Source organism: Nylanderia fulva, unplaced genomic scaffold (genome assembly GCF_048542155.1).
Source record: "Nylanderia fulva isolate GAGA-0341 unplaced genomic scaffold, ASM4854215v1 Scaffold247, whole genome shotgun sequence".
Taxonomy (NCBI): Eukaryota; Metazoa; Arthropoda; class Insecta; order Hymenoptera; family Formicidae; genus Nylanderia; species Nylanderia fulva.
Genome location: NW_028190311.1, coordinates 29,057 through 162,623, shown reverse-complemented (window position 1 = coordinate 162,623; position 133,567 = coordinate 29,057). Strand labels below are relative to the sequence as shown.

The following is a 133,567-nucleotide window of genomic DNA, read 5'->3' as shown; positions in this document are numbered from 1 at the left end:
TTTAAAAAAATAAAATTTTTATTACGTAAGAAGTTAATAGATAATATCTCTAAGTTATATTTTGTGTTTTATAATTAATAGAGTAGCTGATTATATAAATAGCTCATTTTTAATGATTTTAAGTAACTAATTAAAAATAACTCTCTCATTATAAATAAGAATTATAAAAAAATATACAAAATTTTGAAAAATACCTCAAATCAAAAATCAACTGAGAAATATTTTAAGAACACATATGATGGGGATTACGAATTGTGCGATATATCGAAATAGTTATAGTTTTAAACTTAATATAAAATATAAGTTCTTCTATTATGTATCGAAGATTATAATCTATATATTTTTTCAAAATAATAGATTTAATAATAATATATAATAAAAAAATATAGAAGTCTCTCTTTCCCTTTTACATCTCTTTACTCGAAGAAAGTAAATGATGTCGAATTTAACCATATTACATAATTTCCAGGTTTAATTATTTTAGGACTGTATACAATAAGCATAAATCGACATGTAAGTAAGATGCACGTGTGCTACATTAATATATATTTAAGTAAATAAAATGTATTAATTGCAAGACGGTTTTATCAATAACTGATCATGCTTGATTATTTTGTCGGATTATAAATTTTTTTATAATTTCTACAAAATACGCAAATAAATATGTACATTCTAATTTTTTAATACAATACAATCTCGATTGCATTTGAAGGATTCTTTCGTTTGAATTTATTATTAAATTGCAAGTAAATTTTTTTTATTATTCGGTACATTATTTTTCAGTGCTTCATTAAATGCAAAGTAATATTAAATAATTCTTCTTAATATTTTATTTTATAATTTATTTTATAAAAAACTTCATTGTCAGGTTTGTTTCAATCTGTCAGTTGCACATTCTTGACTACGAAAAATAACGAAAAACGGGGGCGAAAATTATAAGCAATCTTGTACGTCTTACACGTGTAAATAATTAAGATATTTATACCTAATTTATAAATTATCATGGCTATATTTATATCATAAAAGTAATGCATATATAACAATAAAATTATTATAGAAATTTATGTTTAATTTATTATTATAAATTATTATTATAAATTTATTATATAAATTTTAACAATTTATCTCATTTTTCCAAACTAATTTAAAAATCATCCAAACAACACTAAATTATCCTTTGTGAAGAAAAATTTTCTATCTAATAAAAATTTCTCCAGTCATATATTGAAGCAGACCAAAAAAAAATTTGGGAAAATTAAATTTTTCTTGAAAATGAATTTTTATTTGTATTCCGTTTTGCTTGCTGCATGTAAAATTTTCTGAGAATTTAATTACATACTCCCTACGGAATTTTGATTTTTTACGTACATTGCGCAAGAGGAACACAAGAGATGAACCAAATGAGGCAAAATCGACTTCGACGTACATATTTGATTTATTCTTGAAAAGCAAAAAAAAAAAGAAAAAATAAAAATGCTGTAAGATATAGAATCGTAAAAAGAAGTGACAAAAAGGGCGTTCAGAAATAAACGACATTAAATTCTCATTCTCTTTTAAAAATAAAAAAATCATTAAATTCTTTCCCTTTTCCAAAAAAAAACACGGTTTTAAATTTTATACAATTAATGCATTTTATCAAACTGCTTCTTCCCCTGATATAAAAGAAAGACTTTTTATTATGTGTACGGGGGAAAAATTTCCGCTTTTTTCCCATGTCAATTTTGCAGCAAATTTCGCGTAAAAAACGATTTAATTTTTCAAAGGGCCGTAAAATGTCTTTTTTTTCGTGCGAAGTATTCGAACCAGTTATTTTTAAATATTTCATAGCTGTCAATCAATAGTTTTTTATTATCGAGGAAAAACATTTTAGGCATTTTTTTGAGAGAAATTTCGAATACACACGTAAATTGAAGCTACGCCACTTTGATTGATATTTCCCTCGTAATAACCTTTTTGATTCATTGTATAACTGCAAAATTTTTAAACCCCTTTTTTTTCTAGTCGAAGTAATTTGCTTTAGACGTCAAAGAATTTCTTTTTTGTTAAATGCACAAAGCACAGGGAGATAAAACTCCCAAAACAAAATACAAAACATATATAAATTTTTAGTTTTTTTATTCGGAGCTTTTTTTTTTTTACAGAGGAGAGAGAGAGGGAGAATTCCCTTTTTTTTTTTAATTTAAAAAATACTATCCATTTTTTTAATTTTTTAAACAGTCTCACTTAAAAAGTAAACTCTGTCCCAACATTACGCTTTTTAAAAATTTAAATTTAAAACGTACTATTTTAAATTTTGCACTATTTTCCCCAATTTACTTTATTGAAATTACAATGTGCTTTTTAATTAATAATATAGTAGTTGAATATTGCTAAATTATAATTGTAACGAGAAAATATTTTATACAAGCGGTTAAAAAAAACTAGAAAATAGTTGATAATCTTGAATTTAATTAAAGTTATTTTTCAAGATTTTTTGAAAGTCAATCTAATTTTTTTAAATGGAACCGTCCTAATTTTAATATAAATCAATTCAATTGCAATTTTTTGATATAAAATGTTTACACATAGAAAGGATAAAAATGAATAATCTAAGAAATATTTGATATTTTAAGGACAAAATTTTGCACAAAACTATAAAATCTTGTAACTTCGATGATTTTACCTCAATACTTTTACACAAAATAACGTATAAATCGTTTGTAAGAAAATAATAGTGTTTGTAAGATGCAACTTGCAACTAGTAATTAATTTTATATAAAAATATAATGATTTTTGATTTTATTTAATATAGGAAGAAAATTCAAAATTGTATTTATTTACTGTATATTAAATATGTACAGAGAAAAGTCAATAAATTTCACAAATAAAAACAAAAATGTAAACAGTATTATCCAAATGTTTTATAATAAAAAGTTTAATTGCATATCTTTCTCAAATGTAATATTAATCACGTGACAACTGAATATTACATAAAAATCATACAAAATAAGTTTATGAACATCACCATCAACCTAATCCTTCAGGAGGAAACAATGGGCATTCAAGTGAAGTTAGCTGGATGTAATTTTTTTGGGGGCGACTTGGCAATTATATGGAAATATATATATATATATATATATATATATATATATATATATTATTTTAAAGGCGTCTTTTAATCGGTATTAAATTATTCAAAGAAATCTCCGAAAGAAACAACATTATTATATAGAACATTGTGTAATTATTTATAAAAATATATATTTATTTAATATCAATTATTATATTTATAATAATAATTTATTTATATTAAATTTTTAAGAATAAAAAGTATGCAATTTTTGAAAATTGGCATTATATGGTATATTTTTTTTCCAAAGGCGTCTCTAATCGGTATCAAATTATTAAGAAAACTCCGAAAGAAACAATAACTTATTATATATAAATTTTTGTGTTTTAAATCCGAGCCGCAATCTTGTTATCGCATTTTCTCGTCGTTTGTGCTCCATCATTTTGTCGCGCTGAGTCAAAAATCGGCAAATTGCATCTCCGCGGCAAACATGTGCACGCAGAGGAGGAAATTTATCCGCTTTATTTCAATTAACATTATTTCTTGATGTCACGCGAACACGGAACGCAAATACGGAAAACCAATTTCCCCGCCTCGCCAGATAAAAACCTTCTCGAAAATAATTGGCGCGGGGATCTCTCGCGTCTGAATAATGATGGCCTGGTGCGCAAAGTAATTATCGCATGTCGCTAATACGAGCATATATGGCAAGACCGCTCTGATACGGTGCAATATAGGGTACTTCGGAGTTTCGTTGGAACTTTCGAAGAATATACGTATATCGATAAAAAAAAAAAAACTGATATAATCGATCATCAAGGATAACATTTATTAATATTTTATTGCCACGTGTCTAGCTCTAATATTAATAAACGCAATTTCATAATAATGTTTTTGTACATAATAATGTGGGTAAATTTTTAAAAATAAAATTATATATTTAAATATATAAAATGAGAAAAAAATTTTGGGTCGTGTAAAATTAAAATAAGTTATAAATTAAAAGGCCAACTTAACGAGCTGATTAATTAGGTGTTAACAATTTATTCTAAGTCATGAAAATAATACAAATGATAATTAGTAAACGTTTCGACTGTACGGCAGTCCTTATCAAAACAAATATCGCTTTGCTAACATATCCATAAATCAAATAATTGGAAAGACCAAAACTTATATCATACATGTAAAATATATAGATTATAATATAAAAAACGCAGTATAACACATTATAATCTTGGCTTGAATTACGGCTGATCGTTCGATTTAGTTGTTAAAGAGCCTAACCCCCACATCAGATTTCTGTAGTTCTTTTTAAATAAACGTCTAATTTTGTAATCCATAATCTAATAATAATATGTAATGAACTGTGAAAATAATGTGTTTTGCCTGAATATTGGATATTGATTTTTAAATAGATAGTGATCACTTACATCTATGTCGAGACGATAAAATTCTTTAAAATTTCTTGTTGAAAAACATTTTAAACAATGTATACTTGTAAAAAAAGCACTCAATATATGGAATTAATGGGCAGGACGCTGTATACAGGGTGTCCGTAACTAACGGACCAATGATTAAGGGCGGATTCTCTGGCCAATTTGGAGACGATTTTTCCCTTAGCAAAATTGTTGAGAAGTCAATAATTTTCGCAGTTATAAGCGATTGAAAAAAATTGGGTTTTTTGAAAACTAAACGTTTGGAGTTAAAAGTCTAACATAATTACATTCTTCAGTTAATTTCAGGTAGAGTTATTATAATAAAATCTTTAATTGAGGCTTAGTTATAAGAGATACATAATGACAAATATTGGAAAGTTGTAAAAATGATGATCTTTTTCGACATTTTCGCTGAGGAAAAATCGTTCCCCAAATTGACCAAAGAATCCATTGTGTATCGGTGGTCCGTTAGTTACCGGACACCCTGTATATACGGTCATGCTAAGATGACATAGACAATTTTTCTAAAATATCAAATAAGACCGCTCAAGTCGCTCGGTGTCCTTTTTTAAGTTGATACTGTTTTTTTCTTCTTTAATGGGACCCTCTTTCCGATATCAACCTTTATAATAATTCCTTTCGTGATCTAAGCCAACAATTATAATGTTTATAATTTGGCTTAGTGCGTTTTTCATATTATAAGTTATATATTTTACATGTATGATTTTAAGTTCGGTCTTTCCAAATTATTTTATTTATGGATAGTTAGCAAAGCGATATTTGTATTGAAAAGACTGTCGTACAGTCGAAACGTTTACTAATTATCATTTTTATTATTTTCATGACTTAGAATAAAAGGTTAACACCTAATTAACAGCTCGTTAAGTTGGCCTTTTAATTTATAACTTATTATATATTTAAATTGGAAATTAAATATTAAATGATATATAACAGAGATTAATGTCTGAAGGAATTCTTTCGCGTTTTTTTGTGTAAGTACATACCTTCTATAAAAATAATAAGAAACGTAAAAAGAATGAGAAAGAGAGATTTGATACATTCTTTCACATATAGGGACAATATATATTTTTTTATTTTATTATAAAAAGACAAAAGATCTCTCAACTTTTCTCTTTGATGATAATTATTGATGCTGTTTTCTCTACCTCTTGTAAAAGTAATTAAAAGGAGTGTAAAACTAATTCAAACCTATTTTTAAGAATTATTACTCGTTTAGAAGTGGAGGAATCAAAACTTAAAAATTTCTAAATGACGTTCATATAGTAGAATTTAGCTTTTTAATTTTGAATAATTGACACTTGCTTTTACATTTATTTGAACTTAACTTCGTCAAGTTCCATATAAAAGAGTGATATATATATATATATATATATATATATATATATTATATATTGTGTGTGTATATAAAAAAATAAAAATAAATGTAGAATATGTAGTTTACTAATAATTACATTGCAACATATAACGACATAAAATCAATAATAAAAATATAATTTCCATATTATAGAAAAGTGTCAATAGGGTATAAATATAAAAGATTTAATAAATAATAAGTATAATTAAAACATAATTACATAGTATACATTATTTTCATTTCTTTATTACCATTATCATATTCATTGCTACACTGAAAAAAATTAAAAATTTAAATAAATATTTATTTCAATACTGCTTTATAAATCATATAAATTTTTCTGTTTAAAAAAGGATTTTTTTATATCAAATAAATTTTTTTTTACATTAAATCAATATTATTAGTTTGAAATTATATGTGTAGTGTATATATGTACAGGATGTATGTAAAAAAAATACCAGGACGGTAAAAATCTCGAAAACTAAGCATTTAAAAAAAAATTTTTCAAAACCCAATTGTGGGGCTTAAAAAAATTATTTACTGATGCATACCAATTGTTGTGAAGAAAACACATATTTTAAAAAAATTTTAAAATTTTGCAACAATTGATTGGTCTCATTATTCTGGCATAAAAGTATTAAGTGAAGCACCGAAAATTGCATATTTACAAGATATTTTACATTTTATACAATTGTAAACTGCAAGCCTTATGACTCAAAAAATAACTTAATAGAAAATACTTTATTTATTTTTTTGGAAAGTCTCCAGGTAAGCTACAAGAATGTGCAATAAAAAATAGGGATCTCATTTACAAATTTCAAGGTGACCTTGTTCAACTTTAGTGACACTACCAAGGTCAAACTATAGCATCAGTAAATAGATTTTTTTGTGAACCCTACAACTTTTATTTTTAAACATTTTTTTTTTTTTAAAATGCGTAATTTTCGAAATATTTTACCGTCCCGGTACTTTTTATACATCCTGTATGTACAATATATTTTATATATATATATTATATATAATTTCCTTCCTATATAACCCCGATTTTCTTGCACATTTTGGACCGATTTTTGTGAAACAGGTACCAAAATTTTCTGCGATCTTACGTGGCTTTTTTTTGGGTTTTAATTTAACATCAAAAAACAACCAATTCTGTCTCTTTGGAATTAAATTAAGAAAAAAATGAGAAAAGAAACAAAAAAAAAATTTTATCCCCCCGTAATATTAAAAACATTTTAGACCTTCGTTCACGAAATCGATCCATCAATGTAAAAGTTCACGGTCAAACAGACAAAACAAATATATTTCTCTGTAAACAGCCGCCGTAAGACACTCCCTGAGAGAAATGAGAAAAATTTTTGGGACCTCTTTCACGAAAATCAGCTATAAATGTAGTAATTCGTTTCAAACAAAGAAGAAAGATAAATAAAAAAGAAGGGTATTACAGGCTTTGAGGTCGGAACCTATGATTTTATAAAGCAGTAATGAAAAAAAATATTTATTTGATTTAACAAAATGTTTTAGTGTTAAATATTTTTTTATTTATTGAATTAAAAATTGAATTAAATATGATTGCGTGCTGTGTGTATATATATTTCCACAAAACTATTTGCATCATAAGTACAGTAAAATTAGCGAAATATGTAGCAAAAGAAATAATTAGATAATTAATTAATTTTTTAGAAACGGGAAGAGAGAAGTTTTCTTTTAGTGCGAAAGGAAGCAAACTACGATAATTCTGTCATATGGCGGTCTGCTATAAGGGCAATTTTCTTCATGAGTTTGTTACGTTAAAACGATTCTTAAATGAATTCTTAGTTACTTTCAATAAGATGAAAACGACAAGGAAAGCAAAATATGATTGACAGTACTAAAAAAAAATAAAAAAAACCCTTAATTCTAACAATGCTGTAAGACTCAATAAAGCAAATTAAAATTAAACTTTTTATTTGGTATAATTATTGTTGATGTAAAAAAAACATCTTTTTGTAAGAAATTTTATAAAGTTTAACATTAAATAAGAATTATTTAATAAATCGTATTTGATTTTCTTTGAAATTTTCCCATAAAAAAGACTAAAGAATCTGAAATTTAAATTATTAAATTATTAAAATATTAATTTTGGGGAAAGGCAAAGAGAGAAAAGAAAGAGGGTTTTTATATATCAAATAATCAAAAAAATTTGCTTTTATCAAAATTTTATTAAATTTATAATCAGGATAATTATTTGAATATAAATTTTTAGATATTTCATGATATTTTTTTCCCATTTATTATTACTCTATAATGACTTCTTGTGACGTATTTTAAAAAAAATAGTTATTATTTTTAACGATTTAAAAATAATCTCAATTTTTCTCATTAAGAAAATTTAAATATCATATTTTTTATAGCAATAGAATTTTGTAAATCTATCGCATTTATTCCATTCTTATCTTCATTAATTATTTTGAAATTTTCCCTCGAGAAAGAACGTAATAAGAATTTTTTGAATTATGATGGTGATCAAAATGGATACAATGATAATATTGAAAAATTGTTGTGGGTGATTCTTTTATCATGCCATTATATTAATCTAATGGTCATTATTTTCTTCATTTTTTCTATATTGTTATCTTTATCAGCAAAAAATCCATTTTTCAAATTATAATTCCCCGTATATGTGTTTTACGATATATATAAAATACAAAGTTTTAATTTCAGACTTCCTTTTCTAAAAAAGAAAATACTTATATTTTTATTCTACTTTCTTCTCACTAGAAGAATATTACTACATATCAATCCTACTTTCTTCTTCAAAAATATTGCTATTTATAGATTCTATTTTTTTCCGAAAAAATATTACTATCTATCGATTCTACTTTCTTCTTTAAAAAAAAACTATTTATATAGGGAGAAGTGTGCTGAATTATATCTTCTAATTTTTTTATTTATTTAAAAACTATGATTTTTTGTCAACAATGTACGCTAAATAATAACACAAATACATATATTATATAGTAAATTAAATTAAAAAGGTATTATAGTATTTGGTACAATTACAATACAGTTTGCTAAATCGTATCTTTAACAATAAAATTAAAAAATTGTAACAAAAATAAAGTTTTAGTTTCTACAAAAATTTTCAGTCTGCAACATAAAACATATCTATAAGAAGTCATATTTAAAATTATAAATTCTCTTCAAAAATTTAACAAAATATTTTGAATCAAACAAAAATATAAATAAGTATTATCTCAATAAAATTTAAAACAAAAAGAAAACACAAATTAATCCCTACGTAAAAAATTAATTTAGTAAATCGTACTAGTACGATAGGAAAAATTGATAGTACGTTTTGTCGAACTTTTATTGCTTTGTTTTTGTGAATAAAAAAATAACCTGAAAATATTTTACTGATTTTTAAAACGTTTCATGTACAGAAAGTTACATAAAGTGAAAAATGCTTTAATAAAAAGTTTAATTGCGTATCTGTCTCAATGTCACAGTTTAGGCACGGGGTGCCGAATATTACATAAAAATCAGAAATAAATTTATAAACTATAAAATTTTTATGCTATTTTTTAAACATTAAAATTTTTAATGCTTAAAAATAAATAAAAGATACGATTTTTTAAAACCCAAAAATATAATTAGCATACTTTCCCCTATTGATTGTACTTTCTTTAAAATGTATAAATGTATTTTTTTGAGTTTGAAGGTGAGATCAATTTCGATAGTTCTGATTAGTCTAAAGCAGTTCTCGTATAGTTCTGAGTGTATACGTTACTCTTCTAAAAAAATTTTGATAAGCAAATTGCTAAGTATTTTTTAAAATAATAATTTCGCTTAGAAAATGCATTTTTGGAGTATTAAGGTGAGACGCCGATCAATTTTTGATAGTTCTCATTATTCTAAAGCAGTTCTGGGTGATACGTTGCTCTTCTAAAGAATTCTGAAAAAAAATAAATGGCTTCGATATTTTTTAAAATAATTATTTCGCTCGAAAAATGCATTTTCGTCTTCGAAAATCAAAACATGCATTTTTTAAATATTTTCGTATAGACATATCTGGAGCTATGCATATTTACCTGTTGCTGACGAGGATCGTTGGCGATCGCTGCTCTCGCAAGATAAAAGGCGGCACGACGATGAAAATTACAATCGCGGGAATGAAACTGGAGGACATCTTTCACACCGGTTTCAGGGATGAGAAACTGAAGGGATCAATGAAAAAAACGCGAACGCGTGCGAGGACTAATTGTAAGCTCTATTTCCCTTCCTCCCGTCGTCCTCCGAGAGGCGATAGATCTCCCTCTGTCTTCCTTCCTGATTGCCGACGAGAGAAAATCGGAGCGCGCAAGTTCGTGGGGTTGACTCGAGCGCGTCAGGTGTTCTGATGGCGTCGCGACGGCGCGGCGCTCCCTCTTATACCCGGCTCGTTCGCAGCCTCCTTGCTTCGTCCCCTCCGCTCCGGCGCGCATCCCCGAAACTTACATTATACGCGATGTAACAGCTCGACACGTTCGATTTAAAAGCGTGGGCGCTTAATTGTTTGATCTAGAGGGAAGTAGTTCCACCCGATAACATAGTTATCATTTTTACGTATGTATTTATACACACTACACAGTGGTGAAATTTATTGGTAACTTTCGGCCAGATTTTCTTCTTTACGTACGCCTACCGCTCCCGTCTTGCCGTTTACCGTCATAGCAACGTGGCAGCGGACGCCCGTAATCACGAAAACGATCTTCTGTTTCAGGGATGCGCGTATCAAAAAGTCTAACAGCGAAATATTTCATTCCGCTGTTACACTTTTGATACGCGCATTCCTGAAACAGAAGATCGTTTCTTTCAATTGCGAAAATGCTTATTTAAATTTTTTATTTACTATTTTATTCTGTGTTGATAATAAAAATAGTTATTATTTTTTTATGTATTATATTATATTTTGTATATATTATATTATATTTATCTTTTTTATACTATTTATTATATTTATATTTTATATGTTATTTTACATTTATATACATTTATATATTATAGTATAGAAGTAAATCGTCAGTGTAAAATTAATAAAATTTTTTATTTTTTTATTTTTATTTCAACCAAACTGATTATAAAAAATAAAAAATCCTATTTATATATTATATATTATATATAATATATAATATATATATTAAATATATTAAATATATTAAATAAAAAATTTTAATAATAATTTTTGCTATTAACATATTACATGTTTGATCCCAAGTAGAACAGAAAATCAAAATAATGTCAATTTGACGTCATCTTGACCAAATTTGAACTCCAAATTTGATCAATGACGTCAAAATGATATTATTTTGATTTTCTGTTCTACTTGGGATATGCGCATTCCCTGAAATAAATATCACACTTCTTAATTACGAACGTTTGAGGATGCACTGCTATGCGCCAATAAGAGGAGAGCAGTATGTTAACAAATCTGGTCGAAATAAGTTGTCAATAAATTCCAGCGCTATAGTATCTCCTCTCAATTCTATTTTCTTCCCTAAAAAATAGTACTATTTATCGATTCTACTTTCTTCTCTATAAAAAAACTATCCAGGTAGCAAGCTGACGTCATTTGACGTCAAAATGACGTTATTTTGACGTCGATGACGTCATTTTGACGTTTTATGACGTCAGCTTGCTACCTGGGTACTGTATATCCATTCTATTTTCTTATGTCGAAAAAAAAGTGAAATAAGAAAATATACTACTATACATCAATCCTACTTCTTATCTCTTCCCCCCTCTCTCCTCTCTCTCTCTCTCTCTCTCTCTCTCTCCTCTCTCTCCAAAAAAAAATAATAATAATAATAATAATAATAATATTATTATCTATCAATTCTATATACTTTCTCTTTCTTTTATATAAGAAAAAAACTGTATATTGATTCTACTTTTTTCAATTCAAATTAATTTAAATAAAAATATATTAAATATTTATGTTTATCAATTCGGGATCTCTCTTGTAAGCGTTGAATTAAAATAAGAATAAAATTATTTCGTTCTTTAATCAATTACCTGTTGTGCAAAAAATTGAAGATTTAATAATTCAAGATATACAATAACATACATTTATAAATTTTTATTCAGTTTTACGCGAACGTCAAAGGAACAACAATTATTATAAAGAATTTTATCGCACTTACTGAAAATTGCTATCGCGACACTTCGCGTCAGCATCAAACACTGCGAATCACCAGGCAGAAAGGAAGAATAATGTAGGTTGACATTTTAAATATTCTTCGAATATTTGTGCTTACGGCGACGTTCATCATCGCGTATCGGAATACATGATCAGAGATCCGGCAGAATCTCGCGTATGTCATATCCTGTCATCAGCGAGATGGACGGTGGACGTTAAACGATCGATTAGCACAACCTGGAGAAATTCATTGTATACAGGGTGTCCCATTTTAATGTCCCGCTCTAAATAATTTTTTTTATTTTTGATTGTAGAAGAAAATGTTTCAGACGAAAGTTGTACATGACTATATTATATTAAAAAATAAAAGGCTGTAAGACAAAAATATATTTTCTTATTATAAAAATAAATAATGTTTCAAATGAATAAAAATATTAAAATCATCATCACAGATATGTTTCATATATAGCAACTTCTGCATTTCAATTTTAATAATAACGTATTTTTTCTGTTATTAAGTAGTATTTAGTATTTTTAAATAGTATTATAAAATTAATAGTATTATAAAATTTAAATAGTATTTTTCTCTTATTAGAATTACCTCTATTTTATATTATATAATACTATTTAAATTTTATAATACTATTAATTTTATAATACTATTTTAAAATACTAAATACTATTATATAACTTAAAAATACTAAATACTAAATACTAAATACTACCTAAAAATACTAAATACTATTATATATTTTTTTATAGTTGCTTATAAAATTAATTTAGTTAAGTTAAAAGTTGCATGAACAAAAATAACTTTAAAGTTAAGTTAAGATTAAATGAACTGAAGTTAAATCAAACGTTAATTTTTAAAAACATTAGTTATATTAAATTAAAATACTGTTTGTTAATTCTTAAAATTTATAATAACAAATAACAAAGAAATTTTTATTTTTATATAGAAATATATTTTTTAGTAATTACAATTAATGACAAATAAACATAAAAATTAATAATACTTTAATTTTAAATAATACATTTATAATTTATAAAAATACAATAATATTCAGAGATAAAAGAATGTACTTAGAATAAAAGTTAAAATAAAAATAACTAGTTGAAGTTGAAAATTAATACATTTTAAATTAACTATGCTAAGTTAAAAGTTATTAACTTTTAACTCTTTTTTTACTTTAATTAATTAACTAATTATTACCCAACTCTGATATATGTAATGTCTCGACATCGCGCCGTCTTGTCCGGCTTTAATTAATCTCAAGCATTAATTGAGATCAATGACAAAGAGTCGTCGTCCGTGGCTCAAGCTCAAAGTGATATCCTATAAGCTTTACAAATGATATTTCCTGCATTGGAAATGTGCCACGAAAAGCAGGCGCGTTATTATATTTATTTTTCTTTTTTTTCTCTTGACGAATTCAGATTTTAATTTTATACATGAGTATATGAAGCGAGAGAATAAAAAATATATAATTATATAATTAAATAAAATATATATAATTATATTTTTTATAAGTTATATTACGAATTTAATTTTCGATATACAAATAGTTTAAAGAACTCAATTTACTTTCAAAATAATGATGACAGAAGAATGATTTAAGAATGTTTAATTAAACATTAACATGTTTACGTGTTAAATTAAATATGTTTATATGTTAAATCTGGAATGTTTACATATTAGTTTTAAATAATTTTAAATGAGAAATCTCTATTTAACTTTCAAAATAATAATAATAGAAGAATGTTAAAAATGTTAAATTAAATGTTGAATGTTCACACATCAGCCTTAAATAATTTAAAGTGAGAAATCTATTTATTCTTAAGATAATGATGAAGAATGTTAAGAATGTTAAAACAGACATTGAAATCATAGGGGTAAATTGACCATTTTCCATGTTATTATATAGCGATAACAGTATTTAATCAAATATTCAATGTACAAAATATCAAAATATTTATATATTTTGACTAATAATAGATATAACAATATAATAAATAATTAATAATTAACCATATCTTAGGCTACTAACGGATCCTGAAGTCGATAATGGAGGAATTTCTGCAAAATTTTATTTGATTTGATACTTTTCTGGATTTTACGTTTAGCTTCTATTCCAGAGTCAATGACAAGGATGTGATAAAACTTGATTTTTATTTAAAAATTTTGTTTTTAAAAAAATGTTTATTAAAAAAACTTTTATTTTTTCAAACGTCATAACATTGAAAACTGAATATCTCATTTTCATAAATAATCGACACAGATAAAATAGCGAAAATACGTAAGATAATAAAAATATTTTTGCAAATAAATAATCGGACAATTCACAAATATTTATATATTTTTTGTAAATTACTGTATTGAAAAAGACTGACAATGAGTACAGAGTCGAAACGTTTACTTTTTAATGAAAATATGATATTTTCCAAGACTATATTATAGTAGTAAGTTTTTAACCATTTAACATCCAAATATAAGCTTGTTTAGTTGGCCTATTTTTTCTTAGTTTAATTATTTCTTTTAATTTGGAAGAGAAAAGTTTGGTTAACCCCTTCTTTTCCCAAAATCCGCCAGTATCCGAGACACGCTACACAGAATTTCAAATCAATAAAATTTAAATGTTTATTCCTCAAACTAAACTAAACTAAACTTTTAAGAAAAAACTTCATTATATTATATACAAAGTGTTCCGCAACGTGATGTCCATACTGAAACAGTGTATTTTGATTCTTGGGTGTCATTCTAAGTCAAAAAGTTTAAGACACAAGTGTATTAAGACTTCGATTGTTTTAAAGTTATAGCGAAATATGGACATCACGTTGTAAGACACCCTGTATATATTCTACATATTCACAAAACTAAGCAATTTGATTACAAAGATCGTTGACTAATAAAATCGCACGTTTATATATATTATATTACGGATCTCTATCCTCTACATGATTTGACAGATAAAATACAGGGATAAAAATACAAAAACAAATAGCAATCGATATTTCAATATAGATTTTTTGCATCCACTGGAGCTAAAGTATCCTATAAACGTCAAGAGCAGCTTATGACGATGTATTTAGATGTAAATAGTAAACATTGCGTATGCATATGTTTTCCCATATAGAACTTGAACACGAAGTGTCGCCACACGTGTCTTAATGCAAGACTGAATAAAATAATCGCGATTTATCATCCCGACACATAACTTTGTCGCGCGTTATTCGAATTTACTGAAACGGGAAATTAGAGGAGACGATATATATATATATATATATATATATATATATATATATATATATATATATATAGGGTATCCCACTTTAATGTCCCACCCCAAATAAATTTTTTTATTTTGATTGTAGAAAAAAATGTTTCAGACAAAAGTTGTATGGTTTCGAGGAGGACATAAGGTGGTACCAATAGTTTGACCTTGAATAGTTGCTTGAGGGTCATGTGAAGATCACCTTTAATTTCTTAAATGGAACCACTTGCTTTTCATTACATTTTCTTGTAGCTGACATCGAGAACTTTCCAAAACACTATAATGAAACATTTTTATCTCAAGTACTTTTTGAGTTATAAGACAAGATCTCCTCAAGATGACCTTTACGTGACCTTCAAGCAACTATTCAAGGTCAAACTAATGGCACCATCTTATGTCCTCCTCGAAACCATACAATTTTTGTCTAAAACATTTTTTTCTACAATCAAAAATAAAAAAACTTATTTGGGGTGGGACATCTTTATCTAAGTAATTTTAAAATCATTTAAGTACAAACACTGGATATATATATATATATATATATATATAGTGTTGTACTTAAATGATTTTAAAATTACTTAGATAAAGATGAAATGAAAATATGTAAATTAATCTCACAATCAGATAAGATGAAAATAATTTTGAATTTAAATATATCTAAATAAAAAGATAAAATTATATAGCGATTTATTTACATAACTTTCGAATAATATTATTTTTAAAATCGCTTATGTAAACACGTCATAAAAAAATGTAAATTATAAAAGAGATATAAAAATATTCATACTTTTATTTATAAGTTTTTATCGCTTATTGCAAGTATTTTTATGTATTTTCATGACTCTAAACCAAACATTATCTGAACGTTATTCTAGATAATTTAGATAAAGATAATACTTTGTTACATCTAACAATAAGATGCAGATATAGATATCTAATACTTATTTGTATTACTTATACTAGGAGAGACAAAATTTCCGGAACGGCAAAATATTTCAGAAAATATTGATTTAATAAAGAAATGTTTCAAACAAAAAGAGTAGAACTTAAAAAAATTATTGATGATGTTATCTATTTGATCTTGAAATGACTTTGATAAGCAAGGTCAACATGGAAATTTTAAATGGAACCCCTATTACATATTCTTGTAGCTGATGTCGAGACCTTTCCAAACCACTGTAATAAAATATTTTTCGAATTATAAGACTTGAAAGCTGTATGCAGCCGACATCATATAGCGTTACCCAATTTATTCTTTGACATAATGTTACCCCCAGACACACTCACGCACACAGCAAAAAAGTTTAGAGTCTACAAATATTAATACGGAAGTGATGAACTGTGAGATCGTTAAATTCTGCTGTGACAAATACTTTCACCGATACGCACCCGCACAGACGCACATCTCCTCCCACACACAAGATCTGACTGAGAGACCTCCACGTGCTACACCTTGAATAATGTTAATATCAGCGATGCGATAAATTTCAAAGTCGTATAACTCGAAAAAGCGCTTAATGAAAAAATATTTTATTATAGTGTTTTGAAAAGATCTCGACATCAGCTACGAGATATGCAATAAAAAATAGAGGATTCCATTTAAAATTTTCATGTTGACCTTGATCGAACTTTTCAAGGTTATCTCAAGGGTCAAACAGATATTTTCTGACATAATTTGCTGTTCCGGAACTCTTTTGTCCCTTCCGTATATAAAGATAAGATGACACCAAAATTTCATCTAGATGATCATCTATATAATTTTATTTAGATAATAGCAAACACTGTATATGTGTTCCCTTGAAAATGATTATTTTCCTCCCAGATGTGCGCAAACGACGCTTTTCTCGTGTGACAGATCGTATCGCACCTGTCAAAATATGAAACGATATGTTTCGCGAGCGCGGGTTCTCTCATGTTTAAATTAAATACGATTAAAAACGACGATCGCAGAACGAACGGATAACCGCTATAAATAATGTAGCACACATTTTATGAATCTATCGATAATACAAACGTCCATTTGCAATTCTGCTGCGGCGGATTTCATCGACACATGCAACAAACTGAAACTAATCTTTTAACTGAACTCGCAAAGAAAACATCGCAAACCCAAATTATAATTTTTATAAAGAATTTTTATAAAGAATAAGTAAGTAAAATTAAGTAAAAAAATTTCTTTCAAGCACACATCGATTTCATTTTAAAATCAATGCGTGATTGACGGAAATTTTTCACTTTTCACGTTTTTACTTTAGAAAAAATTACACAATCAATACCTATGCAGCTCTTTTTAACCGAAAGATATAGCTCTCTTACACCTTCTCTTACTTTTTACGCCAAGCTATTGTAAACGACGCTTTATGCGTATCATAATGTAGAAGGGATTTAGAAATTTTGAATTGCAGTCCTAGAAAACGATTCTAAGGAGAGAGTGAAATCATCCCTCTACTTATTTAAAGCGACCTTTTGCTTTTCTCGCTATATCTCGAGAAATGCTGAAGATATCGAAAAATATTTTGTACAAAAATATGTAAGTAATAATATCTTGAAAAAATATTTTTTGAACAATTTTTTTAAATCTGTAAAAAAAATATTTCAAAATTTTGTTAATATAGTTAAATAAAGGTGTTTTTATCATAAAACATTGATTTTTTTGATACTTTGATACTTTGATACTTCATCTATTTATCTTTTTCCTGTATACATGTAACCTTTAAAAAAAGGTAAAAAAAGGCGACCAGTTAAGGGCACGCCATTAACAAAAATTATCCATTGCAAACCCATGTAGAATCCTATCCTATTGCAAACCCATGTAGAATCCTATGAAAAATTAATCATTCCAAACCCATGTAGAATCCTAGGCAAAATTAACCATTGCAAACCCATGTAGAATCGTACCCATTGCAAACCTATATAGAATCCTATGAAAAATTAACCATTGCAAACTCATGTAGAATCCTATGAAAAATTAACCATTGCAAACCCATGTAGAATTGTATTAAAAATTATCCATTGCAAACTTATGTAGAATCCTACATTGCAAACCCATGTACAATAGAATTGTATGAAAAATTATCGATTATAAACCCATGTACAATCGTAACAAAAGTAATGAAATAAAAAAAAAATTGCGCCAAGTGAAAGTAGAAACTTGTACCAGTGGAAAATTAAAGTTGCAGACATATATAGAGTCGTATAATGAATCAGTAAAAATTTAAATTTGCAAATGTAGAATCGTACCATAAAAAAACTTATCTTTTAAAAAAAAAGATAAACAAGATGCCAAGTCCATGCGCCATGTGAAAAAGAAATAAAAAAATTTTAGTTAAAAAAACTGGGCGCGCTGCTAAGTTTCAAAATTACAATGCACCTTAAAGTAACATTAATTAATTTAAACACAAAACATATTTTAACTGTAATGAGTTTAAAAGTAACAATTTAATTTTAATATTGTTAGAATATTATTTAGCAGCGCTCCCAGTTTTTTTAACTAAAATTTTTTTATTTCTTTTTCACATGGCGCATGGACTTGGCATCTTGTTTATCTTTTTTTTAAAAGATAAGTTTTTTTATGGTACGATTCTACATTTGCAAATTTAAATTTTTACTGATTCATTATACGACTCTATATATGTCTGCAACTTTAATTTTCCACTGGTACAAGTTTCTACTTTCACTTGGCGCAATTTTTTTTTATTTCATTACTTTTGTTACGATTGTACATGGGTTTATAATCGATAATTTTTCATACAATTCTATTGTACATGGGTTTGCAATGTAGGATTCTACATAAGTTTGCAATGGATAATTTTTAATACAATTCTACATGGGTTTGCAATGGTTAATTTTTCATAGGATTCTACATGAGTTTGCAATGGTTAATTTTTCATAGGATTCTACATAGGTTTGCAATGGGTACGATTCTACATGGGTTTGCAATGGTTAATTTTGCCTAGGATTCTACATGGGTTTGCAATGATTAATTTTTCATAGGATTCTACATGGGTTTGCAATAGGATAGGATTCTACATGGGTTTGCAATGGATAATTTTTGTTAATGGCGTGCCCTTAACTGGTCGCCTTTTTTTACCTTTTTTTAAAGGTGAGTTTTTAGAGATTATATCATTCATTTTTGTATATTTTTATGACCGGAATAGAACAATTATTAAACATGTTTATCTAAACTTCTTTGCTTAAAATGATGTGTACAATCATATCCTAGAATCCTGATCATTCCTCCTAAAGCACCCTATTTATATAAATTTACCCATATGTGTGTGTGTGTGTGTGTGTGTGTGTGTGTGTGTGTGTGTGTGTGTGTGTGTGTGTGTGTGTACTAATGTCGAGCATTTTTTTATACATTTTCTATTAAATTTAGATAAAAGTTGCAGGATTTCGAAAAAGAAAAAGTTGACACAGACTTTTTCCTAAACGGCGATTTTCAAGGTTATTTAAAGGTCACTTATATTTTCAAAATAGAATTACCTTAATTTTTCTCATATAAATCGATTCCTCGCAATATTTACTATAAAAAGTTGTAAAGGTATAATTTTTATGTATCTACATAATCTTACATAAACTTCGAAATATTACAAATATTTTATTTTATGAAATATTTTAGTTTATGTAAAATTATGTTAACTATCTTTTAAATTATTCACTTTTAGCCATCTTACCCTTACAACCTTTTATAGTGAATATTGCAACAAATTGGTTTATATATATAATATATATATAACATCAGTTATTATTAATTGATGTTTACATTTATTTTTAGACTTACTAGAGCTCAAATGCTCCACATTTTTTGCAAAAACTGTTTATTCTACAGATTTCAAATATGCTTTTAAATGATGATTGAATATTTCCTTTTTTTAATTATTTTTATTATTATTTTTCAATCTCAATCAACTTTTATAACTTTATGCCAGCACGATACAAATACATGTGTCTTTATTTTTTTTATTATTTTCATTATTATTTTTCAATCTCAATCAACTTCTATAACCTTATGCCAGCAGGATACAAATACATGTATGTCTTTATTATTGTATCAACTCTTGTCTTTTCCATGTAACCATGTCTTCATAGTTTGAATTATCCCTTCATCTTCTCAATCTTTCGCAGAGATTTAATTAATTAAATACACTTCACACGAAATAATGTTTGCTAGAAGATATACAGCAAACGATAACTGTAAAAACATGATTACGTGGAAAGAACAAGAGTTGGTACAGTAAAGGCAAGTAAGTAAGTACATGTAATGTATCGTATTGGCATAACGCTATATCCGTGGAGCAGATAATGTGGCTGTAGAGGTAGTCTGCAGTGCAGCTAATGTGGACGTAGATGTTGATTGAGATAATTGTCTAATATAAAATAGAATTTAAAAATTTAGTTTAAAAAGCTGTTGCATATATAAATAAAGTTCATTTTTTCTAAATTTGGAATATGTTTAATTAATTAATTTTTTAAGTCTATGTTTAATAAATTTTTTAAGTCTGTATTCAATAATTTTATTCATTTGATAAATACATGTATGTCTTTATTTTGATATGTTTAATATAATTAGAAATTCATTATTAATTAGATATGTAAACTATAAATTCATATATAATATTTGAAAATATATGTGAATATTTAAATTTTTATCTTCTCCTTCCTCTCCTTCAATCTCTTTAATATCAATATGTGTATGTGTGTACACGCGCGCACATTTGTACGTATTTATTTAATTATTGGATAGTTGAAAGTACTTAATTGATAAAAAATTATGACAATAATAATCCTTGTTTTTTTTTCTTATTATTTACTCAGATTTTTTTGTCTATCTTATAAGATAAACACTTTAGAGATTGAATATTTCAAGTAAACTAATTGTAAGTAAATTTCACATTAATGCATATAGATGTTTAATCATGAATGTACTAAATAAGTACACAAGACGAACAGTGAGTGAGTGAGTGAGAATGAGAGAGAGTGTGTGTGTGTGCGTGTGTGTGTGAGAAAGAGAGAGAGAGAGAGAGAGAGAGAGAGAGAGAGAGAGAGAGAGAGAGAGAGTTAGCCAACATAACCCCGCACGCTGCCGATCATGAATGTACTAAATAAGTACACAAGACGAACAGTGAGTGAGTGAGTGAGAATGAGAGAGTGTGTGTGTGTGTGCGTGTGTGTGTGAGAAAGAGAGAGAGAGAGAGAGAGAGAGAGAGAGAGAGAGAGAGAGAGAGAGAGAGAGAGAGAGTTAGCCAACATAACCCCGCACGCTGCCGATATGGCGGAGCGCCACTATCGCCATCTGTTGTAAAACGTGCGAGATGGACAAAATTACCACTACATGCATCTTGCATGTGTTGTGTACGTGTGATATATGTGTGCGCATGTGTTGTATACGTGTGAATACGTGTAGCACGATACTACTATGTATGCGTGGTCGATGATGATAATGATGATGATAATGATGATAATGATGATAATGATGACGGGGACGTTTCTTAATAGAAATTTTTCATATTTCGACTTTGCATTTATATATCTCTGCTTACAAATCACGCAGAGCAGAAATAAAAACACTTTTATTATATAATTCGAACTCAATCTATCGATTAAGTCTAGTATAAACTCGATTGCTTCAGCCATTATTGAGGATTCGAAATATTATAAAGACTCAAATGTCCGACTCGCGTTAAGATACACGGTGTCTCCGCTACGCCCTTAACTGGTCGCGAGACACTACCGTGTCTCTTGATATATAAAGTTTCATCAAAATCAGATTTTTCAGGTTTACGAGATTCCTTGATTGTCAGTTTCGTACTCGCGTCAGTTTGTCAAATTCAGAATAGCAATTAAAATCACAAGCAATATTAATGCTTTATTAATATTCAAATTAAAAAAAAGAAAACATTTTATCGTCTAATCTATATTCTCGAAATCTATCTCGGCGATACATAACTATATATCCTAATATAAAAGATTACTCAAAATAATTAATCTCATTTCAAATGACTTATTTATTTTTACGGTTTATAAATGATTAGTGAATTAACAAAATACATCAATCAAAGAAGAAAAATTGTCCAAGTTTTGTCTCTCACCTTATAACCATATTCTCTTAATCCCCAAAAGAAAAAAGTGGTAATTATAAGGATTCTACAGATTTCCTTGATGTCCTTAACGTATATTATATTAAGGACTCAGCTCTGAGGAAGTTTTAATCCTCCCTTATAATTTATTAAAATATTATTGACAAAATAAGTTTAATGAATAGAATGTAATTTTTTAGTAGTAATATATTTTATTATCACTTATCACCTTTTCTTTTTAGGAAGGGGAGTATTAAAGATTCTAATGTATAAAAGATAAGAGACAAAAGTTTTTTTTTTGGTCGATACCTTACTGTGTATTATAAGATTCAAAAATATATAGTCATTTGAAATCGGACAAATTATTTTGAACTTTTCAATATGTTTAATGTCATCATCAACAAACAAGATTTTAGAGAAAATACTTTTGCTTAATTGGATAATTTGCTGGGCGGCGATAGTAAAATATTGACGGAGAAAAAATAAAGGTCACGAGAGATTCGCGTGTACGTGATTATTAATAAAATTCAAGGACCCTTCGCCAATGAATAATTCAGAATTATCAGAAAGTAATGCCGACTGTGCGCAATGGCTGATTTGTCTCCTTCATTTTTATCGAAGGTACAATAACGCGTTGGAAGAATACTTCTCCTTGAATAATTTGTATATCTACTACTCTCTTACTTGACGAGAAAAGAACTAAAGATGCGGAGGCACGAATAACTGATTCTCATTTTCTTGGGGGAGCACCTGAGAGCTCCTGTCATGAACGTGGTACAATCCATAACCGACGCCGCTCGTGGCTATCTTTTTTAGGCCCTGTATGCTGGACAATATCAGGGCCATTTTGGCGAGGATCAATGCCTTGCCGCCCAGCACCGCGAGAAACTGGAAGCCCATCGGTACTAGGATCGAACCCATCAGTAGCAGGCCTATCATCATCAGCGGCAGCATGTGATGACGGTGACGGTGTCGATGTCGGTGACGTCTTCGACCTGGAGATTTACAAAGTTAATATTGCAGGAAATTAGTATAATAGCACAACATATCCGAAAGACATTTATTGTTAGTGAATATCCAGAGAATATCCGGAGAATATCCGAAGAACATTCGAACATCCTCAGGATGCTCTCTGAATATCGTCTTCGGGATATGTGTGTTGTTAGGATTATTAGCTTCAGGATTATTGGCCTCAAGTAGTAAACTGACGTCATTAAACGTCAAAATGACGTCACTTTGTCGTCTAATGACGATTGCATCGCGAAAACTCACTTTGGACGACATTACTGTTGGACTCAAGATCGGACGAGGAGGCTGCGATGCTAAACATGCGTTCGACGTCGACTTTGAAAGCGTGAGTCCGCAATACGCGAGCCAATCGATTCCAAATAATCGCCGACCAGCCGGCGCTCTCTCCTGTAGATCTGTCGAGAAAATTATTTCTGCTGAAGAATCACAGACAAAAAGGGATTTTGAATTGTAAATTTACTATTTTATATATTTACGACTATACAGAATTACTTGACATCTCGGAAGCAAAACATTTTAGAAAAAAATGACTTCGAGGGAGACATAAAATGGTATCGTGACCTTGGAAAATCGTTTGAAGGTCACGTAAAGGTCACCTTTAATTTCTTAAATAGAACAACCCATTTTTCATTGCATATTCTTGTAACTTATCTCAAAAACTTTCCAATAATGGTTCCATTATTCCGTGCAAAAAAAGTATTAAGGTATGATTACAGAAAACTGAATATTTTACAAGATATTTTTAAAAAATTCTTTTAACTCAAAAAGTACTTCACGAAAAAATACTTTATTATAAAGTTTTGGAAAGCTCTTGAGATAAACTACAAGAATATCTAATGAAAAATAGTATTAATATATATATATAACTTTAATTTAAAATATATATTATAATTTTATATTAGTATTATTGTGTAATTTATTTGCATTTGAATTGTAAATTTGACAAAATCTGTGTATTTTTTTATGGACTAACGTTTCTATGAAAGTTTTTTTATTTAAATTTTTTCTATATTGATAACATCAATTTACAAAAAAAATTTATTATTTTAAACCAGACCAGATATTTCTTATAGATTTTTAAATGCTGAAAAACAATACCGTAAACAAAATTCACTTTTTAAAAAGTTAAGAATGAGGTGTACAATATTTAGAAACAAAACGTGCCTATAATCAAAAATCTATATATATAAGCACCGTCTGTCTGTCTGTCTGTCTGTATGTACGCGAACTACTTCCGCATTTGTGGACCGACTTTCGTGAAACTGGTACCAAAATGTTGCAAATTTTTCGGGGGTGGCTGCTGTGGGTTTTTTTTTAATTTTTTAATTTTTTTTTTCCTCAGAGGAGAGTATGTTTTTGCGAAAAAAATCTTTTTTTGCAATATTCCTGAACACATGGTGTCAAAATGTTGCAAATTTTTTGGAGATAGCGACAATGCAATTTTTTCAAGTGTTACACCTCCACCCACACTACCACCCACGCATGCGCATTTATGAACCAATTTTCACGAAATTAGTACCAAAATGTTGCACATTTTTCTGAGAAAACTGCTGTTTTATTTTTTTAAGTTTACGCCTCCACCCACGCATCCACCCACGCAATCGCATATTTATGAACCGATTTTTTTAAATTGGTACCAAAATGTTACAAATTTTTTGGAGATGGCGACGATGTGTTTTTTTCAAGTGTTACACCTCCACCCACGCATTCACCCACGCGCATGCGCATTTATGGACCAATTTTCACGAAATTGGTACAAAAATGTTGCAAATTTTTCTGAGAAAGCTGCTATGTGGTTTTTTTAAGTTTTATCCCACCCACGCATTCACACATTTATTCACAGACTTTTTCGAAATTTGTACTAAAATTTTGTAAATTTGTCGGGGATGGTCAATATATGATTTTAAAAAATTTTTAACACCCTATTCACTCACCCACGCAACCATCCACGCATCAACAAATTTATAAACCGATTTTCTCGAAATTGGTACCAAAATTTCAAATATCTTTCGGGGATCGATAATATGTGTTTTCTTTTATTTTTACCACCCTATTCACACACTTACGCAACCACCTACGCACCAACACATTTATAGATCGATTTTCTCGAAATTGGTACCAAAATTTTGCACATTTTTCGGGGATCACTACTATGTTTTTTTTAAGTTTTACAATACTACATACGCATCCACCCACGCATTCATACATTTATTGATTAATTTTCTCGAAATTGGATATCTATTTATATCTATGTATCTATATATATATAAGTTGCAAATTTTTTGGGGAGTGTGATGAGATGGTTTTTTAATTTTTTAATTTTTTTAACATAAAGGAGGTTATGTTTTCACGAAAAAAAATTGGAGTAATATAAGTTTTAATTTTCTAATGTATCATTTAATAAACGACTGTATACATAAGTTGCTAATTTCAAATGTACATGTCATCATGGCTGAGGAAAATATCAATAAAATAAATGCAAATAATAATGAAAGAAAAAGTGTTACAATAAATTAAATGAATCAATATAATGACATGTACATTTGAAATTAGCAACTTATGTATACAGTCGTTTATTAAATGATACATTAGAAAATTAAAACTTATATCACTCCAATTTTTTGGTGTTAAAACGGATTTAATATAGGTTATATGAGGACCGCGCTTCGCGCGGTCCGAAAGACTAGTTATTTATATTTTTGATATACTTGCACTAAAAAATAGATTACATTATCGAAAAAATTTTGTTTATTTACTAAAATTAGAAGTCTTCATATAAATTTGTAATTTATTTAATTTTTCCTTTCCTTAAACAGTGCATGTTAAGTCGATTACTCGAATATATCGAAGCGTTGAAGCCTCTTTTTCTGCGATGCTGATTGGATGCTGGCGCGTTGCGATATATTCGTGGTTAGGTTAGGTTAGGGTAGGTGCGTAACGTTCGAGCGCTTCGTAATGTAAAAATAATGTGTTCTATTATGTACATAATTTGAATTCCCAAATTTCTATTATATACATAATTTTAATTCGATGAATTAAAATGATGTATATAATAGAAATTCGAGAATTAAAGTTATAATTAAAGTACATAATTGAAATTCAGCAAATTAAGATTATGTACCCTCACGGAAAAAGTTTATTTGACGCGCGCGAAACTTGCGCTTGTGTTATCTAATATTTTCTAAAAATATGTTATCCAAATATGAGGCTTTAAAAATGAATTTATTAGGCGCACTTCTTTATTTACTCCTTTATTCTTTTTTTGGCATAACTATACATAATTAATTTTATATATCGTATATGCGTCTTTCCTTAAAATACACAAAATCCTTATTACATGAAACACGCGCTTTTTCTCATATTCTTTTAATAACATCGTATAATTGAAAATAATTGAAAATTTTCAATGTACATGCAAACTTTGAAGCACGCGATAGATATACCGAGCACATTCTTTCGAAATTCAACAAGAATTCTAATATAACAAATATTACGTGCCGCTGCAAGAGAGAGAGAGAGAGAGAGAGAGAGAGAGAGAAGATCCCTCCAATAAATTCCAGTAGCTCCCTTATATCTTCCTGATTAATGTATGTTTACCCTTTGTCGGATAAATTCTATTTCTGACTACTAAAACACCTGCCTGCTTTTTTTCTCGCTGCAATAACTTATATAGAACCCATGCATTTTTTTTTAATTTATCAATCTCTTTTATAATCAAAACTCACTTGGATTCCGTACTGTTTTTGGCGGTTGGACGAAATCGTATCAAGTCGAGGCCCTCGATTATCGGGATGACGTCGTCGTCGAGGAAGACGTCTAGGGTGTCGGCGATCCTCTGCTGGACGCAGCCCTTGAAGATCTCCAGCAACTTCTCATCCCGGCCGGAATTGTTCCGGGACTCCGGCGAGCAATTTTTCAGCATCGACCGTAATCCGGAATACCATCTCACCTTGTCGTCGCAATCTGCCCTTACGACGGCAGTCAGTGCGAGGGCGAGGACGTGGAGGGCACGGGGGTGCATCTGTATTTAAATCGTGCGTGCGAGCCTCTCTCGGGACCGGCGGATATCGATGTTTTGAGTGCTGCGGTGAATTAATTTTCTCCCCTCTTTCTTTTCTACGGGAGATGCACATATATTATATAAAGGTTCAAAAGTCCGGCCAATTATCCTGGAAAATAGTGGTCCTATGGAAAAATGTTAAATACAAAAGTTAGGGATTAAAATAAGGCACTTGATGTTGACCTTGATTTTTTGACCTTGAAATCAAATTTAGAACTCATTTGAAAGTCAACTCTAATTTTTTAAATAAAAACTCCCATTTTTATTACATATTCTTGTAGCTTATCTCAAGAGCTTTCTAAAACACTGTAATAAAACATTTTTTCATTAAGTACTTTTTGAATTATAAAGGTTTAAAGATTAACAGTTTTTTGACATAAAATGTAAAATATCTTGTAAAATATTTAATTTTTTAATCATACCTCAATTCTTTTATGCATGGAATAATGAAACCATTATTAAAAAGCTCTTGAGATAAGCTATATATAAGAATATGCAATGAAAAAAAGAGGGATCATTTAAAAAAATTTAGTTGAGTTTGAAATAATCTCTAAATTTGACTCCTGGGTCAAAATTAAGGTCATCAAAGTGCTTTATTTTAAGCTCTACAATTTTTGTGTTTAACATTTTTTTTTTACAAAATCACTATTTTCCGACAAATTGACCGTTATCGATCTTTTGAACTACCCTGTATATATATATGTCGTTAAAAATAAACTCGTTTCTCGTGAACTGTATATAAGGGTTTTTTTTTCAACGACACTTAAAAAGATAATGAAACTATAGCAAAAAAATACGCATTTCAAAGAAAGTCCATTTTTGTCAGTAAAGATATCTTGTCTATTTATAATACAAATTATGAAAAGAGAAAAAGAAATGAAAAATTAAAAAAATATTTTCGACCCCTTTTGCAACTTTTTGCTTTAATAAAAATATTAATTAAATTTTTCAAAATAAATAATTTATAAATTACCCTAACAGCATACATATCACGAAAACGTTCAAAGAACATCCTGAGGATGTTTGAATGTCCTTTGGATATCTTCTGAATATTCTCTGAATTCTTTCGGACATGTGCTATTAAAGAAATATTGATATATATATATATATATATATATATATGTATATATATATATATATATATATATATATATATATACCTTCTGCTCAAAAAGTATCCGGAATTTGTAAATAAAACACTATAAATAGTTAATTATTCTTCTACATTTATATTGTCTCCTTCAAAATAGTCTCCAATCTGAACTACACACATATGCCAGCGGTTAACCCATTCTTGGAAACATTTTTCATATGCCGATTTTGAATATACATATATAATATATGTATATATACAGGGTGTCCGGTAACTAACGGACCAACGATTACAAATGGATTCTTTGGTTAATTTGGGAACGATTTTTCCTCAGCGAAAATGTCGAAAAAGGTCATCATTTTTTACAACTTTCCAATATTTGTCATTATGTATCTTTATAACTAAGCCTCAAATTAAAATTTTATTATAGTAAACTCTACCTGAAATTAACTGAAGAATGTAATTATGTTAGACTTTTAACTTCAAAACGTTTAGTTTTCCAAAAACCCATTTTTTTCAATCGCTTATAACTCGAAAATTATTGACTTCTCAACATTTTTGCTAAGAAAAAATCGTCTCCAAATTGGCCAGAGAATCCGCCCTTAATCATTGGTCCGTTAGTTACCGGACACTCTATATATATACATATATATATATATATATATATTTATATATAAAGAACTAAGAAGTCACCAATCGATAATTAAAAATAGTAATAATTTCGTCAACCATATCTGGCTATAAATACTATTTATTAAACTTTACGACGTTTCGGCCATGGGTTTCGGCCCTTATCAAGTGCTACTTAATACCGCATTATTGTAATAACACTACTTGTTTGATCTTAGGTCATGACGTGATGTACTGTCATGATAATGTGTTACGAACTAACTCTTAGAAATATATATATATATATTTTTAATTTATATATTTTTATTTATAAATTTATATATATGTATATATACACAAATATTTAATAAATTTATATACATATATATATATATTTTTATATATAAATTTATATATAAGTATTTATAATTATATAGTGCAATAAGGGGCAAAAGTTTTGGAACGGCAAATTATGTCAGAAAATATTGATTTAATAAAAAAATGTTTTAAACAAAAAGAGTAGGGCTTAAAAAACTATTTAGTGATGTTATCTGTTTGACTTTGAGATAACCTTAAAAAACCCAATCAAGGTCAACATGAAAATTTTAAACGGAATCCCCTATTTTTTATTACATATTCTTGTAGCTGATGTCGAGACCTTTCCAAAACACTATAATAACATATTTTTTCATTAAACACTTTTCGAGTTATAAGACTTTGAAAGTAGTATCGCTGATTAGCATTACTCAGGGTTGGGCAGATGTACACTGACCGGCAGGAATGGTGTCCGACGTCAGAAATGTACGACGGAGGGAACGAGACACCGATAGACAAGCGCGACCCGCGGTGTCTGCATGTTCGTATAGCTGTCTCACTCGCACTCCTTCAATTCATAGTCGAGTGAGTGAGACAGCTATTGGACACCACGTCTTGTATTGCTTTCTCTCTCGATCATACAATGTTTGAGAGAGATGCAATATCGGAATACCCCCTACTACTTTCTCCTTCGCTACTTGATCTCCGCCGCACTTCAAGCGACACATACAATGTCGCGCTACGTATGTGTGCATATGATTTTCGGCTGTCATACACGTATACACACATCTGAAATCTGACGCCGGACACCATTCCTGCCGGTCGGTGTACATATATCTTAAAAATATCTGAGATACGTATTTAAATACAGTATTTACATACCGAATAATCAAGTATTTCGAATTTTGTAATTTTTGTATATTTATATATTTTAAATGTATTTATGTAATTACAATTACATTTTATCTTTTATCGCTATAACCTTAATCTATGTATCGATCATCGATCTCGTATCAGTGGTGCTATTTTTGAAATACTGCTCGATGTACTTTCTACGAGCTACAAGGATTTTTGAGAACGTAAAACGTGAGCATATATAGTCTAAAAAATGAATCTTGAATTCGGAACATCTAAAGATTGCGAAAAAGAAAATATACCAGCTATTCTAAATGATGAATTATTTGTCAAAAAATACAGATGGCAATAAAATTACAGCTCAATGTGAAGTTTGTATAAATACAAGAAAACAATGATAAAAGATGCAATAAATGCGACTTCTAATTTTCGTATACACCTAAAGATAAATATTTTAGGAAATATAAAATATATACTAATATACAATACATATGTTTAATAATAAGATTTAGAAAAGCCGAGAAAAAATAATAATATAGCTAACCTAAAAACCTAACCTGCTTGAACAAATCGAAGAATTAAATATTACATATACATATAGTATGAGTTACATTTATTAAAATGTTTATTAAAATTTTAATTTTTTATTTCAATTTAAACTAATATAAAATCTACTTAAATTACTATGATATATATCAGGGTTGGGAAGTAACGAGTTACTTGTAACGAAGTTACAGCTACAATTACTTTTTTTCGGTAACTATAACTTAACTTCGTTACTTTTCTCCATCTGTAACTGTAACTGTAACTTAGTTACATTTTTTTAGTAACTAGTAACTATTTTAATAGTTACTTTATTAGTTACTTTTTTTGGAAACATGCGCTAAAAGTATTGTTTAAGTATGGTAGCCGTTATATTATTAAATTAAATTTTGATAACAGTAGCATATGGATCTTCATATGATTTAATCTTTTACCTAAAATTTTCATTTTGTGTACATAAAATAATATAACACATAATTAAGATCGACCAATCACAGTCAAATATTTAAAAAAATTCTTAAAGGTAATAATTGATCGATTTGCTTGCGACTTTGCGATTACCATTTAGTAACTTACTATAACTATTTTTACTGTTGTATATAAAGGTCATTCATACATTGATGTTAATTGCAAAGTCGCAAGCAAATCGATCAATATTACATTCAAGAATTTTTTTAAATACTTGACTGTAATTGTGTATAAAATGTAAGCTCCTTATATTTAAAACAATGTATAATTATTTTTAAAAAGTAACTGAAAAGTAACGACTCGTTACTTTTAGAGTAACTGTAACTGTAACGAGTTATTTTTTAAAATCGATAACTTGTAACTGTAACTAGTTACTTTTTCAATGAAATAACTGTGGGTGCGTTCCGTTATGCACTGCAAGTACTGGCACTATGACGTCATGCAAGTGTACTGTTGACAGCGTTCCTTTTTAATTTTGTGCACTTTGAAGCTACTGCAAAATAGTAAAACGGAACGCACTACAGTACGCTTTCAGCAGACTTTTAACTAACCTTTTTCGCTAATAATCATCGAGTGAAAAATTGGTGAAATGGATAATACCATTATTGCATTAATTACATATAATTTAATCGAGAATATATATGATTCGAGTGAGTCATCAAGTGAAAGCGATTTGGAAATGGAATTAATAAATGAAATGAGACGACAAATTAAAATACCTAGAATAAAATGTAAAAATTACGTTAAAAATATTGTATCATTATATTCAGATATGGAATTTAAAAGTTAGTTCCATCGTACACATGGAGGTAGCCATCTTGATTACTGCGAGTGCTTTACCTCGCCGGTTGCAGTAATCGCAACAGGAAATAACGTCAAAATTAATGACGTCATATACTCATGATAGTACTTTCGCAGTGCACTGCTATCTATATCGGAACGCTATTGGTAGTACTGTCAGTACTTGCAGTGCATAACGGAACGCACCCTGTAACTGTAACTAGTTACTTTTACAAAGTAACTTTCCCAACCCTGATATATATATATAATCTCTAAAAACTCACCTTTAAAAAAAAGTAAAAAAAGGCGACCAGTTAAGGGCACGCCATTAACAAAAATTATCCATTGCAAACCCATGTAGAATCCTATCCTATTGGAAACCCATGTAGAATCCTATGAAAAATTAATCATTGCAAATCCATGTAGAATCCTAGGCAAAATTAACCATTGCAAACCCATGTAGAATCGTACCCATTGCAAACCTATGTAGAATCCTATGAAAAATTAACCATTGCAAACTCATGTAGAATCCTATGAAAAATTAACCATTGCAAACCCATGTAGAATTGTATTAAAAATTATCCATTGCAAACTTATGTAGAATCCTACATTGCAAACCCATGTACAATAGAATTGTATGAAAAATTATCGATTATAAACCCATGTACAATCGTAACAAAAGTAATGAAATAAAAAAAAAATTGCGCCAAGTGAAAGTAGAAACTTGTACCAGTGGAAAATTAAAGTTGCAGACATATATAGAGTCGTATAATGAATCAGTAAAAATTTAAATTTGCAAATGTAGAATCGTACCATAAAAAAACTTATCTTTTAAAAAAAAAGATAAACAAGATGCCAAGTCCATGCGCCATGTGAAAAAGAAATAAAAAAATTTTAGTTAAAAAAACTGGGCGCGCTGCTAAGTTTCAAAATTACAATGCACCTTAAAGTAACATTAATTAATTTAAACACAAAACATATTTTAACTGTAATGAGTTTAAAAGTAACAATTTAATTTTAATATTGTTAGAATATTATTTAGCAGCGCTCCCAGTTTTTTTAACTAAAATTTTTTTATTTCTTTTTCACATGGCGCATGGACTTGGCATCTTGTTTATCTTTTTTTTTAAAAGATAAGTTTTTTTATGGTACGATTCTACATTTGCAAATTTAAATTTTTACTGATTCATTATACGACTCTATATATGTCTGCAACTTTAATTTTCCACTGGTACAAGTTTCTACTTTCACTTGGCGCAATTTTTTTTTTATTTCATTACTTTTGTTACGATTGTACATGGGTTTATAATCGATAATTTTTCATACAATTCTATTGTACATGGGTTTGCAATGTAGGATTCTACATAAGTTTGCAATGGATAATTTTTAATACAATTCTACATGGGTTTGCAATGGTTAATTTTTCATAGGATTCTACATGAGTTTGCAATGGTTAATTTTTCATAGGATTCTACATAGGTTTGCAATGGGTACGATTCTACATGGGTTTGCAATGGTTAATTTTGCCTAGGATTCTACATGGGTTTGCAATGATTATTTTTTCATAGGATTCTACATGGGTTTCCAATAGGATAGGATTCTACATGGGTTTGCAATGGATAATTTTTGTTAATGGCGTGCCCTTAACTGGTCGCCTTTTTTTACCTTTTTTTAAAGGTGAGTTTTTAGAGATTATATCATTCATTTTTGTATATTTTTATGACCGGAATAGAACAATTATTAAACATGTTTATCTAAACTTCTTTGCTTAAAATGATGTGTACAATCATATCCTAGAATCCTGATCATTCCTCCTAAAGCACCCTATTTATATAAATTTACCCATATGTGTGTGTGTGTGTGTGTGTGTGTATATGTGTGTGTGTGTGTGTACTAATGTCGAGCATTTTTTATACATTTTCTATTAAATTTAGATAAAAGTTGCAGGATTTCGAAAAAGAAAAAGTTGACACAGACTTTTTCCTAAACGGCGATTTTCAAGGTTATTTAAAGGTCACTTATATTTTCAAAATAGAATTACCTTAATTTTTCTCATATAAATCGATTTAACTCGCAATATTTACTATAAAACGTTGTAAAGGTATAATTTTTACATAATCTTACATAAACTTCGAAATATTACAAATATTTTATTTTATGAAATATTTCAGTTTATGTAAAATTATGTTAACTATCTTTTAAATTATTCACTTTTAGCCATCTTACCCTTACAACCTTTTATAGTGAATATTGCAACAAATTGGTTTATATATATAATATATATATAACATCAGTTATTATTAATTGATGTTTACATTTATTTTTAGACTTACTAGAGCTCAAATGCTCCACATTTTTTGCAAAAACTGTTTATTCTACAGATTTCAAATATGCTTTTAAATGATGATTGAATATTTCCTTTTTTTAATTATTTTTATTATTATTTTTCAATCTCAATCAACTTTTATAACTTTATGCCAGCACGATACAAATACATGTGTCTTTATTTTTTTTATTATTTTCATTATTATTTTTCAATCTCAATCAACTTCTATAACCTTATGCCAGCAGGATACAAATACATGTATGTCTTTATTATTGTATCAACTCTTGTCTTTTCCATGTAACCATGTCTTCATAGTTTGAATTATCCCTTCATCTTCTCAATCTTTCGCAGAGATTTAATTAATTATAAATTAATACAATTGTCGCTCGTATATTGAAAACAAAGTGATAAATATAAGGCCAACTTATCGAGCTGAATATTCGAGATGTTCAGTCAACTACAATTTATTACATGTATAAATTATAAAACTACAGTCATTATATTAAAACTAACGCAAATTACAATCATTCTATAAACGTTTCGACCGCACGCGGTCTTCTTCAGTACAATTATTGAAATATAAATTCTTACAATTCACATAATATCGAAATTTAATTATAGTTATTCAGAATCAAGAGTTTTTGAGCAATTAACGCGTGTTTCAATCCGTCCTGTCCAACAATGTTCGCCTCGATATGATCCCTGATTTTGTTCAGATCTCGGATAGTTTCATCGTTAATATGCGAGAAATTAACCCGTTCCGTAGGCGCTGCGATTAATAAAAAATTACCGATCAACGTATGTCCAAATTATAATATGTATCCCCTACAATTGGTAGTATGCTTACCTATCATCGTTCTTCTTGACAATTTTGCTACTTATTAACAGTTATTAAGGATGACACATAACAAACCAACAATACAGAAAGACAGCTTATTTTAAACTCTACTTGATCGGAGAGCGTGCGTGTTTATATATGATCTAATATCTATGTTTTACTCGTTAATGTCCTATTTGTCCTATTATTATTTCTTGTTCGCTAATATATCCAAAATATCAAAATACGACTCGCTAAGTAACTCAGTATCTTTGTTTAAATTTAGTCCATTTTTTTGTTCCTTGATATGTAGCATCTCAGAAATGAGTCTTTTATAATAATTATTTTCGTTGTCCATGATCTTAACATTGTCCCAATTAAAAGTATGATGTTCATTTATTATGTGTTCAGAAATTACTGAATGTTTCGTTGAGTCCAATCTAATATTATTTTTATGTTCTTTCATTCGCGTCTGCAATTGCCTCTTTGTTTGGCCTACATAAGATGCATTACAATTATTGCAACTGATCTTATAAACCACATTCGAATTGCATGGATGTTTAGTTTTATCTTTCTGCGCTTTAATAATATTATCCAGTTTGTTGAGACATCTATACCCTACCATACAATTTTTATTTTTTACCGAGGAAACAATCATTTCTGAGATCCCATCTATATACGGAATGACAAAGAATTTTTTATTGACCGAGTCATTTCCTATACTTTTTGTTCTTTCTATGTTGGCCTGTCTCTCTATAATGCTCCCCTTAGATATGATGTGTTCTATCCGATGATTAATTTTGTTAAAAATCAGATCAAGAGGGTAACCATTGCTTCTGAGTATATTAATAATTAACTCCAAATTTTTATTAAAAAATAGTGGATGTGATAGCAATAGACATCTGTCTACAAGGTTATATATTATTCCAATTTTGTGGCATAATGGGTGGTTTGAATAAAATGATAACGTCCTTCCTGAGAAGGTTTCTTTTTGATACCAGTCTATATATATTTTGTTATTAATAATTTTAAGTGATAAATCTAAGAAATTCAAGCTATGGTTAACCTCTTGTTCGACCGTGAATTTAAATCTTTCATGATAGTTGTTAAAATTATTCACAATCTGAGTCATATTAGTCATAGAGGTGGCCACTATTATGTCATCCACATAACGAAAATAAAACAAACATTCCAAATTCAACGCTTTGAGAACTGTATCCTCAAGATCTTGCATAACCAGGTCTGCAATAATTGGTGATAACGGTGACCCCATAGGGGTTCCTCTGGATCTTGCGATTGACGGTATTAACGATAGATGGGATTACATTGGAATAAATACTAAAATACCGAAAAACGAATTTTTGGGGGGTATAAAATTCATATTGACTTCTACATATTTTACATTTGATGACATAATTTATAAACAGACGTTTGGGACCCCTATGGGGTCACCGTTATCACCAATTATTGCAGACCTGGTTATGCAAGATCTTGAGGATACAGTTCTCAAAGCGTTGAATTTGGAATGTTTGTTTTATTTTCGTTATGTGGATGACATAATAGTGGCCACCTCTATGACTAATATGACTCAGATTGTGAATAATTTTAACAACTATCATGAAAGACTTAAATTCACGGTCGAACAAGAGGTTAACCATAGCTTGAATTTCTTAGATTTATCACTTAAAATTATTAATAACAAAATATATATAGACTGGTATCAAAAAGAAACCTTCTCAGGAAGGACGTTATCATTTTATTCAAACCACCCATTATGCCACAAAATTGGAATAATATATAACCTTGTAGACAGATGTCTATTGCTATCACATCCACTATTTTTTAATAAAAATTTGGAGTTAATTATTAATATACTCAGAAGCAATGGTTACCCTCTTGATCTGATTTTTAACAAAATTAATCATCGGATAGAACACATCATATCTAAGGGGAGCATTATAGAGAGACAGGCCAACATAGAAAGAACAAAAAGTATAGGAAATGACTCGGTCAATAAAAAATTCTTTGTCATTCCGTATATAGATGGGATCTCAGAAATGATTGTTTCCTCGGTAAAAAATAAAAATTGTATGGTAGGGTATAGATGTCTCAACAAACTGGATAATATTATTAAAGCGCAGAAAGATAAAACTAAACATCCATGCAATTCGAATGTGGTTTATAAGATCAGTTGCAATAATTGTAATGCATCTTATGTAGGCCAAACAAAGAGGCAATTGCAGACGCGAATGAAAGAACATAAAAATAATATTAGATTGGACTCAACGAAACATTCAGTAATTTCTGAACACATAATAAATGAACATCATACTTTTAATTGGGACAATGTTAAGATCATGGACAACGAAAATAATTATTATAAAAGACTCATTTCTGAGATGCTACATATCAAGGAACAAAAAAATGGACTAAATTTAAACAAAGATACTGAGTTACTTAGCGAGTCGTATTTTGATATTTTGGATATATTAGCGAACAAGAAATAATAATAGGACAAATAGGACATTAACGAGTAAAACATAGATATTAGATCATATATAAACACGCACGCTCTCCGATCAAGTAGAGTTTAAAATAAGCTGTCTTTCTGTATTGTTGGTTTGTTATGTGTCATCCTTAATAACTGTTAATAAGTAGCAAAATTGTCAAGAAGAACGATGATAGGTAAGCATACTACCAATTGTAGGGGATACATATTATAATTTGGACATTCGTTGATCGGTAATTTTTTATTAATCGCAGCGCCTACGGAACGGGTTAATTTCTCGCATATTAACGATGAAACTATCCGAGATCTGAACAAAATCAGGGATCATATCGAGGCGAACATTGTTGGACAGGACGGATTGAAACACGCGTTAATTGCTCAAAAACTCTTGATTCTGAATAACTATAATTAAATTTCGATATTATGTGAATTGTAAGAATTTATATTTCAATAATTATACTGAAGAAGACCGCGTGCGGTCGAAACGTTTATAGAATGATTGTAATTTGCGTTAGTTTTAATATAATGACTGTAGTTTTATAATTTATACATGTAATAAATGGTAGTTGACTGAACATCTCGAATATTCAGCTCGATAAGTTGGCCTTATATTTATCACTTTGTTTTTAATTAATTAAATACACTTCACACGAAATAAAGTTTGCTGGAAGATATACAGCAAACGATAACTGTAAAAACATGATTACGTGGAAAGAACAAGAGTTGGTACAGTAAAGGCAAGTAAGTAAGTACATGTAATGTATCGTATTGGCATAACGCTATATCCGCGGAGCAGATAATGTGGCTGTAGAGGTAGTCTGCAGTGCAGCTAATGTGGACGTAGATGTTGATTGAGATAATTGTCTAATATAAAATAGAATTTAAAAATTTAGTTTAAAAAGCTGTTGCATATATAAATAAAGTTTATTTTTTCTAAATTTGGAATATGTTTAATTAATTAATTTTTTAAGTCTATGTTTAATAAATTTTTTAAGTCTGTATTCAATAATTTTATTCATTTGATAAATACATGTATGTCTTTATTTTGATATGTTTAATATAATTAGAAATTCATTATTAATTAGATATGTAAACTATAAATTCATATATAATATTTGAAAATATATGTGAATATTTAAATTTTTATCTTCTCCTTCCTCTCCTTCAATCTCTTTAATATCAATATGTGTATGTGTGTACACGCGCGCACATTTGTACGTATTTATTTAATTATTGGATAGTTGAGAGTACTTAATTGATAAAAAATTATGACAATAATAATCCTTGTTTTTTTTCTTATTATTTACTCAGATTTTTTTGTCTCTCTTATAAGATAAACACTTTAGAGATTGAATATTTCAAGTAAACTAATTGTAAGTAAATTTCACATTAATGCATATAGATGTTTAATCATGAATGTACTAAATAAGTACACAAGACGAACAGTGAGTGAGTGAGTGAGAATGAGAGAGAGTGTGTGTGTGTGCGTGTGTGTGTGAGAAAGAGAGAGAGAGAGAGAGAGAGAGAGAGAGAGAGAGAGAGAGAGAGAGAGAGAGAGAGAGAGAGAGAGTTAGCCAACATAACCCCGCACGCTGCCGATCATGAATGTACTAAATAAGTACACAAGACGAACAGTGAGTGAGTGAGTGAGAATGAGAGAGTGTGTGTGTGTGTGCGTGAGAAAGAGAGAGAGAGAGAGAGAGAGAGAGAGAGAGAGAGAGAGAGAGAGAGTTAGCCAACATAACCCCGCACGCTGCCGATATGGCGGAGCGCCACTATCGCCATCTGTTGTAAAACGTGCGAGATGGACAAAATTACCACTACATGCATCTTGCATGTGTTGTGTACGTGTGATATATGTGTGCGCATGTGTTGTATACGTGTGAATACGTGTAGCACGATACTACTATGTATGCGTGGTCGATGATGATAATGATGATGATAATGATGATAATGATAATAATGATGACGGGGACGTTTCTTAATAGAAATTTTTCATATTTCGACTTTGCATTTATATATCTCTGCTTACAAATCACGTAGAGCAGAAATAAAGACACTTTTATTATATAATTCGAACTCAATCTATCGATTAAGTCTAGTATAAACTCGATTGCTTCAGCCATTATTGAGGATTCGAAATATTATAAAGACTCAAATGTCCGACTCGCGTTAAGATACACGGTGTCTCCGCTACGCCCTTAACTGGTCGCGAGACACTACCGTGTCTCTTGACATATATATATATATATATACCGGGTTATAGAAAAGTATCGGACCCCCCTAATATCTTCAGTTAGAATGCATTTTGGAGAAAATGTCCAATAGCAAAGTTGTATGGTTTCAAGCGGGAAGTAAGATGATGACCTTGACTTTGACCTTGACCATGTCTTTTAAGATCATTTCAAGGTCAACCTAATTTTTGTAAATGGAATCCCCATTTTATTGCATTATTCTTATAACTTATCTCGAGAGCTTTCCAAAACACTAATAAAACATTTTTTCATTAAGTACTAATGTATTTTCTTTAAACCAATTAATTGGTCTCATTATTCCGCGCACAAAAGTATTAAGGTTATGATTACTGAAAACTACATTTTACAAGATATTTTACATTTTGTGTCAAAAACTTGTTAACTTCAAACTTGTATAATTCAAAAAGTACTTAATGAAAAAATGTTTTATTATAGTGTTTTGGAAAGCTCTCGAGATAAGCTATAAGAATATGCAATAGAATGTAGGAGGTTCCATTTACAAAAATTAGGTTGACCTTGAAATAATCTTGAAAAACATGGTCAAGGTCAAAGTCAAGGTCATCAACTTACTCCCCACGTGAAACCATACAACTTTGCTATTGGACATTTTCTCCAAAATGCATTCTAACTGAAGATATTAGGAGGGGTCTGATACTTTTCGATGACTCGGTATATATACATATATATAATTAATATATGCTATTATATATGTTTATTTTAATTATTATTATTTTATAAAATTTAAAATTCAAATAAATAAACTTATCTTTCAAAGTGTGGAAATTAATTTAACTTACTTTTGATATTATTTTATAATATTATATAATTTTACCGTTAGACTATATTATATATACTTAATATTAAAGTAATTACAATAAAATCAGCTACTATTACTATTATTTAAAAATTTCACTTTTTTAAATAATAGTAGATAATCTTTTTTTGTGTGTAATTACTTTAATATATTAAGTATATAGTATAATCAGAAAATTTTAAGAATAATTGTATTTAAAAGTACTTATAAATGTATTTAAATACAATATAGTATTTAAATATATTTCAAAACTAAAGTATTTTAATAGTATTTAAATATATGTCAAAACAGTATCTTGTATCTTCGTATTTAAATACTTTGTTTTGAAGTATCTGCCTAATCCTATGGCATTACTCAAGGTGATGGATGAGGTCTTTCACGGATTTACGCATCTTGTGTCTGTATATGTGTGAGAGGAGAACTTTGTTCTTTTTCTCGCTTATTTTTTCATTCTAATCACAAAATAATTCTGATCTTATTGTTATCACATTATACATATTTTTACATATTTCTATATTTTCGATTCTTTACACGTATATGCGTGAATTTTTGAAAGCGGCAGGAAATCAATAATGCCGTATTAAGGCTCCTGCATACTCGATATATTGCCTTCGTTGATAGCAACGACTTAATTAAAAATGATGGAAATAAGAATCTATATATATATATATATATATATATATATATATATATATTGTTTTAGGTTTTATCGATAAAAGATGTATGTGTAATAATTAACAAAAATAATATAATTAATAAATAATACGATTTTGTTTATTAATTATATATATAATTAACTATATAACAACAAATAACTTATTTAAAGACCAACACAAAGAGCACTTATTAAGGTGATATAAAATAAATGATTTATTCCATATATATTACAAATAAACGTTTCGACTGCACGCAGCCTTCTTCAGTAAAAAATTCCATTTAAATCAATTTACCATATCATGAAGTTAATAGTCTTTCGTTAATATGAGTTAAGAATTAAAAACAAATATAATAAATCTTCACAATTAATTGTTGATCGCCAGTGATAAAATTTTCACAAATAATAAGATGCAATTTAATTCGACCTAAAACTGGCTATTCATTTATTGAAAATAAGTACACACTACGTTTCGACCCACATTATGGTCCTTTTCAAGTGTTGTTCTTATTCAGCAATTACATTAATTAAAAATAGAAACATGAAAATTGTCCTGTCATATCGACAATCTGTTAGCTACTCAACAAATATAATATATATTGCTGGACTTGTGCATATTAAACAACTTATGATGCGACAACATTTAAGATGTTGGAAAGATTCCGTACAATTTCTTCGTTTCTATGCGAGAAATAGTTGTTGTCAACCGCACTATGATTAATGAATAAATAAATAAATTAGAGCTATGTCACAAGTTAAAATAGTAATAAAATTCACACGCTTACTTATAATATATGTTGTTCTTCAAAGAAAGTCACGTATGACAAGACCTCCCATTTCCAACTGTGCTCGATCTTGGTTATGTGTGTATTAAATAGGTTTGATCTAAGAATGTCTCTGACGACCTATTTGTCTTATGTGTTTATATTAAATGTTTGCTATTTTGTCTAGAATATCAAAATAAGATACACTGATTGTGAGTAATTCGGTATCTTTATTTAAATTCAAACCATTTTTTTGTTTCTTAATATGTAACATCTTTGAGATGAGTCTTTTATGATAATTAATTTCACTATCTAAAATTTTAACATTATTCCAATCAAATGTATGTTGTTTATTTAATATGTGTTCAGAAATTACCGAATGTCTACTCGAATCTAATTTAATATTGTTTCTATGCTCTTTTAATCTAGTCTGCAGTTGTCTCTTCGTTTGTCCTACATATGATGCATTACAATCATTACAGTTTATCCTATACACTACATTTGAGTTACACGAGTGTTCATTTTTATCTTTATGTGTCTTAATGATTTTATCAAGTTTATTAAAACATATGTATCCTATTGTGAGGTCCTTATTTTTAATCGAAGAGATAATCATTTCTGATATTTTGTTAATGTATGGAATAACAAATAATTTTTTATGTACTGATTCATTATCTGAATTATCTATTTGTTTTGCGGTAATATCTCTATTTACAATGCTTTTCTTGGAAATGAGATGTCCTATCCGATGATTAATCTTGTTGAAAATGAGATCAAGAGGATAACCGTTGCTTATTAGTATACTAATAATTAATTCCAAGTTTTTGTCAAAAACGATTAATATCGAAAGACATATTAACGAAAGACTATTAACTTCATGATATGGTAAATTGATTTAATGGAATTTTTTACTGAAAAAGGCTGCGTGCAGTCAAAACGTTTATTTGTAATATATATGGAATAAATCGTTTATTTTATATCACCTTAATAAGTGCTCTTTGTGTTGGTCTTTAAATAAGTTATTTGTTAACAATATATGAGCAAATTTAATTATTATTTGATATTGTTAACTGTATAAAGTTTTTATACATGTTTAAAATAATAATCATCTTGATATTAAAATATACCAAAAACTCCACCATTTTTGCATATAATTTAATATGTAGAAGCAAATATTTATTTCATTTCGACACCTGTCAAACAGCTGATTTTCATCCTTTGTTAGGCTCAATTCATTTCGACATATAGTATATGTTATTTATTGATTATCCAAATAAAAGTAGAGTTTTCGGTATATTTTGATGTCTGTTCTATTGATTTCAAACACTATTGAAAACATTTTTATATATTTTAGCGTAAGTCGCAAAAATTTTCATGATATATTAGTTGCGCCTTCCATTTACATCAAAACTCAAATAAAGATAAATCTTACTTCTGTCTTTCTTCAACATCCACGTTAAAAAGAAACAAAAATGAGATTTATCTGAGCTTTGATGTAAATGGGAAGCAACAATTTTCTCGCTTCTGACGTCATCAATCCAATTAAGATGACTACAATGAGTATAAACAGGAGCCTTATAAATGTTACTTTTCCACGAAAATTTGGAAGAGAGCGTTGATATTTTAAAAAATGTCGAAAGTTCCGATAGTTTTAAATAAAGATATAATAGTTACCAAATATTTTTGCAAAACGCGCTAATTAATAAGATATATCATATTACTTATTATTTACTTTTCTTTTAATTTTAATAATAATATATAATTTATTGAACAAGCAAATTCAAATAAATTTACTTCTGTATTTTATATTATTAATTAATCGTACAATTTAAGAATTATTAAATATGTTACATTAATTATTAATCGCGCTCTATTTATTCATCTTCTTGAATTTTTATCTTTATCATTTTCTTTTAATTTTAATAATATGTAATTTATTGTGTGTGTGTGTGTGTGTAAACAAGAAAATTCAAGTAAAATATAATTTTATATCCCTTTACATTTTTTTACTTTTGTATTTTATATTATTATTATATATTATTAATTAATTGTACAATTTGAGATTTACTCTTCTGTATTTTATATTATTATTATATATTATTAATTAATTGTACAATTTGAAAATTATTAAATATGTTACATTAATTATTATTAATCGCTCTATTTTTTATTTATCTTCTTGAATATTTTTATCTCTATTATATATGTATATTTTTCTCATATTATTATATATTATTAATTAATTGTACAATTTGAAAATTATTAAATATGTTACATTAATTATTATTAATCGCTCTATTTTTTATTTATCTTCTTGAATATTTTTATCTCTATCATATATGTATTTTTTCTCTTCTGATAAAAATATATGACATTTAAAATATTTTTTGAGCCAAAGGTAAAACATCAAAATATCAAATAAAAAGGAAAGCACGTGGAAATATAAAAAATTCATTCATAAATTTCTGCGTGACATACTCTTGGAATTTATATATAAACAGTGTTTGTTGTTATTTAAATAAAATTATATAGATGATCATCTAGATGAAATTTTCTCGTCATTTGATCTTTATATAAATAATAAAAATATGATATTAGATATCTATCTGCATCTCATATATACAGGGTGTCCTAGAACTGCCGGAAAAGTTTTTAATGGCAGATTCCTGGTATCATTCGGAGACGATTTTTCCTCAGCGAAAATGTCGAGACACCAATAATTTTCGAATTATAAGCAGATTGTAAATAAAGGCTTTTTTAAAACTAAGCCTCGTGGAAATAAATTATTAACAAAACTAAATTCTTCAGTTAATTTTATATAGTTTGCTTTAATAGAATTTTAATATAAGGCTTATTATTAGGTATAAAGATACATAATAACAAAAATTAGGAACATGCTAAAAATGATGACCTCCCTCAGCATTTTCACTAAGGAACAATCGTCTCCAAATGATACCAGGACTCTGTCATTAAAAACTTTTTCGCCAGTTTTGGGACATCCTGTCCCATATATGTATTGTTAGGTGAATAAAATATTATTTTTACTAAATTATTTAGAATAATGTTCATATAATTTTTGGTTTAGAATCATAAAAGTATATAAAAATACTTGCAAGCGATAAAAACTTACAAATAAAAATGTAAATATATTTTTATGTCTTTTTTATAATTTAGATTTTTTTATACGATAAAACATCATTTTTGCGCATTCTTTTCTTTTTATTGGTTGAATAGAATAATAAATGCTTTTTTGCGATTAAAGTATATATGTATAGAAACAAGGCGCGGACCTATCGATTTTATGTTAAAAATGAAAAAAAAATTTATTTTAAAAAATCAAAAATTTATTTTTAATTAAAATTTTAATTGAAAAATAAATTTTTGATTAAATTAAAAATTAAAAATTTTAATTAAAATTTTGATAAAAAAAGATAAGAAAGATAAAAAAAGATAAAATTTTTTGATTTTTTTATTAAAAAATTTTCTTCTTTATTAAAAAAGAAATTTTAATTAAAATATCAATTAAAATTTATTTTTTTATACAAAACTTTTTTTTTTTATTAAAAAATCAAAAATTTGTTTTATCTTTCATCTGGATCCTATTTAAAACAAAATCGTCTTCATTTTATTTAAGATAAGTCTCTACTTATTCATCTCATATTTGTCTAGTTAATTTGATTCAAAAAAGCACAACACTGCAGAAATAGACGTATCCTTTTTACCTGGAGAAAGATTGGGCACTCCTCTTCCAAGATATCTTCGATACAACGGACACACTGGTCGCGGTGCACTGCGGAATACGGTCGTGCGGGCGTAGCGTCGCGTACATTTATACGTGCAGAAAATAGAGTAAGGTGCCGCGCAAGCGGTCATTACGAGTCATCGAAGGGCATCAGGGTAGCGGTCAAGAGGCGGCCGGACTTTACGCTCGACCGACCTCTTCTCTTCGCGATCGCCGGCACAAGAAGTGTGCTAGCGCATATATGTACATATACATATGCAATCCAAACACCGCGACTTCCTTTTCGACGAATGGAATTCGGCCGATTTCCGGCGACCGTTCAATTTCGCGCATTTAATATATTTATGATTAATTTTTTACAAAAATATATATGACATGTTTTCTAATATTCGTCTCATTTTTCGGTAATCTTGCCTTAATAATTACTTTTTTGTATATAAAGCAATAAGTTAAATTAATTGATGTACAAAATCTTAGTTATATTGTTAAACGAAAGATTGCAAATTGCAATTATTTATCACCAAAGTATGTTTTTCCTACACTAATTGATTTATCTATGCAGAAAATTTTATCAAAGTAATTATCGAAAAATATGAATATATCACAAGATATTTCATATTTTTTGTCAAAATTGGTCAGAATAAAGTATAAAATATCTCGTAAACCATTTCGATTATTCTACTCTAATAATTTTTTACGCTAAATATTACGAGGAATCGATTTATGTAAGAAAATTATGATGATTCCCCATTTGAAAAAGTAATGGTGACCTCGAAAATTCTCCATCTGAACTAAAATTAATTAAAACCTTGGTTTTCGAAAAATAACGATGCATTATTTGAAAATAAAACATCCTCCATTTTTGAATAATTAAATATTTCGAAATGATAATTTTTCTTAAAAACAATTGTTTTCTTTCCATCAATTGATTTTTCTCATTATTTTGTACATATAAGTATTTTCACAAGATTATTGAAAAATAAATATTTTTTATAGCTTATGTAAAATTATATCAAATTAAATCTATTCAAATCTTGTAAAAAAATTCCCTAATCTTTCTGGTATTTTAGTTTAGAATTTCAGGTAAAATAAGAAAATTTATGAATGCAATTTTTTAAAATCAGTTTTTCTACTGTATATGCTATCTAATATTTTCTATTCATACAATGGCAAAGAAGGTTTATTAAGAATGGTTGTTAGAATTTAATATAGATTTATTTAACGAGTAAAATTAATTTGGACAATAACAAAGTGCATACAAAAATATATACAAAAATATAAAATAAAAAATAATTTACTGAACGTCTTAAGAAGTATTAATATGTTTAAATATTATTTAAAAAATTGAATAATTTTCTAAAGCAATTTTACAAGACTTACATAAAGTCTTAATACTAAGAGATCAATAAAAATATTACATATTTTAATAAAAATTTAAATATTGCAAATGTATGTAAAACAAATTCGGAATTCCATTGAAATTCGATAAAAACTACCTAAAATATTGATTTTTATTTGAAAATAGACTGTTCGGAATAAATATTTCTACTTTGACAGAGAAACTATTAGATTGTGAATCTAAAAGTAGAACCGTGAGTTAACATTTCCAGTGCGTATAATTTCGCATTTGCGAAAGCAATTTACCAGTAATATCATACGTTTAGAATTTATGTAACATACATATTAATGTGTGTGCGAATATCATTTAATGCTTAAATTATAAACTCAACCGATGTGTAAAATATTTGATATAGAATTTACTGGAAACATTTTTATTTAGAAATTAGGAAATTCAGCGCTGGAAATATTATTATAAATTATATTAAATTGGTATTGATATTGATATAAAATCAATCATTTTGTTTTAAATTTTTAAACTCCTGGGTTTTCGCGGTCATGTTAGATTGTGACGTCAAAGACAAGAAAACACACTCTAATAATTCTTAGACATGATGAGGAGCCGAGCCAGGTAGACATCAGAAAAAGTTTCTTGCATTTTTCATATTTTATATTACATACATCTAACAAATACTGAGTGTCTGGATATATTTAGAAACTACATATAGAAAATAATCTTTAATTTTGATTACTATTTATTTAAAAACAGAAAAGTTGATTGAATCGCATTATGAGATCGTAACATATTTAAATTTTTTTATTTTTTCTAGTCTCGTACAGCTTTAATCATAATATGCAGAAAACAGAAAATGATTAATTTCATATCAATATCAATTTAATATAATTTATAGATCACACGTACATGATCGTGTCTTATTAATTTAAAATTATCCACAGTTGGAAGTCTAGAGTTCAATTAAGCACCTTAAACACACAAGCGTGTGTATTTTATTAATTAATATATAAAAATATTAAATTTCTTTTAATTTACAGTATATACAATACATACGCACGCATCAGGCAGAGAGGTACAAGGTATCCCATAGGAAATTGCTGAAACTAATCGACTGCTTGTTTTAAGGCATACCAGTTATTGAGAAAACAAAAAATGTGATTATTAGCACTTTTTTAATTACTTTTTTCAATAAAATAAACTGGTGTACAAACATTTTATTTATATTAATTAAAAACTGCACTTTCCTTTTTCCAGAGTGTATACTCACAAATCTTATAAATAAATTCCATGATTTTCCAAATACTTTTGTTAAAAAATTCCAAATAAAATTAAGTGAGTCTTAATTAAATTAAGTTTATTTTTGTTACACAATTTTTTAACACAAAATATTTTTTAATATAATAATATACCATATTATATTTTATAATAATATATTATATTTTATTAATAAAATATATTTTAATGTACTTTATATAAATCTAATAAATTATATATTTTTTAAAGCTATATTTGAAAATAAAATCAAAGGGGCAATTTTTTTTAAAATTCCCTGAGTTCAAAATTAATTCTATGAGCATTCCAAGATTTTTCAAGGTAGAAAAAAATTCCCTGAAAATTCCAGATTTTCTAGGTTTTTCCCGAAAGTATACACCTTGTCTTTTCAACACAATTTTTGTTTTCCCAATAACTGTATACATTAAAAAATGACAGTTGATTAATTTCAGCAATTTCCTACGGGATACCTTGTACAAAGAGAGAAATTCTGTCAAGTGCGAGCATTACGTTTTAAAAATATAAGAATTGTAGCTGCACACAGAATAATTGTCCTCCGGTATCGGCTCGCAGTCGTCGTGCCCGTTGGAAATTGCACTCTCACTAGATTTCATTCCCTTAACGCGATACTTGTTCGCAGGCATGCCGGACGTGATGCACAGTTCGAGTAAAGCCCATTCTTGCGTGGAGATCCGCGAGTCCGCCTCGCCGACGGCGCTCACCGAGATGTGACGCGCAGCCACCGGGTTCCCCGTGCTCTTGCACGCGTAATCGTCGACGGAGTTGCCGTTTTCGCTCTCCGCGTGACGAAACGACGCTCTTCGGGTGCAATGCGGCGAATTGTTTATCCTCTCGCGAGTCTCGTTATCACAGTTCCTCGACGTCTGACCCGACTGTGCTACCAGACCGCTGCTGCTCGTCGCTCTTGTCCCCAAGAAGCCGTTATTAAGATTGCCTGAGACGTTTCTGCTTTTATACGACGGTGATGAGTGCGGAGCGGCGTTGTTCTTGGGGTAGACCTTGTTCGTGAAGAAGGAAGCCGGAGGAGCCCAAAAATTCTTCGCGCTCTTCGGACACGGCTCGGACTTTTTGAGCGTAGGCGTCGTAGACATGGAACTTAGAGCCTAAAAATCATCGTACATATGTTAGAAATGTATTAAAGAAACGCTAGTTCAACAGAACAATTTATCATCTTATCAATATTTTACGTTGATTTGTTGGTTCCAAAAATGAAAACTAATCACGTTCGATTGCTACCATCAATAAACGATTTGATCTGCAGCTATTTGAATTTTTAACTATTTCATTCTTTTCCTTATAAGCAAAAGTACGAACTTTATGAATGACCTATATTATAGAATACCTATATACAAAATGTCCCATTTTAATCGATGACTCTGATAATCTTTTTCATTTTAGATTATATAACAAAATGCTTTAAACAAAAGTTTGATTTAAAGGGAGACAAAAATAGCGTTATTGATTTTTTTCTGAAGGATACTTTTCAAGATCATTTGAAAATCATTTAGATTTTTTTAAATAAAATCACCATATTTTTTAAAGATAAATTAATTCCTCGTAAGTTTTGGCATAAAAAATAGTTTGGAAGATATTTTATACTTAACATAATTTTACATAAATTATGAAAAATCTTGTAAAATATTCAGATTTCGATAATCTTGTCTGAATATTTTTATGGGCAAAATAATGAGAAAAATCAATTCATGTACAGAAAACACATAATTGTTTTCAAGCTAAAGTATGTAAATTGCAACTAGCAGTTACATATTTTTTCTTACAAAAAAACTATGCGTTTCTTTTATACCAATTGATTTCTTTTATTATTTTATGCATAAAAGTATTTAGGTAAGATCGTCGAAAAATAAATATTTTACGAGATATTTTATAGATTATGTAAAAATGTTTTGTCAAATTTAAGTATAAAATATCTTATAAACTATTCATTTTTTGGCCATCTTACTCTTATAATTTTTTATGAAAATTACGATAAATCGATATTTTTACAAAATACAAGATGTGTACTCAAATCTTAGAAATAAACCTGAGGATTCCATGATTTTTCAGATACTTTTGTTCAAAATTCCAGGTAAAATTAAAGTATTTTAATATTTAGAATACAATTTTGAAATAAGTTTGTATATGTTATTCATAATTTTTTAACATAAATTAAGTATTTTTTAATATAAGAATGTAATATAGTATTATATTATAATAAAATATATTTGAATATATACTTTATATAAAACTAATATATAATATAATTCTTTAAAACTCTATTTTAAAATCAAAGGGGCAATTTTTTAAAAAATTCCCTGAGTTCAAATCAAATTCCATGATAATTCCAGGTTTTTCCAGGATGTATACACCTTGAAAATAACTTTCTCAACACTGCATTCTATATACACAAACAGCTTACTTTTGGCATCCCAGATCTAATACACTGCGCCAACATGATATCCTCCTCCTCTTCGGAAAGTCCGACATTATCTTCGAAAGGTAAGCGTTTTTTCGTCGTACTCTTTCTCTGCTCTGTATATCTCGGCTGAAGAAATGCCGAGGAAGTTGAAGATGTCTGCATTTTGGGATTATCCGTTTGTGATAACGGTTGAAATCTTGCCTGGAAATCAAATCATCCGATAAGAAAAATTATTTATAACACTGATGATGCTATGAGACTCTGTATACAAGTGAAATATTTTTTCAAATTTTTTACACTTGTTTCTGTTATCAAAATATCAAGAAATCTGTCGTTATTTTCAACTCAAATTGATTTTTTCATTTTCAAATAGCATCACTACGCTTCAGAGCTTTAAGAATTTACAAAGCTGGCTATATAACACAAAAACCACCTAAATTCCTACCTAAATTCCAAATTTTCACAATTTTGTCTACATTTTGAGAAAAATACATGACATTTATAATTGTAGAAATGTTTCATTTAATAGATGTTAGTTATTGTAAACTTCATTTATGTGCAAATTATTGTATTTTTCAATCTGTCCATATTTGTAAAAAATATATTTAATAATAATGTGTTTCCTTTGTTGTATTTTTTTTGCAACAAATTTTTTGCAATTAATAAATTTTTTAAAATTAGTTACACAATTGTAAAAAATATTAAGTATAAAAACAAAAAAAATATTAAAAACAAATAAAAATATTTAAAAATAAAAAATGTTTAGAAAATATTTAAAAACTGCTCAAACTGCTTAACACGATAGAAAGAAAATAAATAAACTATTATAATTAATGTTCTATTTATGTGCCGAGTTTCATCAAAAGCAGACAGATTTATTCGTAAAAAAGTAAGAAAAATGTTTTAAACATATAATCTTAAAATTTGCGCAAAATTTAAAAATTTCCAAAAAATGAAAAAAATCAATTTGAGCTAAAAATAACGACAGATTTCTTCATATTTTGACATCTGAAACAACTTTAAAAAAATGGAAAAATCGGCGTCTCACGTTCCCCGAGGTTTACTTGTCAGAATTAAAAGATTAAAAGAGTAACTACTGACCTTGGGCATCGCAGACTGTATGCACTCCGTCAAAATTGCATCGTCATCCGAATGATTCAAGCTGTCATCAGAAAACTCGTCCGGATGTCTTGATGATAATAATTCTCCACCCAGCGACTTAGGCCTCAATATGCGATTCTTATTTCCAGGGTTGGGTAGTGTCTAGTTAAAAAGATAAAAGTTAAGTTAAAAAGTTAAATTTTAATTTAACTTATTGTTAGTTACATTTTTAGACTCTTAACTTTCAACTTAATTTAGTTACATTTGATATATATATATATATATATATATATATATATATATATATATATAATTATTAACTTTTTATTTAACTTTTTTGTTCGTATACGAAACGGACCATATTTCGTGTGAGTTCGATTATTTCGCATAGAGCTCGGCGTCCTAAAATTCAATGCAATTTACGTGATCATGAGTCTGAAATTTTGTGTAGACACAATGAGTGTTCACATTGTTGACGAATCTGATTCGTCTACGTCAAATGAAAAAGATTTCGATTCGAATGATTTTAAAACAATTTTAACTTTTAATTTTTTAATTACTTTTTATTATTACTTAATTTTTAATTCTATTAATTTCATTATTCATTAACTTGTATCTTAACCAAGTTAAATTTTCAAGGCACTTAACTTTAACTTAACTTAGTTAAAAAAAAAAATTAACTTACCCATCCCTGCTTATTTCCATGATTCGTTTCGACGGGCGAAGACGACGGCGTGCCGCATATGTTAATCATATGCGACATTTCCGACTTCTTGACGAACGGGATACTACTCGTTGGAGGTAGAGTTATTTGTCTCGCCTGTAAATAAAAATGAAAATAATATAAATACACTGCGTTAAATAATATAATATAATTTGTGCAGTGTTGTGCTTAGATGATTTTAACACTAGCTAGATAAAAATATGTATTTATCTTCGATAAGATAATATTGTTTTAAATATATCTAGATAAAAGATAAAATTATATAAAATTATATATAATTTCTAATTAAAGATAAAATTATAATAATTCATCTAAATTTTAATACTCCTTATGTAAACACAGTTATAAAAAAATATTAATTATAAAAGAGATATAAAAATATATGTATTCATATTTTTATTTATAAATTTTTATCGCTTACTATCTAAGTACTACTATTTAAGTATTTTTATGTATTGTGATTCTAAACCAAAATTATCTACAAATTATTTTATATAATTTAGTAAAAATAATACTTTTTTCACATCTAAGATGCAGATATAGATGATACATATTTTTATTATCTATATAAAGATGAGATGCCATCAAAGTTTCATCTAGATGATCATCTATATAATTTTATCTAGATAACAGCAAATACTATATATCTTTAAATACTTTATATAAAAAAATTGGAGTAACAAAGAGACCAAAGCCTGAGCTCAAGATTGGCAAAAAACTTTTTCTTCATTTTAAATAAAAAACATTGATTTTTTTGTTTAAAATAATGTTGTTTATTTTGTGTGTTTTCAAGTAAAATAAGAAAAAACATGTTTTAAACAAGCAAAAAACATTTGATAGTTTTAATCTATGTAAGCATTTAATATATAAAATTAAATATTTTTTGTCGAAAGTGCATAAAATTAATTGTCCCTATAGAGTTATCGTCTCGTCTATTGATACACCACTTTATAATTTAGCAGTTTTTTTACACAAGATATTAATAAAAAGTATTCCAAAAACTGGTAGTTATACAAAAAACAGCTTTAAATTAGTGAAAAAATTTTCTACATTACAGTTAGAGAATAATTCGAGTTTGATTTTATTAGATGTTGTGTCACTCTTTACCAATATACCGGTAGACTTAGTATTGGAAGGTTTATCGGAGAGATGGCAATTCATTACTGATAATTGCAGTCTTAATAAATCGGAATTTTTATATGGCATTAGTCTAATATTAAACTCTACATTTTTTACTTTTAACGATGCTATATACAAACAAACTTGAACTCTGATGGGTTCCCCTCTTTTTCCCATAGTTGCTAATATAGTGTTACAAGATTTGGAATCCAAAACTCTAAATTCACTTATCTATAAACCGTTTTTTTTCCATAGATATGTAGATGACCTTATTTTGTCAGTACCTAACAATTATATTGGCCATACGTTAAATACTTTTAATTCGTTACACCCACGTATACAATTCACAATTGAAAAAGAAAAAAACCATAGTTTGAGTTTCTTGGACATTAAATTAATATCAAAATATAATAAAATTATTTGCAATTGGTTTAGAAAGCCTACGTTTTCTGAAAGGTATTTGAATTTTCTTTCGCAACACCCTATATGTCAAAAAAGAGGCACAATTGTCGGTCTGATTGATAGAGTAATTTTATTATCACATCCTTCATTTCATCAAAAAAATATAGAAATGATTATTAACATCCTAATCAATAATAATTATCCGGTAAAATTCATATTTGACACAATTAACTATAGACTAAAAACTCTAATTTATACTAGAAGTAATATTCCAAACAACAGTCTAAGTCAGTCAAATGACTCTTCTTTGTTTTTTACTGTACCTTATTTACCAAATATTACTGAACAAGTGATAGGTATCACAAAAAAAGCTGACACTAGACTCTCTTATGTAAGTATGAATAAATTAGGGAAGTTTATAAAAACACATAAAGATAAAATATCTAAAGGAGCGAATACTAATGTAGTATATAAAATCAACTGTAAAAATTGTGATGCTTTATATGTGGGTCAGACTAGCAGAAAATTGAATACTAGGATAATGGAACATAAAAAACACATCAACAGAAATTGTTCTAATAAATCAATTGTTACTGATCATAGAATAGAGTTCTCCCATGATTTTGACTGGAATGAAGTGAAAATTTTAGATAAAAAACCTAATATCGGAAATGTTATATATAAAAAGACAATCTAATGGATTGAATCTACAAAATGATACTGAATATTTGCCTGATATATATAATAACATTATAGAGTCTGCCAAAATTATCAGGGTTTAAAAATAAACCTTGATATAAAAAGGTAAAACACCGAGTTACTGTCTCATTTGATATCTGAGAGTTATGACGGTTGGACGTTTTGTTTTGTCTTCACTAAAAACATTTAAAAAGATGTCGGATCTGATACTTGAAACTTCTATAAAATAATCATCATTTTATTTGAGTGAGTGTGTAGTGCATTTTACTTGGCAGATTATAGTGAATAATCACAGATATTGTTTATTTAGATCTCAATTTAATGCTTAACAACATTTCAACATAAAGATTTAATCAAGATATCTCCCTTGACCAGTAAATCAGGAAATCTATACTCATAAGTGATTGCATGGTACGGTCGCTCGAACTCAGTATGTATCAGTAATAGTGGTTGTCATACACGATGACTTGTTTAGCAACATATATAACGAGATCTAAAGCTGACTTTATATATATATTATCTTGACATTGTTAATAACAGTCTTTAATGTTTAATATTACAATTCAATTTCTAATTAAAATATTTTTATTGCGCTGAAGAAGGCTTGAAATGTCAGCCGAAATGTTCGCAAAATGTTTATTTCTTATGTATTTATTATTTGGTTTAAATGAATTTTATTAATATCAACTGTCAACTGTATTACGTTTAATAGCCCTTCTTTGTTTACAATTTTTAAATATTTTTTATTTTGAGTTATTAATTTTAAAATTTATTTAATTTTAATTTATTTAATGTGTATTATTTTTTTAATTAAAGGAATTACATTATTTTATTATTTGCAAGAGATAAAATGTAAAATGCAACGTGTTATAATTAAAGTTTAATAGTTTGTGCTTTGTGCAAATAGCCTTATATGTACAATATTTAATATATTCAATTATATTAATTATTACTTAATAATTAATATCCAAAAATAAATATTCTGTTAAAATAATACTTATCTTATTATTTTTATTTCATTATTTATATTTATATTTTTAATTTTATATCTATAGGTTACACATATATCAATATAGATAAACTAAAAAATTTAAAATAAAAACCTTTTTGCAACGTCTATTGGTTTTTGTTTTTGTTTTTCTTTTTTAAATAATCATATATTTTAATTGCAATGTTTTAAACATGTTTTAATCAAACAGTTAAACAAATCGTTTAAAATACTAACCCTGCCTGACCTTCTGAGTCCTTTCTTGTAAGAGAAAAAAGTATCAGATCGAAGAGAAATTAAATACCTTAGGTATGCCCGATTGAATGCACTCGTCTAATATTTTCTCGTCCTCGCCCGAAAGATTGGAACCTTCGTCGAATAAGTCACCCCTGTGACAATCGATTTCGGCCGATCGATCTTGGCTGTCCGGCTCGATCTTCTCCACGTCTTCCTGGACACTTGGCATCGAGAGAGCGGACAGATTGGAGTGCGATCCTACCGGGGAGATATCCGCGGGCGTATCCTCCGTGCAATACACGTGTACGGTGTCCGAGGCGACGGTGTCCACCGCGGTCCTGTTCGTTTTCAGAGTACCACTGATGGCCGGACTCTCCGTCGGAGTTTCGTGCTGAATCTTCGACAGGGATTGCCTGTACCTGTAAATAGGATTTATTATTATTTTATATGAAAAGAAAAAACTTAATTAAGAATACTGGATCCTCATATTAGATTGTGACGTCAGAGGCAAGAAAGCACACGCTGAAAATTCTTAGATGCCATTTTTAAGGTGATGCTGGAGCTGACTATCTGTAAAAATTTATTGACCAAATGTTACCTGCAATTTTATTTTTATTTTTATTTTTTATTGCTTATATATATTTATATTATGTACAATATCCGGAAACCTATTGCTCTTTTTTATGTTATTACTTCAATATTGTATATATTTTACGTAGATCTGACTTGTTTGTGATTTTTTAAAACTAAACCTCTAAACTCAATTTTAAAGGTCTCCTGTCATTCTTTCACATGCCCTTCTTGTCTTCCTAAGCTTATTTTGTACTTGCAAACTGTATAACTTTAATATAAAATAAATATTTATATTAATTGACAGGTTGTCGGTAAATTTCCAAATTTTTTTCTTTTTTTTAAATCAAAGATGAAGATCTATGCCTTTATTAATATATGTATTTTAATCTCTGAAAAGAATTTTTAATTTTATAAAAGCGATAAAAAAAAATAAACAAAATTACAAATTAACATTTCGTTGGTAAAATAGAGTAGGTTCCAGCATACTCGATCCTCATGTTAGATTGTGACATCAGAGGCGAGAAAGTACCCGCTGAAAATTCTTAGATGCCATTATTAAATGAAAAGATATTTCAAAATGGCATCTAAGGATTTTTAGCCTGTTTTCTCCTCTCTGATGTCACAATTCAATTTTTATAGAAATACACTACTAAAAAAAAATGAGGAACACTTTCCTATCCTTAAAAATCGTATTATTTTCAAACTACTAAAACTTGATGATAAATCATCATAGACATAAAAATAAAAAATACATTTAGAAGCTAAAATTTTAACTTTAGTATAAGTTTTTTTACAGGGTGTATACTCAAATCTTAGAAATAAATTCCCTGAGGACTCTATGATTTTCCAGGTATTTTTGTTCAAAATTTCGGATAAAATTAAAGTATTTTAAATAATATTTAGAATACAATTTTGAAATAATTATTTGTTATACATAATTTTTTAACATAAATGAAGTATTTTTTTAATATAATGTAATATAGTATTATATTATAATAAAATATACTTTAATATATACTTTATATAAAACTAATAAATTTTATATTTTTTGAAACTATATTTTAAAATCAAAGGGGCAATTTTTTTTAAATTCCCTGAATTCAAAATAAATTTCATGATAATTCCAGGATTTTTCAAGGTAGAACAAAATTTTCTGAGAATTCCAGGTTTTCCAGGTTTTTCCAGGGAGTATACACTCTGTTTTAGAACTCTTGAGTATATTTAGAATTTGAGTTGATTTAGATATTTGAAAAAATCATTTTATTTGATCTCTCTGGACTTCCTAATTACCTGTTAGTTTGCATTCCCATATTAATACAGGCAGCCAACATATCCTCGTCGTCCTCCTCATCGCCATCGCTCACTTGTTCCTCTTTCTCTTCACTCTTCGAGTTGCTTATCGTTACGTTAAGCATATCGATCTCGAGTTTATGAACGTCCTCTTCATCTTCATCGGGCACTCTCTCCAATTTACCGTACATATTTGTATCATTAGGTATTTTGACTTCGTCGTCAATTGTAAGGGAACTCAGGCTTGTTGCGCTGGAAAATTCAACGGGCGTCGATTCTACCTTGAAAGTAGCAACCTCATCCTCGAAAACGCTATTGATTGTGATTTGCGGTTTAGAAAATGCTGCAACAGAGAGAAATATAAAATTTAGGTAATCTTTTTTCAACAGTGAAATGTTTTCCACATATTATTCAAGATCTTAATTTAAAAAAAAAATTCCCAAGTCTAAAAGAAATGACATGAGAATTTTTAAATTTTTCAAAATAAAAAAAATCCTTGATTTTACCAATTTTTCCAGATTCTAAATCCAATTATTGTTAATGTTATTATTATCATATTTATCATAGCATTGGTAAGAAATGACATCATTAATAACATACATAAATGCTGTCGAACTGTAGGTCTTACTGTCTCTTCTTGTAGTTTTGAGGAAAATTCTGCATTCTGAGTTTTATGATTCCGTGGACTAGGTAAAGCTGTCTGGGTAGGTGAGTCTGGCAATTCACTGGGTGAAACTATACCACTGGTCCTGCGACTGAAAAGATAACAGAAAATAATTTTATTTTACTAAATGGAAAATTAAAGATTTAATAAGCAAGTCGAAAGGAGGATGTTAAAAATAAACCATTTTTGTCCCAAAAGTGGAACATAAATCAACCATTGGAAACTGTTTTTGAAATCTTCTATACAAGCAGGAAATAACAATTATTTATCCACTAGGTGCGGGGAAAATTTTGAAAATCAAGATTTATATCATCGATTATTGGAAGTCTAAGATTTTTAAGCTTTATATTCTTGATATATCTTCAAAATAAAATCAATTATACATTTATATATTGAAAAATAAGTAATATATGTAGAGAATTTAATGTTTTAATTTACATAATTTACATTATACATATAAGGTGCCAAAAATTATGAAACAGTTGAATATTTCATAAACTATGCATTTTAGAAAAAAAATGTTTATTTTTTTAGACTTGGGAATTTTTTTCAAACAAAATTATAGCACTTAAAAATATCTATTTACTAGTCTTATCAGTTTTATCATAGATAATGATGGCAAGATCAGGGTAAGATTATCTTGAATTTTTTAAATAAAATCACTAAATTTTTTTATGTAAATCGATTCCTTACAATATTTTGCATAATAAGTTACAAAAGTAAAATGGCCAAAAAATGAATATTTTACGAAATATTTCATAATTTATGTAAGATTATGTAAAATTAAAATATCAATCTCATAAATATTCACTTTTTGACTAATTTTACCCTTATAACTTTTTATGCAGAATATTGCGAAGAATCGATTAATATAAAAAAAAGTATAGTAGTACTATTTGAAAGATTCAAGATGACCTTTCTCTAACCTTAGCATCATCATCTATGACCAAACTGATAAGACATGTAAATAGATATTTATAACTTTTGTTTAAAACATTTTTTAGCTTAAAAATCTTAAAGGTTAAAAATCTTTATATGACTTCCAATAATCGATAAAAATCTTAATTTTTATATTTTTTTCTGGTGGACAAATAATTGTTATTTTTTGCTTCTAGAAGATCCCCAAAAAGTTTCTAATGATTGATTTAGATTCCACTTTAAGGTCAAAATTGACTTATTTTTAACATCCTCCTTTATAAAGCTAATATTTAATATACAATTTACCTAAAATCACTAACCACAGAACTACGATCATCGTGAATCGAATGTTGCTCAAACCCACTCAATGAGCCAAGCGAACTGGAACGCGAAAACATTAAAGGAGTTTCTTCCGCGTAATAATCCTGGCCACTGAATGTCACCATTTTTCCTGAAATATACATCACATAATTACATATAAAAATATTTTTTTTTCTCCTCGTGTTAATTTTCCCTCAACTTGTCATCCAGATACAAACCTTCTTTATCCAACACACGTGGAGTATTCTTGCGCTGGGACAGATTATCATTTCCGGAAGACAATTCTGCTTGATTATTATTCAATTCCAGAGCACTGTGATCCTCACTCTCTTCCAGTTCTTCTTTATTCACGGAAGGTGATGGCGAGTCTACCTTGGATATAACTCCTGGAACGTTATTCTGAGAAGTCATGGCACTACTCAGGGAACTAAGCGAATTGGCACGCGAGAAACCGTGCGACGTTTCCTCCTCGTAATAACTTACTATCTTCTCCGGAGTCACTTGGCCAGGATTTAGGATCGCGGTGTCCTTCGGGTTCACCTCCTCTTCGAGTTCCTTCGTCATCAGACCGTCCTGTTCGTCGCAGTCAGGTGTCTCGGGCTCCTTGATGAAGGTCACAGGGCTCTTCCTGGCCATTTCGATCGGCTTTTTCGGCATCTTCTTCAGTAACTCACTCTCCTTCGCGTCCTCGACTCGAAGATCCGACATGGACGTGGCCGTGGAGAAGTTAAAAGGTGTCTCGTAGGGAGTCCCCTCCGTGCAGTAGGTCTTGACAGTGTCCTCCTGCCCGCTGACGGGGAAGTACTCAGCGCCCTGCTTCTCCTCCTCGTCGTCGGTCTCCTCCTCGTCGTCCTCGGCGTAACGCAGACTGTAATCCGTGGGTTGGTCGAGGTCGGTCTCGGCGTAGTCGCCAAACGGGTCCACCTTGGAGTCGCGCTCGCCGTACACCTTCTTCGAGGCGCGACGCGGCCGCTGAACGTCCGCCGACTCGATCAGCTGATTCTGCACCGGGGCGACGTTCCTCTCGGTGTACTTCTTGCTGTAGTCGACCGGCTGATCGTTCACGTCTTCGTCGTCCATACTCCGGGTTTGCTGTTATCTAAAGAAAATTATATTGTAACTAAATATAAATATATATGTAATATGATTATATATGTAAACAAATTATATAATTATATATATCTAAATATAATTATATAGTAAATAAAATTATACAGTAAAATCTAAATAAAATTATATAAATGATCATCTAAATGAAACTTTTTGGCATCATCTTCTTACCTTTATACAGGGTAATCCTGAAATAGTGGTCAAAATCAGAGATTGGATTGGGCTCGTCATAAGAATAAAAAGTTCTCACAAACGTTAGTCCAAAAACGTATCCTTCAGGAGTTACGATTCATTTAATTATCAATTTCGAAGAATGAATACTTTTAAACTTTTGATCATATTTACTATAATTTGTGCTTTTTCAATTAATGTGTTCAATAAGTAACTTAATCGAGTGATCTGTTGTCACAATTGAAATCTATTATTATTGTTCAAACACAAAGGCAATACTTCAAAATACGTTTTTGGACTAACGTTTATGAGAACTTTTTCATTCTTATGACGAGCCCAATTCAATCCTTGATTTTGATCAACTATTACAGTACCACTCTGTACAGATAACAAAAAATATGTATTATATACATCTGCATCTTATTGTTAGATGAAAAAGGTGTCCGCTTATAATTTAAAGAAAAACTTATTTAAATAAAATTATCTAGATAAAACTTTTTGGCATTATCTTATTTTTATATAGATAATAAAAAATATATATTATCTGTATCTGCATTTTACAAGATGGAAAAAAGTATTATCTTTACTATAGTATCTAGAATTTTCAGATAATTTTAGTTTAGAATCATAGTACAAAAAAAAATACTTTTAAATAATAGAACTTAAGTAGTATAAGCAATACAAAATAAAAATATGAATACATATATTTTTACAGTTACATACATTTTATATATGTTTATACATACATTTAACAGTTTTTTTACATATATTTTTATAATCCTTTTATAATTTACATTTTTTTATAATTGTGTTCACATAAGCAATCTTAAAAATTATTATCTAGAATCGGCATATAATTTCATTTTATCTAGCTATATTTAACATAAAATCATCATCTTATCTAAAGGCTTGTCTACATAGGCAGTAAGCACTTCAGAGTGAAGAGTAAGCAGTAAGCAGTATGAAATGGGATTTGCTCATTTTGTTAGGAGTAACAAAATGAACAAATCCCATTTCGTAGTGCTTACTCTTCACTCTGAATTGCTTACTGTCTATGTAGACGAACCTTTATTCTTTCATGTCATCTCTATTGGGAGCGCCATATTTTGTGCACAAACAAACTGCAGAACTTTTGTATTAAATATGTATTGTTATGAGCTGATGCACGAGGCCAAAAAACTAATTTTAGTAATTTTTTAACTTTTGTTTTTTTTATACGAAATTACAGCGTTACCCGTTCATTATTATCAGTACTTTAATTAATTGTGGAGGATTTTTCAATCTATATAGCCAATAAAAAGAAAAGCCCTTGAGCTCAAAGTCGGCTTGAACTCAAAACATTTTTATTTCATCTTTATCTAGCTAATTTGAAAGCACAACACTGTCCATATTACACTACAGATTCTGACAGGATTAATTAGTATTTTTTTGTAAATATTTAATGTCTTCAACCAGTTTAGTCAAATTATGATTATTTAGGCACAGTTAATTAGTATTGTCTAAGTTAAGGTTACAATATCTAAGGAGTCACTTACATTAAGCCTGTTCTACAATTGCGTAAACGTAGTTGTAAGTGGTTGTACGGTATCGTAAAAAGCAGTTTTAAACTATTACTACCGTTTGCAAACGGTAATAATAGTTTATTCAAACCATTAATAGTTTATTTAAACCATTACTACCGTTTGCAAACGATAGTAATAGTTTGAAACTGCTTTTTACGATACCGTACAACCACTTCCAACTACGTTTACGCAATTGTAGAACAGGATTTAGATAAGCAGAAATGTCAGAAAAATCTCACACGATGATCGAGAATCAAAGCTGTCACCCTAGCGTCTTCTTTTTCTTTTCTCTTTGTTGTATCTTCGTCCGCTGACGGGACAAAGTAAAAAGTAAAGCTAGCTGTGAAGCGGCCTCTTTTCTCATAACATCCACCATTCACAAAACCACATAACCATTAACCACAACCTCTTCTACCGTCATAGAAGATGGAATGAAGAGAAGGCGTAATTTAGAAATATTTTATTCGCTTCTTTGCTAGGAACCCTAGAAATCCAATTTTTCTATTGGACACCACCAGACGTTTATGTTACTAGACTGCTAACTCCTTGTGGGTTTAGATTCGACTTATAAATCTATTTATTGACAGTTTTTTTATTACCTGAAATTATAAGCTAACGCAGTTTTTTTTGTTAATTTTAATCAGGGTTGAGTAATAACTAGTAAATTAGTTAAAAGTTAAAAAAAAGTTAAAAAATTAATAAGTTTAGTTAATTTAAAATTAATTTTTAACTTTAACTAATTATTTTTGACCTTAAACTTTATTAACTTTTTTCCTAAGTTACATTTTTAAAATTTCTGAATATCATTATTGTTTTTTTATAAGTTAATAAACGTATTATTTTTAAATTAAAGTATTATTAATTTCTATGTTTATTTACTGTCATCAATTGTAATTACAAAAAAATATTTCTATATATAAAGATTAAAATTTCTTTGTTATTTATTGTTATTATAAATTTGAAAAGAATTAACAAACAATAAAATTCTAACTTAATATAAATAATGTTTTAATATAAACAATATACAAATTAACATTTTATTTAACTTTAGTTCATTTAATCTTAATTGAACTTTAACTGAGTTCATTTTTTATTCATGCATTTTTTAACTTTATAAGCGCATAATTATATGATTTAATTATATATATATACATATAAAAGGCAATAAGAGCTAATTAAGTTCTTTCATTAATATTTATTTGTGGAAAAAGATTTATAACATAAAATATTAGACTTAAATAAATTCGAACGTTTCGATTGCCTTTTTCAACCTTCTTCAACGCATCATTTAAAATTAAAGATTAATAGAAATTAACAATCAATTATTCATAACTGTCAATATAATAAAACTATACAAAAACACAGTTATTCGCATAAAACTACGTCAAGCTATTTTTTTAAAAAACGAAATCAACGCTTTTTTAAAGCATGAGCATTTTTATATATTCTATTCCTCGAATCGTCATTTTATGTAATTGTCGCGAAACAGATCTCTCGCTAATCGTTCGGTTAGGAGGTCGGTTGCGAATTTCAATAACAGCAATTGTTAATATATGTCTATAAAATCATTGTATACGAAAAATTAACATTGAAAGATAAGTAAATTAATAAAAATAGACTTACAATTAAATCAAGTAAGATATTATATTGTGACGTGAAGGCTTTCAGATGTTGATTGCTCGAGGTTACAATAACGGATGATTTTTATCTCTCAGAGAGATGACCACACAACGGAGAAAATAGTTAGTTGTTTATGTTTTTTAACTTTCATATCTTAGGTAGTCTATGTATTATATCGTCATAAATTACTGGCAAGCCATCAATATCTGTTTTTAAATTAAGACTGTTATTTTGCCTTTTTATGAATATCATCTCTGAAATCAATCTTTTGTTATATTGTGATTCTTTGTCAAGTATTTCTACATCGTCCCAACTAAATTCATGATTATGTTTTAATCTATGGTCAGTGATTACAGATTTTTTTACATTTCTATGTATATTAGATCGATGTTTTGATATTCTGCTAGTAGATAATTTCCTACTAGTCTGACCAACATACGATGCATTACAATCTTTACAGTCTATCTTATATATAACATTGGTATTTGAACACTTAGGAATAGGATCTTTATGTACTTTAATATATTTATTCAATTTAAATTGTTCAGTGAGTGTCGGTAAGAATGGGATGCAGAAATACGAGACCTTTAAATTTTGGTCATTCTTGTTTGTAAGGATATTTCGTTGTTCTATTAAATGTTTTAGTCTTTGGTTCATTGTGTCAAAAATCAATTTCAGAAGATAGTTATTTTCGAGTAATATTTTGATTACTAACTCTAAATTTTCTTTGTGAAATTCTGGATTTGATTATAAGAAGGCTCGATCCACCAACCCCATTATCGTACCTCGTTTTTGATTCATAGGGTGTTGAGAAAGGAAGTTTAGATATCTATCAGAAAACGTTGTTTATGGTACCAATTATATATGATGTTGTTATTTTTTAATATCAATGTTAGGTCGAGAAAATTAATTTTATTATTATCTTGAATTTCAATAGTAAACTGGATTCTTTTGTAAAAAGAATTAAATAAATTTAATGTGTGATCTATAGAATCCGATGGAGCAGCCATTATTATATCATCCACGTATCTGATGTATATGGGTGGACAAAACTTTAGTAGTTGATGAGCTTTATTTTCTAAATCTTGCAGTACAATATCAGCTATGATAGGAGATAAAGGAGAACCCATTAGTGCACCAAAGGATTGTCAATAAAAAACATTGTTAAATGTAAAATACGTAGAATTTAATACGAGGCTTACTCCAATTAAAAATTCAGACTTAGGGAGATTGCAATTATTTTCAATATATTGCCATCTATTGGAAACACTCTCGAGAGCTAAATCGATAGGTACATTAGTAAAAAGTGAAATAACATCAAGAGATAATAATTTGTAGTCATTATGGATGTAAATATCTGAAATTGTTAACCATTTCGAAACTATTTTCTATGTGGCTATTACAGACAGGGAAACAATTGTTCATAATTTGGTGTAAGTGAAGTGCTAACTGATATAAAGAAGTATTTATAGAGGATACAATTAGTCTAAACAGACAATTTTCTTTGTGGATTTTAGGTAAACCGTAAGTTCTCGGTAATGTTCCCTCACTAAATGACAATGAACGATATGTCTGTACTGAAATGTAATTGTTATTTTTCCATCTAGTAAGTAAATCATGGAGGTTCGAGATTAATTTTCTAATCGAATATGATTTATTATTATTAATTGTAACTGTATGCAATTATAATATAATATACAATTATTGCGTTAATAATAATTTAATTGCAATTAATTAAGATATATAGTTACATAATTATATATTTATAGAAATATATAATTATATATTTATATATATCTACTAAGATGAAGCATACGCGTTTGCTCTAAGTGTACGAACAAATCTATGGCGCGGTGACGTCATCGGCGATTGACCGCGCGATTGGCCGCTCGGCGAGACGCGCGTGGATTGGCGCGCGTCGACGGGTGGTCGGGTGGAGGCTGTATCGATTTAAATTTGGTTTGCCGGTGCGCGTGTCAATAGTGAACGCGGAGCCGTCGCCGCGCGTTCGAGGAACGCGCTTCGTTCCCGTTTGTACATATATTTCCGACATCCCTCATCGCGCGCCCGAGAGAATAAGAAGCATGTCAGATCGGGGGAAGCAGATGACGCACGCGGAATCGGCGAACGACCCGATCGAGTTCGAGAGCGCGGTGCCAAAAATCAGGTCAGTCAGTGTCGCCACGATTGGGCGATTTTCGTCCGCGAGACGAATCGAGAGATAAGTTCTCTCTCTTTCTCGCTCTCTCTCTCTCTCTCTCTCTCTCTCTCTCTCTCTCTCTCTCTCTCTCTCTCTCTCTCTCTCTCTCTCTATATATATATATATATATATATATATATATATATATATATATATGTATGTGTGTGTGTGTGTGTGTGTGTGTGTGTGTGTGTTTGTGTGTGTTTGTGTGTGTGTTTGTGTGTGTGTGCGTGCGTGCGTGCGAATTGTGCACGCGGTGCAACATGCGCGACGTTAATATACACGTACTTACTCACGCGTGCGTTTAATCGCGGCCGACCACACCTCTTCGCGTATATCTTTGCGTGTGTGTAAAAGCTCGTCCATGTGTGACTCATTGTTATGACTCTCTCCCCCGCATCACGAACGACACCCTCGCACACACGATCTCGTAACATCGATCGATAAGACACTCCGCCCTTTTCTATAACCTCATATATCTTAAATTCCATCTTATATTACATTCCTAATAGCACAACATATCCAAAAGATATTCAGAGAATATTCAGAGGACATTCGAACATTTTCAGGATGTTTTCTGAACGTTTTTGGAATATGTGTGCCGTTAGGGATGTATCATCCCGAGTAGTAGTTTTGACGTCTAATGACATCATTTTGATGTCTAATGACGTCCGTTTGCAACCTTAGGATCCTGCACATATCCCGAAGACATTCAGAGAACATCCTGAGGATGTTCGAATGTCCTCTCTAATATTCTCTGAATATCCTCTGAATCTCTTTCCGATATGTTGTGCTATTAGGGATCGACTTTATATTATATTACACGTTATCATTACTCTTCCCGATCTTAATACTCGATGATAATTCCTGGATAAATATAAATAATATAATAGTTGAATAGAAATTTCGAAAAATTTGTATTTTGATTTTTCCGAAGGGACGATTGGACAGAACGAACAGTCACGTGACGAAACGTGTGAGACACGTGCGCTTTCCCGGTGATTCGAAATATTTCGAGACTCGCGTGCGGGTACTATAATTATATTCGGTTTTCTCGTTGACGGATCACATCTTATTCCACGGACTTTCTCTGCTTCTCACGTTATCATTATTCGTCGCTCTTTGGTGTTTTAAGGCAGCAGTTGCTGAAATGGAACGGATGGGGTTACAAGGATTCCGGATTCCACGTGAACAACAAGCTCCTGGTTGAGTTCACCGGTAACAGGTGAGTTTTATGGAACATTTATATACATATATATATGTACAGGGTGTTTCTAAATAAATGCGAAAAATTGTAGGAAATTAATTCTCCTTCATTTTTGACAAAGCTTTGTTAAAAAGCTTGAAAAAAATTAAAAACCTAATTTTCACTTCACCCTTTAAGGAATGTTTAATTTTTAAAATTAGTTTTTAATTTTTTTCTCGAATTTTGGACAAATTAGAAAAATAAAATTTATTAAATCTTTTCTACTAAAAAGGATATTTATTAAAAATAAAAAATATGAAAATATAATAATAGGCGTGATAAAACTAGTGCGATAGACAAGGCGCAAAATTATTATATTATATTATTATATTATATATTATATTATATTATATTATATTATATATTATATATTGTATTATATTAATATTATATTTAGGGTTAGATAAGTTAAGTTAAAGTTAGTTGCTTATAAAATTAATTTAATTAAGTTAAAAGTTACATGAACAAAAAATTAACTAATTATCATCTAAAAGGTTAAAAGGTAAGATTAAATTAACTGAAGTCAAAAGTTAGTTTTTTAAAACATTATTTATATTAAATTAGAATTTTGTTTGTCAATTCTTTTAAAATTTATAATAACAAAAAAAAAAATTTTGATTTTTATATAGAAATATATAAACATAAAAATTAATAATACTTACTCTAATTTAAAAATAATACGTTTATAACTTATAAAAAAAACAATAATATGGTATTCACAGATAAAAAGAAATTTAACTTAGAAAAAAGTTAATAAGTTTAAGGTCAAAATAAATAACTAGATAAAGTTAAAAATTAATACATTTTAAATTAACTATTGTAAGCCAAGTTAAAAGTTATTTAACTTTTTAACTTTTTTAACTTTTAATTAATTAACTAATTATTACCCAACTCTAATTATATTATATATACAAATATCAAGATAATACATTTTAATAATCAAATAAAAAATAATAAAGAAAACAAAATTTTAATTTTAACGCGTACGTTTCGGTTCTTCTTTTAACCATCTTCAGCGCAAAAACAATAAGTAATGAATGCGTTAGTCTTAGTAAATAAATAATGAAATCTGAATATAAAATTATAGTTAAGGTCAGTATATAAAAAATAAAAATAAAAATAATATAAAAATGTTATTACGCAAAAGTCATCGAAACTTATTTATTAATATTTTCTAATTTTCTCGTATTAAGGGGATGAAACTATAACAACCCTTATTCAATTTTTTATCAGAACTTTTTAACGTAACCGGAATGTAATTATCTAAAAATATGCGTTAGAAAGCTTGATTCTTAAAGAAACTTTTTCTTTTATTTTTTTAAAATTAATTTTTTTTAAAGTTAAAAAACATAATAAATAAAAATAATGAAAGATCAACTTATAAGCATACAAATAGGTGTAATATAATAAATTCAATTTTATTTATAAATCCTGAACTTTTAAATTCTTTAAGTTTATGTAAGAATTTAAGTTCAGGATTTATAAATAAAATTGAATTTATTATATTACACCTATTCGTATGCTCGTAAGTTGGTCTTTCATTATTTTTATTTATTGCGTTGCATGATACTCTTTGTCTTTTGGATTTTTAAAAAATCTTTTCTTTTGAAGAAGTTGTAACTCAGTTTCTAATTCATCTTCAAAGAAGGATATAGAATAAATACATGTTTATATAAAAACTCCCTTTAATTTTTAACAAAGAATCATCTTCCAAAATTTTTCGCATTTATATTTAGAAACACCTTGTACATATACAAGAGAAAATTATACAAACCCGAAAATTTTGATTTTGATGAAATTTTACACATATGTAGGGAAGATAAATATTAGATAAATTAAAAATTTTTTAGTTATGGCCCAAATAAAAAAATAACTTTTTTCCAAAAATTTACAAAAAAATTAATTTCTAAAATTATTTTTTCACAATATTATTAATTTGATTAAATAGAGATGTTCTCATGAAATTTTTATATAAAACTTTTTTTGGTATTTTAAATACTTTTTAAGATATATATCGAGAAAAACAAAAGAAAGCTATTCTATATATGGTGTTTCAGAAATAGGTAATCGAACTTTAAGAGCATATTTTATTAGAATGAAAAAAGTCATGTAATATTGTTGATTTACAACACATATTTTATATGTATATGTTTTGCATTGATGTCTCATGGATTATACTTCTATTACTGAAAGAAATCATTTCCAGCAATTTCTTTAATGAAATGTTCTTAAGTTTATTGTAAAAAATATATAACTGAGAAGGGAAGTATTTCCGAATTCATGTTTATGATTTTTTCGTCCTTATAATGAGTAGAGTATATGCTCTTAAAATTTTACCATCTATTTCTGAAATATGTTGTAGAATTGAAAATTTAGAGTTATGTTTACAAATACGTCATATAAATACTTGTATTATAAAATATAATTTTTTGATATTTTTTCTATAACTCGTTTGGATTTATATGAGCTTTAATTAATATCTTGATTTTTAAAACAGAGAGACAAATTATATTGTGATCTAAAATGCACAAAAATTGACAAAATCAGGAGAGAGCAATTAAATTATGAATTATATGTATAATAATTATAGATATAAAAGAAAGAAAAAAGAAAGAAAAAGAGAGAGAAATATTTATCATTAAATATAATGATAAATTAAATTATTAAGTATAAAATTTTGAAAATAAGACGTTTAATCATTACTACGCAAACTTATAAAAAATTATGTATAAAAAAGTATATAATAATCATATAAAAAATACATATAATAATCATATAAAGAAAATGTAAACATTTTTTTCTATATCATCTATCATTTTATAAATCGATTATTCAGACATCGGAAATAAATTCTGCTTTATCAAAGTCTGCTTTTAAAGTTTACTCAATTTGTTCGCTCTTTTTGCATTTATTCGTATAATAATAAGTTACCTTACTGAATATTCTTTACTAATAATATATCTAATTATTCAAAAAGAGAATGATTGAAGATTTGAATAAACAGAACATGATGTCAGCAGCGTCAGATTTTAGCATGATAAGTATACATAAGATATATATATAGCTTGAAACGTTGAAAGCCTATATTGTCTCTCTCGATTTCGTCACGTATACGTTTTCCTAGCTAATTATGTTTGTCCAGTTACTAGTAAGAATGTCGCCATCGATGTTCTCCGCATAAGTGCATATGCACTTTTTATTTGCGCTTCGTATCGAACGAAACGCCGTCGAGTATCATCATCGTTAAATTGAGAGCTTTTTAGACCGAAAAAAAATACAACGTGTTAATGGTTTATTCTACCGTATAATTTTCATTCTAATAATAATCGAAGTTATTATAAAACTTCCTCTAATAATTTCTAATTATATTTATTCAATTATACTATTTTTAATTACACTGAGAAAAAACTAATGTTCAATCAAAAAAAAATTTTTTTTTAAACTAATTAAATACGGCAGTCACGAGCTGTCAAACAAATATTTGTAAATACGAAAAAATATTATGTTTCAAATTAAGCTTAGTTAACAATACTGAAGTGCACTTGACTTAAACATTTAAATATTTCAATAAAAAAAAATTCCATTGACTAAATGCGTTTACTCATATTAACATTATTTTTTCTCACAATCAGTGTATAATCAGAGGTTTACTTATTATTTTCCTTTATTTTTCAAGATTAATTTCAAATGAACAAATTAATTTTAAATTTAATAATTTTTTATTATACTCTTTTATTTTAACTTTTTTAATTTTATTTATCTATATAATAAATTTATTTTTTTTTCATTAAAACATAATTTTAATGAAATTAATTCAATATATAATTTAAATGAAAAAAATTTTTCAAAATATTTTAAATCTTTATGAATTATATTAGAAAATTATTAGACATAGAAATTATTTACTTTTTATACAGTACTCTCTGTAAGTTTGGAAACACCTGACATTTTACAATTAAATAATCGTATGGCAGCGATCTGTAGATTTTTGTATCAATAAATTGTAAAATATTTAAATAACATTTTTATTTATAACAGATCGCTGCCACGCGATTGTTTAACCGTAAAATGTAAAGTGTTTCCAAACTTGTGAAGGGTACTGTATGCAATAAATAACAAATGTCCATTATCATAAGACTATTTTTTGTTATCACGATTAATAATATTTCAAATAATATACTGATAAAAAGCATTCCATTCCAAGTTTATATTCTTGCATGTTAGGAATATCTAATTAAAGAATATTTCTTTAGAGAATTTTTCTCTTAAATTAAGAAAATTCTTTTGATCTATGCAGATTTTTTGTATAAATAAATCATAAAATAAACATAAAATATTTAGATGACATTTTTATTTATAACAGATCGCTGCCATGCAATTCTTTAACTGTAAAATGTAGGGTGTTTCCAAACTTATGGAGGGTACTGTATGTGTCGGTATACATAGTGTCACATTATAAACTTTTCACGCAATTATTTCCCGACTATTCGCTAAAAAATATTTCAATGGAATTTATATTCTGTTTGTCCAAGGAGGACATACTATTATGGACACAAGTCTTGTTCTAGATGGAAATATATGTCTCTGAAATTTTCTTGAACAAATTTCTATGGCGAGGAAAATATTTTTTCGCCGCGTTTACTGAAGAGAAAATTGAAAGGATATGATAAATGAGCTTGAATAATCTTGAAAGGTTGAAACTAATAGATAAATAAATTCATTCTAGGAATAGGCTACATGTCTAGCTAAATGAAAATATATTTTTCCATTTAAAAAAACAAAAGATTACCTTGAAATTTCGATTCATACTAGTAAGATGTTTTTCTTGAAGTAGATGAGTAAGTTCTATTTGAAACATTCGGGAGATAATATCATTTTTTTATATGTATCTGGAGTTTTTTTTCCTAATGATAACGATAAATTAAATAAGACTTAAAATGAAATTTTTTAAAATGAAGAACTGTTAGAAAATCAGGTGTACAAGTTTTTTTCGCATATAGTGATGTGATATGACACGATGAACGTGTTATAATAATGGGAATGATAAGAATCTTGTTTGTATCTTCTTGTTATCAAAGTTACATAGCTTGAGTTCGTTGTGTAAGATGTATACGTATACATATATACGAGTACCTTGAATTGTATCTCGAGTCAGAATTATGTAATGTACATTGTGTGTATGATAATAATTTAATTTACAGCTGTTGTACTAAAATAAGATGCAGTTCGAACAGCTGACGTAGCGTGAAGCAAGAAAATACTCTTGTGGTTTCTGTAATTATTGTAAACTCATTACTCTTTTGCTTTAACAATTGTGTGAAACTATATACAGTGTTGTGTTTAGATGATTTAAAAATTAACTAGATAAATATGAGATAAAAATATGAGATGAGATAAATTCATCTTAGATAAGATAAAGATGATTTTATTTTAAGTATATTTATAGATAAAAGATTATATGGCAATTCATCTAGATAATTTTTTAGATAATAAATTTTAAGATTGCTTATGCGTATAAACACAGTTATAAAAAAACGTAAATTATAAAGGGATATAAAAATATATGTATTCATATTTTTATTTATAAATTTTTATCGCTTATTGCCTAAGTTCTATTTAAGTATGTATTTTGTGTGCTATATGATTCTAAACCAAAATTATAATCTTTATAATTTAAAAATATGAAAATTATTCTAGATAATTTAGTAAAGATAATACTTTTTTCATCTAAGATACAGATATAGATGATACATATTTTTATTATCTATATAAAGATAAGATGGCGCTAAATAAGCTTCATTTAGAAGATCATCTATATAATTTTATTTAGATAACAGCAAACACTGACTATATAGATATTTATATGCGGATTTTTTTTTCTACATAATTTTCTATGCACATATATGATAACGTATAATACGTATAATAAGGATTTACGTATAATAAGGATAAATTTCTTTCGTTTCTATTTGTTGACATTAGTTCAGATGGTTAGCCTTGCGTAAAGTTACCTAATGTATCAAGTATATCATATTAAGGTATAATCAAATAAAGAAAGCGAAACAACAGTATAATGATGTATAATTTCAGACGTATTAAGGGGATCTTTCACGTTTGCCTGTTTTATCAGCGATATATTATTTTTATACTTCTAGTCTTTTGTCGCATTAATTTGACAGAATTAAAAATGCTTCTTTACGATTACAATACATATACATCTATAATCCCGAGGAAATTCGATTTCATATGAAAAACGAGAAATATTGATGAAATTACAGTTTTTCTTATCAATTTTTATCTCTATATGACGTCTCGAATGACAGACGAGTTGTCATCGCATATTATGTGCTTTATATAAAAAATATACATTTTATATGAATATAAACACCAAATCCCTGGGATTAAGATACATGAAAAAAAGAACTGTTATCCTCTAAATCTAGATTAGAAAAATATAATAACATATAAATAATTTGTATTACGATTCGTACGTACGTGTGCGTGAGTTGTTAAATTAAAAATAATAATATAATATAATAATATAATAATAATATAATAATATTTTAATATTAAAAATTAATTTAGAAGTTTCTTGCGTAATCATTTAATTGCTAAACTAGTGCGGTTTCATTAATTTTAAATATAGTAAAATAATTATATTTGTTAATTTTTAAAAGTCCATTTAGTCGAGTGTTCAATTATCCAAACGATTACGACATTTTCAAACGGGACATTATTGGTCGTTCGATTATTTGGAAAAATACATTATCCAAACATTTTTTATTCTCTGACTACCTCGAAGAATGTAGATGAGATTGTATTTATTTATTTCCTTTTATAAAGTATAGGATAAAATATATAAATTCGGAACCAGAGCAATCAATTAAAAATTAAGCATCTATAATCATATAATTAATATTGCTCAATACTGATTTTATATTAGCCAATTATATTAGATCGATTTTAATTTTGTGTCGTTGATTCCAAATATGACATTGGTTTTGTTAGATTAATTTCTCTAATTTTTGAGATAATGAATGCCTCTATGAAAAATAAAAAATGCAAAAAATATAATAATCAGGTGTAGCTTAGCCCAAAATTATATTGAAACTGTCTCAAATACATATACAAAATTATATATATATATATATATATATATATATATGAAATATCTAATGGCGTTGTATTAAGTATACAATAAAATAAAATAAAATAAAATAATATTAATTGTGATTCAGATAATTGATATACAAGGTGTTAGAAAAAGGGTAAAATATTTTAAGGGGATTTAGTATGCCTAAAAACAAGTCAAAAAGTCTTAAAAAACATGAGTCCGCAAATAAATCGTTTTAGAGATATTTTTAATTTATTTTTTTTTATAATTTTTATAATATTTTGCCCTTTTTTTCCTGTATAGAAATAGTATATTGTATTACACGTGCAGGCAAAGTGGCACTTTGTGTGCGTGTTTTTTGTGCGGAAAGCGGCCGATTTCCCACGCCGCTATCTAGCGGCGACGCGATGAGTGAATAAGCCGCATTCAAAGCTATTGCCTACGGCTGACAATGAGCCGCGTTCAAAGTCATTGCCCACGGCTAAAGCCGTGGGCAATACATTGCCAATAATGGCCAAAAATACCATTTCTATTTCATTATACCACAATTTACTCTAAATCCTGATGTGTTAGATATTATACATTCAGACAATGATATCATTCAGCGCAAAAAATCTTCGAAAAACGTATTATCGTACTTCGGAATAGTATATTGTGTATCAAGTGCGGAAAGTTGACAATTGGTCACGAGTGCGGGCAAGTCGCACGAGCTGAAGGCAAGTGCGACCATCCCACACGAGTGAACAATTGTCAATCCGCACTTGATACACACGATATTTTGTATTACAAGTGCAGGCAAAGTGGCTTTGTGCGCGTTTTCTGTGCGCGAGGTGGCCGATCGCACGCCGCCATCTTGCGACGGCACGGTGCGGGAATAGTTGCGGCTGAAGCCGTGGACAATGACTTTGAACGCGGCTCAGCCGTAGGCAATGGCTTTGAATGCAGCTTATTCACTCACCGCGTCGCCGCTAGATGGCGGCGTGGGAAATCGGCCGCTTTCCGCACAGAAAACACGCACACAAAGTGCCACTTTGCCTGCACGTGTAATACAAAATATTATTTGTACGATTTTCTTTTATGTGAGTTATTAAGACAATTACGTTAGATATAAAAACTTTAACAATATATGTTAAAGAATTAAAGATTAAATTATAGACAAAACCTGTTGCATATGTCAGCAGCTCTACATATATTTGATATAAAATTCATAATTTGAGTATTTATTAAACAAAACTCAAAAACTAGAACCAATTCAGCAAAATTATTGTCATTTTTTTCAGCACCTCCAAAATACCCTAAATTCGTTCAAACATCCTTGAAAATTAAACAAAAGTTCTGTTTTGTTGACCAGTGTAATCTATACTTGATATTTAATGATAAGAGTGCTAAGTTATATAAAAATATGCTTCTCTCTCTCTCTCTTTTTATTTTCTTTCTATTATATAAATATATCATATATATGTAAAATTAAAATTTAACATATATGTCACATTATATGTATATAAATGTATATAAATATCATATATTATCAGATATCCCATTGGAAACCTGGAATTACCATACTTTACAAAGTGGTGCGAAAAGACTTTCGATATAACATGGGAGATGAAGCACGATCCTCAAAATTTACCGACGCACTTTCCAGAACCGATACTCTCGACAGAATTATCGAATGCGATCGAGGAGTTGGAGATCGATCACTCGACCAACGGCGTCGATCGGCTGTTTCGCGCTCACGGTCATACCTTGCGAGAGGTTTATTTTTTGAAGCACGGCACCTCCTTCGAGAGGATACCAGATATCGTTGTGTGGCCGAGTAAGTTTATAATAATACATAGAAAGTTACTTGAATCGCCATCATGCAAGAAGAAAAAATTAAGACAGAATTATGTATATCGAGCGTGTTAATGTTTGCCCTTGAGTGGCGTTTTTCAAGGTCATTTGAAGGTCAACTCGGTTTTTTAAATAAAATAATCCTAATTTTTTACACAAGTCGATTCTTTGCAATATTTAGTACAAAAAGCAATTCTAGGTCGCGATATTATGATTTGAGAGTCCCTGTTAAAACTATAATTTTTGTCTTGAAATTTTTTCTTTTTATTTTTTTAAATATTTAGATACTCAATTTGAATGAGACGTCTCACCTTATATTGGCTTTTTAAGAAATTGATCTACCGACGAGATCTATTATTTTATATAATTTTATATACATATGTCTGTTAAAATATTTTTTTTTAGTTATTTAAAGAGTAATATTTCTGAAAAATATAAATATGTAGATTTTGAAGTGTAAATTTCTCTCGCGCGAATAAAATAAAGATACAAACCACACACAGAAAATTTCAATTGTCATTTTAGAGAGGCAGAGTTTTTTTTTCTTTATCTTTCATATGCGGAATTATCTTTTAGAAGTCTGCAATCAGCGGAACGACACTACTCCGCCTATTTAATTACTATTTAATTGCAACTGTATATATAGCACTACTAGCAATCCTTTGTCAGTTTTAATTAAAGATGTGCAGAATTTCTATATATTTCTGTTTTATTACTATTTTTCTATTTAATACTTACAAAAAAAACTAATGAAATATAAATCCATTTTATTTAATCTTTTTGATTTAAAAAATGTTGAATTTTAATTTTTCAAATTTTAAATTAATAACCCTTTTTGCTGTTTTGATTCAAGATTTATCAATACGATTTTTTGAGAACTTTTCTCCTCGCCGTAATTAATTTATATTCATTTGAAATTGAAATTATTCAGAATAAGTTATTAATTTTGTTTTGACTGTCCGTGTTTATATGAGTTTTATCGATGAAAGTTTGATTTCACATGTACTTAATTTTGTAATTGGAACCAAACAATTTTATTATTTTTCAGGAATTTTTCATCATAAATAATGAAAATTCTAACTTAAAAAAATCGATGTCACAATTTTTTATACTTTATCGCGCTATTTAAGGCGTTAAATGTTAAAAAAACATCGTTAAAATATCGAATGCATGAGAATTCTCTACAGGAATAAATCAATGTTATAACACACTTGACACTTGTAAGCTGTAATAAGAATAATCAATATAAACTTTAGCTTATATGCACAAGGTTGAACAGTTGACCTAACTACTTTACATGATTCCTTTTCTTACATTTCTCAACAGAATATCTAAAAAAAAGGCTTTACAATATATTGAAGACGTATTACTATTTCTTACATTAGTTAATCAATGTAGGTCGAAATATTTATGTATCTTGTACAAAATAAAATCAAGTTTTAATTTATAAGTGGTTTAGCTCTTGCCTACATTTTTTTTTAAATATTAAAATAATATTTTCCGAAAATAAAAATTTGACGAAATATGCGTTTTATATTTTCGTCATCATCATATATTTATATATTAGTATACATATAAAAATATCCTGTTTATATCTCATCTTAGAAATTTCATACACACAATAAGAAATTTTATGAAAGAAAAAATATATAAATTTTATTTAAACAAATGCTCTCCTTATATTTAATAGCCCACTTGTCTCACAAGATTTAAAAGAATTGTTCAACAAAAAAAAATTGTTTCCATCTTCAATTAAAAAAAACAACTTTACGTGGATTAGTCTATAAAAAAAGAGAAATTTTTTTTTACCTATTATTCTATATCTCGTTGCGATAAAACGACAGAAGTGTGTTTTCGCTCTTTTCCACCTTAAACAAGAAAATCTTTACGCTCTATGCAAAGTGTTCTCCATCAATATTCATGTTTGCAGAGTGTCACGACGACGTCGTCAAAATTGTCAATATGTGCGTGCATTACGGGGCCGTCTGCATACCTTTCGGTGGTGGAACCAGCGTGAGCCGCGCGGCGTGCTGTCCCCCGGACGAACGCCGAACGATAATTTCACTGGACACGTCGCAGATGAATCGGATATTGTGGATGGACAGGGATAATTTGTTAATATGCTGCGAATCCGGCATCATCGGCCAGGATCTCGAGCGAATACTTCGTTCTCAGGGATTCACGTGCGGCCACGAGCCCGATTCTTACGAATTCTCCAGGTATACAATCTAGCGATCTTCTTTAAGCTATTCTATATCAACAATAATAACTGGAATTTTTTAGGAGAAAAGAAGTTGGCGCCACTCATTTTTCCTAAAGGGCGATTTTCAAGGTCATTTTTTTTTTTTTTTTTAATGGAACCACTTATTTTTTTATATAAATCGATTCCTCGCAGTATTCCTTATAAAAAGTTACGAGGGTAAAGGTACCATTTCATGTGCAGCAATGCTGCCGCAGCAGTTTGTTACTATTGATGAAGCTCAATTGAACGAACAACAAAGGCAGTAAAGTAAAAGAACACGCAACTAATTGATGCTAATTATTATTAGGATTAATTAATTAGGCTAATTGTATTAGTTAAATAATGGATTTTTTAAGAACAAAATTAATTATTTTGAGAATATAAAAGTAAAAATCGTAATTTTAACCTTGAAATAATAAGAGAACAAAGAGATATGCTCTAATAAATTTTAATCACGTGACTGATTTGCTGCAGCATGCTGCGTATGAAAAGGCACCTTAAGATAGCAAAAAGTGAATAATTTACAAGATATTATATGTAAGTTTAACATAACTTTGACATAAATTATGAAATATCTCATAAAATATATATTTATCTCAATTCTTTAATGCACAAATAACGAGAAGATCAATTAGTGTAAAAAAGCACATAGTTGTTTATTAAAAAGGTATGTAATTTGCAATTAAGCAGCTACATAATTTTTCTTACAAGCAATTATGTATTTTCTTTATACCAATTAATATATTTCTTTTTTGTGCATAAAAAAAATTGAGATAAAAGTATTGGAAAATGAATACTTTATAAGATATATATATATATATAAGATATATATATATATATATATATATATATATATAATTTATGTTAAATTTTTTAATATAAAATATCTTGTAAAGGACACTATATACACCCACATAACTCTTTATAACTTAATATTTCGGAAATTATGCCATCCATTTTAAAGATTAAAATCTTGAATTGTGTGAGTTTGAAGAATCTTCAAACTTAATGGATATATTATTTATAAAATTTTAAATAGGACGCCCTATATAAAATTAAATTTTTGAATTCTATAAAAGAAACCAATTTATCAGAAACATTTTTTTATTAAATACTTCTATGAAAAAATATGACGAGACTTTTGATTTAGAGTTACTTAAAGTGCTCGAGAAACACGAAATCGAAATTATCCTCTATTCCAACTTATTTATTTTACAATATGTTCATCATTGACTCTTGTAAAAATGCATTTATTCAAATTAAATATCTGATAGTATTTCGGGAGTTATCTGTCATCATAAAATTTTTTGTGGGGATATGTGAAGGACAAAGTTACGTTTGAACCGCTAATGACAAAAGAAAATATGAAGCAAAATATATGCGATGTTTGCGCTTCAGTGACTCTTGAAATGACTCTTGAAAATTGTTTCTTTATGATACATGATGATGTATCTAAAAAAACCTTTTTCTATCAAATAAGGATGGGATCAAGTTGATGTATATACTTAAAAATCCGAGTAAAAATTCAATAATCAAGTTTCGTTCCAAGATTTGTATAATACGTATAAAAAATAATAGTGCATCTATTGTACTTGCGAAATAATCGAATCTAGAATAATTATATTCGAATTTTAGATTTAGTACTGCGAGGAAACAGTACTTGTAAGTACTTATATTACTTCGAAATAATACTTATAAGTACTATAGCAGTATAGTAAAAGGTACTTAAGTACTTTACTATTAGTACTTATAAGTACTTTCTATTGTAAAAAATATAATAAATAGCTATAAATACTTTCTGTCGTAAAAGAATATAAATACTTATGAGTACTTTCTATCACAATGAATACAATATAATAAATACTTATAAATATTATACATTTTTGAAGAATCGAATCCCTTATAAATAATATTTGAACTCTAGATTACAATTTCTCATAAGTATTTATAAAAGATTCAAATATACTAGATCCAGATTCAGATACTTGGAAGTATTGCTCCTATTTTTCGAAGTACTTATAGAAAGTTCAAGTCTGTTTGAAAGTTCTGTTTTTTTGGAGTAATTATAGAGAGTTCGAAACTATGCAAACAAATTCGAATCTACTTGTAAGCTACTTAATCCCATCGCTACAAATTAGTATCAATACTGAAACAATTGTTACTTGGTATAAATACAGTTAGAGTAATGCAGTAATTTTTTCAATAATAATTTGCACATCTTATAAAATAAAATTCAAAATTAGTTTCATACAAAATTAATTATATATTTAATAAGATACATATTATATAATAAAGGTGGGTGATAGTAATTATTTTGAGACAATGCAATACAAAAGACACACATTTAGCCATAAAGTCATATAATAATTAAAAAAGAAAGCTTAAGTTAACTTGAGTAATGAATAATGACAATTAGCATCTTATAGCATTTTGTCCAATGATATTAGTACACGTGTAGATGTCAAAACACAATCATATATAAAACATTAATATGCATATAAATACATAATAATTGGTACACTGACAATGACACGAGACATACACTCTCTTTGTAAGTAATCTTTTTTTGGAATTCAATATTGTAGACTTCCAGAGAAAACTATGAGGCTACTTTAAATGCGCAACACATAAAAGACAATCGATACATCCACACAGGTTCCATACCTTAAATACAAAAACGTATCTCAATGATTTACATACGCTGCATGCATCTGAAACTTTAGCTCCGAAAGACAGAGACAGAATAGAGTTAAAGATGTTTTTTCAGGGTTGCCACAAAAAATGAATTTTGATAATTCCCTGACTTTTCCATGTTTTCCAGACGACAATGAAAATTTTCCATGACCATAATATGTGTAATCTTAAATTTAGAAGTAGAAATTAGAAAAGAATAACTTATATTATTAGAAACAACACAAATTTGGAAGTTTAATAATATAACGTAATCCTGAATTCAAACCAACAGAAAAAATGCAGAGGAAAATAAGGAATAAGAGAAGTCAATTGAATAAAAACATTTAATAAAAGATATAATTTAATGTTTAATTTACGTTTAAAAAAGAATAAAATTTAAGTTTTTATAAACCTCTAAAAATATTAAAATTGAAATAAACTTGACATTAGTAAATATATCTAATTTCTACATTAAATTTGAACAAAGGAACCATTTTTAATATACATATATTTTAAAAATAATAGTTAATGCATGGACTATAGAATGCAATAATATTGATTTATGGGAAAATTGGGAGAAAAGTTAAATTTTGTTCTCAATTCCAGGTTCATTTGCAGGGTGTATACTCAAATCTTAGTAATAAATTCCCTGAGGATTCCATGATTTTCCAAGTATTTTTGTTCCAAATTCCAGATAAAATTAAAGTATTTTAAATAATATTTAGAATACAATTTTGAAATGTTTACTGAAATATAAAAGAAAAGGAAATATTTTTCTTTTATATTTCAGTAAACATTTCAAATCCCCCATTTAAAAATTTAAAGTCCATAACTTTATATATAAATTTCTATATATAAAACTTTTATATAAAATGTTGAAAAAAAATCAATAAAATCATATAAGATTTATAATATAAGATCATATAATACAAAATCATAAAATATTTAATAATAATATGGCACAAGATATATTTCTTATAAAATAATGTCATGTCTTGTTTTTCAACTACTAAAAATATCAAAGGGGCTATTTTAAAAAAATTCCTTGAGTTCAAATCAAATTTCATGATTTTTCAAGATAGAACAAAATTCTTTGAGCATTCCAAGTTTTCTAGGTTTTTCCAGGGAATATACACCCTAATTTACATATTTCCCTGATTTTTCCAGGTTTTCCCTGACTAATTTAAAATTCTTACTATAACTTCTCGGTTTTCCAGATCTGTGGTAACCCTGTTTTTTTGTAATATAAAAAAATATATGTGTACAAGGGAGGAAAGATTGGAAAAGTAACTCGTTTCGAACAGTTTAGGTGGATGGGTAGCGACCAGAGCGAGCGGCATGAAGAAGAACACGTATGGCAACATCGAGGACCTAGTGGTGCGAATACGAATGGTCACCGGTAGAACGGAGGATCCCGTCATCACCCTGGAGAAGGGCACTCTGGTGCCGCGCGCGTCCTGCGGCCCGGACTTCGACCACATGATCCTCGGCAGCGAGGGCACTCTAGGCGTCGTCACGGAAGTTGTGTTGAAAATAAGGCCGTTGCCGCGAGTTGTGAAATACGGCAGCATTGTGTTCCCGAATTTTCATAACGGCGTTCTGGCGTTGCGAGAGGTGCGTATTATTCTTTCATATACATACGTATACGTGTTGACTTTCTCATTAACTGATGATGACGCGAAGGCCCGGCTTCTCTTTACCCAACACTCGCCTAACACAAATACTAGTGACGACACGCGGAAAAGAAAAAAACAGCTCCGCGTGTTGCGCACATCCAATATTTTGTAGGTAATAAAAGGGAAGCATGATTTCTCTCTCTTTCTTTTTCTTTCTCTGTCGGAAGTAGAGAACATGATGAACAAAATAATATACAGGATGGGCCATTTCAATGTCTCGTCATATTTATTTTTCTGCCTTAAAAAAAATGATTCCAATTTGTTTATAGATGGCACTATTTTCGAGAAATTTATTAATCACTTTTTTAAATGGAGATAAACTTTTTTTAACGGAACTTGTAGGTCTTGTCGAGATAAATTTCGAGAAGAAAGTTTCTTAGATTTTTTGATAAATTACACAATGAACCACCATATGATTTTATCTTTTATTTAGATATATTTAAAAGAAAATCATCTTTATCTTATCTAAGATGAATTTACATATTTTTATTTCATCTTTATCTAGCTACTTTTAAAATCATCTAAGCACAACACTGGTATCTTGCATATCAAAAAATAATTATGAAACAGATATGAGGTCTCTCTAAAAGCATTTTTTTGCGATGCATAATCCATTTTAATCTCATTAAAGCTCCTGGGTACTCGCCGTGACTATACTAGATCATGACGTCAGAGGCGAGAAAATACATAATAAAAATTCTTGCGTGCCATTTTTAAATAAAAAAAGATGTTTTGATGAAACATTTTCAGAGTATTTTAAAAGTGTCTTAAAGCCATCTGAATTGACATTTTATCAAAATATCTTTATTTTAAAATAATGCAAGAATTTTTAGCATGTTTTTTCGCCTCTGACATCATAATTCTAACATGGTCGGTGAGGGCCTAGAAGCCTTAACTAATACGAGTATGATTTGTTTCCACAATACCTATAATTTTTGAAATAAAAAAAATTGATTTCCATTTAAAAAAGTGACAATTCGTGAATTTCTCAAAAGTGGTGCCATTTGCAGAAAAAATTAATAAAATTCTTTTGATGTTTTTTTTTAAGAAAGAAGAAACCTTGCATAGATTTCCCAAAAGTCAAGCAATTTTTATGTGAATCGTTTATATATATATATAATGACAGCTGATTAATTTCAGCAATTTCTTATGGGACACTCTAAATATATGTGTATGTATGTATGTATGTATGTATGTATGTATGTATGTATGTATGTATGTATGTATGTATGTATGTATGTATGTATGTATGTATGTATGTATGTATGTATGTATGTATGTATGTATGTATGTATGTATATATATATATATACACACACACACATACATACACATATATTTAGAGTGTCCCATAAGAAATTGCTGAAATTAATCAGCTGTCATTTTTTAATGCATAGTTATTGAAAAAACAAAAATTGTGTTGGAAAGAGAAGTCTACAATTTTTAAGTTGAATATAAATAAAATATTTGCACACCAGTTTATTTTATTAATAAAAAGTAACGAAAAAGTGCTAATAATCATAAACTAATGATAAATATTTCCAACAGTGTCATATTTAATAGCAGCTATTAAAAGGATCATAAATAACATTAAAAATGACATGTTAGAAAAAGTTTTTACAAGTTTTCGTAAAAGAACAGAATTTTGTACCAATTCAAATGGTGCGCACGCACTTCAAAAATATTTATCATTAATTTACATATGTGATTATTAGCACTTTTTTCATTACTTTTTATCAATAAAATAAACTGGTATACAAACATTTTATTTATATCCATTAAAAACTGTAGACTTTCCTCTTTTCATGCATTAAAAAATGACAGCTGATTAGTTTCAGCAATTTCTTCTCGGACATCCTGTATAAAACAGAGTATTTACAGTAAGATATTAAAATAATCCACCCTATATAATCGCTCCGATGAATATCCACAGATCGCGAAGGAACGCTGCCAGCCCGCCAGCATACGCCTAATGGACAACGAGCAATTCCAAATGGGCCAGACCCTACGGCCGCAGGCCGGTTGGGGTGGTCTGATACTGCAAGGCTTGAAACAACTGTACATCACCAAAATAAAGGGTTTCCGATGGGATCAGATATGCGTGGCCACGTTGCTGATGGAGGGTGACGTCGCGACGGACGTCGCCACCCAGGAACGGAAGATCTACAAGGTGGCCGAGAAGTACGGGGGCATTCCGGCCGGCGAGGCGAACGGCGAGCGTGGTTACACGTTGACTTTCGTGATAGCATACATCCGGGACCTCGGCCTCGAGTTCAACGTGCTGGCCGAGTCGTTCGAGACCTCCGTTTCGTGGAACCGGGCGCTACCTTTATGCAGGAACGTCAAGTCCCGGGTCGCCAGGGAGTGTCACGCGCGCGGCGTACGCAGATACTTCATCTCCTGCCGCGTCACGCAGACGTACGACGCGGGCTGCTGCATATATTTTTACATGGCGATCAGTTACATGGGTCTGGAGGATCCGGTCGAGACCTACGAGGCCGTCGAGCACGCGGCTCGTGAGGAGATACTCGCCAGCGGTGGATCCCTGTCGCATCATCATGGAGTCGGCAAGATACGGGCGTCTTTTTATCCCGAGGCCGTCGGCGAAGCCGGCGTCTCCCTTTATCGGGCGACCAAGGAGCATCTGGATCCGCATAATATATTCGCAGCCGGTAATATGGTCTCGGGGTATAAATCCAAATTGTAAATCTTGTCAAGTCGTATGTGAGCGGCACCGAAGGATAATCCGTAGAACTGTTTTCTATTAGTGCGACGATATTGGGATTATTCTACCCGCGAATCTAACCGCGAATGATATGCGAATCTTGTTGAATGCCGCTACTAATGTAAAGAGAAGATAATTCGATGTTTTCAGGCAACTGAAAATTGTCGTTTTACTAACTCGCTATAATAGTTATAGAGAAGAAGATAAGAGACTAGTATTAGACATTATAAATAATAATTATGCACCGTGGCGTTGTTTGGTACAAATACGGAATTGTAATAATTGTATGTATCGGCATTTTTATAAATTATTATAAACTAAATGAGAAACACACACGTTTACAAGATATCTTAATCTATTTTCTATCTGCTATCATACCGGCTATTTGAGTTTAGGTACGATGTATGTCATTTTATCCTTATCATTAACATTTATGCAATATCGCAATTAGGTTAAGAATTAATAATGATTAATCCTTAGTCAGACGTGTATAAATGACTTTTTAATATATAAATTATTTGAGTGATCTCTTTTGGTCACTGAGATACGCTACAGCTTCCGGAGGTTGCGCCTAAGCAAGAGAGTTCGCGGTAGGATCTAATTTCTATATGTTCGGTATTGTGTGGCAACTTCTCAGATGGAGGTACTTAAAGAGAACTTACCGAGTTTATAATCTATTTATCGAGGTACAAGCTTACTGGTTATCAGCCTTCAGAGTTGACAAAAATGAGTCGAGATCGTATTCGTCGTCGTATTGTTGCTGCTCCCAAAGCTCAGGTAGGATATCCAATACGGAACGGCTAATTCCCGATAGGCCGGGAAGTCTTGAAAGAGCGGCGTCCTCTTGATTATCCGCCCTCTTCTCCTTGCCATTATCCAACGAGAATAAATCTAACAACTGATTATACAATAATCGATTATAATCGTTTCTTCTTAGATCAAAGAACCCTGCATTAATTCTATAAAGGGCTCGCCGCACAATAATTATGAAAATTGAACATTGATGGAATTGGCTAGTTTTTTTATGTATTATAATATTTTTGTTATATATTGTAATATATTGTAATGAAGGTAATAAAGCTTCAAAGCTAAACAGTGGACAGTTGCTGAGTTACAGCCAGTTAAACAACTCACAAAATGCAAATTTATCGCGTTTGACTAACTGTAAATCAGTAACTATCTATTATTTAGTTTTAAATATTATTTCAGCAAAAAATGAGCTACAACATATGAGAAAACCAGCTGATCTTACCAATATTCAATTTTATATAAAATTAGTGCGGCGTTTTTGAACCTGTAAAATCCTGAAATTGAATTCCGATAAAATCAGTTAATTTCTTATATGCTATAGCTTATGACCAGCTGAACAAAAAATGTAATAGATTGAAAGCTAAATAATAAATAGTTACTGATTTAAAGCCAGTCAAACATGAAAAGCTCGGGCTCTATAGTTCAGTAATTGTTCATTATTTAGCTTTGAGGCTAATTACATCTTTTGTTCAGTAGATCATAAGCTACAACATATAAAAAAACCTACCAATTTCAGCGAAATCCAATTTCCATAAAATCAGCTGATTTTCTCACATGTTATAATTTACAGGATGTATATTCAAATCTTATAAATAAATTCCATGATTTTCTAGGTGTACTTTTGTTCAAAATTCCAAGTAAAATTAAAGTATTTAAAAAAATTTTTAATACAATTTTAAATTAATTTATTTTTTGTTATACATAATTTTTTTAACATAAATAAAATATTTTTTAATATAATAATATAATATGTTTTAATATGCTTTATATAAACTTAATAAATTTTATATTCTTTAAATTTCAAGGTATATTTGGAAAATGAGTATTCCAGAATTTTTCAAGGTAGAAAAAAATTCCTTGAGAGTTCCAGGTTTTCCAGATTTTTCGCGGGAGTATAAACCCTGAATTTGACGTGCTGAACAAAAGACGTAATGGGCTCAAAGCTAAATAATCAAACAGTACTCGCAAAATGTTTGACTGGCTGTAAGTCAATAACTGTCCATTATTTAGCTTTAAACGTCTTATATTTTTTATTCAGCTGATTTTATCGGGATCCAATATCATATAGAATTAGCGCAAGGTTCTTTGAATTCATCAGAAATCGCGTTTGCTTACCTGATCCGTAGCCATGGTCTCGAGAGAAGCGTTCTCCGTCGATATTATTGTGTTCGCGGTGAGAAGTTTGAACTTCTGCAGTCCCATGATCTTTTCTTCCACCGTTGACCTGGTGATCAAGCGGTACACGTTGACTACCTTCTTCTGACCGATGCGATGCGCGCGGTCCATCGCTTGGAGGTCCTTCATGGGATTCCAATCGTGCTCTACGAATATGACGGTGTCCGCTCCCGTTAGATTCAATCCGAGCCCGCCGACCTGGGTAGTCAGCAGGAGAACGTCTATCGACGGGTCGGCGTTGAAGCGCGCCACAACCGAGTGCCTCTGCGCCGCTGGGACGCTACCGTCCAGACGAAGGTAAGTCACCGTCGGCAGGTGGGCGCGCAACAAGTCCTTTTCCACGATGTCGAGCATCGCTTTCAACTGGCAGAAAATCAGAGCGCGATGTTGGCTGACTAGTTGCTGCTCCTGGGCGCTTTCCACGGCGAGACTCGCGTTGACCGAGGAATTCGAGCGAATCAGCTGCTGCTGCTGCTGTTGCTGCCCGATACCGCAATCCAGTAACAGCTGCTTCAACGCCGGCAACTTGGCGCCGTGTTCGATCTCCGCCAGGGTGCTTTGTTGTTGCTTCAAGGTATCGCACACCTAAAAAATTCCGAATAATTTAATATAGCCTTTGATATTTAATATAAATACTTAATATTATAATTAATATTAATATTATATAAATATTTAATATATTATATGTAATATGTAATATATAATATATAAATATTTAATATAATTAATTTAATATAGTCATAATAAAAAATAAAAAGTAAAATAAAAAATAAAAGTACGCCTATCGACGCGAAAATATTTAAATAATAAAGAAAAAATAAATAAGTATATAAAAAAAATACAAAATATGTAAAATATAAAAATTTTTTTAAATTAAAAAATTAAAAAAACATGTATATATGTATGTACCGATTGATAAAGTGGATGGCGTTGACTTAGCACCAGCTTAGGATGATTGCAGACATTACGCAGGTATCGCAGCGCCTCGAATACGTGACCGCTTTGAGGATCGCTCGAGGACGAGGAGCCGGAAGCGAGAGTAGCCGAATGACGGGTTCGAAAATCCTCGTAAAGTATACGTTGCAAAGGCGACAAATCGCAGTAATAATCCTGCGTGATTTTCGGAGGCAAATCTTGTAGCACGTCCTCCTTGTTTCGTCTCAGCAAGAACGGCAGTACCTGCATAAAATCCATCTCTTATAATCTAAATCCAAAACGAGGTATTTATTTATTTTATTTAAAAATTATTTAAAAAACAAGGTGTATACTCAAATCTTACAAATAAATTCCCTGACGATTCCATAATTTTTCAGGTACTTTTGTTCAAAATTCCAGGTAAAATTAAAGTATTTTAAATAATATTTAGAATAAAATTTTGAAATAAGTTTGTATATGTTATACATAATTTTTTAACATAAAAATGAAGTATTTTTTAAATATAATTTAATATATTTAATATATTTTTTGATATAAATTTAATATAATGTAATACAGTATTATATTATAATAAAATTATATTTTAATATGCTTTATATAAACTTAATAAATTTTATATTCTTTAAAGGTATATTTAAAAATAAAATCAAAGAGACAATTTTTTTAAATTCCCCGAGTTCAAATCAAATTCCATAATTCCATAATTTTTCAAAGTAGAACAAAATTCCCTGAGAATTCCAGGGAGTATACACCTTGGAGAACTGTAAACCAACCTGCCGATGAAGAGCCTCCATAGCTAAAGCGCCAGCCTCCTGTTCCTTCGGACCTGCCTTCGGTTCTCTGCATGCCAGAATGGGACGGGAGTACCTGGCGGCGAATTGTTTCTCGCTGCCGAGGAAACCTGGCATCAGGAAGTCAAACAGGGACCACAATTCCAATACATCATTCTGTACTGGTGTGCCGGACAATATGAGCCTGTGATTGGCGTGTAGTCGTTTCACAGCTTTCGCGCTCTTTGTCTTCCCGTTTTTTATCACGTGGCCCTCGTCGAGCACGCAGTAATTCCATTGCTGCGCCTCAAAGAACTCGATGTCCTTTCGCACAATGTCGTAACTCGCGACGACGAGTCTGTGATGCGGCACCCGGGGACGTAGCTTCTCCCGGTCCTGCGGCGTTCCGGCGTACTGCATAACCGAGAGATCTCGGATCTTGAAGAACTTCTCGGCTTCGTACACCCAGTGACCGGTAAGAGTCGGCGGACACACCACGAGGCTGGTCGGGGCCTGCGGATGACGATGATGATCCAAGGCCAGGATGCAGAGGGTCTGCAACGTTTTTCCTAGGCCCATGTCGTCGCACAGAACCCCGTGAAGGTGGTAACGATTCAGGAAATTCAGCCAGTTCAAGCCCTGATGCTGATAAGAGCGCAGCTCCGCGGCTACGGGAATTGGCAGCTCCGTATTGGGGATACTTCGAGGATTCAGAAGCTGGTCCAAAAACTTCCGCTCCTGCGCCTTCTCTTGTCTATTTAATATTATATAAATATTTAATATTAATATTATATAAATATTTAACATTATATTTAATAATATAAATATGATGCTTTTTAAATCGGCCAACAGAGCCAAAGCATGAAAAATGAATTATTCGGAACTGTATCTCTTGGTTTGAGATCACTAACGTAAGTTCCATATATAAATTAGTCTCAAAACTTACATATAGATACATTTATATTCTTAATATTGAGAGCCGATAAAAATATTTCTTTCTGATTTTATTCACGCCTTGGCTTAATCACGGCGTTATTTACTAACATCTGCTAAAAGGCAAATGAAAAATATAGGATCGAAAGGGTCTGAATAGCTTAGTTGGTAAGAGCAGTCGCCCGGAAAATGAAAGACGCGGGTTCGTTTCCCGCTTCAGCGACTTTTCGGACCTATTTTTTTCGCGCTTATTTCTCCATATGTAAGTTTTGAGATTAATTTATATATGGAACTTAGTAATCTCAAACCAAGAGATACAGTTCCGAATAATTAATTTTTCGTGCTTTGGCTCTGTTGGCCGATTTAAAAAACATCATATTTATATTCTTAGTATTGAGAGCCAATAAAAATATTTCTTTCTGATTATATTTAATATTAGTATATAAATATTTAACATTATATTTAATAATAATAATATAATATAAATCTGATATTTAATATTATATTTAATATAAATATTATATAAATGTTTAATATTAATTATAAATATTTAATATATTAGATATACTTAAATATATAAATATTTAATATAATTAATTTAATATAGTTAAAACGCGAAATTTTAGGATTGAGGATCGTTCAGTTTACTTTTAAGGGTCCTGAGTCGTCGGCAATTACGTTGGAATTGTGACGTCATCAGAGGCGAGAAAACACACGGTAAAAATTCTCATATTACAATTATTTTATAGCTGTTGATTCATTATAAAGGGAAAAAGTAGTTTTGATGTGTCGTTTCATCGAAATATCTTTTAATTTCGAAATGGCATCTAAGAATTCTCTTTAGCGTATGCGTTCTTTGACGTCATAATCTAACATAGCCACGGCAAGTACTCAGAAGCCTCATATTTGATTATATTTTTGACGATAAACACAATTAGTAAAGAAGACAATAATTTTGTACAGCTCGCGTTAATAATATAAGTTTTAATTTAATAATTATTGGATAATTATTGAAATATCGCTTGGAATTAATCAGTATTATAAATTTAAAAAATTAAAGCAATTTTTCAAAAATTTCGTTACATATACTAAATGTACAGGGTGTCCCATAAGAAATTGCGGAAACTAATCAGCTGTCATATTTTTAATGCATGCAGTTATTGAGAAAACAAAAATTGTGTTGGAAAGAGGAAAATTTGCAGTTTTTAATGGATATAAATAAAATGTATACCAATTTATTTTATAGATAAAAAGTAATGAAAAAAGTGCTTATAAAATCACATATATGTACATATAAGCTAGAGATAAATATTTTCGAAGTGCGCCATTTGAATTTGTACAAAATTCTGAAAATTTATAAAAACTTTTTCTAACATGTCATTTTTAATGTTATAGAAAGGAATTGACGATCCTTTTAATAGCTGCTATTAAATCTGGCACTGTTGAAAATATTATCATTAGTTTATATGATTATTAGCACTTTTTCATTACTTTTTATCAATAAAATAAACTGGTTTACAAATATTTTATTTATATTCAACTTAAAAATTGCAGACTTTCCTCTTTTCAACACTATTTTTGTTATCTCAATAACCGTATGCATTAAAAAATGACAGCGAATAGTTTCAGCATATTCCTATGGGATACCCTGTACTTGCTGTCTTTCTTATGTATAATCTTATTAAAAAAAACCTCGCCGAAATATTCCAATTTTTATGAAACTATACACATAAAGGGGATAAATATATGTACTGAGATATTTATAATTGTAGTCTGAAAACGGTCTAAGGGATAACCATCTTTTATATGTAGAACGGTTTTTTGTTTTTTTTGAAAAGTATTCGAGATATAAAAAGTTTTGTGCAAAATATTTTCATGATAAAAAAACACTTCTATTTACTATATTAATAAATTTACAAGGTGTCCAATTTTAATCGTTCATCCCTCAAAAACTTAAATTTTTGATTGTACAACAAAATGTTTCAAATAAAAGTTGTTCGATTTAAAAAGAGCAGAAAGTGGAACTGCTCACTTTTTTCTGTAGTGTTTCTCAAGGTTATTTGAAGATAATGTTTCTTTAAGAGGGGATTCTAGTGTAACGGGTCAAAAAAATCGAAATTTTTTTTGCATAAATTAAAAGTATAACATCTTAAAAATACGCTCCTACAGTTTTAAAGTCGAATTCGCAAAAATAAAGAAGTTATAGCTCTGTTTAGTGAGACGCGTCAGAGTTCCAAACAGCAGGCAGTCAATCAATATTTAGGGTCGGCTATTGTTATGTTTGTGATCTTTTGAAAGTATTTTTCTATTCACACACAAACACGTTTGTGTATGTGTGTGAAACAGGTTTGTACAGGCTACTGTAGGCAGTTCCTCAGTATCGTTTCACCTTTCGACCGATACAGACGTGTTCAACGTAAAAAGTAGAAAGATGCCTCGCAAAGGTGGAAATTTGGAAATTTTCGTGCAACAAAACCGCGAAGAAAACGTTTCCAAGGAAATCAGCATACATTAGAAGAGGAAACTGAAGCAACGTCGTCTGCTGCAAAAAAACTGAAATCTACGGATTGTGATTTTTTTATAAATCAAACTCATGGCTACAGATTCATCGAAATCTTTACCGTTTACAGCGCTCTTTCACAAATGTTAATTTGTAAAGAATGTAAAAAAGATATAAATTTAGCTGAAACGGGAAATCGTGGATTGGGTTTCAAAATTGTCATTACATGCTCATGTGGTATAAGAAAAATTGACTCAGGTCCTTTTGTAAATAATGCCTATGAAATCAATCGAAGAATAGTATTTGTTATGAGACTGTTGGGAATTTGTAGAGAAGGTATTAATATTTTCTGTGGTCTCATGGATATATGTTGGAAAGGATTGAATGTTTCTGTGTATTACGGCTGCTGTAGAAAATATTCACACTGCAGCAAATGCAGTTTTCCATGCGTTATGTCGCAAAGCAGCAGAAGAAGAAAAGGAATTAATTTCACAGAAAGAAAATCCAGCTGTAAATTTCACAGTTTCTGGTGATGGAACGTGGAAAAAGCGTGGTTTTTCGTCATTATTTGGTGTGACAACGCTTATAGGACTAAACACTGGAAAAATAATTGACCTTATTGTAAAAAGCAGTTACTGCCAATCTTGCACATTTTGGAAAAATAAAAAGAATACTCCGGAATATTTTGAATGGCTCGAGACTCATGAAGAAACATGCACCATTAATCATTCTGAATTAGCTGGAAAAATGGAGGTGGATTCAATGCAAGAAATGTTTTTAAGATCTGAAGAAAAATTTGGTGTAAAATATGTTAATTATGTCGGTGATGGTGATTCGAAAACTTTTAGAGCACTTCTGGATTTACAACCTTATGGCCAAGATGTAATATTAAAAAAAAGTGAATGTGTCGGACACGTAGAAAAACGAATGGGTACTCGATTGAGAAATATTAAAAAAGTAGCGAAACTTGGAGAAAAAGGAAAATTGACAGACGCACTTATAAAAAAATTAACAAAATATTATGGATTGGCGATAAGAAGGCATTCAGATTCCGTAAGTGATATGAAGAAAGCCATAATGACTACTTATTATCATATGTGTTCGACAGAAGAAAATCCGCAACATCAATATTGTCCACTGGGAGCTGAAAGCTGGTGTAAGTGGCGAGTTGCAGAAGCGACTGGAAAACTTGACGAGTTTGAGCATCAGCCTGCTTTTCATAAAAGTGTTCAAGATCATCTGTTGTCAATTTATGAAGATCTGTCCAAAGATGAATTATTACAAAGATGTTTAGGTGGATACACTCAAAATTGTAACGAAAGTTTTAACGCATGCATTTGGCGTCTAGCTCCGAAACATCTCCACTGTGGTTCAAAGACTATAGAAATTGCTGCTTATCTGGCTACCGCAATATTTAATGAAGGTTATTTTCCGATATTAAAAATGATGGAAACAATGGGCATTATTATTGGACAACAGAGCAAAACATTTGCCGAAGATCATAATGACAAACGACTATTGAATGCACACCGGCGTAGCTTAGAAAGCACTAAAGAGGCTCGTACAGCCAGAAGAATGGAGAAAACAGTATTACAAGACTTTTTAGAAGAAGAAGAAGGTTTAATGTATGGGGCCGGAATAGCAGAATAAACGTTCAAGTCGATTTTTCAGCGGTAAGTATCGTGAAACTTTATCTAAAACTTTAAACGCGTTTTTCTCAAAACCATGTTTTTTAAGTTGGCGGGCGTGATAACTTGAGAACTAATAAACCGATCAACTTTGGTCAAGTTTTGTTCAATTCGTTATAAATTTCTTTAGGTACTATACCTATCATTTTATGTTTATTGCACTTATTTATAACATTTTTTGATCAATATATGATCAAATTTATATTAAAAAAAAAAAAAATTTTTTAAACGCTACAACTTGTTTAATTTATTATTTTTTCTTTGTTAGGGAGGTATAATACTAGCGGAAAATATCTAACTTTAAGAAAATATTTCGCTTTTTGCTTTCAGATAACCGAGAAGAACATTACAACGCCCGCCAATGGACGGGAAATTTCAGAGAGGGGTCCAGATTATATATTATATATTGAAATTAAATAATGCAAATTGAAAATAATTAAAATTTTTTGATACCTTAAGAAGGTCTCTTTTTATCCCAAAAAGTTTTATTTGGCTATCATTAATAGTTTTCTAGAAAAAAAATCTTAAACATCGCTTATTTTTTGGCCTGTTACACTAGAATCCCCCCTTAAATGGAATTACTATAATTTTTTTATATAAATCGATTTCTCGCTATGTTCTGTATAAAAAGTTATAAGAGTAAAATGTATATAATTTGCAACTAGAATAGCTGCATATTTTTTCTTATAAACTATGTGTTTTTACGCCAATTGATTCTTTTCATTATTTTATAAAAGTATTGAGTTAAGATATAAAATATTTCATAGTTTATGTACCTTTAGATATTTTCAGATATAAAATATCGCGCGAACTATTCATTTTTTGGCCATCTTACCCTTATAATGAAAATTGCAAGGAATCGATTTATATAAAAAATTGTAGTAATTCCATTTAAAAAAACATAAATGACCTTCAAATAACCTTGAAAAACACCGTTCAGAAAAAAGACAGTAACCATTTTCTGTCCCCTTTCCAATTCCCATTTTAAAAAACAATGATCTTCAAATGACCTTGAAAAACGCCCTTTAGAAAAGTCAGTAACCATTTTTTATCCCCTCTCAAATTAAACAACTTTTGTTTAAAACATTTTGCTGTACAATCAAAAATAAAAAAAATTTTGTGGAATTAGTCGATTAAAATTAGATACCCTGAGTAATATATAATAAAAATAAAAAATAACTTTATAATCGTTTTTAAGCCTCAGTTAAAAATCTCAAATTCGCCTATTTATCTCCCCTCCCTACACGTGCTTAAAATTTCATGAAAATTAGAATTTTCAAGTTTGCGAGGTTCCTGCGTCAAAAACGTATTTATAACGTACACCAAATCCGGTGGATCGATGATCGCGCCGGGATCAAGCGGTAACAGCTGCACAAGGGTAGCGAATGTCGCGCTGCAAACCAATCTGACAGCTTGATTCTGGTCGCTCATGCGTCCGAGTAAAGGTACCATGAATAGTACAGCGTAAGGTATCACTTGTACGCCTAAGCTCTCTACGACGCAGGTCAGAGCTTCCGCGGCTCCCTGACGTATGGAATAAACCTTGGTCGGCATCACTATCCCCGAGGGACCTTTTCTTTCGCTGCCGGTTGTCTCCAGAAGCGGTATGACGCTTCGTATTATGTGTACCATTGTCTGGAAGAAAAAAAAATTTATTTTCAAAAACGTAATATCAAGGTAGATAAAATATAAAATTATATGGCAATTCATCTAGATAATTTTCTAGATAATTTTTAAGACTGCTTATGTAAATACAGTTATAAAAAAATGTAAATTATAAAAGGGATATAAAAATATATGTATTCATACTTTTATGTATAAATTTTTATCGTTTACTGCTTAAGTTCTACTATTTAAGTATTTTTATGTATTATGTATTTTATGGATTCTAAAACCAAAATTATCTGAAAATTATTCTAGATAATTTAGTAAACATAACACTTATTTTCATTTAAAATGCATATATAGATAATACACATTTTTATTATCTATATAAAGATAAGATGACGCTAAAGTTTCAACTAGATGATCTATACAATTTTATTTAGATAACAGCAAACAGCCAGAAAAGTATGCAATCCCTTAAGTATTACCTTCTCCGCATTTAGAGTAGCTAATGTAGCTATACACCGCGAAGCCATATGCCTGACAGCTTTGTACGGATGCGCCAATAATTTGCACAAACGCGGCAGACACTCCAGCGCGGGCGGCAGGAGAGATTTATCCAAACTCGGTGCCATGATCTCCAAAACTTGCAAGCCAAAGATCAATTGGTTCCCATCCTCTTCTTTCACGTTATCCTGCTTGTTCGTGTCTCTTAGCACGTCCGGTAAGATCAGATCCCATAACTGAGGCAGACGCTCGGATAATCGCGCTCCGAAGAGAGTAGCTTCAAGAATACAAGAAAAAACGTTCTTTAGATACGCGAAAAATGGATAAAATACGAATCGTTCAATAAATGTTAATTACATATCCATGGTGCATACTCAAATCTTATAAATAAATTTCATAATTTTCCAAGTGTGTACTTTTGTTCAAAATTCCAAGTAAAATTAAAGTATTTAAAAAAATTTTAAATACAATTTTAAATTAAGTTAATTTTTGTTATACATAATTTTTTAACATAAATAAAATATTTTTTAATATAATAATATAATATTATATTTTATAATAAAATATACTTTAATATACTTTATATAAACTTAATAAATTTTATATTCTTTAAAGGTATATTTAAAAATAAAATCAAAGGGACAATTTAAAAAAAAAATACCCTGAGTTCGAAATAAATTCCATGAGTATTCCAGGATTTTTCAAGGATTTTCAAGAAAAAAAATTGCCTGAGAATTACAGATTTTCCAGCCTTTTCCCGGAAGTATACACCATTAATAAAACTACATTTTTTAGTTAATTTCAGGTAAAGTTTACTTTAATAGAATTTTAATTTTTAAGGCTTACAATTAGTTACAAGGATACAGAATTTCAAAAATTGGGAACCTTAAAAAAAATGACCTTCCTCGATATTTTTGTCGAGGAAAAATCGTCTCTAAATAATAACCTTAGAAGTCTCCTATAAATATATGCTACGGTAAGATTTGGACACTCTGTATACCTATAGCTGTTAATGCTAGAGTAGCTCCACGACGGCGTGTTCTCGCGGCTTTGGCTTCCGGTTCCTCGCAAGCGAGCAATTCTTCCAGAGGAATCTCGGTCGTTGGTGGCCTACCGGGACCTCGTCCACCGCCGAGTCCACTACCCGCGCCGCGATTATAGGCTATCCTCTCGGCGTGCTTCTGTCTGTTATTCAAAGTGAGTATTCCATCGAAGATATCGGTGTCGCCGGCGGTGTATATTCGCGGTGTGAATTCCACATCGGAACACAGGAATGTACATAAGTTGGTAGAAATCTGCGAATATATTGTCTTTTTAATTGATGATTTCTCATTGTGTTAAGGTTTATTAAATATGTTGAGATTTGGAAATATATATACATGCATACACATACACATACACACGCGCGCGCGCACGCACGCACGCACACATACATATATATGTATATATGTATATGTGGTAAATATATATATATATATATATATATATATATATATTTACCACATTTATGATAAATATTTTTCTGACATTTATGTTAAACAATATTTATGATCTCTTGAATTTAAGATCCTAAAAAAATTTATAAAATATTTATAATAAATATTTATAAAATATTATAGTATAATAAATATTTATAAAATAGTATATATGTATATGTGGTAAATATATATATATGATGAATATTTTTCTGACATTTATGTTAAATATTTATGATCTCTTGAATTTAAGATCCTAAAAAAATTTATAAAATATTTATATAATAAATATTTATAAAATATTAAAATAATTATGACAAATATTTATAAAATGTTAAAATAATTATTATAAATATTTTGTAAATATTTTATAAACATTTTTTTATAAATATTTTTATAAAATATGTTAAAATATATATTACTAATATTTTGAAAATATTTCATAAATATTTTGTACTGTCTGGGAAACAGTGTATTGTTTCACACGCAAACCTTTGCGTTTGGAGAGGGTTTTCTGTCGACGCAAAGCTCGACTAGATGAGATAGGTGCTTTGCAGCCAGCTTCTGCAGTTCCTCATTCTCCTCCCGTTTCACAGCCTCCATCAGCGGTTTCACCAGCGGATTGAGTGGCTGGGGCGGCTGAGGAAGGCAATGCAGCATCGTGGCGGCGCCAGCCAGCGCGGCCATCGACATCACGTGCAACGATTGCTGTTGAGCCGCCGTCGCGGTCGCTCCGACGTCCAACGCTCGCCTCCTTTCCTCCAGACTCTCTATTAACTTAGGCTTCAGTTTGGGCATCGCGCAATTGCTAATGCTTCCGGTTCCGCCTGCTCCGGTGCTGCAGAGAGTCGGGATGGTCTTTCCGGCGAGGGCCGCGATCTGCTCCAAAGTCATCACACCGGACGAATCCACGTCGATCGGGACTGGTAACTTGTAATGCTTCAAAGTCGCGATGTAATCGCGACTTTCGTGCAGTAGTCGAGTGAAGGAGGCCGCAATTTCGTCGTAGTACATGCACTCGTTCAAACAGCCCAACAGTCGGTCACTATTAAAGAGAAACACGGTTCTTATTATTAATATACAGGGTGCGCAAAGTGCATTTTCGAAAAAAATTTTCAGAAAAAGGTTGTAGAGTTTAAAAAGATCTATTTATTATTTTTTTTATTAGTTTGACCTTGGCTACCAAGATCAGGACAAGATTACCTTGAATTTTTAAATGGAATTATCCTAATTTTTTTACATCAATTGATTTCTCATATTATTTGGCATAAAAAGTATTGAGGTAAGATCATTAAAAAATGAAAATGTTATGAAATATTTCATAGTTTATACAAGATTATGTCAAAATATAAAATATCTCTTGATTATTCACTTTTTGGTCATCCTATAATTTTTTATATCGAATGTTACGAGGAATTAATTTATATATGAAAAAAAGCAACGGTAACTCCATTTACAAAATTCAAGATGATTTTGTCCTGATCTCGACGGCGTCACTTAAGGCTCCTGGATCCTCACCAATGTTGGAATTGTGACGTTAGATGCAACAAAACACCCTAAAAATGCTTAGCCACTTCGAAATATCTTTATTTCGTCATTTAAAAATGGCATCTAAGAATTTTCAGCATGTACTTTCTCGTTCTGACGTCACAATATAACATTGCTGCAGTGAGGATCCAGGAATCTTAAGATCAAATTGGACCCAATAGAATTGTTCAAAGCCTACAACTCTGTCTAAAACATTTTTGTAAAAAAAAAAAAAATGCGTAGTTTTCATAAAATTAAATATCAACACTTTTTGTAGATACATCCTATAAAATATTACAGTATAAATATTAAAGCAATAAAAAAATTTACAGGGTGTCTCATAGAAAATGCTGAAACTAATCAGCTGTCATTTTTTAATGTATGCAGTTATTAGAAAAACAAAAATTGTGTTGGAAAGAGGAAAGTCTGCAGTTTTTAATCGATATAAATAAAATATTTGTATACCAGTTTATTTTATTGATAATAAGTTATCATTAAAAAATGACAGCTGATTAGTTTCAGCAATTTCCAATGCCCCCTGTATATCTTTATATACCTGAGTATATCCGGTACCACTGGCGGCCTAATGGGAGCCATGGTCGCCCAATGAGACATCGTGAGTCCTGCGATCGTGCGTTGCAATGCTGATCGCGAGTTGAGATGCGCCAGCAACACCTTGGCGTAACAAATTGCCGGGCTGGGCACGTCCGGCGGATAAACGACGCCTGGTGCGGGCTGCACGACGTAGTGCGACAACAGTCCCAACATACGGGACGCTCTGCAACGCGCCTGCACCACGTTCGCCTTCCGTACGTTGAGCGCGACTGTCTCGATGCCGCCGATGTACATCTTCAGCTCGGACAGGGTCTTCGCGGTCGCGTTCATCACGTTCCCGGCGCAATTGTTGCCGGTATCCAGCGTCGATTGACCGTCTTGGTAGACGACCGCTTGATTATTCTTCGCGCCACCCTTGGGGACGCTGCTGCTCACGGTCATCAATAGGTTCAGGTTGAATGGCACGTGTTCCGGCTGCATAGCCAAGCAGAGCCAGGTACTGACATGCGGACAGGCCGCGTGTAGCAACAACTCGAGATCACTCTGTACGACTAGATTCTCCCAGACACGCTCGGCCACGTCTTGAATCGCGCTGATGTGCTCGATCAGCGCGCATTGGAACACGTGTCGCAGGGCTTCCTGCAGAACTAGCCCGCCGCCCTCGCCCCATCGTTCTTTTTTGTCCTCGCTGCGATCGCCGCCGTCGTCCTCGGTCAGAGTCTGCAGCGTGCACAGCGTGGCTTTGCGCACGCTCGAACTCGAGTGGCTCAAAAACGACCACAGGCGTGGTAATACCTGAATAGACATCATTGAATTTATTAATATCAATATTCTTCGAAATTGTGAAAAGTAATAAGAATTGTGCAGAGTTCTTTAAGAATTGCAACTGCAAAGCTTAAAACTAATCAACTTTACCTACATTTACAATAAGATGTTTATGCCTTGCAATTGGTAATTCTTAAAGTACTCTATATTAATCTTATGTGAAATGGATTTCGATTAAAAATCGATTTTTAATCGGGAATTGGGAAATTGGATTTCGAACTAAATAATGAACAGTTACTGACAATGAATTACAATCAGTTAAACAACTTGTACAACCTAAACTATTACATCTTTCGTTCAGCAAATCATAAGCTACAACATACGATAAAACCAGCCAATTCCATCGAAATTCAATTTCCATAAGAATTTTGCAAAGTCCTTTGGATCTCGATAAAATCAGTTGCTTTTCTCACGAGACTCAAAACTAAATGATAAACAGTTACTGATTTAAAGCCAGTCAAACATGAAAAGCTCGAGCTCTATAGTTCAGTAACTGTTCATTATTTAGCTTTAAGGCTAATTACATCTTTTGTTCAGTAGATCATAAACTTACACATACGATAAAACCAGCCAATTCCACCGAAATCCAATTTCCATAAGGATCGTGCAGAGGCCTTTAATTTGCCAATTAATTCAACCAAAGATGGTGAAACCTAATTGATATCGGATACCTGCGACAACGGTTGCGGTGTCAAGCAAGCGTGCGCCGCCGGCAATGATAGTATCGCGGCCAGAAGGCCCATGAAACTGTTGCAGGCGGCAGCCAAGTCATCCTGTTCCTTCAACAACTGCCAGAGTCGCGTCACGATCGCCTCCAATTCCGCTCCTTTCAACAATCGTGGTAGGGCGTGCGCTACCGGTATGAGCGCGCTCGCCGCGGCCGCGCCCACGTCGTCCACAGGATCGGAGAGTCCTTGTATAATAGCGGGGAACACCCGCGGCAGTATCTCGTCCAACAAATCATCCCGCACGGCGAGTAGATACTTGAGCGCGAGAAGCGCGCCGTGTCTGGCCTCCCACTCGTCGTGTCCCAGGAGTTTCAGCACTATGGAGAGTATTCCATGAAACATCCCGTCCTTATCCTTCGCGTCCTGGCCGCCGGGTATTAACAAAAAGAGCGATCCCAACGCTTGGGCGCATGTTTCCCGCACCGGTGCGACAACCTGATCGGAAACGAAGTCTCCAAATCGATCGAGCCCTAGTACGCACAATAATCGTAAAGCGGCGTCGGTTATCCACTCGTGATGGCTCTGCTGCATCTCTTCTACGGTCTGAGCTCTCGATTTACCCGCTCCTGTGCATTAAATATTTTTATTGAGAATTTTTTTTATTATTGGGAAAAGAAAAATACAGTCTTGACCAAAAGTATTAGCCACCTTGATTTTTATGAGATTTCTTTTGAATATTGGAAATGATTCTATTGTTAATTTTTATTATATTGAAATGTTAAAGAGTATTTTTAACCATAGATATGGTTAATGGGTCAAAAAACTGATTTACTTTAATTGCTATATTTACACTTTTGGAGTGATAGTTCTAATCTATTATTAAATATATTAGTGCGCATTTTTCAAGAAATACCCTAAACTTGCTTTAAAGAAAGAATGAAACATGACAGCACCAGAACAATGTTGTCAATTAGTAAGCACTATGCCCAAAAGAAATTACTGCTGTAATTAAAGCAAAAGAAGGAGCCTCTAAATATTGATAAAACAATAAAATACACTTTCCTTTAAATCCTTATAAATTCTTAAAATCTTAAATCCTTTAAGTCTTTATATTCTTATAAATTCTATGATTTCATATCTTCTTTACATGGAAACATAAGATAAAAGGATTATTATAGAGTGCCTAACACTTTTGGCCAAGGCTGTACAGAGACGTCAATGAGGCACAGTTTAACGCACCCTTTCCATGTAGTCTTATGAGTTCTCGTAAAGCTGTCGCCGCCCCATGACGCACTTCCCACTTCTGACTGAACAGATCCTGGCAGAGACTCTCTGCGAAAGGCTCCAAAGGCCAATCTATCACCGAATCTGGCCAACATCCGGTCCCATCCGGCACTCCGCTTACTAACTCGCTAGATGCGCTGCATTTCGAGCCAGCATCCGATGAGATCATATCCTCTAATATGATTTTTTTGTTCGGAGGTTCGGTATTATTCACTGGCGATTGAACGTTCGTCGAATTCGAATGGTCGTCGCTGACACGATGATCGTCTGGTTCGCGCGACCGCTGCTTTGACACTGACTGACGTGCCTACATCATCAAGGTTTGAATTACATACAATTTTATATTTGCACTATAAATATTTACGAATGAAGCAATTTGTCGAAACAGTTTATTCGCTTGGATAACTTGATCAGTAACTTAAAGGAAATGCTGATTACTGTTCAACAAAAAAATGACTAGTCGTTTCTTGTAGTTTTTTGGACACTGGACATGAATCTGTTTTCAAAATTGCTCAATCACGTTACAATTTTAAGAAATTTGCAATTAAAGTTGCAAAAAGAGCTATTTTCACGAATGTTGTCATATTATAGCTACAATATGCGACGTGCTAAAGAAGTTTGCTTGCTAAATAAAGTATATTGTTGGAACTTTTAACCCTCAATAGCTGCGTTCAAAAATTACACTCTGACACGTCGGAGTGTCATTCTATCTTTGTTACTTGCAGAAAGTTGAACGACGTGTCAGATGTAATTTCCGAACGCAGTCATTAGGAATTTTCGGTTATGATTCATAAGATATCCATAGTTGAATACAAGGTATTGCAGAAGTTAGTTGACTAAACAAGTGACTGACTTAGGTTGATAAGTTACAAACTATTTTAAATTGTTTATTTATTCTTAAAGATCTTTTAGGTCACTGATTACAAATCCAATGTCAAAATTGTCAAAATGGTGGATTTATAAAAAAAAAAAAAAATTTTTTCTAATTCTTACATCTCCTATATTTAGTACCATTTTGAATTTGACAATTTTGACATTGATTTCATATTTAGTGACCTAAAAGACCTTTAAGAATAAATAAACATAATATAAAACTGTTTGTAACTCGTCAACCTAAGTAAGTCACAGCTAATCTCTGCGCAATACCTCTTATTCAACTATAAATGTCTTATAATCGACATTGAAAATTCCTATTGAGGGTTGAAAGTCCTGACAATATACTTTATTTTGGTGGCAAAAAACTTCTTTAGCATGTCGCATATCGTAACTATATGACAAAATTCGTGAAAATAGCCCATTTTTGCAACTTTAATTGCATGTCTCTTAAAATTATGATGAGATGGAGCAATTTTGAGGACAGATTCGTGTTCAACGTCTAAAAAAATTATAAGAAACGACTAGTTTCGTGTCGGTGTTTTTCTTTTTGTTGAACAGTGTTATAAATAGACTTCAGATTGTAAATATTTATTACGTTTTGCACATTCTACTAAGGCATTGATAATGTGAAAAAATTATATTTTCAACTAATTAATATTAATTAATTGAAAACATAATTTGTTCACATTGATAATCTTATAGAATATGTAAAAAGAAATAAATATGCAATTTGTATATAATCCTAAGTTTAGTTATAAATAAGAGGTCAAAAGTGTATCATACTTTTCGTTTCGCTCTGTTCATTTCTCTTCTACTCAATCCTCCTGGTTGATTCAGAGTCTCGTCGACAGGCACCGTAGTGACTTGCGGCGTTGTCTGCATCACTGGGGTAAGATCCTCGACGGTAAACAAATCAGCGGTGTCGACGCCCATCAGACGTGGATGAAAGCCCAGTTTTGCGGCTAATTTTTCCTGCTGATTAGGAAGCGACAATTGCTCGCCCTCCGTTATGGTTAAATCGTATTCGCTACCCTCCGATCCGGTAAGATGTGAACTACGCGCTAGAACCCTGCCCATATCGAAGGACTTCAAATTTAATCTAGCGGTGGGAAATTTTTGTTTTGTCACCTCCAAATCATCTATTAAAAATTCAAGATGATTAATAATGTGTATCGTATAATTAAATCTTTCACAGATATTTAATTTATACAAGGTGTATACTCAAATCTTATAAACTCCATGATTTTCCAGGTACTTTTGTTCAAAATTCTAAGTAAAATTAAAGTATTTAAAAAAATGTTAAATACAATTTGAAATTAAGTTTATTTTTGTTATACATAATTTATAAATAAAATATTTTTTAATATAATAATGTAATGTAATATTATATTTTATAATAAAATCTATTTTAATATATAATTTATATAAATTTAATAAATTTTATATTCTTTAAAGGTATATTTGAAAATAAAACCAAAGGAGCAATTTAAAAAAAAAATTCCCTGAGTTCAAAATACATTCCATAAATTATTCCAGGATTTTTCAAGGTAGAAAAAAAAATTTTCTGAGAATTCTAGGTTTTTCAGGTTTCTCCCGAGAGTATATACCTTGTTAGCAGAAATGTAAAGATCAATGAAAGTGTAATATTACTTGCAGACGCTTCTATCTTAATAGATTCTGGCCCCCAGGGTGGAACTTGAGCAAGTATAGCTTGCACAGCATGAGCCGCTGATACTCGAGTATCCCATTGTGGTGATTTTAATAAAGTGGAGACTCTTGCTAATAAATGATGCAGGTCATGAGGATGTAATCTCTGCGCTTCACCCAGCTGTTGCGCAGCTGCTCGTTTGGTTACTGCATTTGTTCCAGTCTCCAACAGTATAAATAATCTATCCAATCTGTAAAAATAAATTACAAGCGATAAAATATTTGCATAACATATTTCATCGATAGAGAGTAAGAAGCTTATATGATATATTACTTTACATGCTTATATTGTTTATACGGACGTAGTTACATAAATGTATATTATACAGATATATATGTTAATGTTAAACATCTTTAAATTAATCCTTATTTATCTATTCAAAACATTCACTAGATAAGTTTAACTTGAATACTCATGTGTTCTTAGCACTTTATATTTCTGAAAATAAACAATTAAAAACTAAAGGAGACGATTATAAACAATGGCAGATCACATGCGCATCCAAAGCTGAATCCTACAAAAATTATATACTTTTAGTAAAAATATACCTTGAGGTCATGATGATTTAATATTGCTGAATATAGACTGTCCACGAATACCTTAAATCAGAGAAACAAATAATTACAATTTTTTTTATTTTATCTACGATTCAATTTCATCTACAATTTTATATATCAAAAACCTTTCACACTACCCTGTATAAAATTGAATTTTAATAATCAGTTGGTTTTCTCATATGTTGCAGCTTATGATCTGCTGTACAAAAACTGAGGCTGTATTCCAATATTTACTGCCAGTACTGAAAGTCTATAGTAACATAACATAGACTATAGAATTTCAGTACTGGCAGTGAATATTGTAACTCAATGATAATAAACTCAAAAGCTACATGGTTTACAGCTAAGTCAAGTACAAAAAAACTTAGATTCTGCAAGTTGTTTGGCTGTAACTCAGTAATTATCCATTATTCAGCTTCCAGACAAGTTAATCTTTTGTTCAGCAAGTCATAAACTACACGACAAAAATCAACCAATTTTATCGAAATCCCATGTATTTGATCCAAGGTCCTTTACATTATAACTATTACATTCACTAATATCATAATACAGTCATAATGAACTCAGAAGCTAAATAATAGATGATTGCTGGTTTACAACCAAACATGAAAAACTCAGGTTCCACAAGTATGTTTGAGTGGCTGTAGGTCAGTAATTATCCATTATTCAGCTTCAAGAGACTATTGCATCTTTTGTTCAGCAAGTCATAAGCTACAACATATGAAAAAATCAGTCAGTTCCATTGAAAACCAAAATCCTATATATTTGGTTGCAGGGTCTTTTGCATTATAAACGTAATATGTATCAACTTAATCAACATTATCAGCTCAATATCTAAACTGTTTACTTCTAAAGTACCTACAAGAAAATCATTGTCGAATAAAAAATGCCCAGCTTACTTTCATCCACAATTAATTAACAAATTGTTAATCAACAAAAGGAAACAAAATGTTACTTCCTGGACCTCTGGTCTAGGAAGAAGTCTCGATTATAAGGCACTAAAAAAACCGCTTGCGAGATGAAAATGAGATAAAGATCGAGTGGTAAGGTAGAATCAGAAATTTCCGGAGAAACGAAGTCGGGAAGAAAGAGAACAGGGCGGAGAGATGACGAAGCGCGCGTACACGACCTGGCGTTGGCCAGGGATCGCAGCTGGAGACCGCATCTCCGCGTCTGGATCTCGTTGGGTGAAGGGAGAGGGCAATCCCAGGTGAAAAATATCATCGCGAGGGCGATCCGAACATGAATAGGGCGCGTGGGAAATGCTAACGTCCAGGAAATGCTAACGGACGATGCGGAAGGGAAAGGGGGGGGGGGGGATCAATCGTCGTCCTTAGTACCTCTTCTCGCTCCCGCAGGAGAATCCGGTTTCCAATTTTCGCCTTCAGCCAACCCGCATTGCCGTCTCCCAGCGCGCCGAGCACGCTAAAATCACATCACGTCGCGGGTAACGCGAAACTATGCTTACGCTTGTCAAATTTCTCGGAGAGAAACTCATGTTACAAGCATCAAATTTATACTGACAGCCATATTGCTGGTGAACCTGAGTTTTGTCCCCTGGTATTCTCCCGATTGGCCGGCGCCGCGCATGTCATCTGTCATACGTCACGCGACCAATAGCCGACCCCCCTCCACCACCGACTGGGTTCGTTCAATAAGCGCGCGAAGGATTTTCGCGTCTGCGCGTGCGCGAAGATTATTTGCTATCCGCATGGGCCGATAGTGGAGTTTTGACCATTCTTCTCTCTGACAAAATAGAATCAATGGAAATTAACGATCTAGTTATAGTATAGATATCTGTGATCAGAATTCTTTGTTTCTATTCTAGGGGTGACAATGAAGGATTGTGATTGAACGATTTCCTTTCAATTTAAACGTTCATAGATAATTTAAAAGATAAACTTTAAGAAATATAATAGCGTTTTCGATTGAGGTGCACTGGCTGCACTGAATGTCAGGCGCGTGTTCGATTGGTAGTGCCAATGCGCACTTGGCTAGTGTTGCGTGTTCGTTTGAACGCACAACACTCGCATAGTGCGCACTCAGTGCGCAATAAGTGGCACGAGATATTTTGACGGTGCCAGTTCAGTGCATTGGATGCATGCAAGCAGTAGGGCATTCTTTTGAACAAAAATTCGACATAATAAGCAATTCGGATTTGGCTCTCTTTAATATTTTGGAAACATTTTTGGAATCTTCTTCTAGTTCAAGCGAGCAAGAAGAAATAATTACAACTCTTCGAACTAGAAGAATAATTCCAAAAACTGTAAATTATGTAGAATGTGTGAAAAAAATGGATAATGACACCGTAAGTGTTATATCTTTTTATATAAACATCGAACCTATACCCTTTTTTAAAATATAATTAATGTACTTAATGTAATAGCATTTTTATACTAAATAATAATAATTTTTATATTTGTCATACGTGATATTCTTGATCATCTTCTATATTTAATTACATATAATAAAAATCATTACTTAACTGAACACAAGATGTCGAGGTTACTTTTTCGTTCTTCCCGGAATCTAGTCAACTCAAGTGGCACTGAAAATTTCGGCGTGTTCTTTTTCATCTGCACTATTCAGTGCAACCCATGGAACTTGTCCAGTGTTCGTGTGAACTGAGTGCGCACTGGTGCGCACTAACTTTTTCCCAATCGAAAACGCTATAAGATTTGTTCGCGTCGCATGCCCCAACATGCTCCTTCTTACTCCAATGCGCTCGTATTGGTGCGCTCCTCGAATTGGACCAATACGAGCGCATTGGAGTGAAAAGGAGCAAGTTGGAACATGCGACGCGAACAAACCTATTCTGATCACAAGGCCGATTTTTCCAACTTCTCGGTAAGTTTTATCTGACAGGTAGCATATTTTCGTTTCTTTTCAGATAAGTTCTAAAAAAAGAGACAAAGATATGCTACATGTCGGGTAAAACTTACCAAGAGTTGGAACAACTGGTCCACAGTTAAGTAGTGAGGAGTATACTCCATTGTGATTGGTTAATTTCTTAATCCTTGTGTCCACGATACTACAAATTGATCCGAATTCTCGGACCAAGAAATGTGTAGCCAATTAATATATAGTTTTTACGGAAAAACAGTAATTTCATTACGGCTTGGTGCTTATTGTAAACCCGGCCTAAAAAATTGACCAATCCCAGTCAAGTATGAGAAAAATACTCGATTATGATTGGTCAATTTCTTAAGGCCGGGTCCACAATAGATGATTTACGCCAAGTCAACAATAGGTAATTTAAACTTTAAACCTTAAGAAATTGACATATCACGATTAAGTATGAGAAGAAGACGTCAAGTCAACAATATGTAATTTAAACTTTAAACCTTAAGAAATTGACATATCACGATTAAGTATGAGGAGAAGATTGGTCAATTTCTTAAGTTTCAGGGATTAAATCATCTGTGGACAAAGATTGTGGACCTGGCCTAAAAAATTGATCAATTACAGTCAAGTATGAGAAAAATATTCGACTGCGATTGGTCAATTTTTTAAGGCACAATAGATGATTTAAGGTCTACAATAGGTGTAATAAGCTCTAAGCCTTAAGAAATTGATCAATCACCGTTGATTATTTCCCTCATTCTTGACTGTGATTGGTGAATTTCTTAAAGCTTAGGGTGCGATTACATGGACGCGCGGAAACGCGGAAGAGAAAGTAACTAAACTTTACTAGAGTCCCGCATTTCCGCGCGTTTCGTTCCGTCTGTTTTGATTGCCTTATATTACATGGAGCACATTTTGAGCGGAAAAGCGGAACGGTATAGTGACAAATAGACATTTGTATTAATTTTTTAAATTTATATTTACTTAATTCATTGTAATTCCTTTTAATATGTTTATCTTTTCAACTTATCTATTGAATACAAGCATTTTAATCAATAAATATAGTTAAATATTAATATTTTATAATTCCCCGTTCCGCTTTTCCGCTCAAAATGTGCTCCATGTAATATAAGGCAATCAAAACAGACGGAACGGAACGCGCGGAAATGCGGGACTCTAGTAAAGTTTAGTTACTTTCTCTTCCGCGTTTCCGCGTTTCCGCGTTTCCGCGCGTCCATGTAATCGCACCCTTAGAGCTTACTACACCTGTTGTAGATCCAACCTTAGGCCAGGTCCACACAATGGATAATTTAAACTCTAAACTTTAGGAAATTAACCAATCACGATCAAGTATGAAGAAAACACTCGACTGTGATTAGTCAATTTTTAAGTCTTAAGGCTCGTCTACAATAGCAGTCGTAGAGTCGTAAGAAATTGACCAATTACAGTTGAAATTCGGGAGAATAATCGACTGTGATTGGTCAATTTCTACGACTTTATGACTGCTATTGTAGACGAGCCTTTAGGGCTTAAATATCTATTGTGGACTTACAATAATACGGTGCTAAAGATTTAAAAAAAATGGATCAAAACGTTTATTCTTAAATTAGTATTGTTGATTTATAATAAATTTATTTGTACTTTTCATACCGCGCTGCTCATATAATTTTTTCTTTATTACTCTTATATGTAGATGAATTATAATTATATGTATAAACAATATAATATAAATATAAATTGTATAGTAAAAATCCAAAATAAAGATTTAAAATTTTTATATATATTTACTTAATTAATATTTAATTATATAATAATACTCTTTTTACACAGGGTGTTAAGAAATTAGACCAATTTTCGAGGGGAAATAGATTTAAAAAACATTTTTTGTTAATACTATTTTTCTCTATGACGTTTTTATGTTTAGTTTTACATGGTATGATATAAGATTCAATAATAAATAAACAAACATATAAGTGACAAAATTAAATTGTATTTTAATCTTAAACAAAACCACGGAACAAATACATAAAAATAATTCACTTTTTTTACAGTAAATGTTCAAGAATTCCTCCATGAATTTTAATACAAAAGTGACAAATTGAAAAGTCACAAATCTTATTATAAGATATAAATAACTTATATCATCTCATATCATGTAGTATTAAAACTAAATATAGCGCGTAAAAATTAGTGTTAACAAAAAATATTTATTTTAAAGTTTTCTTCCTTCCTTTATAGTTTTTTCGATCTAATTTTTTAACATTCTGTATTGCATACAAAATATATAATTATTTTTAGAGTTAAATGTTTTTAATTTCTTTCATAGTAAAATTTAAGACATTATATTTTGATTTATTAAAAAATCGGCCACCATATTTATACATTTAATTAAAAAATTTATCCTTTTATGTGAGATATAATATTATAACTTGTAAAATATAAAAGAGACTAATTATATATATTATAAATTAACTAAAGAGAATAATTATTATAAGCACTGACGAGATACTAACAGTATCTCGTCAGTGTTATAAGTTATAAAAGCTATTTTTAATCTTATATTTTAATTGTGTTGTTATTTTATGCATTGATAAGGAAATTGATATAGTTAGCATAACAAATCATAATTTGTGCATACTAAGAATGTTTATTTAAATACATTCTAAATAATTGGATATCTCTTTTCCGAATAATTGATACAATAAATTCCTTCTATTCTGACCAAATCAATTGCAAGATGTCTATAGTACAATTAGTGATATTTGTAATTTTTGTGATGACCTGAAATAAAATCATGTAGAGCATTATACACTTATGTACTTATATCGAAATTATCTATCTATTTTCTTCTACTTACGTAATTTTTTGTAATTCATTACATAGAATGCAATCATACAACCAACTGCCACTTGGAAGAATGGAGCTATACCATTTTTTCTGGGTTGTACATACTTATGTTGCCAACGCCAGAATGCTGCAAAACAGAGATAACATAATAATAATAATATCAGGTAAGAAACAGACTAGTAAGATGGCACAGAAATTAGGCTCAACAAATTTGTTTTAAAATCTTGTTCATTTGATTTGAACATTTTAGATCTTTGGACCATCTTTAGCAAATCAATTAAGTTCATTTATTTTGCTCTACATCTTCATTTTTAGTAGATCTTGAAAGATGAGATAAAGAATATAAAGCAGGAAATGCATGCATCATGATTTATATAAAACTGTACTTTTTTAAAACAAGTTTGTTGTATTTAACAATGTTTTTAAAACAAGCTTGTTGCACATTTCTTATCTAAATTTATACTGTGTAAAAGATGTTAAGTGAAAAAACTAACAGACTTCTATAATCTAGCATTCGGTCCAAGCAAAAAAGTTCATATACACTATAGGTCAATTTGACTGAGTTATCGAGATATTAATAATTTTAATAATATTATAATAGATGAAAAATACCAAACATAATTTTTATGCAAATATTATTCTCTTAATCATATTAATTGTTCAAAATTTTCATCTTCTACTTGCAAACATGGTGCTGCTCGTTGATAGAACATGGATCATAATCAATTAATTTGGTTAAATTCAATAAAAATACTATCTGTGGTCTCTATTATTCTATTAACTAATTGTTGACAATTTTCTGGGTTATCATCTTATTACACCACACAAAAGAGTCCAGAGATGATAAATCAGAAGATTGAGCAATGTGTTACTAACAAGAATTTTTCATATCTCGATAATCAAGTCAAATATACTTATAATGTACATTATTTTTTTTGCATAGAATGACCTCTAAAATACAAAATGTCCCATAGGAAAATGCTAAAACTAATCAGCTGTCATTTTTTAATGTATGCAGTTATTAAAAAAACAAAAATTTTGTTAGAAAGAGGAAAACCTGCAATTTTTAATAGATATAAATAAAATATTTGTATACTAGTTTATTTTATTGATAAAAAATAATGAAAAAAATGCTAATAACAAAAAATCACATAAACTAATAATAAATATTTTCAACAGTGCCAGATTTAATAGCAGCTATTAAAAGGATCGTAGATAACATTAAAAATGACATGTTAGGATAAGTTTTTATGAGTTTTTGTAAAACAGAATTTTGTATAAATTCAAATTGTGCACACTTCGAAAATATTTATCATTAATTTACATATGTGATTATTAGCACTTTTTTCATTACTTTTTTTGAATAAAATATACAAACATTTTATTTCTATCCATTAAAAACTGTAGACTTTCCTCTTTTCAACACAATTTTTGTTTTCTTAATAACTGCATGCATTAAAAAATGACCGTTGATTAGTTTCAGTATTTTCCTATGGAACACCCTGTAAATTCTAGAAGTTGTCAGTTTCCTCTTGGAATATTCTATAGTATCAGAGTCTTTTCGTTTCATTGTAATTGTAAAGCGCACAGTCAAAAATATAAGGACAAGAAACGAATATTAGTGATTAGGAATAAAGATTTAAGAATAATTGTTTCAATCTTCAAAAATCAATGATTCAACGTACAATAAAAGAATAAAGAATAAAACCAAAGAACAAATGATAGAATTTCATCGATAAAATAGTAAAAAATTATTTTATTCCGAATTCATCAGTACAATTCTAGTAGTGAATTTCAGAACACAGCCTCATTCCCAATTATCAGTCATAAATTTTGATCACAAATATTCAGATAATTTTATCTCAATAATTTGTGAAGATGATAATATTGATGATAATATTATTGAAATCAAAGATCTTAAAATAAACCGCTTTCCCTCAACTGACTTAACTTTTCTAGATTATGTACAATCTATGACATCTATCGCTTATATTTTTTATTGTGTGTTGAACTGTTCATTATTCTTTATTCCTAATCGCTAATATTTGTTCCTTGTTCCTTATATTTTTGATTATGCATAAAATATTGTTATATATATATATATATATATATATATATAATTATAATATATTATAAATATACACACATATATATATATAATTATAATATATTATTAATATACATATATATATATATATATATTAATATTATTGAAGATAAGCAGTTATGCAATTTTTGATCGATAAAAATTCGACTCCTCTCTTGCTGGTGTACAGCAATTATGTACCTCTTGAACACGCTGCCGCGAACGCCTGAGGAGTCTTCTGACGTCTCGTGAGCCAAGCGGGGATCTCGTTGAGCTTCAGATCCCAGAACGAAGTGTCAGCTGCATTAAATAAAGGCTCATTACATAAGATTATTTATCATAGCTGAGAGAACCTATACTAGCCTCTAGTATGTCAAAAAGTGCGAGAAACAAACTCACGTTTTCCATAATAGCGCGCAGGATCGTACGGTCCGTGTCTTGCAGCATCGTATTCCGCGGGATATCCACCGATCTTGAGCTGGAATTTCGTCGCCATAACGCGAATGAATATTGGATTCTTTTACAGACGAAATATTACGCGAACATCAAGCAGAAGGCTCGGTTCTCGATCAGCCTAGAGGCCCTAGAAATAATTTTTAGGGAACTCTAGGGAATTTATGTGAGAGACGACCTCTTTTGTAAATCACGAGAAGTATTTAGTTAGAATTTTTGTAGATAACATGCTCGCAATTTTGATTTCATTTCATCCTATTTCCGCGAATCATCTGCAATAAAATTGAATTTAATCATTTAATTATTGTTACCATTAACAATTTAATATATTCAATATAATAATAATAATAATAATATTTTGATAATAATTTAAATAAATTATATGTATAATTGTTAATATAATATATATATTTATAACATATATGTACATATACAGGATGATTTAAAAAAAAATGTAATTTGCAACAATGCATATATAGCTACGTACTTTTTTAAAAGCAATAACTATGTGTTTTCTTTATACCAATTGATTGGTCTCAACATTGCGTACATAAAAGTATTAAGGTATATGATTACCAAAAACTGCGAATATTATTTTAATTACAAGATATTTACATTTTACGTTAAAAAATTGTACATTTCAAACTTTAATAACTCTGAAAGTATATATTTAAGAGAAAAATACTTCATTATAGTGTTTGAAAAGCTCTTGAGATAAACTCCAAGAATATATGATGAGAAAAATAGTAGGTTCCAGCGAAATTGAAGGTGACCTTTACATGACCTTCAAATGATTATTTAAAGTCAAATCAATGATACCATCTTATGTCCCCCTCAAAGTCAAAAAATAACTTTTGTCTGAAACATTTTTTTCATATCTTTTAGTTTTATTCATTTTTACGAAATATTTGCCTGGGACGATTAAAATGAATCACCCTGTATAATACGTATACAGGGTGGTTCAAAAGTCTGGTAACGGTCAATTATTTCTGAAAATAGTGATCCTATGAAAAAATGTTAAATACAAAAATTGTAGGGCTCAAAATAACACACTTGATGGTGATTTTGACTTTGACTCATGAGTCTAATTTAGAGAGCATTTCAAGGTTAATTTAATTTTTTTTAATAGAACCCCCTACTTTTTATTACATATTTTTGTAGCTTATCTCGAGAGCTTTCCAAAACAGCATAATAAAACATTTTTTCATTAAATATATACTTTTTGAGTTATATAATAAAAAGGTTTGAAGTTACCAATTTTTTGACATAAATATCTTGTAAAATATTCAGTTTTCGTTTATTATACCTTAATATTTTTATGCACGGAATAATAAGATCAATCAGTTGGTGCAAAGAAAACTTTTGAACCACCCTGTATATAATATTTATGATAAAAGTCATATATGCAATAACTTTAAAAATATTTGTGGAATCATGCAAGCAGTAGTTTATGAAAAAGTTTCATATACCTATTTCCTAGAAATTATAATTTAATTTTATATTTTCTAATAATTTTTAATTTAATTTTGAAAGAAGTTTTAATTCAATTTTTAAATAAATTCAACTATATATATATATTAAATAAGTTAAAGTTTCTTGATTTTTCCATGAGTTACACGCACGATCGAATATGTACGTTTATTGTGAATTATGGAAGCAATAAATGATTCCATTAAGGGTCGACAGGTCGGTCAGCCAAACTCCGAATTGATGTTGGAGACCTCGCGCGGTGACAACGCGAAACTCCGATTTCAGTGTTGCCAACGCCGAGAAACCAATTCTCAGGTTTTATGTAGTGGTGCATGTCTGTACACGTACATACACCATTGCATTGCTCACGCGAACGCACCGTAGAGAGACAAGGACCGATAATCACGTGTTCTTCTTGTTCCTCTACCGTGCCGGTATACGCGAGATGCCGCCTGAAAATGGCCTTCCGTAGCAGAAGGCAGTAGCGTAGCAAGGCTAATAAGTACCTACTTTTTGTAAATTTTATATATGCTTATGCACATATGTGCGTATATATATATATATATATATATATATATATATATATATATATATATACATATATATGTATATATATTATATAAGGAATATGTTGATTATTCTTGATTTCTTTTTGATTATTGATGCTACTTGTATAATTTGCTCCAAATACTTATAACGTGAAAGAACGTTGAGTAATGTATAATCAATGCAAGGATGTTCAGTATATATCATCCAGTAAATTAGAGTTCAAATATATCAATATTAATTTTTTTATAATATATATATATATATATATATATATATATATATTGGAATATAGAAAATTGATAAAAGATATATTTCGGCGATTTAAAAATTTTTTAATATATTGAAAATATTTTTACTACATACACTATATATAAGTGTAAAATAATTCAGAAAATAAATTTAATAAAAATCTACATACCAGCTGTGTGCATGTGTGCAATTGATTTATCACTTGAAATTTATTTACGGAATTATTTTGCATTTATATATTTCTAGTGTGTGTAGTTGTAAAATAATTAAAATATTTTCAATATCAAATTTTTAAGTTTATCGCCTATTTAAAAATATATTTCTATGATTTTCTATATTTCAATATATTATAAAAAAATTGATATTAATATATTTGAACTCAAGTTTTTTACGTGATTAAATATTCTTGCATTGAGCCATCATACGTTACTCGTAAGTTTTTTCACGTCATAAGTACTTATGTAGCAGAGAGAAAGAAATGAGAGTTATACGCAATGTAACATCAATAATCGGAAAAAATCAAGATAACGGTTGTCATATCTGTGTATATATATATATATATATATATATATATATATATATATATATATATAAACTTATATATTATATATATATATATAATATTTCATTTATTTATAAAATACATTTTCAATTCATATTAAACCTGAGTGATATTTTCTATATGCTTATGCTATCCTCCGATCTATCCCTAACAAATTAAGAGGTGTAATTGCATTATTATCATCAATTATTATCTTATACTTTTTACCTCTAATTTCTATAAAATTTAATTCATTATCATTTTATCCTTTAAATCAATATTTATTTTGAATTTTCATTAATATTTTTATTCTATTAACATGAGCAGGAGCTCAACCTATTGAAATACCTTTTATCATTATTAGACAAATTTTATCATTATGTTACTTTCTTTATTTTATCTTATTACCTTTCCTAATAAAAATTTGAGATTTAATTATTTTTAAATAAATATTAAAAATTTATCATTATAAATAAATTTAAAATATTAAAAATAATTATATTTAATACTTAAATTTTTTATAAATTACTATTAAATTAAGGTAATGATCTTGAATTTAAGTTTATGTTTTGAAAACATATTAAAGAAATTTTAATTTTTTATTAACTTTTAAACATTTAATTTTTTTTACTAAATTATTATTTATAATATAAATTTAAATCCAAAAATTAATAAAATATAAACTAAAATTATTGGTAAAATAATTTTCCAACATAAATATATTAATTCATCATATCGTATTCGAGGAAGTATTCCATGTATAAAAATTACTATTCTACATAAAATATTAATTAAAATAAAAGTTAAAATTATTGAATATTTTAATAAATTTCTAAATATATAAATTCTAATTAATCTAAAAAAAATAATTATTCGATATTCAGATAAAAAAATTAATGTAAACCCACCCCTAAAATATTCAATATTAAACCCTGAAACTAATTCTGACTCACCTTCGATAAAATCTATAGGACTTCGATTTAATTCAGCTAAAATCCTAATAAAAAATATAATAAACAAAGGATATAAAACTACTATATATCATAAATAAAATTGATAATTAATAAAATCAAAAAAAGAATATCTCTCTCTTATTAATATAATAACTAAAACAATTAAAATAAATCTTACTTTAAATGATAATATTTGTGAAACTGATCGTATTGCCCCTATTTTTGAATAAATCGAATTAGCTGATCATCCCATAAAAATTATAACATACCCTCTAATAGTTATAAAACAATTATTAATAAAATAGAATAATTTAAAAAATAAATATTAGTAATGTAAGGAAATACTAATCATATTATTATTAAAACAAATCTAATTATAGGACATAAAAAAATTATAATTAGATTTATATACATAAAATAATTCTTTATTAAGTAATTTAATAGCATCACTAAAAGATTGAAATAATCTTATAAATCCCACCTTATTAGGTTCTTTACGAATTTGTACATATCTTAAAATTTTTCGTTCCAATAAAGTTAAAAAAGCTACCCCAACTAATATAATTAATAACAAAATTAACAATCTTAATATATTTAACGCACTATAAAAATATAATCTTAAATTTTGACAAATTATTACTTGTATAATTTTTTTCTATTATACATCATTTAAATTCTAAATTTAATACACTTAAATTCTGCCAAAGTAATTTTATTTATTTACATATATTTAATCAATTAAATTTATTCATTAAAAAAAATATAATTTGAAAAAAAGTCCTTTCGTACAAAATTTTCTTAATTTTATTATAGATAGAAACCGATCTGGCTTACACCGATCTGAACTCAAATCATGTAAAATTTTATTAGTCGAACAGACTAAAATATTAAACTTCTTCATTTAATTTTTATTTTAATTCAACATCAAGGTCGCAATCATTTTTATTAATATAATCTTTCTAAAAATATTACGCTGTTATCCCTAACGTAATTAATTTTTATAATAATTATTATCAAAAAAATTTTTTCCTAATTTTTTCCTAATTTAATAATCAATCCTTTATAAAAATTTCATTAATTAATGTTAAAATTATCTTTAAATTAAAGTTTATTTTATTTAATTATCCTCCCAATAAAATATAATCATTAAAATAAAATTTATTTTCTTAAATAAATTTAAAAATTATATTAAATTCAATAGGATCTTCTCGTCCCATAATTTCTTTTAAGAATTTTAACTTAAAATTTAAATTTTAAATCTACAAATTGAAATAGCTTTAATTTCATCAATTCCTTCATTCCAGTTTTCATTTAAAAAACAATTGATTATGCTACCTTTGCACAGTCAATATACTGCGGCTATTTAAAAATCACTGAGCAGAAATAATTTCGAATTATTATCAAAAAACCATGTTTTTGTTAAACAGGTGAATTAAAATTTTAATTTAATAAAATAAATTTGCCTAATTCTTTACTTATATATACATATATATTTTAAATTTAAAAATTTCTATATAATAAATATAAATATACTTATACTATCATTATTTATTAAAATACTTAATTTATTTAAAATATTTTTTTATTTAATTAAATCAAATTTTCAAATTATTATTATATTTAAATTAGAATAATCCATTCCATAATAAATTATTAAATTTTTATAAAAAATTTTTAAAAATAAAAAATATTTTTCTATTTAAATCATTTATATTCATAAAATATTTTAATTATAATTTATAGTTAATTCCATAAATTTTTTATATAAATTTACTAATTAAATTTTATTATTAATTTAATTAATTGTAAATGATTTATATATAAATTAAATTTATATAAAAAAAACTAGATATCATAAAAGTGGATTAAAATATCTTTTTCAAATAAATATTTAAAATAATTTTTATACATTAACTTTAATATTTTATTTAACTCATTTTATTTCGAGAATTTTAAATTATTCCAATAAACAACAAAATTTAATAATCCATGATACAAAAGGTACAATTAATAAAATTTACTTTTATTTAATTAATTAATTTATTTTAAATTTTCATTTACATTACTTATATCTATAATATTTATTTAATTTTTTTAATACTTCAACAATTCAAAAACTAACTCTATTTAATTTTTATTATAATTTTATTTAATTAAAATAATCACACACACAAATCATATTAAATTTTTCATAAATATTTAAATTTAATTTTTTTTAATTTTAATAAATCATATTAAATCATTAATCTTTTCAATGTAAATAAAATATTTTTAAATAAACTAAAATTTTTTTTTATTTTAAATACATTTTCCAATATATTTACTTTGTTACGACTTTTCTTACAAATCATAATTAATAAGAACGGCGGGCAATTTGTACATAATTTAAATATAATTCAACTTATAAATTTTTATAAATTTACATTTAAATCCTTTTTAAATAATAAATTTAAATATAATTTACAAAAAAAATATTTTTCAATATAACTCATCTAAATCTTAATAATTCTACATTTTGATTTGAATTTAATTTATAATATAAATTTATAATTAAAATCTCTTAATTTAATTTTCAACAATATATAAAATATTTATATTAAGTTAATCCATTTGTGGATTATCAAATTAATCAACAAGTTTTTCTAATATAATAAATTACCGCCAAATTTTTTATTTTTAATGCTTTACATTTAATATTTAATTAATTTTATTTTTATTTAAATAATAGGGTATCTAATCCTAATTTCTTTTTAAACTTAATTAGAAATAAATTTTCCAAAATAAATTTTTTTTATTAACTAAAATTATTACATTTCACTATAAATAAAATTAAAAAAAAAATATTTAAATCTCCTTTTTATATTCTTTAAATTATTAAAATTATTTATTCTTATCATCAGTTTAACCGCAATTGCTGGCACCTAAATTTATTAATAATATAAATAAAATTATCTATTATAATTTTTATTAAAATAATTATTTTAAATATTAATTAATCATTAAAAATTATTTAAATTTTTAAAAATTTTTTTATAAAAATTTATTTATATTCAAATTTTATAATTAATTTATAGAAAAAAAATTATTTCCCTACCTTATTCACTAATTTATCATATTTATCTAATTCATTTATTTTTTAATCAATATATAATTTAAATTAATATTAAATTTAATAAACATTTAATTTATATATTGACTAAAAAATAAATATGACATTTCCTACCACATTCACTAATTTATCATATTTATCTAATTCATTTATTTTTTTATTTATTTATAAAATACATTTTATAAATAAGTAAAATATTATACAGACAATTTATTACATAAATTTTTTTATAAATATAATAAATTATTTATTATATATATTTTTATTTAATTATTTATATAATAATTATATTTTAATATAAATTACGCACACGGATAAGAAATATTTTACATTTGCTCATCCCATATAAAAATATAAAAGTAATGGAAATTAAATTTTACATTAATTTATACTAGTATTATGAGGTAGTTAATACATGAAAATCATATAAGATGAATTCTGTACATCGATTAGCATAATATGATTACAAGTCAATAAATGATTTTGCTAATATATTATTTTGAATAAAAATTAAAAAAATATAAAAACAAAAAGAATGAAATTAATAAATTTTCTTCATTCTTTGTTTTCTTCTTCTATTAATTATTTTTTCTATTATTTGAATAAAAGATGTATCATGTGTAATAGATTAAATAGATAGATAATTTATATAAATATATAATTATACGTTTTGAAATTTATATATATATATATATATATATATATATATATATATATATATATTAATTTCAATATATACATATATATAAATTATTATTTATCTATTACATACGATACGCCTTTTATTCAAATAATAGAAAAAATAATAGAAAAAAACAAAGAATGAATAAAATTTATTCATTTTATTTTTATTTGTTTTTATAAAATTTTTATTCAAAATAATATATTAGCAAAATCATTTATTGCGACTTGTAATCATAATATTACGCTAATCGATGTACAGCATTTATCTTATAAGATTTCCATATGTGTTACTACCTCACAATACTATTATAAATAAATGTGAAATTTAATTTGCATTACTTTTATATTTTTATATATAATGAGCAGATGTAAAATATTTCTCATTCGTGTGCGTAATATATTGGTTTTTGTATTTATACTGATTTTACACATATCAAATGCAAGAGAGACAAAGATAGAATGATACTCTCTCCTTGTCAAGCTGTCAGTATGTTACCACGAAAATTTCCCCATGAGTATAGATCTAGTGAGATTTGTTCATCCCAAATATTACATAAAAAGAAGTTACGTAGCTTCGTGAAATATTTTTTAATATATTCTTTATATAATAAAGCAGGGAGACAAAGAGTCAAATTTTGCATTATTGCTCTTAAAAATTTATAATAAATTAAATACGATCTCGTGGCTAACCCAACCTTACCCGCTGCTAGCTGCGCATCTCCCCAAGTTATATTATGAATTTTATATTTATCTTTTTTCCAAAAAATCGATCTTTGTCTCCCTGCGGACAATCCTACTGATTAAGAATATCGTAAATTTAATAAGATTCATTAAGTATTTTGGCTAATATATGGGATGAACGAATCCGTAATTCCCGGCCGGCCGATAGGCGTCTTCACCATGTCGCCTGTCGACCCTTAAGGGTCGACAGGCGACATGGTGGAGACGCCTATCGGCCGGCCGGGAATTACGGATTCGTTCATCCCATATATTAGCCAAAATACTTAATGAATCTTATTAAATTTACGATATTCTTAATCAGTAGGATTGTCCGCAGGGAGACAAAGATCGATTTTTTGGAAAAAAGATAAATATAAAATTCATAATATAACTTGGGGAGATGCGCAGCTAGCAGCGGGTAAGGTTGGGTTAGCCACGAGATCGTATTTAATTTATTATAAATTTTTAAGAGCAATAATGCAAAATTTGACTCTTTGTCTCCCTGCTTTATTATATAAAGAATATATTAAAAAATATTTCACGAAGCTACGTAACTTCTTTTTATGTAATATTTGGGATGAACAAATCTCACTAGATCTATACTCATGGGGAAATTTTCGTGGTAACATACTGACAGCTTGACAAGGAGAGAGTATCATTCTATCTTTGTCTCTCTTGCATTTGATATGTGTAAAATCAGTATAAATACAAAAACCAATATATTACGCACACGAATGAGAAATATTTTACATCTGCTCATTATATATAAAAATATAAAAGTAATGCAAATTAAATTTCACATTTATTTATAATAGTATTGTGAGGTAGTAACACATATGGAAATCTTATAAGATAAATGCTGTACATCGATTAGCGTAATATTATGATTACAAGTCGCAATAAATGATTTTGCTAATATATTATTTTGAATAAAAATTTTATAAAAACAAATAAAAATAAAATGAATAAATTTTATTCATTCTTTGTTTTTTTCTATTATTTTTTCTATTATTTGAATAAAAGGCGTATCATATGTAATAGATAAATAATAATTTATATATATGTATATATTGAAATTAATATATATATATATATATATATATAAATATATATATATATATATATAAATTTCAAAACGTATAATTATATATTTATATAAATTATCTATCTATTTAATCTATTACACATGATACATCTTTTATTCAAATAATAGAAAAAATAATTAATAGAAGAAGAAAACAAAGAATGAAGAAAATTTATTAATTTCATTCTTTTTGTTTTTATATTTTTTTAATTTTTATTCAAAATAATATATTAGCAAAATCATTTATTGACTTGTGATCATATTATGCTAATCGATGTACAGAATTCATCTTATATGATTTTCATGTATTAACTACCTCATAATACTAGTATAAATTAATGTAAAATTTAATTTCCATTACTTTTATATTTTTATATGGGATGAGCAAATGTAAAATATTTCTTATCCGTGTGCGTAATTTATATTAAAATATAATTATTATATAAATAATTAAATAAAAATATATATAATAAATAATTTATTATATTTATAAAAAAATTTATGTAATAAATTGTCTGTATAATATTTTACTTATTTATAAAATGTATTTTATAAATAAATAAAAAAATAAATGAATTAGATAAATATGATAAATTAGTGAATGTGGTAGGAAATGTCATATTTATTTTTTAGTCAATATATAAATTAAATGTTTATTAAATTTAATATTAATTTAAATTATATATTGATTAAAAAATAAATGAATTAGATAAATATGATAAATTAGTGAATAAGGTAGGGAAATAATTTTTTTTCTATAAATTAATTATAAAATTTGAATATAAATAAATTTTTATAAAAAAATTTTTAAAAATTTAAATAATTTTTAATGATTAATTAATATTTAAAATAATTATTTTAATAAAAATTATAATAGATAATTTTATTTATATTATTAATAAATTTAGGTGCCAGCAATTGCGGTTAAACTGATGATAAGAATAAATAATTTTAATAATTTAAAGAATATAAAAAGGAGATTTAAATATTTTTTTTTTAATTTTATTTATAGTGAAATGTAATAATTTTAGTTAATAAAAAAAATTTATTTTGGAAAATTTATTTCTAATTAAGTTTAAAAAGAAATTAGGATTAGATACCCTATTATTTAAATAAAAATAAAATTAATTAAATATTAAATGTAAAGCATTAAAAATAAAAAATTTGGCGGTAATTTATTATATTAGAAAAACTTGTTGATTAATTTGATAATCCACAAATGGATTAACTTAATATAAATATTTTATATATTGTTGAAAATTAAATTAAGAGATTTTAATTATAAATTTATATTATAAATTAAATTCAAATCAAAATGTAGAATTATTAAGATTTAGATGAGTTATATTGAAAAATATTTTTTTTGTAAATTATATTTAAATTTATTATTTAAAAAGGATTTAAATGTAAATTTATAAAAATTTATAAGTTGAATTATATTTAAATTATGTACAAATTGCCCGCCGTTCTTATTAATTATGATTTGTAAGAAAAGTCGTAACAAAGTAAATATATTGGAAAATGTATTTAAAATAAAAAAAAATTTTAGTTTATTTAAAAATATTTTATTTACATTGAAAAGATTAATGATTTAATATGATTTATTAAAATTAAAAAAAAATTAAATTTAAATATTTATGAAAAATTTAATATGATTTGTGTGTGTGATTATTTTAATTAAATAAAATTATAATAAAAAATTAAATAGAGTTAGTTTTTGAATTGTTGAAGTATTAAAAAAAATTAAATAAATATTATAGATATAAGTAATGTAAATGAAAATTTAAAATAAATTAATTAATTAAATAAAAATAAATTTTATTAATTGTACCTTTTGTATCAGGGATTATTAAATTTTGTTGTTTATTGGAATAATTTAAATTTCTCGGAATAAAATGAGTTAAATTAAGTATTTTAATAAATAATGATAGTATAAATATATTTATATTAATTATATAGAAATTTTTAAATTTAAAATATATATGTATATATAATTAAAGAATTAGGCAAATTTATTTTATTAAATTAAAATTTTAATTTACTTGTTTAACAAAAACATGGTTTTTTGATAATTTAAAATTATTTCTGCTCAGTGATTTTTAAATAGCCGCAGTATATTGACTGTGCAAAGGTAGCATAATCAATTGTTTTTTAAATGAAAACTGGAATGAAGGAATTGATGAAATTAAAGCTGTTTCAATTTGTAGATTTAAAATTTAAATTTTAAGTTAAAATTCTTAAAAGAAATTATGGGATGAGAAAACCCTATTGAATTTAATATAATTTTTAAATTTATTTAAGGAAATAAATTTTATTTTAATGATTATATTTTATTGGGAGGATAATTAAATAAAATAAACTTTAATTTAAAGATAATTTTAACATTAATTAATGAAATTTTTATAAAGGATTGATTATTAAATTAAGAAAATTTTTTTTTTTTATAATAATTATTATAAAAATTAATTACCTTAGGGATAACAGCGTAATATTTTTAGAAAGATTATATTAATAAAAATGATTGCGACCTTGATGTTGAATTAAAATAAAAATTAAATGAAGAAGTTTAATATTTTAGTCTGTTCGACTAATAAAATTTTACATGATTTGAGTTCAGATCGGTGTAAGCCAGATCGGTTTCTATCTATAATAAAATTAAGAAAATTTTGTACGAAAGGACTTTTTTTCAAATTATATTTTTTTTAATGAATAAATTTAATTGATTAAATATATGTAAATAAATAAAATTACTTTGGCAGAATTTAAGTGTATTAAATTTAGAATTTAAATAATGTATAATAGAAAAAAATTATACAAGTAATAATTTGTCAAAATTTAAGATTATATTTTTATAGTGCGTTAAATATATTAAGATTGTTAATTTTGTTATTAATTATATTAGTTGGGGTAGCTTTTTTAACTTTATTGGAACGAAAAATTTTAAGATATGTACAAATTCGTAAAGAACCTAATAAGGTGGGATTTATAAGATTATTTCAATCTTTTAGTGATGCTATTAAATTACTTAATAAAGAATTATTTTATGTATATAAATCTAATTATAATTTTTTTATGTCCTATAATTAGATTTGTTTTAATAATAATATGATTAGTATTTCCTTACATTACTAATATTTATTTTTTAAATTATTCTATTTTATTAATAATTGTTTTATAACTATTAGAGGGTATGTTATAATTTTTATGGGATGATCAGCTAATTCGATTTATTCAAAAATAGGGGCAATACGATCAGTTTCACAAATATTATCATTTAAAGTAAGATTTATTTTAATTGTTTTAGTTATTATATTAATAAGAGAGAGATATTCTTTTTTTGATTTTATTAATTATCAATTTTATTTATGATATATAGTAGTTTTATATCCTTTGTTTATTATATTTTTTATTAGGATTTTAGCTGAATTAAATCGAAGTCCTATAGATTTTATCGAAGGTGAGTCAGAATTAGTTTCAGGGTTTAATATTGAATTAAAATTAATTAATGATAGGCTCGTATAAATTAAACAAAATTAAACAATCATATATAGTAGGCCAACTAAACGAGCAAATAAATAAGATGTAAAAATTTTTTTATTAATAGTTAAATCATTAAATTAACATTCCGTTACAGAATCGATATAAATTGTAAACGTTTCGACTGCACTACAGTCTTTATCAATACATAAAAATTAAATATTAAAATATAAAGTTAGATGTTAAAAATACAAAGTTAGTTAAATATTAAAATATAAAATTGAAACGATTCTTCGCTGTTGACCAATAGATATGCAAGGCGATTGGTCTGAGATGCCAAGTTATGCGACATTTGAGCATGCTACGGATATAATACGCGAATTAAATCAATGTCAGAGAAAATTAAAAAATCTTTCAACTTACATTATCGTTTTAACAAGTCCTTTTCCCCGATATTTCAAGTGTGTGTTGCGAAGTCTGAATACCAAATGTCAAAATAGAGAGCGTGATGTATTTATTTATTACCAATGTTTTTTCTAAATTATGATTCAGCAAATTTTTTAAGTATGTCAAAATAACTACTGTCTAACAATTCGGTGTCTGTATTTAAATTAATTCCATTTTTCTGTTCTTTAATGTGGATCATTTCAGATATTAGTCTTTTATGGTAATTCTTTTCATGATCCATAATTTTAATATTGTCCCAGTCAAATGTATGTTGTTCGTTTAGAATGTGTTCCGTGATAACCGAATGTCTAGCAGAGTCTAATTTAATATTATTTTTATGTTCTTTAAGTCTCGTTCCTAACTGTCTTTTTGTCTGTCCGACATATGTGGCGTCACAATCGTTGCAATTCAATTTATAGATAACGTTAGAATTCGTGGGGCAATTATTTTTGTCCTTTTGAACTTTTATGAAGTCATTCAATTTTTTAATGCAACGATATCCTACCACTACGTCAGGTCTTCTTATTGCTGAAGCAACTTTCTCAGATATTGATTCTATATATGGTATGACAAAATATTTAATGTTAGTATTAGTATTATTAGTATCTGTTATATTGTTATTATTAGGCTTGTTAAATTTCTTAGTTGAGAGATTTTTTAATCTGCGTTTTATTTCTGTGAAAATTAGATCAAGAGGATAACCATTGGATAGCAAAATGTTAATAGCTTTCTCTATATTTTTTTTGTGAAATTGCGGATGTGATAGTAATAAAGCTCTATCTACCAAGTTATAAATTGTTCCTATTTTATGACAAGTCGGATGATTTGAAAAAAATGAAAGTAATCTACCTGAGAATGTCTTTTTGTGATACCAATCTAAATAAATTTTGTTATCTATTACTTTGATCATTATGTCTAAAAAGCTTATACAACGATTATCCTCCTTTTCCAATGTAAATTGTAGTCTATCGTTATAATTGTTGAATTCGTTCAAAACATATGTAATATTGTCAGCGGAAGTGCATAAAATAATGTCGTCTACATAACGGAAATAGAAGGTCATTTCGCAATTTAAATTACTAATTACTAATGTTTCCAAGTCCTGCATGACTATATCGGCAATGATCGGAGAAAGTGGGGAACCCATAGGAGTCCCATAAATTTGTTTGTAAGTTATGTTATTAAAAGTGAAAAATGTAGAAGTTAATATAAATTTTATCATACCTATGAATTCATTTTTGGGGATCTTTGTGTGTGACTCTATAAAATGCCATCTATTATTGATACCGTTTAATGCAAGATCTACGGAAACATTAGTAAATAATGAAACAACGTCCAATGAAGCTATTGTGTCGGTATCTTGTATTGTTTTCCCTGATAGAATGTTGCATATATCAAAACTGTTATTTACAAAACTGTCCGCTCTAGGAAGGCTATCTTTTAAAATTTTATGAAAGAAAGAAGCAATATTATATAGAGAAGTATTTATTGAGGAAACTATTAATCTAAAAGGAATATTTTCCTTGTGGATCTTGGGGAGCCCATAAGCTTTAGGAAGAAGAGAGTCGCTTGAAAATAAATAATAATATTCTTTTTTGTTGATGAAGTCTTTTTTCAACCATTTTTTTAAACAAATATTGAGGTCCTTTTCTATTTTTGTTGATGGATTGTTTTTAACTATGGTATACGTAGAATCGTCTTCTAGGAGACTCTCAACTTTTTTTATATAAAATTCTTTTTCTAGTGCGACTGTAATGCTGCCTTTATCTGCTCTAGTAAATAAAATATTAGGATTTTGATTGCAGAATTTAATTGTGTCTTTATGCATGTGAAATAATTTTTCTTGTATGTCCGTTTTTTTGTCGTTATTGTTTAAAAATAATGAAAATTGTGGAATGGCAGCATTACGAATCGAAGTAAGATTTCTGATCCCGTTAGAATTGCTTTCTATATCTTTGATGAATTCGTGTATAGCTACTTTTTTATTTAAGTTAACTGGGAGACTAAATTCACCTCCCAATTGTAATAGATTGGTTACATTGGGGGGAATTTTTTTATCAGTTAAATTAATAAACCATTTCTGGTTAGTTTGTTGTAAAGGGTTATGTGTAGCATAACGAAAACTGTTGGCAGAAACAGTGTTATCAACAATATTTGTCGATGATGTTGTTTTTAATTCGATAGGATCAATATTTTTAATGTACTCTGTTTCATGCGATTTACGTAGCCATAGGAATTTTTTCTTATGTACGAGATATAATTTATGATTGAACAAAGAAAAGGAGTTGCAATGGTGATTTAAAATCTCCTGCCAGATATAAGATGGTAAAAGATTTTGGAGAATTTGGAATTGCCTTGACCGTTTTTTATTAAGTGAGTTTAAAGTTCTATATAAATCAAATATCTCTATGTTAAGAATTTCAGTTTTGATATTATGCAACAAACCACGCATCCTATTTTTTGATTTATAGTGGTAGAAAGCAAATTTATTGTTACAGAAATTACGCAAATGGTTGGGAAACAAACAATATCTCTTACATTCCCTTAAAAATTTCAACTTCGACATTGCCTTAATTATCGCATAATTAAAATTTAGCCAAGATTTAAAATGTTTTAACGTTTCTAGACCAAAATAGTTATAAATAAAACTAGAATTAAAACGATGGTATTTAAACGGGTAATTAGTCACACGCATTATAAGGCCAGCGTTTATTAAAATTAATTAATGATAGGCTCGTATAAATTAAACAAAATTAAACAATCATATATAGTAGGCCAACTAAACGAGCAAATAAATAAGATGTAAATTTTTTTTTTTTTTTTTTTTTTTTTTTTTTTTTTTTTTTTTTTTTTTTTTTAATAGTTAAATCATTAAATTAACATTCCGTTACAGAATCGATATAAATTGTAAACGTTTCGACTGCACTACAGTCTTTATCAATACATAAAAATTAAATATTAAAATATAAAGTTAGATGTTAAAAATACAGTTAGTTAAATATTAAAATATAAAATTGAAACGATTCTTCGCTGTTGACCAATAGATATGCAAGGCGATTGGTCTGAGATGCCAAGTTATGCGACATTTGAGCATGCTACGGATATAATACGCGAATTAATATTAAATTAGACTCTGCTAGACATTCGGTTATCACGGAACACATTCTAAACGAACAACATACATTTGACTGGGACAATATTAAAATTATGGATCATGAAAAGAATTACCATAAAAGACTAATATCTGAAATGATCCACATTAAAGAACAGAAAAATGGAATTAATTTAAATACAGACACCGAATTGTTAGACAGTAGTTATTTTGACATACTTAAAAAATTTGCTGAATCATAATTTAGAAAAAACATTGGTAATAAATAAATACATCACGCTCTCTATTTTGACATTTGGTATTCAGACTTCGCAACACACACTTGAAATATCGGGGAAAAGGACTTGTTAAAACGATAATGTAAGTTGAAAGATTTTTTAATTTTCTCTGACATTGATTTAATTCGCGTATTATATCCGTAGCATGCTCAAATGTCGCATAACTTGGCATCTCAGACCAATCGCCTTGCATATCTATTGGTCAACAGCGAAGAATCGTTTCAATTTTATATTTTAATATTTAACTAACTTTGTATTTTTAACATCTAACTTTATATTTTAATATTTAATTTTTATGTATTGATAAAGACTGTAGTGCAGTCGAAACGTTTACAATTTATATCGATTCTGTAACGGAATGTTAATTTAATGATTTAACTATTAATAAAAAAATTTTTACATCTTATTTATTTGCTCGTTTAGTTGGCCTACTATATATGATTGTTTAATTTTGTTTAATATTGAATATTTTAGGGGTGGGTTTACATTAATTTTTTTATCTGAATATCGAATAATTATTTTTTTTAGATTAATTAGAATTTATATATTTAGAAATTTATTAAAATATTCAATAATTTTAACTTTTATTTTAATTAATATTTTATGTAGAATAGTAATTTTTATACATGGAATACTTCCTCGAATACGATATGATGAATTAATATATTTATGTTGGAAAATTATTTTACCAATAATTTTAGTTTATATTTTATTAATTTTTGGATTTAAATTTATATTATAAATAATAATTTAGTAAAAAAAATTAAATGTTTAAAAGTTAATAAAAAATTAAAATTTCTTTAATATGTTTTCAAAACATAAACTTAAATTCAAGATCATTACCTTAATTTAATAGTAATTTATAAAAAATTTAAGTATTAAATATAATTATTTTTAATATTTTAAATTTATTTATAATGATAAATTTTTTAATATTTATTTAAAAATAATTAAATCTCAAATTTTTATTAGGAAAGGTAATAAGATAAAATAAAGAAAGTAACATAATGATAAAATTTGTCTAATAATGATAAAAGGTATTTCAATAGGTTGAGCTCCTGCTCATGTTAATAGAATAAAAATATTAATGAAAATTCAAAATAAATATTGATTTAAAGGATAAAATGATAATGAATTAAATTTTATAGAAATTAGAGGTAAAAAGTATAAGATAATAATTGATGATAATAATGCAATTACACCTCTTAATTTGTTAGGGATAGATCGGAGGATAGCATAAGCATATAGAAAATATCACTCAGGTTTAATATGAATTGAAAATGTATTTTATAAATAAATGAAATATTATATATATATATATATATATAATATATAAGTTTATATATATATATATATATATATATATATATATATATATATATACACAGATATGACAACCGTTATCTTGATTTTTTCCGATTATTGATGTTACATTGCGTATAACTCTCATTTCTTTCTCTCTGCTACATAAGTACTTATGACGTGAAAAAACTTACGAGTAACGTATGATGGCTCAATGCAAGAATATTTAATCACGTAAAAAACTTGAGTTCAAATATATTAATATCAATTTTTTTATAATATATTGAAATATAGAAAATCATAGAAATATATTTTTTATGTAGGCGATAAACTTAAAAATTTGATATTGAAAATATTTTAATTATTTTACAACTACACACACTATAAATATATAAATGCAAAATAATTTCGTAAATAAATTTCAAGTAATAAATCAATTGCACACATGCACACAGCTGGTATGTAGATTT

The 133,567-nt window shown here is 28.7% G+C and overlaps 6 protein-coding genes across 11 annotated transcripts; 2 read left to right on the top strand and 4 right to left on the bottom strand.

The window, feature by feature from the left end:
• Positions 1 to 21,594: 21,594 nt before the first annotated feature.
• Positions 21,595 to 46,055, bottom strand: Osi23 (DUF1676 domain-containing protein Osi23). Its single transcript, XM_029309530.2, has 4 exons — positions 45,983 to 46,055; positions 27,123 to 27,513; positions 23,641 to 23,792; positions 21,595 to 23,363 (listed from the first exon to the last, which is right to left on the bottom strand). The coding sequence occupies exons 2-4, from the start codon at positions 27,416 to 27,418 to the stop codon at positions 23,068 to 23,070; spliced, it is 744 nt and encodes a 247-aa protein (XP_029165363.1). The 5' UTR covers positions 27,419 to 27,513; positions 45,983 to 46,055; the 3' UTR covers positions 21,595 to 23,067.
• A 1,440-nt stretch (positions 46,056 to 47,495) lies between these two features.
• On the bottom strand, positions 47,496 to 63,411 carry LOC114936343 (uncharacterized). Of its 4 annotated transcripts, none has more exons than XM_029309516.2 (10): positions 63,184 to 63,411; positions 60,320 to 61,200; positions 60,087 to 60,231; positions 58,799 to 58,953; positions 58,199 to 58,541; positions 56,403 to 56,754; positions 52,852 to 52,986; positions 52,167 to 52,328; positions 51,066 to 51,266; positions 47,496 to 49,752 (listed from the first exon to the last, which is right to left on the bottom strand). In XM_029309516.2, exons 2-10 carry the CDS (start codon positions 61,179 to 61,181, stop codon positions 49,135 to 49,137), a joined length of 2,973 nt encoding a protein of 990 aa, XP_029165349.1. In that variant the 5' UTR covers positions 61,182 to 61,200; positions 63,184 to 63,411; the 3' UTR covers positions 47,496 to 49,134. The 4 variants fall into 4 exon arrangements, with proteins under 4 accessions (XP_029165349.1, XP_029165350.1, XP_029165351.1 ...); XM_029309517.2 differs by having other exon boundaries at positions 63,211 to 63,411; XM_029309518.2 differs by lacking the exon at positions 63,184 to 63,411 and adding an exon at positions 62,918 to 63,042.
• A 3,111-nt stretch (positions 63,412 to 66,522) lies between these two features.
• On the top strand, positions 66,523 to 86,604 carry Agps (alkyldihydroxyacetonephosphate synthase). The gene is made up of 6 exons (XM_029309521.2): positions 66,523 to 66,731; positions 67,900 to 67,989; positions 76,657 to 76,940; positions 78,888 to 79,176; positions 83,177 to 83,486; positions 85,482 to 86,604. The coding sequence occupies exons 1-6, from the start codon at positions 66,649 to 66,651 to the stop codon at positions 86,253 to 86,255; spliced, it is 1,830 nt and encodes a 609-aa protein (XP_029165354.2). The 5' UTR covers positions 66,523 to 66,648; the 3' UTR covers positions 86,256 to 86,604.
• Hel89B (histone acetyltransferase 1) lies at positions 86,146 to 108,464 on the bottom strand. Of its 3 annotated transcripts, none has more exons than XM_085483358.1 (15): positions 108,233 to 108,464; positions 106,884 to 106,934; positions 106,278 to 106,525; positions 105,411 to 105,766; positions 103,707 to 104,058; positions 102,471 to 103,093; positions 100,976 to 101,769; positions 99,385 to 99,937; positions 98,418 to 98,712; positions 97,399 to 97,694; positions 96,627 to 96,940; positions 90,188 to 90,938; positions 89,388 to 89,657; positions 88,419 to 89,063; positions 86,146 to 87,171 (listed from the first exon to the last, which is right to left on the bottom strand). In XM_085483358.1, the coding sequence occupies exons 2-15, from the start codon at positions 106,892 to 106,894 to the stop codon at positions 86,968 to 86,970; spliced, it is 5,712 nt and encodes a 1,903-aa protein (XP_085339484.1). In that variant the 5' UTR covers positions 106,895 to 106,934; positions 108,233 to 108,464; the 3' UTR covers positions 86,146 to 86,967. The 3 variants fall into 3 exon arrangements, with proteins under 3 accessions (XP_085339484.1, XP_085339485.1, XP_029165353.2); XM_085483359.1 differs by lacking the exon at positions 108,233 to 108,464 and adding an exon at positions 107,792 to 108,181; XM_029309520.2 differs by lacking the exon at positions 108,233 to 108,464 and adding an exon at positions 107,755 to 107,774.
• On the top strand, positions 93,565 to 95,910 carry LOC114936347 (uncharacterized). The gene is made up of 2 exons (XM_029309522.2): positions 93,565 to 95,290; positions 95,636 to 95,910. Exon 1 carries the CDS (start codon positions 94,002 to 94,004, stop codon positions 95,265 to 95,267), a length of 1,266 nt encoding a protein of 421 aa, XP_029165355.2. The 5' UTR covers positions 93,565 to 94,001; the 3' UTR covers positions 95,268 to 95,290; positions 95,636 to 95,910.
• A 3,899-nt stretch (positions 108,465 to 112,363) lies between the features above and the next one.
• ATPsynF (ATP synthase, subunit F) lies at positions 112,364 to 115,264 on the bottom strand. Its single transcript, XM_029309515.2, has 4 exons — positions 115,069 to 115,264; positions 114,871 to 114,969; positions 112,594 to 112,710; positions 112,364 to 112,517 (listed from the first exon to the last, which is right to left on the bottom strand). The coding sequence occupies exons 1-4, from the start codon at positions 115,163 to 115,165 to the stop codon at positions 112,489 to 112,491; spliced, it is 342 nt and encodes a 113-aa protein (XP_029165348.1). The 5' UTR covers positions 115,166 to 115,264; the 3' UTR covers positions 112,364 to 112,488.
• Between the last annotated feature and the right edge of the window lie 18,303 nt (positions 115,265 to 133,567).

Bases quoted from the DNA above. Each gene is read 5' to 3' on its own strand.
- Osi23 (XM_029309530.2), bottom strand. From the start codon at position 27,418: ATGCACCCCCGTGCCCTCCACGTCCTCGCCCTCGCACTGACTGCCGTC. The intron at 23,793-27,122 runs GTGAGTTTTGAT...TTTTCTCGACAG, and splicing joins AAAAACAGTACGGAATCCAA to ATCTACAGGAGAGAGCGCCG. The intron at 23,364-23,640 runs GTGAGTTTTCGC...GTAAATCTCCAG, and splicing joins CAACAGTAATGTCGTCCAAA to GTCGAAGACGTCACCGACAT.
- LOC114936343 (XM_029309516.2), bottom strand. From the start codon at position 61,181: ATGGACGACGAAGACGTGAACGATCAGCCGGTCGACTACAGCAAGAAG. The intron at 52,987-56,402 runs GTATTTAATTTC...TTTTATTTACAG, and splicing joins TTCAATCGGGCATACCTAAG to GCGAGACAAATAACTCTACC. The intron at 51,267-52,166 runs GTCAGTAGTTAC...TTTGATTTCCAG, and splicing joins TACAGTCTGCGATGCCCAAG to GCAAGATTTCAACCGTTATC.
- Agps (XM_029309521.2), top strand. From the start codon at position 66,649: ATGTCAGATCGGGGGAAGCAGATGACGCACGCGGAATCGGCGAACGAC. The intron at 66,732-67,899 runs GTCAGTCAGTGT...TGGTGTTTTAAG, and splicing joins AGCGCGGTGCCAAAAATCAG to GCAGCAGTTGCTGAAATGGA. The intron at 76,941-78,887 runs GTAAGTTTATAA...TCATGTTTGCAG, and splicing joins AGATATCGTTGTGTGGCCGA to AGTGTCACGACGACGTCGTC.
- LOC114936347 (XM_029309522.2), top strand. From the start codon at position 94,002: ATGTTTCTGTGTATTACGGCTGCTGTAGAAAATATTCACACTGCAGCA.
- Hel89B (XM_085483358.1), bottom strand. The intron at 103,094-103,706 runs GTGCGTTAAACT...TTTAATGCACAG, and splicing joins CATAAGACTACATGGAAAGG to GAGCGGGTAAATCGAGAGCT. The intron at 90,939-96,626 runs GTACGTTATAAA...AATATTAAATAG, and splicing joins ATCGATCCACCGGATTTGGT to ACAAGAGAAGGCGCAGGAGC.
- ATPsynF (XM_029309515.2), bottom strand. From the start codon at position 115,165: ATGGCGACGAAATTCCAGCTCAAGATCGGTGGATATCCCGCGGAATAC. The intron at 114,970-115,068 runs GTGAGTTTGTTT...TATTTAATGCAG, and splicing joins TGCGCGCTATTATGGAAAAC to CTGACACTTCGTTCTGGGAT. The intron at 112,711-114,870 runs GTACATAATTGC...TCTGTTTTGCAG, and splicing joins CGCGGCAGCGTGTTCAAGAG to CATTCTGGCGTTGGCAACAT.